Source organism: Lactuca virosa, chromosome 4 (assembly GCF_052849685.1).
Source record: "Lactuca virosa cultivar CGN04683 chromosome 4, Lactuca_virosa_CGN04683_v6, whole genome shotgun sequence".
In the NCBI taxonomy this organism is placed as follows: Eukaryota; Viridiplantae; Streptophyta; class Magnoliopsida; order Asterales; family Asteraceae; genus Lactuca; species Lactuca virosa.
In genome coordinates this window covers 451,582,652-451,702,383 of record NC_136429.1, presented here as the reverse complement: position 1 = coordinate 451,702,383, position 119,732 = coordinate 451,582,652, and the positions used below count along the sequence as shown (strand labels likewise).

Below are 119,732 nucleotides of genomic sequence, written 5' to 3'. Positions count from 1 at the left end.
AATTTCCTCGGAAATTCCTCACAGAACATTTCGTAGGAGCCTTTTACCTACGCACATATTTTCCTTGGAATTTCCTCGGAAAACCCGTTTTGTTAGGGATTTCTGAGGAAATTGTCCCTCGGAAAAGGCGCTGTTTTTTAGTAGTGACATTGATCATTGTAATAGAAATAGAGTTTTCAGATTTCGTTTTTTTAATTAAGAATCTGCAAAATCGATTTGTTTATGAATCATTGTTCAAGATTGAAATATAATTTTATGATTTCAATTTTATATGAATCATTGCTCGATTTTTCTATTTAACTATATTTTAAACCTCAGATTTCTCATTTCTTTTGGGCTGCTGAAGGATTATTATTTTATTAACAGCTGAGATGCAAGACTAAGACTCTAAGAGAGCAGCTAAACAGATTCTCTCTTTTCATTTTTTTTGTTAATCAATTTTTTTTTGAATAATTCGAAATTTCTGAATTTTAAAGATGATTTTGTTTTAATTTGATATCTCTATTTTCTAATCTTCATGGCTCATTTCTGTTTTGAGCTCAATTGAATGAGGATATAAACAACCAAGAGAGAGCTGAAGCCTGATGTGCATGTAGTCTCTTCTTACTTTATTTTGGTTATTTGTTTTTTTTTTTGTGAATATGTGTGATTGATTGTTGATATGTTATCTTTATTGATATCGGTTAAAAATGTCTCTTAGAAAATACAATATAATGAAGCTCAAAAAGGATCTATGCAAGTTTGTAAAAAAGTTAAAATTGTCTTATGTACAAGATAATGTTATCTTTAGTTTTTATTTGCTATTTATATGTATTAGGGTTCAGAATATGTTCTAGCCTTTTTATTTTGTTGTTTTAAATTAATAGCTGCTAGGTTGTTTGGTTTATGGGGCTTGTCCGAGAATTTTTTTTATAGGGGGGGGGAGTCCCCAGCCTTAAAATTGTATTTTTTTAATTAATAAAAAAATTACAAATTTGCCACCCTCCTTTACACAAAAAAAGGTTTTTAAGGGCCCCAATTTTTTATTTTGCCTAGGCCACAAGTTGTCTAAGACTGGCCCTGGACTTATTTAATTAGAGGTTAAAAATATTATAATAATGAGGTGACAAAAGTTTTAAGTGATATGATAAGTCTACCATTAGAGATGCTCTAATATACAAAATAAAAAATGCATCGCAAAACTTCTCAAAAAATGAAATAAAACAAAAAACTGTTTTTACAAAAAAAAAAAAAAAAAAAAAAGAACAAAGTTACACCAACCATGGTAGTTATCTTACAACTACAAATTTTGATTCATAATAAAATAAACAACGATTTCTTGATTCAAACTTATTATAATAAAGAACTCAAGACAATTAATAAGGTAATTAAATAATTCCACAAGAATCCAATGTGCATATCCACCACAAACTAAAAACTCCTTATTTATAGTTTGTTCCCACATCCGTAGCTTCACAAACTTTCAATCTCTTTATAAAACCCATTTGAAGAGAAGTCACCACCGGGCTTGGTAGCGCTTGCCTATAACTCAAGTGAGGGTATCAAAGATGGTCGGACTGTGTCATAGCCTGGCTCGATTGGTCCTGTTGGTGCACAAACTGGCTTGCCCGTTCCAAGTTGTGAGTTGGAGCATGCGACTTCAGCGAAGGCTCGTGTCACCTGGTTCCTAGAGAAGAGGGCACTGCATTAGGCTGGCTTCACAGAGCTGTGAAAACCTCTCACTTATGACAGTGGAAGGATAACAAGTCGGGGCTCCACTTGGCTATATAATCCGCTAGGCTGTCTTAAATGAACATCCATCTTTTTTATAAGTTTACTTAAATAATTTTACACTATATTTTGATTTTAGGCTAATTTAAATAAATATTACATCGAGGTATATCCGCTAATAAAACTCAACACGGATTGCGACTAGGAAAAATCGAACACAACGACAACTCTTTCCCCTTTTCTTGATACGGTGTTATGATGAATAACGACTTGCTGGAGGATTACATATCGGTGGACGTGCCGGAGTGGTTATCGGGCATGACTAGAAATCATGTGGGCTTTGCCCGCGCAGGTTCGAATCCTGCCGTCCACGATTTTTTTTCGTGAAGATTCTGGAAAAAATCGCCCTTGTGCTTTACAGAGCTTTGTCGGTGTGTTTTTTTTTCACAAGTTAGGGTTGATAGAATCCTGTGGGCAATCTCCAGGGGTATAGTTGTAATTTGTGCAGTGGAGAAAGGGTCGCAAGTTCTCTCCATAACAAAGGAATCATCATCACCTTCTTCATTTGGTTGAATCATTTTGTGGGCCAATGTTGTTATTTCTGAATTCGACTAAAAAAAAAATCAAGGATAGCTTTGATTTGTAACTTGTTTTACCTTCCCAGTTTTCAAACTTCAATAAGTATACATAGACTTCAAGTTGTAAAATTTCTGAAATTGTTGATTTGGTTTTTGGTACTTACTTGTTTAAAGCATCCTACTTTTATTTCTTTTATTTACTTGCATATTAATTCAAAGCCTCTTACTTTCAAACATGTTTTACTTCTCTTTAATGAAATCTAATCACATTGCTCATGATTTCAAGGCTGTCTTTTAGCTGTCTTTCAGTGATCGTTTACCTAATATAATAGTGTTTAGCTTACATTTATATGGTAAGTTTGAATTGTAAACCTTTGTTTTTTTTATATGGGAAGTTGTGAGTACAAGTAATTATATGTTTTTACCTTTATTGGCAAAACACTTTTTAACTTTTAACTTTAGTAATTTTGTACCAATTTGGTTCGACTAATATACCTAGTTGTGCTAAGTTAATCTTTGTTGTAATTTTAATTAATGAATAAAGTGAATATGTGATGATAAAAGTTGGTCAAATAAGATGTGATTCTTATTTAATGGACTGGTGTTGGTTTTTTGGAATTTTTGGGGGAGTTTATACAAATTATCTTATGTTTTACTAGTTACTCTTACTCATATCTGGAAAGTATATGATGTGGTGATAATTTTGGGGCAATTTTTAGAAATCATCTTTGTTTATATTCGTCATGTTTTTCTAATAATATATTCGTTATGTTTAGAAACCATACAATTTATAGTATATAATCATTTTATGATATATTGGTTACTCATCTTAAAAAAACACAACAATATAAATTATTTTATTTTATTATTACTAAACGTGTGTCCGTGCAAACGGCGGTGATAAATAGCTCTTTTGACGGAGATTTCCCTTTTTCAAAAGAGAAAAACTATTTTACCATAAATACATTTTTAATTTATATTGGGCTGACTCAACTGTTGTAACTAGGATTTTATCTGTCGCGCGTTGCGGTGGCAACAATAGATTTAAGAAGATGAATTATTTCAGTAGCAATAGAAAAAGTAAGGGACCAAAGTCATGCATAGAAACTTAAGAGGACTTAAGCTGCCAAAAGACAAAATTTAGGGACCAAAACCATGTCAATAAAAATGCTTAAAAATAAACACCAAAATGTAAAAAATATTTACGTCAAAATGCAAACAAATTCGAAGAACGAAAACATTAAAAAAAAATACCTCAAAACGTAGACAAATTTAAATTTATACCGACACATACATAAAAAACACAAGTAATTTGTATTGGTACATACTTAAAAACAAACACATAATAAATATTTTTTTATAACTTAACAAAAATTTCAAATTTCAAAGCCGATGAGTCAAAGTAATATTTTACAAAGTCGATGTGTAATAATTGTAGGAGAAACATATTATGTATATAACGGTGGTAAACACGAAAGTTAAAAAAAATGGTGGAGTGAAAATGACATTTTACAAAGTTTAAAGTTGAAGGGATAAAAACGATATTTTAAAAAGTAGAGGGTGGAAAATAGAAGAGTGAAAGTGGCATTTCAAAAGTTTAAAGATGAGGGGGTAAAGACGATATTTAAAATTAGAGGGGTAGAAATTGTCATTTTTCGTGATAAAGAAGTGAACAATATACATTAACAAACTTTCAAATAGAAAAGCCAAACGGCTTCGGCATTGCTGTCCTTTTCCTTCTCTGAAGAGTTACCACGTCAAACGTCATTTGGGTTAGGTATGGAAATCGAGTCGTGTTCAAGTTGGCGGGTTCACGGGTTAGAATGCATTAACCCAACCCAACCGATACAATATGTGGGGTGGCGGGTTGGAAACATCAACCCAACCCAACCCGCATAACCTGTTTAAGTATATAGGTTCGCATATGGATCGATACGATCATTCAATTCCATTTAGGACTTAAGAGTGTTAGCTATATATATATATATATATATATATATATATATATATATATGTGTGTGTGTATGTGTAACTCAACCCAACCCATATAATATATGGGTTGGCGGGTTAGAATTCTTAACCCAAACTCGTTTATTTTCGTGTTGGGTTATAGGTTGGGTCGAAAATTGTCACCCTTAGTTTGGGTCAACCGGTAGTAATAATGGGCGATATCATTGACAATTTCAATTTGTTAGTTTCACTTGCTTATACGACTTTATCTGGGGAAGGATGTCTTCGGTAGGAACCACACTCTTACAGGAAACAAGTTTCCATAGATGAATCCAAATCAATAAGTTCGTTCTTTTATTTTGTTATACAAGTTTGATAACAAATGATAATACTGAGAATAAGCATATGTTCTAGGAATTGTTGCTTCTTCTTGTGCCCTTTACGGTGTATTCTTCAATGGAATGGCTTATTCCATTTCATGTTAACTAGACATGTATAACTATAATAATAATGGTAATGTACTTTCTATGTTATCCCAAAAGATAGAATGCCCCAAATCAGCTAACTTACATTACAGAGACAACATGGAATACAATTGTTGCATCTGTGACTTACATTGCAAAGGAAAAATGGACCATAGTTGTGCATCTTTGACTTACATTACAGAATTAACAACCAATTTCGATTTTGAAATGTTTTTGGAGTTATGGGAGAAAATGCAGAGTATAAATGGTTACAAATGCATGTATATTAGAAATGGTCACAAATGGCTTGTTGAACGGATACCATGACTAAGTCCGGGTAACACTGCAAGGACTAAATGGTTCGTCCACCTTATTCTTAATATACCCCCATATGTTTAAGTTAGAAGCTTAGTTGCATGCACAAAGTTGCAATGGAAGTTGTACCTTTGGCATGTCAACAAAACATGAAGTTAGATGGTATTTGTTGAACCATTTTTTTTGGTTCATTGCTATTTTTTAAACAAGGTAAATTTCAATGGTGTTTTTTATCCAAATTTATAACTTAATTGCCCTTTTGAGACATGCATATAGTTTGGCTTAATTACCCCTTTCTTAGAGGGCTAATTGAGAATGCTATTTAAAGGCATCTGTTTGGTTTTTTTTTATCATCATTACATCTTTTTCTTAATGTACAACTATTACTACTGTTCTTGTAGGAGCGTACGTGATATCACAAGGTGGTTGGTGGAAGCTAATTGCACTGAATCTGCTCTGGACTCTGCAATGCATCATAAACACTTTAACTTTGCCATGTAGCTAACATTTCCACACATTGCTCTTGTTCTTGGACAATATCTAGCACAAATCAATTTTCAACTTCCAGCTCCGATTGTTCAACTACCTCCTCCTGTTCAGCCTGTTACCGATGATAACTGTAACACCCCGTTTATTAAATAAATAAATAAATAAAAATTAATGGATGAATAGTAGCCCTAAAATCCATAATATTTATCGGGGTGTTGGTTTCGGGGAGTCGAATGACATGATTTAGAGTTTCGGGGGTTAAAGTGTAAATTCGAGACTTATTTTGTGAAGATTTTAGAAGACAGGCGGTGTTCGGTATCATTTGGACCTAAGTTGAAAAGGTTTTATAGAGTGAATTTAGGCCTTGGTTTGAAAGAAAAAGAGAAAGGGATATGGGTGGCAAATCGGGCCATCGTGTCGTGTTTTTGTCTGACACGACACGACACGACAAGGTTTTTTGTAACACGAACACGACACGACACGATGCCGTGTTTTTTTCAACTAACACGAAAACGAACCGATTAAAAAACAACAAACACGACATGACACGAAAAAGATGACATAATATAACAATTAATTTATTTAATTAATATTTAATCATACGTAACACGACAAACACGAAAAACACGACCGACAAATGCTAAATCGTGTCAATTTCGTGTCGAATTTTGAACACGAACACGACATGACACGACGTCTTGTTTTTTATATTTGACACGAACACGAATTCGAATTTCAATTTCGTCCCAATTTCGTTTCGTGTCGTGTATATTTGTCGTGTCGTGTATATTTGTCGTGTCGTGAATATTTGTCGTTTCGTGTCATCAATTCCCAACCCAAGAAAGGGAGGACTGAAATTGGCATATGACCCACGAGTTTAATAAGAATACAAGACTTGAACCCGGTGACACCTTCCTTCCCGTTTAAAGCCATCGCTACCAAACCCTAACCCTACTTGTCTCTCCAGCCGCCACCCTCACTTTCGGTGCCGCCAACTCCTCCGTTAATGCCGCCGTTGATCGTCACAGCTGCCCTCCGGTGAAGGTAAGTCGACTACGCGATAACCGGGGGTGTCCGCTGCCACCACAATTCTACTCTCCTTCTTTCTTCCTGTTGCTGCTGCTGTTCGCAACTCGGAGTTGCGACTTATTTTCTTCCCTGTCCTTCGGCTCTACGTCTCAGCCGACCACCGCCGTTTCGGAGCTCGACCCACACCATCTGTCCGCCGCCACCCATACGGTTGTTGTTAGCCGCTCCGGTCAACACTCACCACTCTGAGGGAGGTTGTGGTGTGCATCTCGACGTCTGAATCACATGTATGTGTGCTCTACTGCATTGTTGTTCATGTGGGCATGTTTGTGTTGTCTTGAAAACCGAGAACAACCACCATGGCAGCCGACCATGGTGGCTGCGTCCGTGTACAACCATTTTGCCACCACCAGCCGCCATGTGGTGGTGGCTGTGTCTGATATTTAGTGATTGTGTGCGTGTGTTTTAATGATTAAGGGGTTGTTTGGCCGAAATTCATGAGAAAAGCCACCGCCACCATGTGCCACCGTCGGCCACCACAAGGTGGCTGTATGTGTGTGTGTGTGTTTATCTTTTAGTGTGTGTTTATTTTTGAGATTAAAGCTTTGTAAAATGTAATTAGAAAGTAGAATAATGAAAAGAAACTCAAAACCACCACCGTAGGGTGGTGGCTGCCGCCACCGGCCGCTGTGTTGGGTGGCAGTGTGCTTAATTTGTGTTTGGATTGCTTTTGGAGTGCTTGGACTCGATTGGACTAGAACCTTAACCGCCGCCGTGAGCCACCATTGACCACCACTACCCGAGGTGGTAGTGGGTGGTGCCCGACTAGCAAAACCCTAATGGGCCTAGTGAAATCCTAATGGGCCTAATAAACTCTAATTGATCAAAAGACCTAGATATTGGGCCTATTGGGATGGAAACCCTAATTAGGGTTTAGAAAACCCTAATTTTAGATATATGGGCCTTGGACTTATAGGGACCTACATTTGGGCCATTGGAATGGGATTGTGAATTACACCCAATCACACCATATGACTTATCTAGTAGAGTGATGGACTTAATGGATTAAGTCCTTAATGGGTTAAGTGAAAAAACTTAACCCTAATTGTCATTTTATGTGAAACCCTAATTTCACTTGGGCTTTGTGTTGGGCCTTTCTATTGGGCTTTGGTGTTTGGGCCAATAATGGGCCATCCAAGAATAATCATATGGACTAGAATAATTGGATGGGCTTTAGGGTAAGGCCCATATGAGGGTTTGGGCCCAATTTGGAAAATTAGGCCATTGATGGGCCATAATTTGGGCCTTGATGATTATGAGATATTGGGTCATTTGAATGCCAAATGTTTGGACTGGACTAAATGGTTGGGCCTTAAGGGAAGACCAAGTAAAGGTTGGGCCCAATTTGGAAAATTGGGCCATATGTTGGGCTTTGATTCATGGTTTAACTTTTGGGCCTTTAGATTGGGCCTTGAGTTGAATCAAGCTAAGATAGGGGTAAAGCAGCCTTTTACCCCAAGCATGGGCTTATGATTTTGTGTTGGGACCCAATTATTAATTGGGTGTTATTTTGATGTTGACAGATTCGGAAATCTGTCAGCCAGCAGCCACAGCTTTATCCTCGGGACTTCAACAGTGTGAGGTGAGTATCCTCATTGTTTGTATGGGTCTAAGGCACCAATGTCGGCCCATTTAGTTTATGTATGATAGGAAGACCCGGGGGTTAGCCCTAGACATTATGCGTGAAAGACCAGGAGGCGGCTCCTGGCACACAGTATGTTATTATGTATGGTAGGAAGACCCGGGGGTTAGCCCTAGGCAATATGTATGAAAGACCACGAGGTGGTTACTGGCATATTGTATGCTATTATGTATGAAAGACCAGGAGGTGGCTCCTGGCACACTATATGCTGATTAGCTAAGTAGAGTAGTATGTATGCTAGTTGTCTTTGTGATGCTTGCATGGAAGACTAGGAGGTGGCTCTTGGCACTTGTCTGTAAGACCGAGGGGGTGGCCCCCGACTTAGCAAGAAAGACCATGTGGCGGCCCGTGGCATAATGGCAAGACTATGTTTGGCACATATCATCTTTACGGATTATGATATATGTATGGTTCATGGTTATGTATGACAATATGCGAGTATGTGCTTATATGCTAGACTGTATCCGAGTGAAAGAGACCGAAGGGGTAGGCCAACACCCAAATATGTTAGGCAGTATGTTGATATGTATAGTATGTGGTATGATGGGGGAACTCACTAAGCTTTATGCTTACGATTTTCAGTTTTGGTTTCAGGTACTTCGTTTTCAAAGGAAAGGAGTCGACTCGATCGCAGCGCATCACACTATGTTTTCCGCACATGAGATCTTTGGGATTACACTCTGATATTATTTCATGATAACATGTTTGACTATTGACACTTTGGTTTTGACATGAGATGTTATTATGGAAGTTTTATTACTTATGGTTTTATAATAACTTATTTAAAAATGAAATTTTTGGCCTTGAATTTTAGGATGTTACAATAACAATGGCAAATATTTGAATTGGTAGGTGACTATAATTTGTTAAATTTCTACTTAAAAAACAAATTTCAATATGGTTCTCTACAATGATGGTTTTGTTGGGTTTTGAGCATTCTAACACTCCTATGGTGTACATGCAACCCTATAAACCTTGGATCTATGTTTTCTCTATTATACATGCAAATATTAACTATTCCAAGGTTTCATCCTAACTAGCATATTATGAAGCACCTATACTACAAAGTTCTAGTTAGATGACATACCTTTTGATGTAGCTTGATGTCTTCAAGCTTTAAAAGCTTATCCCCAATAGTGTGGAAGCCTCAAATGGAATCACAAATCACCAAAACACCTTGGAAGAACTTGAGAGAATATGTATGCACACTAAAATCGGCCCACTCTTATTTTCACACACTTGTTCCAATTTTGTGAGCCAAGGACCCCTTTATATATTATGGAGGATTAGGGTTACATCCATGTAAACCCTAATACCCATGACCTTTCATTTACATAGGATCCATGGGTTAAAAGCTCCATGGACCATCCATGAAAGCTTAGCCCAACCTAAATGAACTTGGCCCATTCCATATATATAAGAGTCCATATTTAATTAGTTCTTCTTGATCACTTAATTAATTCTAAATTAATTCTTGATCAATACTAATTAAATAATATGATTCCATATTAATATATTAGAACTTATAATATATTAATATAAATCATAAATATACTATTCTCAAAGAACTATCCATATAAATTGTGCCGGTGAAGTGCAACCCAAATGGACCATGCCGGGTCGGGTCAAGTACATACCAAATATAGTTATGGACTTAGACATTAATCCAACAGTGTCACCATTGTCAATCCCTTTCCATTGGGAAGAGAATGCTTTTTCTGGATTTCCAGTGTCACCATTGTCACTGTCCATAAAGTTTTTGGGAAGTTGATCTTCTAATCAAATTTGCTTTACTATCGTTCCAAATCATTGTTGATTCAGCAGCACCAAGCAAATAGATATGATCATTAAGGTTCATGTCATAGTCTGTTTCATAGTAGTCCCAAAGGAACTCACTATGTGACTTAGAAAGTGATTGAACATCCAACTTTCTTAAGACTTTGACACCCAACTCTCCCGGCTTGTCAATATGTGACTTCATCTCTAAGATGTGATCACACATAGACCTTGCTTGCCATTAGGGCTTGAGTGACCTTGAACTTGTGGGTTAGGGAGAATAATTGGAGGAGGTGGAGGAAGAGAAGTATGACTTCCATGAGCCAAACTCGGGAAGTCATATTCATTAGGAAAGTTTGGTTTGGGAAGATCATTGTTGTCTAAACCAGACATCAACAATGGGAGAAATTCACGTAAAGTTGATTTAAGTCCTTAATATAACACCCAATATGATATATTAAGGCTAGGACCCAACAAACTATTTTATAACTTGGAAGAGGGATGCCGTAATCCAAGCTATAAAATATTTGAAGGTAGGTGAATGACGATTCACCAATTTCCACCAAGATAAACGAAATGTATTATTAGGTTTTAATTGGTTTTGAAACTCCTAGATTCTTTTGAGATTCATTGAACTTTTCAATGGCATGTTTCAATCTCGAGTGTGCCCTTCAGGTTTTGTGACTGGGATGCCGAGGATCACAAAACAAGGTGTGAAGTAACCATGCAAATATACTTGGTACCCTTAATATTTACCCCTCAATCGATGTGCCGGTTAACCACACACGCTCCAACAATACTATGATAAACATTAAGTTACCCTTTGCCTACCTTGTTAAGTCCAGGTTAGTGTGCCGGTTAACCACACACGCTCCACTAACAGCTTAAACAAAGTGCAAAGTGTAATTTCATGGATTAGCACCTTATTCACATTTTCCTAAGTAACTAAGATTGGGAATTTATAAGTGTTTAGTTACTTAGTATTTATCATTATACTTATAATAAAGGGAGAATTATAGTCATTTTCCTACCTGTTCGGCTAACGACCCTCCACCGGTCAAGGAAGCGGTGGGTGAGAGTGGACACCCATTAAGCTGCCATTTTATAGGCAACAACCTTATACCCCCCTTATAGACCGGCTTCGTGAATGAGGCCTACTAATGGTAAGACGACTTGCTCTTATACATATAATATATTAAACTTTTAATATTATAATAGTATAAGGGTGTATTTTAGACATTTAAAATACTTGATGGTTTAATCTATTAATTAAACTAGACTTTTAATTTAATTAAACTCAAACCATATATTTATGGATTTAATAATACTCTTTTAATTAAACGCTTTAATTAACTATTAATAAAGTCCATAAGAGTTAATTTGAACTATTCAACAAAACATCATAATTCCAATTATTAAACTCAAAATTAAAACCATTTTAATTAATTGTTTAAGTTATGAACCCAAGAGTTTTAGAATTTAATTCTTTTTTTCATAAAAAACTTTTCTCAAATTCCAAAACTTGAGGGCAAGTTTTGTAATTCTTGAAAACCTTTGGATTCCATAGCTTATGGAATTAATGGTGTTTTATGATGAAACTTTCCATGTTCCATAACTTAAGAACAAGTTATGGAATTCTTTAATACATTAACACCAAATTTTGTAACTCCATAAAAACTTTGAATCAAATTTTTTTTTTTTAAAAAAAAACTTTCATATCCATAACTTATGGAAGTTTCAAAAACCCTTAAGATCACAACTTTAAAAAAACTTTTGAGCTCCAAAATTTTATGATAAAATTTGTATCTCCTTAAAACATTTAGATCAAACTTTTAAAACTAATAAAATAATCATATCATTTTATCTTTTACTAAATTTGACCTAATTCAACTCATATAACAAATGATTCAAATTTTACAAATAATTCGTTTTTCACAAAACAAGTAATTATCTTAAAATTTGACAAACGTCATGTTTTTTTTTCCTTTTTTTTCAACTTGAAAATAAAACATTTGCATCAATATAACAGAAAAAAACCCATGGCTCTGATACCACTGTTGGGTTTTGAGCATTCTAACACTCCTATGGTGTACATGCAACCCTATAAACCTTGGATCTAGGTTTTCTCTATTATACATGCAAATATTATCTATTCCAAGGTTTCATCCTAACTAGCATATTATGAAGCACCTATACTACAAAGTTCTAGTTAGATGACATACCTTTTGATGTAGCTTGATGTCTTCAAGCTTTAAGAGCTTAGCCCCAATAGTGTGGAAGCCTCAAATGGAATCACAAATCACCAAAACACCTTGGAAGAACTTGAGAGAATATGTATGCACACTAAAATCTGCCCACTCTTATTTTCACACACTTGTTCCAATTTTGTGAGCCAAGGACCCCTTTATATATTATGGAGGATTAGGGTTACATCCATGTAAACCCTAATACCCATGACCTTTCATTTACATAGGATCCATGGGTTAAAAGCTCCATGGACCATCCATGAAAGCTTATCCCAACCTAAATGAACTTGGCCCATTCCATATATATAAGAGTCCATATTTAATTAGTTCTTTTTGATCACTTAATTAATTCTAAATTAATTCTTGATCAATACTAATTAAATAATATGATTCCATATTAATATATTAGAACTTATAATATATTAATATAAATCATAAATATACTATTCTCAAAAGACTATCCATATAAATTGTGCCGGTGAAGTGCAACCCAAATGGATCATGCCGGGTCGGGTCAAGTACATACCAAATATAGTTATGGACTTAGACATTAATCCAACAGGTTTCACTTTTGTATACAGCTTTCTCCTTGGCAGGATGTCGTTGGGTCGGTGATGTACTCTTATAGAAATTAGGGTTTCCAGTTTTCCACCCATGAATCCAAATGTTGCACACTAGTATGTTCATTATTTTATTTTCTTACATAAGTTTGATTCCACTTTCCCAATGTTTATTGCATTATTTATATGGCCACACCTTTTTGAAACTGAGATCATAGTTTTCAAGAGCAAATACATAGTTTCCTCTTATCAATCTTGAAAAAGGTTTAACCAAAATTCTCTGTAAAATAGACACACACAATGTTTCTAAAATATAAGAAACATTGTGGGTATAGAAGGCAATTTCTATCATTGACATCACCATTGGAGAGTATGTCTGAAGAGGTATTTTTAAGTCAATTCTTAAATGTCTTAGAACCACTAATAAAAGTTGAAACTAGGCTTTTATCTCTAGAAAATTTAGATGAAGCAATGGAGATAGAAACTAAAATAGAATAGAAGAATAAGATCTTATCCAAGCAAAGATCCTCTAATACATAGAACTACAAGAAGACAGTGAACAATGGTACTAAAGTGAGAGAGACAAGTTAATCGAATTACAAGTATGCAGTGATTAATGATAAACCATGGAGTGAATTCTGGAAGCTTTCATATATAGAGTTACAACAGAATAGAGCAAAGGGACTGTGATGAAAAGTTTTCTCCAGGTCATGTGTGTAAAAAGAAAGAAATGAGTATATTGGTAACACAACATGTTGAAAGTGAAGCAGAAGAGGATTCTGATGTTGAAGAACCACAACCAAAACCAGAAAAAGAAATTGAAGTCTAAAATAAAATGGAGGTGCACCTAAATTCAGTGACAGGTTTCTCTAATCCAAGAACCATGAAACTAGAAGGCAAATTTGAGAAGCAAATAGTGGTTATAATCACTAATTGTGGGGCAACACATAATTTCATCTCAAATGAAACATTAGCACAACTACAGTTACCGGTGGATCATATTCACAATTATATGATTGAAATGGTTATTGGTCTAGGGGTAAAAGGGAAAGGTGTATGTCGAAGGGTAAAAATACGAATGCAAGGAACAGAAATAATAGAGGAGTTTTTAACTTTGAAGTTGGGTAATTCGAACAAAATGCAATGGTTGGTGAAATTAGGAACCACACATACTAATTGTAACTGGGCCACTCAAGTGATGGAGTTCCAGGTGGGACAAGATGGAGTTCCATGTGGGACAAGATACAATGACATTAAAAGGTGATCCAAATTTGGAAAAACCATAGTATCATTGAAATCCATTACAAAAACTGTGGTAAAAGAAGGGCAAGTTTTGGATAGTAGAAGTGGGTAGTTTGGATGTTAAAGACAACTTAAGGACAAAATTGTCTCCAGTATGGTCAGAAGTCATTACAAGATATGATGACATTTTTCATATGCCAAAGACATTACCATCTGTAAGGGGAAGAGAACATGTCATTGTTTTAAAAGATGACGTTGGTTCAGTTAATGTTCGACCATACATGTATCCTATTGAGCACGACTCTTTATGTAGGAAACAACAATGCTTTTATTAAGACCAGTTAAAAAGAACTTACACTTTGAGATACTACTACATTTGCTTTCTTTGAGTGTTACTTGGATACTTGGATGTTGGGATAGTTTAGATCAAATCAGCTATGCGGCTATTTATAGGTGTTACCACCTCCTCTAAGGAAGGTTCTAGAGTTTTCTACTAACTAGATACATCTACAACATTCTAGAATCATCTACTATACTCTATATCTATTTATTATCTTCTAGAATGTTTCATAACCTTTTAGGGTCGTCCATGTCATTCTAGAATATTCTAGAGTCTTCCAGTATGTTATAGAATATTTTATAGGCTTCCACAATGTTATAGAATCTTCTGTATCATTCTATAACATTATAACATCTTTTTGATAAAGGGGTAAACTCTTTTAGGCTAATCTCCATTGGGCTAGTAATGACCTTCAACAGCCCCCCCCCCCCCCCCCCCACACACACACTAGGCTTTATTCAACATACCATGTTGAGTTGACAATTAAAGCCCTCACATTTTTCAATACTCCACCCTTTGTGTACTTCATCTGCTACTTGGTCATTAATCATGATTTGTCTCATATCGATTTCTTCTTTAGGAACTTTTTCTCTGCCACATGCTTTATATTTCCTAAGTTGTAGCCACTGCTTTTGTAATTTGTTTTCCTAGTTGACATCGATATTGTTGGTTGTCTTTTACTACACCACGAAAATTTTCCTGGCCCCGTTGAACTATTTTATATAGTTCGTTATGCCTCATTTTGGCAAACTTGTATGCATGTGGTTTGTCTCCTTTGTAATCCTTAGCTAATTCCCGCAATGTTAACATGTTATAACTGTTGGATTAAGAGTGACTTGTCATGGATAAAGGAGATAATAATAAAAAAACGAGGTAAAGTGATACAATGTTAAACCAACATAACTTTTGATCTTTAGAAGGTGGTTTGTCTGTGATTAGATCAATGTTTTATAAGGAACTTAAGAATTGACTTCTTCCTCCCCTTTTGAATTGCATATGCAGATTATCTTAACCATAACTTGTGAAAAAAGATATACCAACAAAATTTTGAAAAACAAAAGAGAAATGGTCATTTTGTAAAGTTGACAACAGTTTTGAAACGAAGTCCAACTCAGCTTCTGTAGACTACTCAATAATTTATCAAGAGTCAGACTATAATGAAGACAATACTACTTAACCAAAAAAACAATCACTTTTTACAAAAATATATGTATTTTTCATTTAAATGTGTTGGTGTAACCATTCAACTATGTAAAACCGCGTAGTTTCATGTCATGTAGGTACTAATACTACATACATACAAATTACACTTTTTAAAAATACAAAAAAAAAAGATATGAAAAATGAACGATAATAAAAAATTGTATGTTATATCTTATGGAACAAAACTACAAGCATGCAAATCAAAATTGCTTGTTACTATCTTTTTTCCTCCGTTTGAGCACTAATACAATTGTTAGCTGCAACGGGCCTATAAATATATTCTAAATGAGCAATTTTAAACTGTTTATTGTTTTTAGAAAATGAAACCACCATTTAATTTGCAATTTATATATCATTGTAGTTATTTTACAACACAATTACAACTAAAATTTATAAAATAAACAAAGGTTTCATTGGTTCAACAACAAACTTCCTGGCATGATTTTTTTTATAATTTTCTCTTTCATAGCTTATCCCACATCGGTAGCTTCACAAACTTTCAATCTCTTTATAAAAGCCATCTGAAGAGAAGACAACACCGGGTTTGGTAGCGCTTGCCTATTACTCAAGTGAGGGTATCAAAGATGGTTGGACTGTGTCATAGCCTGGCTTGATTGGTCCTGTTGGTGCACAAACTGGCTTGCCCGTTCCAAGATGTGAGTTGGACCATCCGCTAGTTTGTTTCAAAAGAACATCCATCTTTTTTCTTTGTTTGTTTTTTATCACTCTCAAAGAGTTTGAAGTGTATATACAAATTATTTCAACCTTTACCAATTCAATCTTGTGTACAGGTGCCTGAAGCATCAGTATTGGAGAGAAGGGAAGACAATAGAGTGAAAGATGACACGTCGATGAGAAAGGGAGAAAGAAAATAGGGTCGGTTTATGCTTGATGCCATATTATTTGGTAAATAAGGGATGAGATTTTACATGATTTTGTTAGGCGTGTCAAACCCAACAAATAATAAGGGTACAACAGACTCCAAATACACTGCTTTAATGCACTAAAAAGGTAGTACAGGGCAAGCATGGTCGAACCACAGAGACACGGGATAAAAGTCTATACCTCTTTGCGTAAGGTACTTTGGTCACAAAGGGGGGTTTGTTTTGCAAAGGTCAAATAATGAAAATAACAATCAACTTTGAAACATGCAGAAAATGAAATAGATTTGTAAACAAGTTGTAAAAGTGCTTCCAGTTCTAGTTCTCAATGTTGTTGTTCAACTTGATTATGACTTGATGTAATTCAAGATTGCTATTCTAAGTTGGTACTGAAAGATATTAACACGCTCTAACACCTCTCGCTTGCCAAATTATCTAACCAAAACACGCTCTTTGACTAGACCTAGCTTTACTAATTCAACCTAAACACGCTCTTAGATTGAATTGAAAAACTGCATTAAGTTTATACAAGCTTCCCAACAATGTTCATTTCTTCTCATACGCTCGGAAGTGTGAAAACATGTGATATATGTTTTACAATAAGAAAACTTATTGCTTGTTACCAATTATTAACTTAATAGAACGATTAGGTGCCCTAAAAGTTAATTAACTGCACAAAAATTCAATTCATGAAAGTGGCCAATCAAACACAAATCAAATTTAAGGGTTCTAGTTTAAACAAAAACATAATCACTAGAATAGAATCACAAATCAAACATCAAATCATATGCTTCAAGTCAAGCAATCAACATGTTTTGAACAAGAACTAGAAACTAGGGTTTCTTAGCCACACATGACTAAGAACAAATCACAAGAACAAAAGATGGAAAGATGTGTGATTACAACTTACAAAATGCTAGAAATAGTGTTTCCAAATGATTATAGATCAATCACTTGCAATAACATTCGAATTCCCTTCTCAAAATATGCTCTGATATGTTGTGTGTGTGCCCAATTGACCCAATTTCCCGTAATATGAAAAATAGAAAAACTGCCAAAAGTTAGTTTTCGTGGGTCGAACACGGCCCGTGTTCATTATAAGGTAAAGGGAACACGGCCCGTGTTCAACTTGGTCAACAACTTTCCTTTTTGGTCAACACGGCCTGTGTTGATTTTTCAGTGTAAATCCAACACGGCCCGTGTACCCTTCTGACTCCGACTCCCAACTTGATTTTTTTCAACTTTTTTGTTCTTCGCCCGATCATCCCGAAATCTTTACCAATGCTTCCCGGCACCTCCCAAAGCGCATTCCAAGCTCCGGTTTTCCTGAAAAAGACATGAAAGTGTGCAAATAAGGTTGTTCTAGAGACTAACATGAATATGATGAAATGCAAGAAAAAGGAAGAACAATTATGCTAAATAGATGCATGAAATGGGACTAAAAGGTGTGCAAAAAGGTGCACAAAATGCACCTAACTAATCTCCCCAAGCTTAGACCTTTCTTGTCCTCAAGGAAGAACAAGAATCAGACGAAACAAGATAATTTCTAGATGACAAAAAGGAACATAGAACAAAAAGGGACAGAAAGATCCTAAAGGCTAGGAATGAATGCATGCAATGAAAACCATGAAAAAGAGACGTATGTACAAAGGATACTTAAGGACAAAAATGAACCAAAGAAAAATTTAAGAACACAAGTAATCTTTTTTTATTTATTTTTATAAATATGGACATATACGATCAGACCTTACATCTGTGGGGCTCCAATCATTAATACCTAAGCGACCATACAGCTACCTTCCACATATCACAGACTCCCAAAGTGAGGAAGACCCTAAACGGTGTAACCCAATAATCCAACCATAGTTTTATTTAAACTTCATACCTTAATTAGCTTTATGGGCGAAAATAACACAGTCCGGATCTCATGTCCTTAAGACTAGATGGTCAAGAATCAGAATCGACGCATCCTTAAGAACCCGTCACGGCGAATCAGCTTTCGCAGAAACAGTGAGCCCACCCGAAGGGGCCCAGCTCCTATGCTTTCACTTTTTCGAGAGCCACAAGTATCATATCACACAGTTCTTCATTCGCCAGATTTGACTTTGAGGCGGCTTTTGATTTTGATTGAACTTGGATTTGTATCTTCATTTTGAGCTTTGAATTCTTAAATCAACTTTTGACTTTCTGAAAGTTTCTTCGTTTTGGTACTTGAAATTCTGATTGGGGTACTGGATGTGACAGTTGTACCCTTTCTTCTTTCTTGACTGTGTGGATCTGATACTTAAGCTCTCTGTCACCGCGAGGGTAACGCGTGTCAACAAATAGGTCCGTGTTCTGTGGGTCCAGAGTTGCCGATAAAGATTCTTTTTAAACATTCAGAAGCAAATCATCCTAAAGCTGTTATTACCGCCTACAAAAACGTTTCAGTATTCCATTTTTTTTATTATCTAAGGCTGGGGTCTCGAATTACGGTGTTTGGGTCCCCTAGTTATGATAGCTGATTCTACACTTCCGACAACTATCCGGTCACTTCAGTATTTTTTTCTCATTTGAGCTCTCGATTTCCCACTTCATGGAGCTATTGTATGTAAAGAGTGTCATCATCTCGTATAAAGGTTCTTTTTTTTTTTTGATGGTGCATGAAAATGATGGAATGCAAAAACTTGAGGAAAGAAAAGAAAAATATTTTTGGGTTTTATAAATGCAGAATGCAAGGAAAATGAAAATAAGAAAGGTAATTTTTTTTATTTTTTTATTTTTTTTAAACAATGCATGCATGAATATGGATGTGAACATGAAAATTCACCTAATGTACAACTCTACCCCTCCCCAAGCTTAAATATAAGCATTGTCCCCGATGCTTGGAGAGGGCGGAACAACCTATTGCGGAGGAGGAGGAGGATAGTAGCTGGGATTTTGGGTCCAAGCCCAAAAGTCCTCCTCATGTTTGCGCTGACGCTCTTGATCTCGAGCGTATTGAGTGGTGAAGGCGGAAAAACTTTGGGTTAGGTTCGTGACATCTTGATGGTAAGTGTCGAGGCGGGCATGGATCGATTGGAATTGATCCAAATATTGCTAGTGATATGATGGATATCCAACATGATGAGATAAGGTAGCACCACCCATGGGAGGGGATTTTTGTGGTGCCGCCCCGTCACTCTCCTCATCTTCCTCCTCTTCCTCTTCGGTGAAGGTTCCGGGGAAGAGATATGGCTCGATTTGCCAGTCGGTGAAATTGTTAGGACGCCTGAGGGCAAGGATGTCCTTGTTCTCCGGGGTGATGAGGAGCCTTGGATCGTGGTTTTGACCCATGGTCCAATTATGGTTCCCGTCCTCCGCCCGAAACATTCTCATAGACTCTAGAACTCCCGTGGTCATGTAGGTCTCACCGGGCAGGGGTTGGTGAGTTCCGGGGTATGGGGCCCGGACTGGAGCACTTTTGGCCAATAAACTGACAATGCCACCACAAGATATTTTGCCGGACCGTGATGTGCTGAGGTGGGTGAGTTTGTTACAAAGGAATGAGCCATAGTGAGGAATGAGATTATCGTCTGGGTGGGCCATCGTATAGAGTGATTTGAGCTCAAGGGCGCTAATGGTGCTTCTTTCTTCTTTAGGGACGACAAGTGAAGCAACGATCCTGTGGGCCACTTTCATCACAGGGTGGATGAGAGATGAGGCCTTACCAGAACTTGAGACATAGGGGAGCTGACGCGTAAGGTCGGTCCACCACGTAAGATCACTGTATCCTGGGATTGGGTCATTGGGGCCAAAGGTGTGTTCTGTGGGGGCCCCAACTATGGCATTGATTTGGTCTAAGGACAGGGCATGATCTTGGTTCATAAGTCGGAAGCTTAGGACACCGTGGTCCAAATCAAATGAAGATAAGAACTCGACAGTTGGAACTTTATAGTTGAGTTCGTGGACCTTTAACAACCCCTGCCATCCAATGTTCTGGAACAGTGTGTGGACTTGGTTGTAGATGTGCAACTCACGGAGAGATGACACATGCGCGAATTGTTGGGTAGTGTGCGCGCATTGGAGAAAGGCCTCAAGTTTGGCGGCTTGAATTGGGCCACGACAAACCACACCACAATGTGCCGGATTGGGTGGAGATGAAGGTGGGGGTGACGGGGACCTGGGCGGCGGTGATGGGGACCTACGACGGCGGGCCGACGATTTGGTGTGTCGAGGTCGTTTAGAACTCTCACCTTCCATATGCAAAATTTGGGGGTAAAGTCAAAAAGTCAATTGGTCAACGGGTCAAATAGTCAACTGTTGACGGGTCCAGTCAACACGAATTTGACCACCAAAATTTCGCGGGAAATTCGGTTCTTGGTGATTTCTAAGTGATTGTCAAGTCCAATACGACCAAAATGAGTGCAATTTGACCTTACAAACACAAAATCCACAAGTGAAGAGTTGGAAAGATTTTACCGAATCGTTAGTGGAAATGCGTTGTTGTTGATGAGAAATACCTTCTTCAACCTCCCTAAGCTTGCCTACATGAAGATTTAAGCACAAAAACACCAAAATTCTTAGAAAATTTCGGACCTAGGGTTTGTCAAAAACCCCCAAATCCACCATGAAAGTGTAAGAAGATGGTGTATTAGATGTAGGAGATGAAGTGGGGAAGATGGAAATCAAACCTCTTGGAAGATTTAAGCTCAAATCGTGAAGAATCAAGGGATTTTTGATGAAAATCGGACCTTGGGGTTTTCTTGGGAGAGAGAGACTGTTTTAGAATGAAAGTGTGGAAGAATGAGGCAAAAATCCCGATTTTTAGCATTAAAACCCACAGGCTCTGCTGCGTGAACACGACCCGTGTTCCCACAGGCCAAATTAACACGGCCCGTGTTGGGGTCAGGATGCCTGAGATATGCATGAACACGACCCGTGTTCATTATAAGCCAAGAGGAACACGGGTCGTGTACTCCTCTGACTCCGGAATTATTTGCTCTTTGATGAACACGACCCGTGTTCATTATAAGGCAAAAGTAACACGGGCCGTGTTAGCCTCTGACTCCGGAGTTGTTTGCCCTTTGATGAACACGACCCGTGTTCATTATAATGCAAAAGTAACACGGGCCGTGTTAGCCTCTGATTGCCACTTCCACTTTTTGAACCAAAAATTTTCCCTCTCATTCAAATGAAATGTTTTTGCATCCCAAGGTCCGTTTGGTGATTTTAAATCATGTTTAAATGCATTTGGAACATTGAAAACCAAAAACTCAAAGAAATGGAAATCGTTTTTAAAGAAAAGACAGAAATACCCTCGGGTTGCCTCCCGGTAAGCTGCCCTTGTTTTAAGTCGTTGGCTCAACTTTGCCCTTTAGATTCACTCAATGTAGTCTGGGCGTTCCAAGCTATCAACCTCCATGTCTTTCTCTTGGAAACCTTCATAGAAAACCTTTAACCTGTGACCATTAACTTTGAACACTTTTCCAGTTTTGTTACTCTTAATCTCAACTGCACCATGATCAAATACATTAGTAACAATGAACGGACCCACCCACCGGGACCGTAACTTACCGAAAAACCATTTAAGTTGAGAGTCATAGAGTAATACCTTTTGACCAATCTCAAAGGTCTTACGGGAGAGGTACTTATCATGGAATGCTTTGGTCTTATCTTTGTAGATGCGTGAACTCTCGAATGCTTCATTTCTTATCTCCTCCAACTCTTGAATCTCCAGCTTTCGGTGAACACCCGCTTCATCAATCTTCATGTTTAGCTTTTTGATAGCCCAGAAAACTTTGTGTTCCAGTTCAACAGGGAGGTGACAAGCTTTTCCAAACACGAGTCTGTAAGGTGACATCCCAATTGGAATTTTATATGTAGTGCGGTATGCCCAAAGAGCATCATCTAATCTCAAACTCCAATCTTTGCGGTTTGTGTTCACTGTTTTCTCAAGTATGGACTTGATTTCTCTGTTTGACACTTCAGCTTGTCCATTTGTTTGCGGGTAATAAGCCGTGGACACCCGATGTTGGACTCCATACTTCTTGAGAACCGATCCAAGAGTTTTGTTGCAGAAGTGTGTGCCTCTGTCACTGATCAAGGCTTTTGGAGTTCCAAACCTACATAAAATGTTAGCCTTGACAAAATCTACAACAACTTTAGCATCATCAGTTCTTGTTGCCTTTGCCTCTACCCATTTGGAAACATAGTCAACAGCCAAAAGGATGTATAAATTCCCAAAAGATGAAGGAAAAGGACCCATAAAATCAATACCCCATATATCAAATATTTCACAAACCAAGATAGGGGTCAAGGGCATTTGGTTTCGGGAACTCAAAGAACCTGTCATTTGACATCTCTCACAACTTTTACAAAAAGTGTAAGAGTCATGAAAGAGTCGAGGCTAATAAAATCCTCAGTCTAAAATTTTCCTGGCAGTTCTTTGAGGACCAAAATGCCCTCCGCAAGCATAACTATGACAAAAGTTGAGGATAGATTGTACCTCATGTTCTTCAACACATCTTCTTATTACCTAATCTGCACAATGTTTCCAAAGGTACGGCTCATCCCAAATGTACCTTCTCGCATATTTCTTGATCTTATCTCTCTGTGACCTCGTGAGATCGGGTGGGAATTTTCCCGTGACCATGAAGTTGCATATATCCGCATACCAAGGTGGTGTTTGGATAGCAAACAAGTACTCGTCTGGGAATGCGTCATGAATGGGAGTCGCATCTTCGGGTTGGACTATTCGGCTCAAATGATCGGCGACTAGGTTCTCTTTCCCGCTTTTATCTTTGATCTCAATATTGAACTCTTGCAAAAGCAGCATCCACGGTATTAACCTCGGCTTCGAATCTTTCTTTGTAAGTAAGTGCTTGATGGCTGCATGGTCCGAATATATGATCACTTTAGTTCCAAGGAGGTATTGCCGGAATTTCTCTAGTGCAAACACAATAGCAAGAAACTCTTTTTCTGTTGTGGTGTAGTTGCTTTGTGCACTATCCAAAGTCTTGGATGCATAGTAGATGACATGGTGGGCTCGGTCCACCTTTTGTCCCAAAACTGCCCCAACCGCGGTGTTGCTGGCATTGCACATGATCTCGAATGGAAGATCCCAATTTGGCGGTTGGATGATGGGGGCGGATGTCAACAAATCCTTCAAGCGATCAAATGCACTTTTACATGCATCACCAAACTCAAAATCGGCCTCCTTTTGTAGAAGTTGACACATCGGCACCTTGATCTTGGAAAAATCATTTATAAATCGTCGATAAAAACCTGCATGGCCAAGAAAAGAACGCACTTCCCGAACATTTGTCGGGTATGGTAAGCTCTTAATAACATCTGTTTTGGCCTTGTCAACTTCTAAACCTTTTTGTGACACCACATGTCCAAGTATCAAGCCCTTGTCAACCATAAAATGACATTTTTCATAATTAAGGACTAAGTTCGTGTCAATGCACCTTTGTAAGATTTTGGTGAGATTTTGCAAACATTCATTAAAAGAATTTCCATAAACAGTAAAATCGTTCATGAAAACCTCTATGATATTTTTGACATATTCAGAAAATATGCTCACCATACATCTTTGGAAGGTCGCGGGTGCATTGCACAAGCCGAAGGGCATGCGTCTATACGCAAAGGTGCCGAAGGGACATGTGAATGTGGTTTTCTCTTGGTCTTCCGGGGCAACCGGAATTTGGTGAAAACTAGAAAAACCATCAAGGCAGCAATAGTGGGATTTCCCGGCCAATCGTTCTAACATCTGATCGATGAATGGCAAAGGGAAGTGCTTTGCGGGTGGAAGCATTCAACTTCCTATAATCGATACAAACTCTCCACCCGTTTTGCACACGGGTGGGTACCAATTCCCCCTCGGAGTTTTTGACAACGGTGACTACGGCTTTTTTCGGGACAACTTCCACGGGACTTATCCACTTACTATCAGAAATGGGGTAGATTACACCTGCATCCAAGAGCTTCATGATCTCTTTTTTAACCAACTCCATCATAGGTGGATTCAATCTCCTTTGGGCTTCACGGGTTGGCTTAAAGTTCTCTTCCATCAATATTTTATGCATGCATAATGATGGACTCAACCCCTTTATGTCCGCGATGGTCCAACCAATAGCCTCCTTGTACTTTTTCAAAATTCCAACCAACTCTTTTTCTTCTTCCTTTGTTAGCTTGGTTGAAATTATCACCGGTAATGTCTCTTCCTCTCCAAGATAGACATACTTGAGATGGTCAGGAAGAGTCTTCAAATCAAGACTCGGTGGGTGTACTATGGATGGAAGGAGTTTCGGCTCGGGATTTTTGAGCTTCATGCGGGATGGTTCAACTTTCAAAGGTTGTGCTTTTTCCAAGGAGTTGATTGCTTCAATCAACTCATCCTCCAACATATACTTATCAGCCATATTCTTGATCCCTGTTTCATCAAAATACTTGCTCAAGATGGTGGTTAGCACATCTTGGCTTGACAACTTGAAACAATCATTAGTATATGAATCAATAACATCTATGAAGTTTAAAGAATGAATATCACTAGGATAACGCATAGCTTCAAAGATATTAAAGTTAATCACCTCACCATCGAACTCCATAGACAAAGTACCATTTGCTACGTCTATTTTTGTTTTTGCGGTACTCATGAAGGGTATCCCCAAAAGGATGGAGCTCGATTGTGGGGTGTTGTCACCACCCATATCCAAAACATAAAAGTCAGCAAGAAATACAAGTTCATTGACTTGCACTAACACGTCCTCCAATACACCTTTTGGGTGTACCAAAGACCGATCGGCAAGTTGAATAATAACTCCGGTTTTTGATAAAGGTCCAATTCCCATTGTCTTATAGCTTGAATAGGGTAAGACATTAATTGATGCTCCAAGGTCTAGCATGGCGCGTGGTACAAAAAGGTTACCCATTTTACAAGGAACCCTGAAAACACCCGGGTCCTTGCATTTTTTTGGTAGCCGTTTTTGTAACACGGCTGAAATGTTTTCCCCTACTTTTACAGTTTGATTTCCTTTAAGCTTTTTCTTAGATGTGAAAAGTTCCTTAAGAAACTTAGCATATCTAGGAATCTGTGTAATAGCATCTAAAAAGGGGATATTGATTTCAACCTTTCGGAACTTTGCCATGATTTCGTCATCTTCCCGTTCTCTCTTTGTACTTGTTAGCCTTGAAGGAAATGGAGCTGGTGTGACTTTCACTTCGGTCTCTCTTGGTTTCTTTGACTCGGAAGTATTTTTCCTTTCCTCTTCTTTGACAGGTTCTTCCACCTCAATCTCTTTCTCTTCCTCTTCTTCATCCGGCATCTTTGGACCTTCATAGCTTTTCCCACCTCTTAAGGTAATGGCACATGTGTTGTGTTTCGGGTTCTTCTCGGTTTGAGATGGTAGCTTGCCTTGTGATTCCATCTTACTCACGGATTGAGCAAGTTGTGAAACTTGTTGCTCCAAGATTTTTATGCTTGCTTTCGTTTCTTGTTGGAAGCTTTGAGTGCTAGTGGCAAGACTCTTGACAATATCTTCTAGTGACATGCTTGATGAACCCTCTTGTGGAGGTGGTTGTGGTGGATGCCTTGGCTGGAAATTTTGAGGTTGAAAAGGTGGTCTTTGTTGATTTTGAGGAAATGGTGGTCTTTGTTGGTATTGATGTGGTTGATTTGGTTGATAATTTCCCTGTTGATTTCCTACCCAAGCTTGATTGTTGTTCCATCTTTGGTCATTTCGTGAGTGCTCAAATCCCCTTTGGTTTGACCCGTAATATCCTCCTAACGCATTTGCTTCCGCATAATCCTCGTCTTGAAGTTGTGGGCACATATCGGTTGGGTGCCCCACTTGAGTGCAAATACCGCACGGGCAGGGTGTGGGCTGCATACCTCTGTCTTTGGCTAGCATCATAACCACTTTAGTAAGCTCGGACAATTGAGCTTCAATTTGAGGAGTTTGGACTTCCTTTACGCCTCGGGGTGCATCTGTGTACCATTCTTCATCATGACTTGAATGTTTAGAATCTTCAGCCATGTTTTTGATCAAGTTGCGGATTTCAGTGGGAGTCTTGTCGGGTAAAGATCCGTCACTGGAGGCATTAAGAAGCCTTCTTTCCATTGGAGTCATGCCTTCAATGAAATACTGGAGGAGCTGGTATTCGGTGATTCCATGTTTTGGGCATCGGGCACAAAGTTTCTTGAACCTTTCCCAATATGTGTGAAAAGCTTCTCTCTTGTGTTGCTTGATTCCAATGATTTCCCTCCGTAGGGCTGAAGCTTTCATCTCGGGAAAGTACTTATCCAAAAACAACCTTGCAAGATCTACCCAAGTAGTTACCGTCCCCGGTGGGAGGTCATAAAGCCAGTCTTTGGCTGCATCTTGCACTACGAAGGGGAATGCCTTAAGCTTGATTTGATCCTCCGTGACATTGTGTGGTTTCATGCCCACACATACAACATGGAACTCAGTGAGGAACTTGTGAGGATCTTCATTTTCCAAACCTCTAAAGGTAGGGAGTAGGTGGATGAGTCCGGATTTAAGTTCAAGATTTGTGGCTGCTGGATATGTGATGCAAAGAGGTTGTTGAGTAACCTCTTGCCTCGACCATTGACGGAGAGTTTGCTCGGGTGGTGGGTTTGGAGGTGGATTCCCTCCATGGTTATCTCCCATGGTATGAGTAGGAATTGAGGTTTCTGTGGGTGTAGTGTTTGGGATGTTATGAGTAGGTGAAGAGAGTGGGGTTGTATTTATGGGTGAGGATGGTTGAGATGATGATGAGGGTTTTTCTGTTTCGGATGCGGACACACTTGAGAGGGGTATATCCTCCCAAATGTTGATGACCGGAGGGGTAGATGATGAAGAAGTTTCGGAAACCGGTTGCCTCTTACGAAGCTTTGCTTGCTTCCGTAGCTTCTTTGCAGTCTTCTCTATCTCCGAGTCAATTGGCAATGGTGTACCTGTACGGAAAGATCTAGGCATAAACAATTAGTAACACCGTGTCCCCGGCAACGACGCCAATTTGTTAGGCGTGTCAAACCCAACAAATAATAGGGGTACAACAGACTCCAAATACACTGCTTTAATGCACTAAAAAGGTAGTACAGGGCAAGCAGGGTCGAACCATAGAGACACGGGATAAAAGTCTATACCTCTTTGCGTAAGGTACTTTGGTCACAAAGGGGGGTTTGTTTTGCAAAGGTCAAATAATGAAAATAACAATCAACTTTGAAACATGCAGAAAATGAAATAGATTTGTAAACAAGTTGTAAAAGTGCTTCCAGTTCTAGTTCTCAATGTTGTTGTTCAACTTGATTATGACTTGATGTAATTCAAGATTGCTATTCTAAGTTGGTACTGAAAGATATTAACACGCTCTAACACCTCTCGCTTGCCAAATTATCTAACCAAAACACGCTCTTTGACTAGACCTAGCTTTACTAATTCAACATAAACATGCTCTTAGATTGAATTGAAAAACTGCATTAAGTTTTATACAAGCTTCCCAATAATGTTCATTTCTTCTCATACGCTCGGAAGTGTGAAAACATGTGATATATGTTTTACAATAAGAAAACTTATTGCTTGTTACCAATTATTAACTTAATAGAACGATTAGGTGCCCTAAAAGTTAATTAACTGCACAAAAATTCAATTCATGAAAGTGGCCAATCAAACACAAATCAAATTTAAGGGTTCTAGTTTAAACAAAAACATAATCACTAGAATAGAATCACAAATCAAACATCAAATCATATGCTTCAAGTCAAGCAATCAACATGTTTTGAATAAGAACTAGAAACTAGGGTTTCTTAGCCACACATGACTAAGAACAAATCACAAGAACAAAAGATGGAAAGATGTGTGATTACAACTTACAAAATGCTAGAAATAATGTTTCCAAATGATTATAGATCAATCACTTGCAATAACCTTCGAATTCCCTTCTCAAAATATGCTCTGATATGTTGTGTGTGTGCCCAATTGACCCAATTTCCCGTAATATGAAAAATAGAAAAACTGTCAAAAGTTAGTTTTCTTGGGTCGAACACGGCCCGTGTTCATTATAAGGCAAAGGGATCACGACCCGTGTTCAGCTTGGTCAACAACTTTCCTTTTTGGTCAACACGGCCCGTGTTGATTTTTCAGTGTAAATCCAACACGGCCCGTGTACCCTTCTGACTCCGACTCCCAACTTGATTTTTTTCAACTTTTTTGTTCTTCGCCCGATCATCCCGAAATCTTTACCAATGCTTCCCGGCACCTCCCAAAGCGCATTCCAAGCTCCGGTTTTCCTGAAAAAGACATGAAAGTGTGCAAATAAGGTTGTTCTAGAGACTAACATGAATATGATGAAATGCAAGAAAAAGGAAGAACAATTATGCTAAATAGATGCATGAAATGGGACTAAAAGGTGTGCAAAAAGGTGCACAAAATGCACCTAACAAATTTATAATGAGATGCATGAAATGAGATCCTGATAATTAAGGGATAAGATTTTACATAAATAAATAAAAGACATTCAAATATGTATGTGTATCCGCTAATAAATATAATTTAAATAAATAAATTTACACTATATATTGATTTAGGCAATGAAACTACAAAGATATATCATATTAAAGTGCATGAGTGTCAACATATCGCTATGGGTATTACTAGGGTTTTAGGTTGAGCGGTTTGGCTAACCTGTTGCTCACACTTTTTATTATCTTCTTTCCACTTGTACCATATATATATATGATAATATGAAGCAAAATGTGTGGGTTGGAAGTGAGGATTTTCATATGTTGTGGATATGTTGTGGATTTGAAAGAGAGAAAAAAAAAACTAATATAGCACCTAGGGGATGAGTGGCTTGGAAGGAATAAACTCCCTCCACTTTATGATTTATGTCTTATTAAACATGGTAGTTGGTTTACAACAAGCCTTTGTTGTTGATGGGATTGAGAAAACAAGGTCCGTATATAGAGTAAATTTCAAATTTATTGATGAAAATTAGGTTATGATTTGGTTGAAGACTTGAAGGGATTATACATTGGACACCTATTTTGTATATGCCAACTTTGGGAACATACCTTGTATGATTGTATGTATTTGGTATCATTCAAGATAATAGTCAACCAATGACGATATTATTGATCATTGACATTGTTAATAGCATCACAAATCAAGATATTTGACATTATATACACACTGAGTCAACCCGTCTTGCGACTTCTTTCTAGGGTTCCGTTTTATCATTCTCTAATTTCTTTACATTTTACAATATCAATCAATCACCCTCAGCACGAATGGCGACTAGGAACAATCGAACACAACGACAACTCTTTCCCCTTTTCTTGATACGCTTTTACGATCAATAACGACGTCAAAATCATCAAATCGATCGAAAGGGAAAGAACACAACCCCATAGCAATCGAATCGAACTTTTGAAGGGTTTGCATTGACGCAAAGCGACATCGGAAATCGCGTCTCTGATCGGCGTACATTCCGTCAGGTTCTGCAAATCCGGATACGTTGCAATCAAATTCTCGATCGATTGAATGTACGCCATTGTTTTTCCGTATGAAGATTCTGGAAAAAATCTCCCTTGTGCTTTACAGATCTTTGTCGGTGTGTTTTTTTCACAAGTTAGGGTTGATAGAATCTGCATACACACTCCAAAAACAGAGAAAAGAAGACATTTTTTGAGTTCCTAATCAAAAAATGGATCTGAAATCTTAATCCATGAAATTGCAAGAAACAGATTAAGACACTAACATTTGGGAGATCATGAATTTGAATAGAATCCTGTGGGCAATCTCCAGGGGCATAGTTGTAATTTGGTGCAGTGGAGAAAGGATCGCAAATTCTCTCCATAACAAAGGAATCATCACCTTCTTCATTTGGTTGAATCATTTTGTGAGCCAATGTTGTTATTTCTGAATTCGACTACAACAAAAAACACACACACACATTAATCACAAATTTGAAACTTCACTTGAATATAAAAACAAGAAAATGAAAATCAACTCTTTCAATGTACCTCAGCTATGTATTTATGAACAGTGTATCCAATTTGAGCCATGAATTTATCTGAATTTGAAGAATTTGAACATGAAGATAAGATCGACATGATACTATTGCTTTCGGGATTTTGATTTTGTTCAAAATTCTCAAAAGCTGAACACGTGTCACCTCCAAAACTGCATTGTCACCTAATGATTTCAGAAGTATAAAATTGACCAAAATTGACCAAATTTTTTTCTTGAAATTGTTTAACTCACATGTGAAAGAAGAAATCAAACCCGGTTAAGATCCAACTAACAGTTGTCAAGATCCAGCAAACAATAATAACACTGTATATAAAAAAGATATTAATTAACTAATGCACAATATATATTTTTTTTTAAATTAAATAAATTTTTACTCACATGATAAATCCTGGATGCCAATGCAAGAATACAACAACTGAATGAAATAGCAATCAATTAGTCCAAAAAGTATATTTTTTTTAAAGGAAACAAAATAAAAAATCTCACCACATCCTGCAACTAACACCACTAAATTGGCTGTTACAAGAACAAGATTCGCGATATAACTGAAAAACAAAACAAAAAAAGATTGTTATGATTTATAATTTATAAACACAAACAAAATCATTTATGAAGATTCATTCAAAAATGATTACTTAATACTTACATTGCTTTAATTGCATGATTAGAAGCTCGTCGTGCTTCTTTAACAAAATTCTGAATCGAAATTGTTTCTTTTTGCATTTGATTAGTTATATGATCCAAAAGGTCATATGTTTCACCATCATAAGGCCTTAAAAGGGTTTGGATTTTTATTAATCCTTGCATTACAGATTCAATTGTTTGTTTCATAGAATTAGCAGCTCCAAGAATGGTGTTCATAAGATTCTTGCTTCTGTGTAAAGAGGTTTGGTTTGCTACCAAGATCAAACTTGAAAAAATTCTTCAAAAACAAGAGATTGAATAAGAAGATTTGAATATTGGAAAATTGGAAAATGGGTATTCAATTATTCAAAGATGTTTATGAATGATGATGAAGAACTTACATGGCGATTGAAGTGAAGATCGCAATGAGTGCAAAACATGCAAGGTAGTAAGAATTTGGGTGATCGATGAATGGATGAAAACCTCCATGAAAGCTCTTTATGATCAAGTAACTCCCAAAAGTTAAACCGAATAGCATCCAGATTCCCGCCATAGCATAGCCATGGATGCCTGTAAATGCCGCAGACTGACCATTTTTCAATATATTAATATACAAAACTTAAACCTTGTTCATAATCGTTGGGGGGTTCATTATAAGAGAAATGAAACATCATTGAGGAATTTTAACAAACACTTACAGCCCAATAATGTTTGTTGCGAATATCATACCCTCCTTTGTACAATCTGAAATGGCGAAGAGGATCTGGCCTGGTGAATGTCTGGTTGCGAACAAAAGGGGAAGCGAAAACGGATGGATTTGGAGTAAAAACGGAGGTGAAAAGTAATAGGGAGATTAAGGGAAGCTGAAACGCTTTGAAATTCGACATGGGCAAAGGTGTTTGTGAAAATGCCAAGAAGAAAGAAAGAAATGGGGGTTAGGGGATTGCCATGAAAAGGGAAAAAGGGAAGGTGGCGAATGCATAATTCTTTAGATTCTTTAACTTGGTGATTAAGGTAAGGATAGCTTCGTGGTTAGTGTTTTATGGAGATGAAACTGGCGTTGTGAATGTGATGATCGGAGAATCAAGAAACCGAAGATTTAGGTGATACGCTAGATTTCTTCAGGAATCGGCCGCCATTTTCGTTCGTGTGTAATCAATATTTTTCCTCCTTTCTAATTTCATATACCTTTCCACCCAAAAAGAAAATCTAAACAAGGCGATTTTGATGGGTATCTGGATTCTGGATGAGCGTGTGAGAAGAATATTTGATTACCATGGCTTCAAGTAATGCTATTTCATATGGAATATTTGAAATTTTGAATGTAAGGATGACATGTTTTGTTATTCAAGGCTCGAATCAATTAACACAAGACATGATGAAAAATTGAAACAAAATTTGTTGGGCCGGGTTTACATTAGATGGGTTGATTGCAATTGGTATTGGATACGATTAAACCAAAAACTTAATATTTTAATAACATACAAACTAGAAGGCTAGTGATCGATGGTTTTCCCTATTCATGATTTTTCTTGAATATTTTCTTTAGGATGCAAGGCCGGTCCCGGTCCTGAGAAGGTGTCGGGCGTGCAACAGCACAAGGCATGTATGGTGGAAAAAAAACGTAATTTTGTTTACATGCTACAAGCATAAAAATCAGTAATGAAAATTTCCATTGAAAATCCGTCGATAAGGTCAACAACAACAAAATTAATGAGGAACTTAGACTATCCCAATTAGCGGCTAATCCAATCTAATTTTCTCTTAAATTATAGTTTATCTCTCACGCAGCTCAACCAAACCCGATTATTATATTTAGGGTTTAGGTCATTTTTAGTCATTGAAAAAACCTGAAAAATTTAGCTTCACTTTGGGTCCCAGTAAAGTCTTTGCATCGGGTGGTCAAAGTGGACAATATATTGGTAGGTATGAATCAATTGAAAACACGAACAAGTCTATGTCTTCTTCTAGGAGCTCGAATCAGCAGACACGATCCTTTGAATTCTATGGTAAGTGATTAATTGATTATTATCGGATATCTCCTTTAAATTCTAGAAATCCAAATTACATATAAGAAAATAATCAAGATTACATTAATTTCTATACATTAAAATGACAACTAAAATACAAAGGATGTATGAGACCAAAGTGAAACTAAGTATCAACGAGGACCGGGTGCATTAATTCTAGAGACAAAAGCGATGGGGTGGAGGAGGACAAAATAGTCTTTTGAAAATCGGGACCATCTGAGTTAAAAAAAATTTGTTAAGGAATAAATGTGCATGCTATCCTAAATCACATGAATCATTGGTGTAATTTATTTTAAAATAATTGATGTAACAAGTTTAATTGTGGAGAAAAGGGAAAAAGAAGTATTTTTATTATTTTCTTTTAAATGATAATAATAAAGTAAAGTGGTTGAAATGCAAATTTTAAACAAGTTCAGTGATTAATGATAACTTAAACAAAGTATAATGACTAAAATAAGACATTCAGAAAAATTCAATAACTAATTATGACCTTGATAAAGTTGTTCCATGTTATAAACCGGCTATCACCAGTTATAGTAACTAAAATGAAAAAAAAATAAACAAGTTGAGTGACTAATGGTAGCTTAAATAAAATATAATGACTAAAATAAAACACTTAAAAAAGTTCAGTAACTAAAAATGACTTATATTTCGATAATGGTTTCATTTCATAAAGAAAATATTTTATGTATTTTGATATATTTTAATTTTTTGTAGTAAAGACAAACTTTATTATCAATCTCCATGGATGCACGGATTGTGACAGTGGCTGTAACGCCCGCAGATCCGGGCTAGTCAATTTAAGGACAATAAGCGTCAAAATGAAATGTTAGATAAACTCGATATCTATGAAGGATGTGGTAGTGGTCATGACGAGGTTTCCGAATATATAAAGAATGCTGAAATCCGAGTTATAACGAAAAGTTATGACCTGTCGAAGTTTCGCGACAGAACCGGCACGACGCTGAATGACGTAAAATATGAATTTAAGATAGAGCGATATTTAGCCTTAGTGATCTAAACGGAAGTCGTAGAATACGTTAAACCGAGAGCGTGCATAAAAAGAATATCTAAATCTGACTTCGTATGAGGAAGTTATGATTTTTCTAAGTTTCAGCTTAGCAGTATGCAGCCCGAAGTTCGATTTTGAGATCGAGTGATTTCTAGCCGAAACAATCTAAACGAGAATCGAAGATCTCGTCAATAGTAGTGCAATGGTAAAAAGACAGACGAAAACGGACGTCGGATGAGGAAGTTATGGATTTATAACAAAGTTTTCCTGTCCCGGCCTACTAAAAATAATATAATAAAAATAAAGTCAAAATTAGCCGACGAAGTCTAAACGAGAGTTGTAGAGCATGATCTCACCTACGCGTGGATATAAAGAACGTCGAAAACGGAGCTCGTATGAAAAAGATATGAATTTCTGAAGTTCAGAACACAATATTCGAGGCTGTGTCAGAACTCACGACGTGAGCACAGTGTTCACGACGTGAGCAAGTGATGGACGTCTTCTAGAGCAAGTGGACGAGCGACGAACGCAGTGACCTACTAGGCTCACGACGTGAGAATTGGAAACTCACGACGTGAATCCCGAATGTTGGCCCTATAAATAGAAATCGAGGGTCAGCCGATTTTGGTTGCCCTATCTCTTCTCTCTCACTCCCGATACTCTCTCTAGCCTTCTTGAAGTGCCCCCGAAGCCCCGGTATCATCCCGAGACCCGAAGTAAGTCCCGAAGCTCCGAAGATCCCGAGAAGAAAAGAGTTTCCGAGACGAAGCTCTGCCCGCGAGAAGCCCGGTGTTTGAAGATATTCTAGTTTCACCGAAGAATACTACTCTTAGAGATGTAGTGCTGTCCGAGCATCGTCTAAACAAGTGAGTGTTAGTTACTTTCTTCTAACACATAAATATGAAGTATTTGCTATGAAATACGTGCTATGTGTTATATATTGTTTGTTTATTTGAGATGGGTGTGGAATGGATGTTTTATACAGGTTTTTATTGATTTAAACCGTATATGTATTTTATATATACAAATATGTTGGATAGAACATGGGTAGATGAAATATTTGGTGACTATGAGACGTAGTGCCTATTGTGTAAACCTTGGTGACTATGAGACGTAGTGCCTATTGTATAAACCCTGGTGACTATGAGACATAGTGCCTATTGTATAAACCCTGGTGACTATGAGACGTAGTGCCTATTGTGTAAACCCTGGTGACTATGAGACGTAGTGCCTATTGTATAAACCCTGGTGACTATGAGACGTAGTGCCTATTGTATAAACCCTGGTGACTATGAGACGTAGTGCCTATTGTGTAAACCCTGGTGACTATGAGACGTAGTGCCTATTGTGTAAACCCTGGTGACTATGAGACGCAGTGCCTATTGTGTAAACCCTGGTGACTATGAGACGTAGTGCCTATTGTATAAACCCTGGCGACTATGTGACGTAGTGCCTGTTGTATAAACCGTGGTAGCAAATGGACTTTGTGCCAATCCCTTAGGTCAATCCTTAGGAATGAATGAATGAAGAATAATAGATTCTTAGGGTAAAACCTTAAGAAATAAAGAAGATAATGGGGATGGGTAATTGGGTTGATTGTTTGATGATTAAATATAATAATTATATTATTGTGGGTTGAAAACCCTATATGCTCACCAGGCTCCCAAGCCTGACCCACTCGGTTTTCTTTGTATCACAGGTATCGATACGAAGACATATTTCACTGAGAGATTAAAGGAGATATAAATCATTAGTGATAATGAATGTAAGTTCTGTTTATGCTTATGTGTCTGTATCGGAACATGACATTCCGAGATTTTGTTATTTAATGAAAATACATTTCTTCAAGAAAAGTTTTGATAGATTCTTATCATATTTTGTTTTGGGAACAAATTCCGCAACTGTTTTCTTTAAAACGGTTACTCTGATTTTTAAAACAAATCGGTCTTTTCTGGCCGTGAAATTGGGGATGTCACAGTTGGTATCAGAGCATTAGTTTAAGCGAACTAGGAATTTGTAGGATTTCTAGACTTAATCTTAGAATGCTAAGCGATGATTGTGAGATGTGAGCACTAGCTTATTTAGGAAAGTATGCCTAATATGCTTTATTTGCTAAATGATTTATGCCTTATATTCTGTTATTTGTTCGGATCTATGGTCTGTTGCCGACCGGATCTGGAAACCTTATGTGTTTAGGATTCTAAACGTACGACTACGATGTTAGAACTAACATGTAAACGTTTCGGAGTGATAAGGATGATTTAATTATCTATCGTGAATGGGGATCTAAATTCACCTTATTCGGTGTATAGATCATAATGGCAAGAACAAGAAGCGGAGTTGGAAATGCGAACGAGAACAGGAATCAACCACATGTGATTGAGCAAGTACCTATTGTAGTAGTTGCACCTGAGCCAATGACGATGGTTGGGGTACAAGCAATGATGCAGATGATGTTGGATCGCCAAATGGAGGAGACAAGGCGATTACTCCAACAGAATCGAGAGGAAGCTACAATACCGATTGAACAGCCCGAATTGAACGAAGGGCCGTCGGAAGGAGGGAACTACAGTGGGACCGTTGGTTAAGACAACTTACCAATAGTTCGCCGAAACAACCAGGATGGAGGAAATAACGGACGTGGATGCAAGTACAAGGATTTCATGGCATCCAAACCACCGTGTCTTTCTGGGAGCCCGACATCGGTGCAAATTATGGACTAGATCTCCGAGATGGAGACAATGTTTGAAAGTTGCGAGAGTAGCAACAGACAGAAGACCGCTCTTGCAATTCCTCTGTTAAAATCTGGAGTATTGAGCTGGTGGAAGTTACTGGCTGGTTCGATGCCCAAGGGCGAAGCTAGCAAGATGTCTTGGGAAGAGTTCGTGGTGCAACTGGAAATGCAATACTGCTATGAGCAGGATCTTCTGGAAATCAACAATGAGTTCCAGAATCTGAAAAAGGGAAGATTGAGCGTCACTGAATACGCTACTAGCTTTACGGAGAAAATGAAGCTTGTTCCCTACCTACTTCCAACGGAACTTTCCAAGGTCAACAAGTTTGCCCTTGGATTACCAGCAGACTTTGGTCCGATGGTCAAGCAAGCGACCACTCTGAAAGCCGCCATTTGGGCTGCTAGGAATGTCGAGACTCAGATAAGAGAGAAAGGTCTGGAGAGAGCTGAAGTTGGAGAGAAAAGGAAGCATGAGGGATCTTCAGTGATCAACAAAGAAAGCAAATTCTCGAAATCTGGGGGAAGAGATGAAGCTAAGTGGTGCGAGAAGTGTAAAAAGAAACACTTCGGGAAGTGTAGCGAGGAAATGACTTGCTACAAATGTGGGAAGACATGGCATTACTGTTGGGTTTTGAGCATTCTAACACTCCTATGGTGTACATGCAACCCTATAAACCTTGGATCTATGTTTTCTCTATTATACATGCAAATATTAACTATTCCAAGGTTTCATCCTAACTAGCATATTATGAAGCACCTATACTACAAAGTTCTAGTTAGATGACATACCTTTTGATGTAGCTTGATGTCTTCAAGCTTTAAGAGCTTAGCCCCAATAGTGTGGAAGCCTCAAATGGAATCACAAATCACCAAAACACCTTGGAAGAACTTGAGAGAATATGTATGCACACTAAAATCGGCCCACTCTTATTTTCACACACTTGTGCCAATTTTGTGAGCCAAGGACCCCTTTATATATTATGGAGGATTAGGGTTACATCCATGTAAACCCTAATACCCATGACCTTTCATTTACATAGGATCCATGGGTTAAAAGCTCCATGGACCATCCATGAAAGCTTAGCCCAACCTAAATGAACTTGGCCCATTCCATATATATAAGAGTCCATATTTAATTAGTTCTTTTTGATCACTTAATTAATTCTAAATTAATTCTTGATCAATACTAATTAAATAATATGATTCCATATTAATATATTAGAACTTATAATATATTAATATAAATCATAAATATACTATTCTCAAAAGACTATCCATATAAATTGTGTCGGTGAAGTGCAACCCAAATGGACCATGCCGGGTCGGGTCAAGTACATACCAAATATAGTTATGGACTTAGACATTAATCCAACAGTCTCCCACTTGGATAAGTCTAAAACTATTATTGAGTATGACTTCAAAACCTAACTGGCAATCGTAGCTCTTAAAGCCGCTGTCGAACTCTGACCTTGTCAATGACTTGTCCATTAGATAAGGGATCATATATTCCTCCATTCTAGATATCATATGGACCGAGACATGGATTATAATCATTCTCTCTGTCCATTTGTTGTTTCCCGATTTTCGATTTATGATGACTGACTGATTCAACAAATCAAATCAGTCCTGGCTTGGCCAAGCACTCACATGTGTCATCGCTAAATCATCGAGGGGCCCACAGATATCGCTTTTATCCCGAAGGTAAAAGGAATGGATAAACTTCGACTCATATGGCTTGTTCTACTACTTGTTGAATCATACACAAAGGCACGTTTTATAACATCGAGTTACCAAATGCGTTTTCGTGCAATCAATGTATAACCAACTCATAGTAACAACTCATATCTCTAGGTTTGAAGAATATAAGATATTATCGTCTCATGATCACTCGTGATAAAATCCATGAAGTGATTCAAATGAGCGCGGGTTGAATCCAATACTCAGAACTTATGAGCACTCATGAGTGTTGTAGCACCACTTTGTCCACCAATTTGGACCTCTACAAACCAACCCATGACAGTCTTGATTCATATCTACTTCCAACATATAACCGACTGTGGATGGTTTAAATGACTTAATCATTCAGGAAGAGCGACTTAGTTATTCTGGAAGTCAAAACATGCAAAGTGAAACACAAGAATAAATGAATCAAATATGGTATCAAACCCTATGAATATAAATAAACACTTTTATTTATCACCATACTGATTACTCATTATTTATTGTTTCGGTTTTATCAACTTTATACTTGAATTAAAAACACTAGTTGTCCCATGCTCCAAGCATGTACACTATGTTTTTCTTAAACAATAGCTTTGCCATACACCAAGTATGCACTCTATGTTTGTCTATGATCCTTACTTTGTGAAATAAACCAATTGAACATAATTTCAATGATTCTAATTTCACACTCCCAAATCCTTATCGAAAAATGTGAGAATTTCAAATTCCTATCATTTATCGAAATCTATTTAGATTTTAAACTTATATGCACTGACCCTCCTGTAATGAATATGTACAAAGTCACAAAGACTTGTCAACAGTCATTATAAGGTATTCCAATGGAGATCAACTCCATGGAAACTAAGTCTCATATTCAAAGTACATTGCTTTGGACATGCTTCTTGCATTAAGTTTTCTAACCTTACACAGATAACTTCCACCTATGGAGACAACTCCATATTCTCATTTTGACTATCACTTCTGAATAAGAGATGCCTCTTTTCAGAATATGTCAATATGGTCCTTCCAAAATTAGCACTATACTTCCAACTGTCCCTGAGCAACCAATCTTTGGTAAACCTAAGATTGTCTTCGACAATTGCTTAATCATTTTAGTCATATCCAATTCTAGACCTTTTCCCTTCTTAATGCCTCTGGGCATTTGGAAAAATTTAGAAATGACAAATATTATAGCACATGCAATCGATCCTGTACCCAAAGCAAATGGTACACGATTCATGATGTCTCACATAAAGACATGATTCTAGACCAGTCTTTTGCTACAATATTTTTATTTGCCATGTTTTCAAAATTTGACTATGAAGAGGGATGTCGTAATCATAATCGAATTTTGAGAACGCAATATATAGAATTTCCTTAAGTTGAACCAATCCAACATGAAATTCATATATATATTCTTGACTAAAGATGATTAAGGTCTCAATCTAAGCCTTTAGAACTGAAATGAAGTATATCCTCTCCCTTAATTATAGCAAAACAACTTTTTCAATCCCTGCAGCCTCACGAATTGAAACTTTTGTTTTCTATAATTAACATTGCTAACTTGCAACACTAACAATAATTATCATGCTCCCACTAACATGATGATTATTAGCATAACACTTATGCTCCCACTAGCTTTGACATGTAATCAGAAATCAGCTGGACTTCTAGAAATCAATACTTTATTGACTTTCTTACCAAAGTTCAGATTTCTGATACGAGATGCTTTGATAAAACTTTATCAAAATCGTACACCTTTCCTTAGATAGCATGCATGTGTGTCTAAACAATTTCAGAACTATGAAAAGGGATGCCGTAATCATAGTCTCAATTGTTTAGACCTTTTGCCATCTCCTTCAAATCTACTTGGTGGAAGTGTTTCCTCACCATCATTTTCATGAATCGGAGAGAAACCTTATGACCCTTAGATTTTATGGTGTATGTGTTCTTATCCATGTGAATCGTCAAAACCATAGTCACAAGACAAGGATAATGACAAATCCAAACTCATATGGACTGAACTTATGCAATCTTAACTTCTTGCCACCTGGCAGTACAGGGCCTGCCATTGCTTCCAAGTTGTTATGCAACCAATTGAGAACTTTCAGAACTCCTATGCAAAGCCAACTTTAACTGGAATGGGCACAGAATATGTCAACACGATAGGTTATAAACCTCAAGTCGTGTGCTAGTGAAGAACCTCAGGTTTTATTCTTGATTAGTTCTTGAAATTCTTTTTAGGATCTTTAAGACTCCCACTATCCTCTTGACATATAAGACTATCTTGCCAAATATTCAAGAGATAGTGCGGATTCTTTATCAAGACAAACACTTCACACAATTGGCCTTAGTTGGTCTTTGTTTTATCCAAAACATCACAACTTACCAATTTCAAATGTACAAGAGTAGGACACTTTTACTCTTACATTTGACAAGTGTTTTAAACCTTTCTTTAAGATATGTCACTCAAGTTACAATCTTGGAGTATGACTCTAAGAATTGTTTTGGAACGAAGTATGACTCATCTTCCTGATCTAACCATTTCAACAATTCATGACTCCTCTTCTTAGTCATAAGAATGCACTAAGATGACCTTTAGAGGACTAATTGTGATATGATTTCTAAATCATTAAGATGATCACAAACATGATACTAAAGTACTCTCCCATCTTTTCAGATTTGAGAAACTTTTATCTTTATGCTTAATTTGATTCTTCCCATTCGTTCTGCCATACATTGAGACTTTTCCAATGTTTCAGAATTATACTTAAACTTGTAAGTATAACCATATTTACTAAACTTTAGTAAATCAAATAGTCTTCACGAGCTTTGTGGTGGACATGACCAGTGCACAAGAATGTGTACTCGATCCCTTTAGTCCTTCACTTGACTCACACATCCATGTGAACAAGTAATTAGTCTTGATTTTCCAATGCTTGAAAGTTCTCATTCATCATACTATTCAACTTGCATGATTCCAAGTTTCGGTCCAATTGAAACTTGGGTGATGAGGAACTTTCCTGATTTGGTAAATTTAGACACAACCACAAATGAAAGAATCAAATCCATTTTCCAATATTGCTGTCAGTGGAATCATATAAGCAACAATTTTCCACAAATGCCATTGTAAGGATACTTCAAATAAATAAAATTAAACAATTTTCTTTTATTTTAAAACTTTGCGGAAAAACTTATCCTTACGATCCACATGGAAAATTGTTGTTATCTATTCCTTAGCAATATATCATAACTTCTTAAGCAACTGCTCAAAATTCTGATGCGATCGAAATCCACCTTCGCGATCAGAATCAGCATATACTTCCTTTAAGATTTCTCTCTATTCTTTGATTCTTAAAACATCAACATGTGACCCAGTCACATCATGTAATGAGGATCTCAGAATAGAACTTAATAGAGTTAGATAATGGGCTCTACCTGATGTAGAGTCAAACTTATTGACTTTAACATCCTTAGGTAAATTTGGTAGCTTTGCAATCAACGCCCCTTCCTTTGGCAAAATAAACATATGGACCCTTTGGTAATGAGACTATCTCAGACTTAGCCTTTCTCTTTACCATTTGGTCAACCGGGTTGACTATGGCCAATCCCTTTCCATTGGGAAGATAATGCTTTTTCTGGATTTCCAGTGTCACCATTGTCACTGTCCATAAAGTTTTTGGGAAGTTGATCTTCTAATCAAATTTGCTTTACTATCGTTCCAAATCATTGCTGATTCAGCAGCACCAAGCAAATAGATATGATCATTAAGGTTCATGTCATAGTCTGTTTCATAGTAGTCCCAAAGGAACTCACTATGTGACTTAGAAAGTGATTGAACATCCAACTTTCTCAAGACTTTGACACCCGACTCTCCCGGCTTGTCAATATGTGACTTCATCTCTAAGATGTGATCACACATAGACCTTGCTTGCCATTAGGGCTTGAGTGACCTTGAACTTGTGGGTTAGGGAGAATAATTGGAGGAGGTGGAGGAAGAGAAGTATGACTTCCATGAGCCAAACTCGGGAAGTCATATTCATTAGGAAAGCTTGGTTTGGGAAGATCATTGTTGTCTAAACCAGACATCAACAATGGGAGAAATTCACGTAAAGTTGATTTAAGTCCTTAATATAACACCCAATATGATATATTAAGGCTAGGACCCAACAAACTATTTTATAACTTGGAAGAGGGATGTCGTAATCCAAGCTATAAAATATTTGAAGGTAGGTGAATGACGATTCACCAATTTCCACCAAGATAAACGAAATGTATTATTAGGTTTTAATTGGTTTTGAAACTCCTAGATTCTTTTGAGATTCATTGAACTTTTCAATGGCATGTTTCAATCTCGAGTGTGCCCTTCAGGTTTTGTGACTGGGATGCCGAGGATCACAAAACAAGGTGTGAAGTAACCATGCAAATATACTTGGTACCCTTAATATTTACCCCTCAATCGATGTGCCGGTTAACCACACACGCTCCAACGATACTATGATAAACATTAAGTTACCCTTTGCCTACCTTGTTAAGTCCAGGTTAGTGTGCCGGTTAACCACACACGCTCCACTAACAGCTTAAACAAAGTGCAAAGTGTAATTTCATGGATTAGCACCTTATTCATATTTTCCTAAGTAACTAAGATTGAGAATTTATAAGTGTTTAGGTACTTAGTATTTATCATTATACTTATAATGAAGGGAGAATTGTAGTCCTTGTCCTACCTGTTCGGCTAACGACCCTCCACCGGTCAAGGAAGCGGTGGGTGAGAGTGGACACCCATTAAGCTGCCATTTTATAGGCAACAACCTTATACCCCCCTTATAGACCGGCTTCGTGAATGAGGCCTACTAATGGTAAGACGACTTGCTCTTATACATATAATATATTAAACTTTTAATATTATAATAGTATAAGGGTGTATTTTAGACATTTAAAATACTTGATGGTTTAATCTATTAATTAAACTAGACTTTTAATTTAATTAAACTCAAACCATATATTTATGGATTTAATAATACTCTTTTAATTAAACGCTTTAATTAACTATTAATAAAGTCCATAAGAGTTAATTTGAACTATTCAACAAAACATCATAATTCCAATTATTAAACTCAAAATTAAAACCATTTTAATTAATTGTTTAAGTTATGAACCCAAGAGTTTTAGAATTTAATTCTTTTTTTCATAAAAAACTTTTCTCAAATTCCAAAACTTGAGGGCAAGTTTTGTAATTCTTGAAAACCTTTGGATTCCATAGCTTATGGAATTAATGGTGTTTTATGATGAAACTTTCCATGTTCCATAACTTAAGAACAAGTTATGGAATTCTTTAATACATTAACACCAAATTTTGTAACTCCATAAAAACTTTGAATCAAATTTTTTTTTTTTAAAAAAAAACTTTCATATCCATAACTTATGGAAGTTTCAAAAACCCTTAAGATCACAACTTTAAAAAAACTTTTGAGCTCCAAAATTTTATGATAAAATTTGTATCTCCTTAAAACATTTAGATCAAACTTTTAAAACTAATAAAATAATCATATCATTTTATCTTTTACTAAATTTGACCTAATTCAACTCATATAACAAATGATTCAAATTTTACAAATAATTCGTTTTTCACAAAACAAGTAATTATCTTAAAATTTGACAAACGTCATGTTTTTTTTTCCTTTTTTTTCAACTTGAAAATAAAACATTTGCATCAATATAACAGAAAAAAACCCATGGCTCTGATACCACTGTTGGGTTTTGAGCATTCTAACACTCCTATGGTGTACATGCAACCCTATAAACCTTGGATCTAGGTTTTCTCTATTATACATGCAAATATTATCTATTCCAAGGTTTCATCCTAACTAGCATATTATGAAGCACCTATACTACAAAGTTCTAGTTAGATGACATACCTTTTGATGTAGCTTGATGTCTTCAAGCTTTAAGAGCTTAGCCCCAATAGTGTGGAAGCCTCAAATGGAATCACAAATCACCAAAACACCTTGGAAGAACTTGAGAGAATATGTATGCACACTAAAATCGGTCCATTCTTATTTTCACACACTTGTGCCAATTTTGTGAGCCAAGGACCCCTTTATATATTATGGAGGATTAAGGTTACATCCATGTAAACCCTAATACCCATGACCTTTCATTTACATAGGATCCATGGGTTAAAACCTCCATGGACCATCCATGAAAGCTTAGCCCAACCTAAATGAACTTGGCCCATTCCATATATATATAAGAGTCCATATTTAATTAGTTCTTTTTGATCACTTAATTAATTCTAAATTAATTCTTGATCAATACTAATTAAATAATATGATTCCATATTAATATATTAGAACTTATAATATATTAATATAAATCATAAATATACTATTCTCAAAAGACTATCCATATAAATTGTGCCGGTGAAGTGCAACCCAAATGGACCATGCCGGGTCGGGTCAAGTACATACCAAATATAGTTATGGACTTAGACATTAATCCAACAGGTTTCACTTTTGTATACAGCTTTCTCCTTGGCAGGTTGTCGTTGGGTCGGTGATGTACTCTTATAGAAATTAGGGTTTCCAGTTTTCCACCCATGAATCCAAATGTTGCACACTAGTATGTTCATTATTTTATTTTCTTACATAAGTTTGATTCCACTTTCCCAATGTTTATTGCATTATTTATATGGCCACACCTTTTTGAAACTGAGATCATAGTTTTCAAGAGCAAATACATAGTTTCCTCTTATCAATCTTGAAAAAGGTTTAACCAAAATTCTCTGTAAAATAGACACACACAATGTTTCTAAAATATAAGAAACATTGTGGGTATAGAAGGCAATTTCTATCATTGACATCACCATTGGAGAGTATGTCTGAAGAGGTGTTTTTAAGTCAATTCTTAAATGGTTTACACAATAGGCACTACGTCTCATATGTCGACAACAACAAAATTAATGAGGAACTTAGACTATCCCAATTAGCGGCCAATCCAATCTAATTTTCTCTTAAATTATAGTTTATCTCTCACGCAGCTCAACCAAACCCGATTATTATATTTAGGGTTTAGGTCATTTTTAGTCATTGAAAAAACCTGAAAAATTTAGCTTCACTTTGGGTCCCAGTAAAGTCTTTGCTTCGGGTGGTCAAAGTGGACAATATATTGGTAGGTATGAATCAATTGAAAACACGAACAAGTCTATGTCTTCTTCTAGGAGCTCGAATCAGCAGACACGATCCTTTGAATTCTATGGTAAGTGATTAATTGATTATTATCGGATATCTCCTTTAAATTCTAGAAATCCAAACTACATATAAGAAAATAATCAAGATTACATTAATTTCTATACATTAAAATGACAACTAAATACAAAGGATGTATGAGACCAAAGTGAAACTAAGTATCAACGGGGACCGGGTGCATTAATTCTAGAGACAAAAGCGATGGGGTGGAGGAGGACAAAATAGTCTTTTGAAAATCGGGACCATCTGAGTTAAAAAAAATTTGTTAAGGAATAAATGTGCATGCTATCCTAAATCACATGAATCATTCGTGTAATTTATTTTAAAATAATTGATGTAACAAGTTTAGTTGTGGAGAAAAGGGAAAAAGAAGTATTTTTATTATTTTCTTTTAAATGATAATAATAAAGTAAAGTGGTTGAAATGCAAATTTTAAACAAGTTCAGTGATTAATGATAACTTAAACAAAGTATAATGACTAAAATAAGACATTCAGAAAAATTCAATAACTAATTATAACCTTGATAAAGTTGTTCCATGTTATAAACCGGCTATCACCAGTTATAGTAACTAAAATGAAAAAAAAATAAACAAGTTGAGTGACTAATGGTAGCTTAAATAAAATATAATGACTAAAATAAAACACTTAAAAAAGTTCAGTAACTAAAAATGACTTATATTTCGATAATGGTTTCATTTCATAAAGAAAATATTTTATGTATTTTGATATATTTTAATTTTTTGTAGTAAAGACAAACTTTATTATCAATCTCCATGGATGCACGGATTGTGACAGTGGCTGTAACGCCCGCAGATCCGGGCTAGTCAATTTAAGGACAATAAGCGTCAAAATGAAATGTTAGATAAACTCGATATCTATGAAGGATGTGGTAGTGGTCATGACGAGGTTTCCGAATATATAAAGAATGCTGAAATCCGAGTTATAACGAAAAGTTATGACCTGTCGAAGTTTCGCGACAGAACCGGCACGACGCTGAATGACGTAAAATATGAATTTAAGATAGAGCGATATTTAGCCTTAGTGATCTAAACGGAAGTCGTAGAATACGTTAAACCGAGAGCGTGCATAAAAAGAATATCTAAATCTGACTTCGTATGAGGAAGTTATGATTTTTCTAAGTTTCAGCTTAGCAGTATGCAGCCCGAAGTTCGATTTTGAGATCGAGTGATTTCTAGCCGAAACAATCTAAACGAGAATCGAAGATCTCGTCAATAGTAGTGCAATGGTAAAAAGACAGACGAAAACGGACGTCGGATGAGGAAGTTATGGATTTATAACAAAGTTTTCCTGTCCCGGCCTACTAAAAATAATATAATAAAAATAAAGTCAAAATTAGCCGACGAAGTCTAAACGAGAGTTGTAGAGCATGATCTCACCTACGCGTGGATATAAAGAACGTCGAAAACGGAGCTCGTATGAAAAAGATATGAATTTCTGAAGTTCAGAACACAATATTCGAGGCTGTGTCAGAACTCACGACGTGAGCACAGTGTTCACGACGTGAGCAAGTGATGGACGTCTTCTAGAGCAAGTGGACGAGCGACGAACGCAGTGACCTACTAGGCTCACGACGTGAGAATTGGAAACTCACGACGTGAATCCCGAATGTTGGCCCTATAAATAGAAATCGAGGGTCAGCCGATTTTGGTTGCCCTATCTCTTCTCTCTCACTCCCGATACTCTCTCTAGCCTTCTTGAAGTGCCCCCGAAGCCCCGGTATCATCCCGAGACCCGAAGTAAGTCCCGAAGCTCCGAAGATCCCGAGAAGAAAAGAGTTTCCGAGACGAAGCTCTGCCCGCGAGAAGCCCGGTGTTTGAAGATATTCTAGTTTCACCGAAGAATACTACTCTTAGAGATGTAGTGCTGTCCGAGCATCGTCTAAACAAGTGAGTGTTAGTTACTTTCTTCTAACACATAAATATGAAGTATTTGCTATGAAATACGTGCTATGTGTTATATATTGTTTGTTTATTTGAGATGGGTGTGGAATGGATGTTTTATACAGGTTTTTATTGATTTAAACCGTATATGTATTTTATATATACAAATATGTTGGATAGAACATGGGTAGATGAAATATTTGGTGACTATGAGACGTAGTGCCTATTGTGTAAACCTTGGTGACTATGAGACGTAGTGCCTATTGTATAAACCCTGGTGACTATGAGACATAGTGCCTATTGTATAAACCCTGGTGACTATGAGACGTAGTGCCTATTGTGTAAACCCTGGTGACTATGAGACGTAGTGCCTATTGTATAAACCCTGGTGACTATGAGACGTAGTGCCTATTGTATAAACCCTGGTGACTATGAGACGTAGTGCCTATTGTGTAAACCCTGGTGACTATGAGACGTAGTGCCTATTGTGTAAACCCTGGTGACTATGAGACGCAGTGCCTATTGTGTAAACCCTGGTGACTATGAGACGTAGTGCCTATTGTATAAACCCTGGCGACTATGTGACGTAGTGCCTGTTGTATAAACCATGGTAGCAAATGGACTTTGTGCCAATCCCTTAGGTCAATCCTTAGGAATGAATGAATGAAGAATAATAGATTCTTAGGGTAAAACCTTAAGAAATAAAGAAGATAATGGGGATGGGTAATTGGGTTGATTGTTTGATGATTAAATATAATAATTATATTATTGTGGGTTGAAAACCCTATATGCTCACCAGGCTCCCAAGCCTGACCCACTCGGTTTTCTTTGTATCACAGGTATCGATACGAAGACATATTTCACTGAGAGATTAAAGGAGATATAAATCATTAGTGATAATGAATGTAAGTTCTGTTTATGCTTATGTGTCTGTATCGGAACATGACATTCCGAGATTTTGTTATTTAATGAAAATACATTTCTTCAAGAAAAGTTTTGATAGATTCTTATCATATTTTGTTTTGGGAACAAATTCCGCAACTGTTTTCTTTAAAACGGTTACTCTGATTTTTAAAACAAATCGGTCTTTTCTGGCCGTGAAATTGGGGATGTCACAGTTGGTATCAGAGCATTAGTTTAAGCGAACTAGGAATTTGTAGGATTTCTAGACTTAATCTTAGAATGCTAAGCGATGATTGTGAGATGTGAGCACTAGCTTATTTAGGAAAGTATGCCTAATATGCTTTATTTGCTAAATGATTTATGCCTTATATTCTGTTATTTGTTCGGATCTATGGTCTGTTGCCGACCGGATCTGGAAACCTTATGTGTTTAGGATTCTAAACGTACGACTACGATGTTAGAACTAACATGTAAACGTTTCGGAGTGATAAGGATGATTTAATTATCTATCGTGAATGGGGATCTAAATTCACCTTATTCGGTGTATAGATCATAATGGCAAGAACAAGAAGCGGAGTTGGAAATGCGAACGAGAACAGGAATCAACCACATGTGATTGAGCAAGTACCTATTGTAGTAGTTGCACCTGAGCCAATGACGATGGTTGGGGTACAAGCAATGATGCAGATGATGTTGGATCGCCAAATGGAGGAGACAAGGCGATTACTCCAACAGAATCGAGAGGAAGCTACAATACCGATTGAACAGCCCGAATTGAACGAAGGGCCGTCGGAAGGAGGGAACTACAGTGGGACCGTTGGTTAAGACAACTTACCAATAGTTCGCCGAAACAACCAGGATGGAGGAAATAACGGACGTGGATGCAAGTACAAGGATTTCATGGCATCCAAACCACCGTGTCTTTCTGGGAGCCCGACATCGGTGCAAATTATGGACTAGATCTCCGAGATGGAGACAATGTTTGAAAGTTGCGAGAGTAGCAACAGACAGAAGACCGCTCTTGCAATTCCTCTGTTAAAATCTGGAGTATTGAGCTGGTGGAAGTTACTGGCTGGTTCGATGCCCAAGGGCGAAGCTAGCAAGATGTCTTGGGAAGAGTTCGTGGTGCAACTGGAAATGCAATACTGCTATGAGCAGGATCTTCTGGAAATCAACAATGAGTTCCAGAATCTGAAAAAGGGAAGATTGAGCGTCACTGAATACGCTACTAGCTTTACGGAGAAAATGAAGCTTGTTCCTTACCTACTTCCAACGGAACTTTCCAAGGTCAACAAGTTTGCCCTTGGATTACCAGCAGACTTTGGTCCGATGGTCAAGCAAGCGACCACTCTGAAAGCCGCCATTTGGGCTGCTAGGAATGTCGAGACTCAGATAAGAGAGAAAGGTCTGGAGAGAGCTGAAGTTGGAGAGAAAAGGAAGCATGAGGGATCTTCAGTGATCAACAAAGAAAGCAAATTCTCGAAATCTGGGGGAAGAGATGAAGCTAAGTGGTGCGAGAAGTGTAAAAAGAAACACTTCGGGAAGTGTAGCGAGGAAATGACTTGCTACAAATGTGGGAAGACATGGCATTACTGTTGGGTTTTGAGCATTCTAACACTCCTATGGTGTACATGCAACCCTATAAACCTTGGATCTATGTTTTCTCTATTATACATGCAAATATTAACTATTCCAAGGTTTCATCCTAACTAGCATATTATGAAGCACCTATACTACAAAGTTCTAGTTAGATGACATACCTTTTGATGTAGCTTGATGTCTTCAAGCTTTAAGAGCTTAGCCCCAATAGTGTGGAAGCCTCAAATGGAATCACAAATCACCAAAACACCTTGGAAGAACTTGAGAGAATATGTATGCACACTAAAATCGGCCCACTCTTATTTTCACACACTTGTGCCAATTTTGTGAGCCAAGGACCCCTTTATATATTATGGAGGATTAGGGTTACATCCATGTAAACCCTAATACCTATGACCTTTCATTTACATAGGATCCATGGGTTAAAAGCTCCATGGACCATCCATGAAAGCTTAGCCCAACCTAAATGAACTTGGCCCATTCCATATATATAAGAGTCCATATTTAATTAGTTCTTTTTGATCACTTAATTAATTCTAAATTAATTCTTGATCAATACTAATTAAATAATATGATTCCATATTAATATATTAGAACTTATAATATATTAATATAAATCATAAATATACTATTCTCAAAAGACTATCCATATAAATTGTGTCGGTGAAGTGCAACCCAAATGGACCATGCCGGGTCGGGTCAAGTACATACCAAATATAGTTATGGACTTAGACATTAATCCAACAATTACGCCAACAAGTGCACATCCAACAAAAAGGTGTGCTACGGGTGTAACGAAGAAGGGCATGTTTTTAGAGACTGCCCAAAGAAAAACACACCGCCACAGCCAAGGGCATTCCACATGATCCTCGACGAAGCAGACAATCATGCGAGGAATCAAGGATGAGGATTTTATATCCACATACCAAGTTTTGAAGTAGCAAGGCGAATAGTAACTTGTGGTTTAGCCTATTAGAGGCATTGTATAGGGTGAACTTGAACCTTTGTGTAATCGTTTCAAGAAAGAATATAAACCCTGGTTTTGATATCTATGTGATATTTATGGTTTTAATATCTGATGTGTTAAATGATTGTGTGATTTTTGTATGGTGACTTGGTTAGACTGCGATACAATACTTGGGACGAGTATGAGTAGGTGTGAATAGTAGTAGAGATCTATACTACTGGAAGCACAGGACTCACGCTTGGATCAGGGAAGGTCACAAGGTTACCAAGAAGCTTGTAATTGAGTTCGTTTTTATTCATATATGTCGTTACCATTGTTTCGGTAACGGCTAAAAAGATGATTGATATTCTGACCCTAGTGGTCATATCAAATTGAGTCTGACTACGATGAGTTTGTTACGTGGTTCATAGAACCAAGTTGGATGTAACATCTAACTTAAGTCAGAAGATTGAAATCAATACGATCGATAGCATCGCGCTCTTTGTTAATGAAGCTTGTAGCTAGAAATGCTATATGCTAAAATGTGATTATATCACATTAGAATATGAAGGAAGGTATATTCCATTCTGGAATTTGACTCAAAGAGACTTGAGTCTAGGCGTTGCATCATCCGATGAAAGTTCATTAAAACATGACCCATTGATCTGTTACAACAGATAAGGGGAAGTACTTATCCTAAGAATAAGGAGTCCTCAATAAGAATTTATTTTGTAATTTGTAGGTTACGATTGAAAGTCCAACATAGTACGAAGAATAGGTGCAAGATTTAGCATCACGGTTATTACTTAGGATGGAAATATAACGTATGGAATCATTATTCAAGCCCTATTTTCGTTGATGATTCCTGGACGTAATCATCCTAAGGGGGAGATAATTGTAACGCCCGCAGATCCGGGCTAGTCAATTTAAGGACAATAAGCGTCAAAATGAATGTTAGATAAACCCGATATCTACGAAGAATGTGGTAGTGGTCGTGACGAGGTTTCTGAATATATAAAGAATGCTGAAATCCGAGTTATAACGAAGAAGTTATGACCTGTCGAAGTTTCACGATAGAACCGGCACGACGCTGAATGACGTAAAATATGAATTTAAGATAGAGCGATATTTAGCCTTAGTGATCTAAACGGAAGTCGTAGAATACGTTAAACCGAGAGCGTGCATAAAAAGAATATCTAAATCTGACTTCGTATAAGGAAGTTATGATTTTTCTAAGTTTCAGCTTAGCAGTATGCAGCCCAAAGTTCGATTTTGAGATCGAGTGATTTCTAGCCGAAACAATCTAAACGAGAATCGAAGATCTCGTCAATAGTAGTGCAATGGTAAAAAGACAGACGAAAACGGACGTCGGATGAGGAAGTTATGGATTTATAACAAAGTTTTCCTGTCCCGGCCTACTAAAAATAATATAATAAAAATAGAGTCAAAATTAGCCGACGAAGTCTAAACGAGAGTTGTAGAGCATGATCTCACCTACGCGTGGATATAAAGAACGTCGAAAACGAATGCAAGTATGGACCTTGAAAACACCTCAAAGGCACCTTCCATCATGAGTGTACGGCCGCACACCCATTGGGCCGCACACCCATGGCCGTACACACCTTTAAGGTGGCCATACACCTCCCTCATGCAATCCTTTGAGGTCCTAACACTTAGTGCAAGTATTCCCAAGTTCTTAGAGTGGTTCTTCATCACATCTAGTGGTGAAATACCATCATTTGACTCCTTTATGTGTCATTACTTTTTGATTAGGATCAAATCGTGTTCAAGGCTTCACTTGAACATCCCGCATTCCGTATCGATCCTTCATTCAAATCACTCGAGGTGAGTTCATACCCCTACATTTTCCGTATTTTTAATGTTTTCAGGGGGGGGGGGGAATACAAGCTAAACATAAATGTTTTCAAAACTCATGAAATTCTCATACTTTAACCCTTTTGTACTGTGTTGAGCATAAGGGACGTTTTCACTAAACTTGCATGGTTTTCCGGACTCGCTATTCACTACGTTTTACATGCAAACTATAATCGGTATAGTTTGGGATTTTCTAAACACAACAAGTATAGAAACTTTCACTACTAAACGTATGCACTAAGACAGAAGTAGTTTACAGTTTGCATCACTACTTTATCGCGTTTTCATAACTGTAATTATCACTACAAACGGTATACATTCGGATTTTCACTACGGTAGAACGCTACTACACTACATGTAAACTAGATTGTACGATACTGTGAGGCGCTACTTCACTACTGTACCCTTAGGTGTACAGGGATACATCCTATCATAGTATAACCAGAGTCTCCTGGAGGGAGAGCGTGAGATTTGTGAATAGATCTATTCGGGACTGACAATCCCACACCCGAACTGCTAGCTACAGTTGGGCAGGCATGCCTAGGGTGACAAATGTCATTTAACTCGACGCCTGAAGAACGTTGGAAAGGTCTCTAGTCATATCAAGTATGGTTATACGACTCACATTATGTATAATTCACCCTTTAGTTTACAACCTGTCACCCTTCAACAGTTTTATTTATATTAAAAAGAACTAACACACTACGTATAAAGGCTGGAGCCAGGGTTTTCAACCAAAATCGTTTATGCAAGGATTTCATATACAATATACTTATACTTCATGATTAGCCTTAGCTAGTCACATGAAGTAGTATTTTCACATATCTCTACAGTTTTCAGTAACGAACATTCATGGTTTATATGGAACGAATAACGCTACATTTTTCACTTAAAGAAAATATCGGATATTCTTGACGCTATACAAAATACTTTTTACGAGTTCATCAACAAGTTTTCATTACAAACTACCGCTTATGAACTCACCAGCTTTATGCTGATATTTTCAAACTGCTTGTATTCTCAGGAAATCAGTAGACAGGTACCTGCTGGATTTTTGAGAAGCTGGAGCAATAAGAGTCTTATGTTTATATTTTATATATACTCTCTGATGTAATTCAAACAAGTTTCAAATTGATGTAAACATCTTCATATATGTATACACTGTGATGGTTGTGTTGCTATGGTTGCTATTTTACATTGGTTGTGATGCTATACATGACGTCCTCCGCCACGGAACGATTCCGCCATCACGGTTTCGGGGTGTGACAGATTGGTATCAGAGCCCTTGTTTATAGCGAACTAGTATACCGAACCTTACATGGTATACAACTATAAACACTAAAGGGGCCTAAGTGCTCTACACTAAAAGTATACTTTCAAAAATATAAATATTTTTATAAAAGTATACGAGCATGCATACCTAACAGAATTCGTGTCATTAGTGAAACAACACAAAAAGTATTTGGATGTTGGGACACTGCGGTCAAACCTGGGCAGTTATGTAATCATGTTTCGGGTGAATATTGCCTGATCAACTATATTCAGTCAATACATGACCAACATGTGCTTGGGAGTAACTATGGTGTTACGGCAGGCCTAAAACTTACCAAAAATCATCTGACATAAAATACTATAGGAGTATTTTAGCTAGAGCGAAACTCAGTATACAGATTCACTCTAAGTGTTGCTACCTCTCCTTCCTTGAGCGATAACTTACTTGTGTTAGCAACCTTTCCGTGCTTATCGCTTGGTAGAATACTTTTATTATCAGGATGAGATATATTTCGTTTTATATCTCGAGGACTTACCATCCTCTTCTTCCTGATTGTTTCTAGAACGAGATGCATCCCCGACCAAGACCCATCAGAAGGAGCGATGACACTCCGCCACCACCACCACCCCCTCAGTTCGACCCTGTCATGTTTCAGGCAGCAGTTACAGCCGCCGTGACTGCAGCAATGGCACAAGTGAACGCTCGTGGGGTTGGAGGTGGAACCGACCCACAGAGACAAGATGGAAGTCAGGGACATCAAAAAGAGTGTTCCTACAAGGACTTCATGACTGCGAAACCCAAGTCCTTCGACAGAAATAGAGGTGTCATCGCCCTGACTCGATGGTTTGAGAAGATCGAATCCATCTTCGAAATTTGTGTTTGTTCTGAAGCAAACAAGGTGAAGTTCGCCGCCTGCACCTTCACCGACAGAGCCTTGACCTGGTGGAATGGTCGAGTCAAAACCCTAAACCTGCCAGTGGCTAACGCCATGGGTTGGGAAAGACTGAAGGAGCTCATGCTCGCGGAGTACTGCCCGAGGGGCGAAGTGCAAAAGTTGGAGCACGAACTCTGGAACTTAAAGATGAAGGGTTCCGACATCGCTGCCTACACTGCTAGATTCTGTGATCTGGCTCTCCTCTGTCCGGGAATGGTCACCCCGGAAAGCAAGAAAATCGAAAGGTACATCTGGGGACTGACACAACCAACAAAAGGGAATGTCTTGGCTGCTAGACCGACTACTTTTGAAAGTGCCAAGGATCTGGCACAGACTCTGATCGATCATGGAATCGATCTGGACGAGGTGGCAGCGGTCTCCGATCCACAAAAGGAAAGCGGTGGGAAGAAGAAGAAGTTTGGTAATAAACGAAAGAGCCAGACTTCGCAGGAGCCCTCCAAGAAACAACAAATAGTGGCAGTTCATGCTGTTACTGCACCTGCTGCTGCTTCCACTACTGTTCCAACCACCCACGCTCCTACCGGTGTTTATGCTGGGAAACTACCTGTGTGCAACAAGTGCAACTTCCATCATCACGGACCCTGCCGTGAGTTGAGTTGCAATAGCTGTGGAAAGAAGGGACACACAGCTCGATACTGCAAGGTGCCAACCCAACCCACCAACCAGACTGCGGGAGTAGGTGCTGGTCAAGCTTGTTATGGATGTGGAGAGGTTGGGCATTTCAGGAGAAACTGCCCCAAGGCAACGACTGGTGGCAATACAGGGAGAGTTTTGGCGATGGGCCAGAATGAAGCGGTCGCTGATCCTACCGTTGTTACGGGTACGTTCTGTTGGGTTTGAGCCATAAGAACTTTCCTATGTGCACATGCAAACCCTAATTGCTTGGATCTAGGTTTCTCTAATTGAACATGCATTGAATCCAAGACTTGTAATACTAGATCTAATGTAATATATTGAATCTAATCATATGAAATCAGATCTGAAAGAATACCTTGAATTACTTGCTTGATACTTCTTCTTCTTGGAGCTTAGAGTCACAATTGTCACTCCTCTAATGGCTTACAAACACCAACTAGCAAGAAGATGATCTTGAGAGAGGGGGAGGAAGGATAGAAATCGTCCCTAGGGTTCCTTGGCTTGCAAGAGTGTCAATTTCTCCACCCCAAGGGTCCTATTTATACTATGAGCTATTAGGGTTTCTCCTTTAACCCTAATTGAATGACTTAGGCCCTAAGCAATCCAAGATCCTTCTAGATACAAGGCTTGGACGAAATTAAGGTTCCCAAGCCCCTAAATTTCGTTCACCCTAATATCCATAAGGATACATAGCCCAAAATACAACTATCACACATTTGACAGTTTATGCCCCTTTATTCAATTAACCTCTTTAAGTCACCAAATTAATTCTCAATTAATATATGACTTATATTAATCAAATAATATTATTATTTCCTCAATATATTATTCTCATAATATATTAATAATACTTCTTCTCTCTTAACAAATCATCCTGTCAAGTTGCTATGGTGAAGGCAACCCAAAAGGACCATGCATAACCGGGTCAAGTACTTACCAAATATAGTTACAGCCTTAGACACTAATCCAATAGTCTCCCACTTGGATAAGTCTAGTAACTATATATATAAATATAATCCGATTAGCAATCGTAGCTCTCAAAGACGCTGTCAACTCTGATCTTATCAGTATCCTGTCCTTTAGATAAGGGATCGTATAATCCTCTGTTCTAGATATCGTGCGGACAATTACATGGAACATGGTCATACTTATTGTCCTGCAATTTGTTTCTCGATCTCAGATTCATTTGACATAGAACTTAATTGAACACATCAATTCAGTCCTGACCGGGCCCGGCACATAAGTCAAATCAAATCATCGAGGGGCCCTGATATCGCTTTTACCCTCTTAGGATAAAAGGAACAGATAAACTTCGACTTATATGCATTTATTATCCATTAATCAAATTACACACAACAATACGTTTTATAACATCAAGTTACTGATGCGTTTGCGTATTATCAATGCATAACCAATAAACAAACAATAAACCATATATCTAGGTTTTAAGACTATATGATATTACCATCTTGTGATCACTCGTGATAAATTCCATGAAGTGATTCCAACAAGTGCGGGTTTATTCCAATGCTCAAATCAAGTTCATAAGCACTCATGAACGTTGTAGCAAACCTTTGCTATGTCTAATACACTTTAGACAATCTACACACCAATTCATGACAATCTTCATTCATACCTACTTCCAACATACGAACGACTGTGGACTATTTGAATAATTCGATTATTATCAAATAATTAATTACTCAGGAAGTCAAAACATGCAAAATGAAACAATAGTTAAACAATTAACATAAGACAGTAGCTTTACTTATAAATAATACTCCTTTATTTAATCATCAAATGTCAATTACATTTATCTATTACACGTTTCCAAACTATCTAATCTAAACTAATATCGTCCTTTAGCCCAATGCTCCTAGCGTGCTGCAAATGCTTAACCCTGCTAAGTCCCTTCGTAAGCGGATCTGCTGGGTTATCCTCTGACGATACCCTCTTTACCACGAGGTGTCCTTCTTCTACTCGATGTCTAATAAAATGATATTTTCTGTCGATATGTCGAGATCTACCATGATCCCTCGGTTCCTTGGTCAAGGCAACCGCTCCTTCATTATCACAGAAAATTTCCATAGGCTCCTTTATGGTAGGCACAACTCCAAGATCACCAATGAAGTTCTTCAACCACATAGCCTCCTTTGACGCTTCGCTCGCTGCAATGTACTCTGATTCGCACGTTGAATCAGCTACTGTTTCTTGCTTGGAACTTTTCCAAGTCACCGCTCCCCCATTAAGGGTAAAGACCCAGCCCGACTGCGAACGGTAGTTGTCCCTGTCGGTCTGAAAACTGGCATCACTATACCCTCGCACCTTTAAGTCATCACTCCCTCCAAGGACTAAAAACCATTCCTTGGTCCTCCGAAGGTACTTAAGTATATTCTTGACCGCAATCCAATGAGCTCTGCCCGGGTTCCCTTGATATCTACTGACCATGCTCAAAGCAAAGGCCACATCAGGGCGAGTACAAGTCATAGCGTACATGATTGAGCCAACTGCGGAAGCATAGGGTATTCGGCTCATTTCAGCTATCTCGGCTTCTGTACTCGGGCTTTGAGTCTTACTCAATTTGGCATTACTCTGTATCGGTAGTTCTCCCTTTTTCGAGTTTTCCATACTAAAACGTTTTAGTACCTTATCCAAGTAAGTATTCTGACTAAGTCCTATTAGTCTCTTACTTCGTTCTCTCACTATCCTTATTCCTAAAATATAGGAAGCCTCTCCGAGGTCCTTCATAGCGAAACACTTCCCGAGCCAGGACTTAACCTCCTGCAGAGTCGGGACGTTGTTTCCTATGAGCAGTATGTCATCGACATACAAAACGAGAAAGCTAACTATACTCCCACTGGCCTTGACATATACACATGATTCATCTTCACTTCGTACAAATCCAAACTCTTTGACTTTCTCATCGAAGCAAAGATTCCATCTGCGAGACGCTTGCTTAAGCCCATAAATAGACTTCTCAAGCTTACACACTCTATTGGGATGCTTTGGATCGACAAAACCCTCTGGCTGAGCCATGTAAACATCCTCAGCCAACTTCCCATTAAGGAAAGCGGTTTTTACATCCATTTGCCATATTTCATAGTCATGAAATGCAGCAATGGCTAGCATCACCCTAATAGATTTTATCTTCGCAACTGGTGAGAAGGTTTCGTCGTAGTCAACTCCAGGAGTCTGAGTGAAACCCTTCGCAACCAATCGCGCCTTATAAATGTGCACGTTCCCATCCACGTCGGTCTTCTCCTTGAAGATCCACTTGCACCCGACCGTCTTACGACCTGGTACATTGTCAACCAAATTCCAAACTTGGTTGTTATACATGGACTGAATCTCGCTGTCCATCGCCTCTTTCCATTTTACAGACTCTGGGCCTGCCATGGCTTCCTTATAGCTATTAGGTTCATCTATATTTATTAGTGTACCATCACTAATATATGTGTCCCCTTCGGTGGTAATATGAAAACCATAAAACTGGGGATGAACTCTAACTCTTTCGGAACGTCTAAGAGGTAAGGACTCGTCAATTGGTTCAAATGGAGTTTCCTCCTCGGGTTGAGCGCCAGTGTTAGAGGTTCCTTCATTGCTAGATTCTTGAATCTCTTCAAGATCGACTTGCCTCCCATTGTCTCCTTGGCTTATGAGTTCTCGCTCTCGGAAAACCCCTCTCCTCGCAACGAAGACAACATTGTCACTCGGCCTATAGAAGAGATATCCAAAGGATTTTTGTGGGTAGCCGATGAATATACATCGCTCACTACGAGGTTCGAGCTTGTCATGAGTTTCTCGTCTTACGAAAAATTCACAGCCCCAAACCTTGATATGTGCCAACGAGGGAGCTTTCCATGTCCACATCTCGTGAGGTGTTTTGGCAACCTTCTTTGTGGGTACTAAATTAAGGATATGGGCGGCAGTCTCTAAGGCATACCCCCAGAATGAGATAGGTAGTGAAGCACGACTCATCATGGAACGAACCATGTCTAGCAAGGTTCGATTACGCCTCTCAGCTACACCATTCAATTGTGGTGTCCTAGGTGGCGTCAATTGTGAAACTATTCCACATTCCTTGAGGTAGTCGTGAAATTCAAGACTTAGGTACTCTCCACCTCGATCAGATCGAAGCATCTTGATTTTCCTGCCCAATTGATTCTCCACTTCTTGTTTAAACTCTTTGAACTTTTCAAAGGTTTCTGACTTGTGCTTGATTAAGTAGATATACCCATATCTGCTATAATCATCTGTGAAAGTCACATAGAAGCGATTTGCATCCCTTGTGGTGGATCTAAAGGGTCCACATACATCTGTATGTATGAGATCCAATAAACCCTCACCCCTCGCACAAGTGCCAGTGAAGGGTGACTTGGTCATCTTTCCAAGTAAACAAGATTCGCACGTGTCATCTTCCCTAAGGTCGAACGACTCCAACACTCCATCCTTTTGGAGTTGGGCTATGCGCTTCTTGTTGACATGTCCAAGATGACAATGCCACAAGGATGCTTTATCCATACCATTGGAAGAATCCATACACAACACATCATTTCCTAGGTTATCTACAACCATAACAGTTTCATAAATTCCATTACAAGGCATTGCTTCAAAATATAAAACACCATTTAGATAAGCATAAATCGAACCATTCTCATTATTAAACGAATATCTAAATCCTTGTCTAAATAAACCATGAAAATAAATGATGTTTCTTGCCATATCTGGCGAGTAGCAACAATTATTTAATTCTAAATTCAAACCATTCCTAAGCTCTAAAGAATACACTCCAATCTTGGTGACAGGCGACGTTCTTCTGTTTCCCATGATCAGATTTATTCTTCCAAGCTCCACATCCCTATTTCTTCCTAGTCCCTGCAAATCAGAACAAATGTGGTAACCACACCCTGTATCAAGAACCCAAGAAATAGCATGAGATGAATCATTAGATTTAATTGTGTAAATACCTGCAAAAGATGGCTTGATCTTCCCATCCTTGATGGCTTGCAGATATTCCGGGCAGCTTCTCTTCCAATGCCCTATTTTGTGGCAATGGTGGCACTCTGCCTCCTTTGGGTTTGGGTTGGGTTTAGCAGGATCAACCTTGGTCCCACTAGAGGAGGAACCATTTTGGGACTTTCCTTTGTGGTGGTTCTTTGAAAAAGCCTTCCTCTTCTTGCCCCTTCCCTGTCCAATAGCCAAAACAGGAGCAACGGGTGGATTGGGAGTTGGTGCAACAGACTTGTCCTTGAGGTTGCTCTCAGCAGTCCTCAGGAGTCCTTGGAGTTTGCTTAGGGAGACCTCTTCCTTGTTCATGTGGTAGGTCATCCTAAATTGGTTGTAGCATGAGGGCAAGGAGTGAAGAACAATGTCGATAGCCAAATCTTCCCCAAAGTTGACATTCAACTTGCAAAGACGATCAACATACCTTTGCATCTTTTGCAAGTGCACAGTAAGAGACTCTCCACTTCCCATTTTAGCAGTAATCATATTCGTTATGATCTCATAGCGTTCTTGCCTCGCGCTTTGGTGATACCTCTCCATCAAGTCTAGATGCATCTCATAAGGATACATGTCCTCATAGGACTTTTGGAATTCTGAGTTCATTGTGGCTATCATGATGCAATGGACCTTCGTTGCATCACGCTCATGGTTCTCAAAGACAGCCATTTCTTCAGGAGTAGCAGTTTCTGGATTGATCTTTTCGAGCTTCTCATCGAGAACATACTCTTTGTCCTCGTAACGCGCGATTGTGCGAATGTATCTTATCCATTCGCTAAAGTTCGTTCCATCGAATGTCACTTTTTGACAAAGGCTCATTAGAGGAAATGAGCTAGCATCTGTGTTGTTTGCGTTAGACATCTACAATTAGAAAGAACAAAGTTTGATTAGATTAAATCCCTAATTAACACCCAAAAAGAAAATTAGGGCTAGGACCCAACAACATTATTTACATATTAGAAAAGGGATGCCGTAATCCAACATGCAAATAACTTGGAGGTAAGTGAATGACGATTCACTAATTCTTCACCATGAAAAACATAAGCTTTAAGTTTTAAATGTATTGAGAATTCCTAGTTTTCATTGAGATTCATTGAACCTTTCAATGACATGTTTAAATCTCGATATGCCCCTCTTGTTTGTGACTGGGATGCCGAGGATCACAAAGTGGGTGTGAATAACCATGCAAATGTACAAGGTGCCCCCACTGTTACAGTTACCTATTCAATGTGTTGGTTAACCACACACGCTCCATTGAACTATAACAAACAATGAGTCACCCTTTGCCACCTTTGCTTAGAACCCAATTAATGTGCCGGTTAACCACACGCGCTCCATTAATGTCTTAGCGAGGGTACAAAGTGTAATTTCATGGGATTGCATCAATTCACTTTTCCTAAAGTAACTAAGATTGGGAATTTTATAAAACATGTTTAGTTACTTTATATAGATTCATTATACTTATTAATGAGAGGAGGTTTGCCCTATCCTACCCGTTCGGCTAACGACCCTCCACCAGTCAAGCAAGCGGTGGGTGTGAATGTACACCCATTAAGCGTCATTTTATAGGCAGCAACCTTATACCCACCTTTTAGACTGGCTTCGTGAATGAGGCCTACTAACGGTAAGACTAGCATTTTAAATTATACATATATATATATATATATATATATATATATATATATATGTATTAAGCTTGTAATAATATAATAGTATAGGGTTGAATTTTAAACTTGTAAAATTCTAGGGATTTGAAATTTAAATTATTCAAATTAAACATTTAATCACAAAATATAAATTTCAAAACTTGAGGACAAGTTTTTGAACTTTTCAAAACATAAGGATCAAATAGCAAATAATATAAATCAACAAATTAGATTATCTCAATTTGATCTTACTTAACATTACTTGCAAAACAATTTACCAATTCAATTCAAATAATCAACAATTATCATATAAGGAAATTATTATTCAACTAATTGGCAATTATCTTTTGTTAGGTCAAGAATATACTCATATATATGATTAAAATCGGATTTTAATGACCCAAAACAGTTAAGGTAAGTATCCTCAAGAAAAACAGCAAGAAATCCCGAAACTACCTCACTCTGACGCTTGAACTCGCCGAGTTCCCCTATGGACTCGCCGAGTTGGAGCTACTCGCCGAGTCCACAGTGGAACTCGCCGAGTACAGCAGTCAGAATCACAAAAATCGAATTTTGTAAGCAACAAGCAATCAACCAATGCATCAATTCAATAGAAATCAATCAAAGCTCTGATACCACTGTTGGGTTTGAGCCATAAGAACTTTCCTATGTGCACATGCAAACCCTAATTGCTTGGATCTAGGTTTCTCTAATTGAACATGCATTGAATCCAAGACTTGTAATACTAGATCTAATGTAATATATTGAATCTAATCATATGAAATCAGATCTGAAAGAATACCTTGAATTACTTGCTTGATACTTCTTCTTCTTGGAGCTTAGAGTCACAATTGTCACTCCTCTAATGGCTTACAAACACCAACTAGCAAGAAGATGATCTTGAGAGAGAGGGAGGAAGGATAGAAATCGTCCCTAGGGTTCCTTGGCTTGCAAGAGTGTCAATTTCTCCACCCCAAGGGTCCTATTTATACTATGAGCTATTAGGGTTTCTCCTTTAACCCTAATTGAATGACTTAGGCCCTAAGCAATCCAAGATCCTTCTAGATACAAGGCTTGGACGAAATTAAGGTTCCCAAGCCCCTAAATTTCGTTCACCCTAATATCCATAAGGATACATAGCCCAAAATACAACTATCACACATTTGACAGTTTATGCCCCTTTATTCAATTAACCTCTTTAAGTCACCAAATTAATTCTCAATTAATATATGACTTATATTAATCAAATAATATTATTATTTCCTCAATATATTATTCTCATAATATATTAATAATACTTCTTCTCTCTTAACAAATCATCCTGTCAAGTTGCTATGGTGAAGGCAACCCAAAAGGACCATGCATAACCGGGTCAAGTACTTACCAAATATAGTTACAGCCTTAGACACTAATCCAACACGTTCCTCCTTGACAACTCTTATGCATGCATTCTTTTCGATTCTGGTGCGGAAAGGAGTTTTGTTAGTCATGCATTCAAACATCTAATCAAATGTAAATCCCAACCTTTAACCGAAACGTTCACCGTCGAAATGGCTAACGGAGAGAAAGAGAGCGCGAACGACATATTCATAGGATGTACTCTTACCTTAGGCAATCATTCCTTTCCTATCGATCTTATGACTGTATCTATCAAGAGTTTCGATGTCATTATCGGTATGGATTGGTTGAGCCCCAATCGTGCTGATATCCTTTGTTTCGAAAAAGCTATTCGCCTCAACCTTCCCTCTGGCGAAGCCCTCATGATTTATGGTGACAAACTCAGTTCGAACCTTCGTATCATCTCGTGCATCAAAGCTCAGAAGTACCTACGGAAGGAATGCTATGCGTTTCTAGCTCATGTTGTTGATGAGACGCAAAAAGTTAAAGACCTCGAGAGCATCCCCGAAGTCTGCAACTTTCCTGATGTCTTCCCTGAAGATCTCCCAGGAATTCCTCCCGAACGTCAAGTCGAGTTTCGTATCGACTTAATCCCCGGAGCTACTCCTGTAGCTAAGTCTCCCTACCGTTTAGCGCCAGCAGAGATGCAAGAATTATCCAGCCAGCTCAATGAGCTGATCAGCAAGGGGTTTATAAGGCCGAGTTCCTCACCTTGGGGAGCTCCGATCTTATTCGTGAAAAAGAAAGATGGATCCTTTCGGATGTGCATTGACTACCGAGAACTGAACAAGCTGACCATCAAGAACCGATATCCCTTACCTAGAATCGACGATCTCTTTGACTAACTTCAGGGAGCCAGATATTTCTCAAAGATCGATCTAAGATCAGGGTACCATCAGTTGCGAGTCCACGAGAATGATGTGCCTAAGACAGCATTCCGAACTCGCTATGGACACTACGAATTTGTAGTAATGCCCTTTGGTCTGACCAACGCACCGGCATTATTCATGGACCTGATGAATCGAGTGTGCCGCCCTTTCCTGGACAAGTTCGTGATCGTGTTCATCGACGATATACTTGTCTATTCACGGAGTGAGAACGATCATAAGCAACACTTGAGGCAGGTGTTGGAAACATTAAGGGCAGAAAAGCTATACGCCGAAATTTTCAAAGTGTGAGTTCTGGATTAGGAAGGTAAATTTCCTTGGTCACGTGATTAGCAAAGAAGGCATACACGTGGACCCTTCCAAGATCAAAGCGATAGAGAATTGGTCTGCACCAAAGACACCCACAGAAATCCGAGAATTCTTGGGTCTCGCAGGCTATTATCGCAGGTTCATCCAAAACTTCTCCATGATCGCTAAGCCCTTAACTACCCTGACACAGAAAGGTGTAACCTTTAGTTGGGGAGTCAAGCAAGACACTGCATTTCAAACATTGAAGCAGGCCCTGTGCAGCGCACCTATCTTGTCTCTACCCGAAGGGACGGAAGACTTCATGGTCTATTGTGATGCATCCAATCAGGGCCTAGGCTGTGTGCTCATGCAGCGAGGAAAGGTCATCGCCTACGCCTCGAGGCAGTTGAAAACGCACGAGGTCAATTACACAACTCACGATTTAGAGTTGGGAGCAGTGGTCTTTGCGTTAAAGATTTGGAGACATTATCTCTATGGAACCAAGTGCACTATCTTCACTGACCATAAAAGCTTGCAGCATATCTTCGACCAGAAGGAGCTAAACATGAGGCAACGGCGATGGATTGAGCTACTCAGTGATTACGAGTGTGAAATCCGCTACCATCCCGGCAAGGCCAATGTGGTGGCAGATGCCCTCAGCCGAAAAGAGTACTCAGGTCGTAGAGTGAAGGCACTGACCATGACTATCCATTCCCATTTATCCGCGCGAATCAAGGAGGCTCAACTGGAAGCCTTGAAACCAGAGAAAGTGGCGGATGAAGCATTGCGGGGAATGAACAAGAACTTAGAGGTTAAGGGAGACGGAGTGTACTATTTCATGAACCGGATCTGGACCCCAAAGTTTGGCGGGTACAGAGAGGTTGTCATGAATGAGGCTCACAAGACGAAATACTCCATTCACCCAGGTTCAGATAAGATGTATCTGGATCTCAAACAACTCTATTGGTGGCCAAACATGAAAGCAGAAATTGCAACCTTCGTGGGCAAGTGCTTGACTTGCGCCAAGGTGAAGGTGGAGTATCAGAAGCCCTCAGGTTTACTTCAGCAACCAGGAATACCTGAGTGGAAGTGGGAAATGATAACAATGGATTTTATCACTAAGTTACCCAGATCTCCGAGTGGGCACGATGTCATATGGGTAATTGTCGATCGGTTGACGAAGTCCGCCCACTTCCTGCCAATCAAAGAAAACTTCAAGATGGAGAGACTTACACGGATCTACATTCAAGAGATAGTTCGCCTTCATGGGGTACCTGTATCTATTATCTCTGACCGAGATAGCAGGTTCACCTCAAGGTTCTGGCAATCGCTTCAGAAGGCACTTGGAACTAAGTTGGATATGAGCACAACTTATCATCCTCAGACTGATGGACAAAGTGAGAGAACGATTCAGACATTGGAAGATATGTTGAGAGCCTGCGTCATCGACTTCAGCGCGTCGTGGGACACTCATCTTCCTTTGGTCGAATTTTCCTACAACAACAGCTACCATACCAGCATCAAGGCTGCGCCATTTGAAGCCCTCTATGGTCGCAAGTGCAGATCCCCTCTGTGTTGGGCTGAAGTGGGTGACACACAGCTAGTCGAGGGTCAAGTCCCTGACAGCACTCTCACTGGTCCTGAGATTATCCGAGAGATGACAGAAAAGATCGTGCAAATCCGAGGACGAATGAAAACCTCACGAGATAGACAAAAGAGCTACACCGATAAGAGACGAAAACCCTTGTAATTCCAGGTCGGTGACCGCGTCCTTCTGAAGGTCTCGCCCTGGAAAGGCATGATACATTTCGGAAAACGTGGAAAGCTGAACCCAAGGTACATTGGACCATTCGAGATCCTTGCTAGGATCGGTCCCGTAGCATACAAACTCCAGTTACCACGAGAGCTTAACAACATCCATCATGTCTTCCACATGTCGAACCTAAAGAAGTGTCTGTCCGATGAGACACTTGTAATTCCTCTCGACGAGATCGAATTAGACGAGGGTTTACACTTCGTGGAAGAACCTGTCGAAATCATGGATCGGGAAGTCAAGCGTACGAAACAGAGTCGCATCCCGATAGTGAAGGTCCGCTGGAATGCCAAGCGGGGTCCTGAATTCACTTGGGAGCGCGAGGATTCAATGAAGCAGAAGTACCCCCATCTCTTTCCAAGTTCATAATTGTACTTTATCCTTGAATTTCGGGAGGAAATTCCCTCTAACGGGGGGATGATGTGACAACCCGGAACTTCAATCTTGTACAATTAGTCAATTCAATCAATATTCAACTTGTTTTGTTGATTTCTGATGCTATTTAAGGGTTTATTTAAGTGTTCTAAGCTTGTATATAACCAAGGTTGAGTTTAGGAATGAGTCAGAGTGTTGAATAGTGAGAAAATCGGGCCATACACACGTCTTGGAGGAGTGTACGGCCGTACACATAGGTGTGCGGCCGCACACCCACTCCCTTGGCAACACACACTCTTTTGGGCAGCACCCTTACCCATATATAAAGGGTAGCCCCCTTCCTTTCATTCCTTTAACACCTTGGCAGCACACAACACCATTTCTCTCAAGCTTCTTCAACCACAAACCCTCCCAAGGCTTCAAAAACGTGAGTAATCCATCCCTTAACTTGTTTTGCATGAAGAACCTCTTAATCTAGGCCTTGAATCATGAAAGTCCCGTCATGTTCTTCATCTCTTTGAAGGAGTGCGACCACACACTGATGTGTGCAGCAGCACACTCCTGTGTGCGGCAGCACACACATTTGTGCGACCATACACACACACCATAGGACCACAAACCCATTTCTAAGACCCTAAACTTGTACTACAACCAAGTATGGGCCTAGGACACTTCATGGATGCAAGTATGGACCTTGAAAACACCTCAAAGACACCTTCCATCATGAGTGTACGACCGCACACCCATGGTCGTACACACCTTTAAGGTGGCCATACACCTCCCTCATACAATCCTTTGAGGTCCTAACACTTAGTGCAAGTATTCCCAAGTTCTTAGAGTGGTTCTTCATCACATCTAGTGGTGAAATACCATCATTTGACTCCTTTATGTGTCATTACTTTTTGATTAGGATCAAATCGTGTTCAAGGCTTCACTTGAACATCCCGCATTCCGTATCGATCCTTCATTCAAATCACTCGAGGTAAGTTCATACCCCTACATTTTCCGTATTTTTAATGTTTTCAGGGGGGGGGGGGAATACAAGCTAAACATAAATGTTTTCAAAACTCATGAAATTCTCATACTTTAACCCTTTTGTACTGTGTTGAGCATAAGGGACGTTTTCACTAAACTTGCATGGTTTTCCGGACTCGCTATTCACTACGTTTTACATGCAAACTATAATCGGTGTAGTTTGGGATTTTCTAAGCACAACAAGTATAGAAACTTTCACTACTAAACGTATGCACTAAGACAGAAGTAGTTTACAGTTTACATCACTACTTTATCGCGTTTTCATAACTGTAATTATCACTACAAACGGTATACATTCGGATTTTCACTACGGTAGAACGCTACTACACTACATGTAAACTAGATTGTACGATACTGTGAGGCGCTACTTCACTACTGTACCCTTAGGTGTACAGGGATACATCCTATCATAGTATGACCAGAGTCTCCTGGAGGGAGAGCGTGAGATTTGTGAATAGATCTATTCGGGACCGACAATCCCACACCCGAACTGCTAGCTACAGTTGGGCAGGCATGCCTAGGGTGACAAATGTCATTTAACTCGACGCCTGAAGAACGTTGGAAAGGTCTCTAGTCATATCAAGTATGGTTATACGACTCACATTATGTATAATTCACCCTTTAGTTTACAACCTGTCACCCTTCAACAGTTTTATTTATATTAAATAGAACTAACACACTACGTATAAACGTTGGAGCCAGGGTTTTCAACCAAAATCGTTTATGCAAGGATTTCATATACAATATACTTATACTTCATGATTAGCCTTAGCTAGTCACATGAAGTAGTATTTTCACATATCTCTACAGTTTTCAGTAACGAACATTCATGGTTTATATGGAACGGATAACGCTACATTTTTCACTTAAAGAAAATATCGGATTTTCTTGACGCTATACAAAATACTTTTTACGAGTTCATCAACAAGTTTTCATTACAAACTACCGCTTATGAACTCACCAGCTTTATGCTGATATTTTCAAACTGCTTGTATTCTTAGGAAATCAGTAGACAGGTACCTGCTGGATTTTTGAGAAGCTGGAGCAATAAGAGTCTTATGTTTATATTTTATATATACTCTCTGATGTAATTCAAACAAGTTTCAAATTGATGTAAACATCTTCATATATGTATACACTGTGATGGTTGTGTTGCTATGGTTGCTATTTTACATTGGTTGTGATGCTATACATGACGTCCTCCGCCCCGGAACGATTCCGCCATCACGGTTTCGGGGTGTGACAGATTGTTTTATGATTAAATATAATAATTATATTATTGTGGGTTGAAAACCATATATGCTCACCATGCTCCCAAGCCTAACCCACTCAGTTTTCTTTGTATCACAGGTATCGATACGAAGACATATTTCACTGAGAGATTAAAGGAGATATAAATCATTAGTGATAATGAATGTAAGTTCTGTTTATGCTTATGTGTCTGTATCGGAACATGACATCCCGAGATTTTGTTATTTAATGAAAATACATTTCTTCAAGAAAAGTTTTGATAGATTCTTATCATATTTTGTTTTGGGAACAAATTCCGCAACTGTTTTCTTTAAAACGATTACTCTGATTTTTAAAACAAAGCATAAACAAATCGGTCTTTTCTGACCGTGAAATTGGGGATGTCACAGTGGCCTAGGTCACCACTTTTGGTTAATTTTTATTTATTATTTATTTTCATTTTGGTGCGCGATTCACATAAAAACTACCACCGATCGGGTGATCTTAGTGATGTATTAGCTTGTCGCAAAATACTTTGGAACCAGGTGGGTTTTGCCATGGTGTCCTCGCTAATCCATTGTTGATTATCTGGAAATGAGCATTTTTATGTTGTTAATCATAGTCACTAATATAATTAACAATGATATATTAGCTCTTATTGTAGTATTAATAAATTATGCTTATATATAAACAAATTATAATTTGGGATTATTTTTACTTTTCACACAATGCCTTCAAAGTAAACTGATCGACCTTGATACGATAAAGGTATTTTCATAAAGATACTTAAGTATCTTTACGATCCTCTCAAATATAACTATAAACAACAATGTAAATTCGTATGTGTGTATCGGTCTAGTCTATATATTCAGAAAGTTTTTTTATGCATTTTAAATGTTTTTAGAGAGAAAATGGATTTTTCTCTTTCACAGCTGTAAAACTCATTGGAGTTTTTGTTTAAGTAACTATTAACTTTAATGATATTCAACCACTTGGGTTGTGGTGACTTGGTAAGACATGTGGAAAATATGATGGATAACCTATTGACCCATGTTCAAATCCTGACATCACTCAGCCCTTGCCCTTGTGGTCATGGAGGTTCGCCTACAATGACTCCAAAGTACGAGGCAAAGCCTCATGTTTGCAGCGGGGGATTAGTCGGTGTGCAAAAGCTGGCCCGGAAACCTCCATTAGGGAAGTTCACTTGCCAAAAAACATTTCTCTTTATGTCCTATATTTATCAATCCTATATTTAACAATAAAAGAACATAACATAAAAAAATACACAAGGTTTTGCATAAAAAATAAAAGAGCATAACATAAAAATACACCTGATTAGTCGGTGTGCAAAACCTTGTATATTACTCTTTCCGTCCTATATTTAACAATAAAAGAACATAACATAAAAAAATACACAAGGTTCTTATGTTTATTACTTTTTCCGTCCTATATTTATCGTCCACTATTGACTCTGGAAGTCTTTATTCTTTAACTTTGACCTTAAATATTTTTCTTTTTGATATATAATACTTGATGCAAAATATATGAATGGATTGTGTTTTAAATTTCTTTTCACTGCTATAAGTTTCATCAACTAATTTATAACACAAATAAAAATATTTAAAGTTAAAATTGAAAAGTAAAGACTTCAAAAGTAAAAAATGGACAATAAACATGAGACGTAGAAAGTATCATAGAAAAATACATGACTAAACAGGTGTCATGTCAACTCGTGCACGTAAACAATTGAAATCTTTTATCTATACTCGTTTATTTCGTGTCAGGTTTATGTCCTATTAGCTTATAATGTTAGTTTTTTTTATCTAATTACAAATAAGTCGAAAGAAATGTATAAAATCATATATCATGTTGTAAATATATTTGTTTTTTTATATAGGAAACCTCTATAATAGGGACTACAAATTCACAGATCAAAAATGATTATTTGATTAATTATGTGATATTAATTGAAAGTTTGGCTATGTTAATATATTAGCCTTCGATCTAATCAATCTTTTTGGAATTTACTCAACATTCAAAGTATTCTTTTCCAAATTCACTCAAACTTGGGAGTTGGGAACATAAAACACCCGAACCTCTAACACAAACCAGCCTCCGCGGTTGGCCCATTTATAGAAAATAAAACACACGAACCAAAGAAAGGAAGTGAATGACACGCACCAATACTATTAAGATGAAGTGTTGTCGTCATCCACTCACATCCATTCATAAAAACGCGTAATATACACGCGCCATAGACTTGAATGAGATGTACCAGCTTTCAGATGATTGGTCCACGTCATGCTCACTCAGTGAAATCGAGCTTCAAAATCACAGGTCAGTTTTATCATTACGTTAATTCCCCAATTTGAAAATCACGGTATTCCTTCACCGAATTCCCTTGGATTCCGCTTCAAGTTGTTCTTGAAAATTTAATCGAGAAGAGAGGGTGGGAAGAAAGGAGAAAGAAAAGTATTGTTGAAGAAAGTCAAAATCAATCCACGAAGGTCATAGAGAAAGAGAGAAAGAGTGATCTCGTCGGTTCAATAGATCTCTTTCTCTCTTTGTTTTTCGTTTGAGATTTCTATTTCTTCCTCTTATTTGAATCGTTATGGGTATATGGGAAGTTTTTCTGAATTGGCTGCGAAGGTAATCTCTTGATTTGTCCATCGAATTCGCTTATATTTGGTTTAAATTTGAATGTGCGTGATTGTTTAAGGCAGAATTCTTCTAGGGTTTTCTGTTTGTTATCATTAGGTTGTTCTGATAGGGGTTGCAGGTTGTTTATTCTTAAGTTTATCTATGAAATTGTCAAAATTTTGGATCATCCGTCTCTATTTTGTTGCGAATTTTAGGTGATGCGATTGATTATGTTCATGGTTGTGAAATCAGTCTGTTAACTGAAGAATATCAATACAAGATTCTTTTAGCACTCACTGAGCTGTTCGATTATAGATATGACTCTAAAATAAGCATATAAAGATGATCTTTTGTGAAGGCTAATGTTTAGGAGCTTTCTTTCATGCTACAAAATGGTGTAAAATAAACCTAATCCTGAAATCATCATATGTTGTATACAGCCTATTTTTCAAGCAAGAAATGGAGCTTTCTCTAATTGGGCTCCAAAACGCTGGAAAAACTTCACTCGTTAATGTTGTAGCTGTAAGTCAATCAACCCACATTTAGTAATTCAGGTTTATCTTTTATTCATTTATCAAGAAATCATCTTCTAACAAGGTCAAAACTGTCTTTTCACTTTTCTTTCTCATAGACTGGTGGATACAGCGAGGACATGATCCCTACAGTGAGTTTTTCTTTTTCTTTTTCCTTCTAATTTTACACCGAATCCCTAAAACTGATTTCATCTTACTTTTTTTGGGGGATTTCAGGTGGGATTTAATATGAGAAAGGTAACAAAAGGGAATGTGACAATAAAGCTGTGGGATCTTGGAGGTCAACCTAGATTTCGCAGTATGTGGGAGAGATATTGTCGAGCAGTTTCTGCCATTGTGTATGCTACTTAACTTTTCAAGAAATCATTTTGACTTATGATTTTGTAAAAAAGCTTTCACCTTTTTCACATTTTCTTGATTTTTTTTATCATGGGTTGGATGCAGTTATGTTGTTGATGCTGCAGATCATGATAATTTAAGCATCTCAAAGGGTGAACTCCATGATCTTTTGAGTAAACCTGCTTTGAGTGGCATTCCTTTGCTTGTTTTGGGCAACAAAATTGACAAGACTAGTGCTCTTTCTAAACAAGCTTTGACTGATCAAATGTAAGCCCACTTTTCATTTTTTTCACATCTGGAGGGCATTTATGTCTTTTGCATCGACAATATATCGTGAGCTAGTTCTAGTTCTTATTGTGACTTTTGACAGTCTGGTGTTAGTCGAATACATGACAAACATAGTACAACATGGCATGTCATATCATAGGATGAGAAGGGCATTTACGTCTTTTACTTACTAATACATACATTTAATTTTTTTTTTGTAGGGACTTGAAAAGTATAGGTGATAGAGAAGTATGTTGCTTTATGATCTCATGCAAGAACTCAACAAACATCGATCAAGTTATTGATTGGCTTGTGAAGCATTCAAAATCAAAAACTTAAACTCAATTAGAAAGATTTTGAGGATCACCATTTTTTGTGCTTGTTTTTGGGTTGAGTTTGCCAAACTTTAATGTGGAATAGAGGAATATTTGAGTGAATTATGTCATGCTTTTGTTAGAGGTGTGTTTGTATTCTATAATTTTTTAGTTATTTTTATTGATTTTAACAAAGTTTCGTTTTATCAATATGGTTATATTCTAAACACCTAATCTCCTATGTATTTATTATTTATTGTGTGACATAGCACAAATCATTGGTTCTAAGTATAATATTTGTTTTGGAAAAATTAGTTTATAAACAATGGGCAAATTTACTTTGTAATGCTTATAAAAGGCAACATAAATAAATTTGTATATCAAAATTAAAATTAGTAAAATACGAGATTGAATATATTAAAAACAACTTTGGTTTTAGTCTTATAGACTTCTAGCGTTGTTTTAAGAGCTCCAAGTGATATTTTGAAGCCTTGAGTCACCAATGAAGCATCCAAGTTTGGAGGTGGGATTTTATTATTCTAACCTCACTTTTACATAAACTTCGATAAATTGGGTTTACGCAAATGTGTGGATGCACATTAAATGTTACTTTGGAATGTTGTTGTACATGCTACAAGGATTACAAATTCGGAACTTGATTCAAATGCATGTTGTCGTTTTACGCTTTCTTAATTTGAAACAATAATTAATTGTTTGAAACAATGAACAGCCAAATAATGGTTTTGTGTGTGCTTTTAGAAGTCGAAGTATTTCAAATACAAAAAAAAGAAATGGCAATTGAGTATGGATAGACAAGTCTTGAAACATATTGCTATGTGTATGGAAATCTATTTCATATGTTCTTGTTACTATGCTTCTTGGTTACTCTATTTCGGTTTCCTGCAAATTGGGGGATTAGATTGTGGTGATATGATATACATGTAGTCATGTTACTTGTACTTGAAATATGTATCATATGTTTGGGTTATGAATGTAGGAAATATTTGCAAAACATACTATAAACACAACATATGAGAGACCTTTGTATCGGGTTAGATGTTGGGCGAGATGAAAAATTCTACTAGAAGTCTCGCCACAAAGGAATTGAGTGGATTTTTTCTTAATTTTGCACCTTTTTAGATTGTAAACATTATAATCAATGAATGTTATGTTTATTTATCTTAGGAAGACAGAAGTATTTTTATAAGATAATTTTGTTGAAATGTTTGTTATAAAAGAATTTATATTTTGTATAATTAATTTAGAGCAATGTGATGAAATTTAGTTTTAATTCAATATCTATCTATTATGAGATAAAATATAGTTTCTTTAATGGAAAATGTTGTAAAAAACTGTAAATTAAATGTAACTGATAACCTTGATGTATATTGTGCATTATAACCCATATTAGTATTATGGGCGATATATATATAACTATATACTTTGCATGATGTGTATGTATATACTTGATTTTTATATTTCATGTGTACTGTACTTGAGTTATGTATGCTTGGAGACACAAAATTGGTTGAGTCTAAAGTGTATGATTTGTGTTTTAGGCTTTTAACTAATTACACGAGCAACTATGAGACAAATTGGTTATATGGATATTTGTTTATGATAGATCATGTATGCTTCTATTATGATGTCAATAAGAACATGAATATTCCAATAAAACATTGATTTTGGGTTCTCTTCTAAAAAACTTATATTACTTAGATTGGTGCTCAAAAACCTCCCCCAAAACCTACAATAACAATAAGATTATACCAACTAGCCCATAACACTAAAATACCTTATAAATGATATTAAAAAAGTATGGATTTATAAATAAAAAGTCACTCCACAAATTTTAAAAAAGAAAGTACTTTTTATGATGTCAAATCTAATATGGTATGGAGTTTCTAAACAATATAATGCTCAATGTTGTTGGCTAGTAGCTTCAAGATATCCAAAATCCATGTTATTATTACGGCGGTTTTATAACTCTTAGGTGCTGTTTTTTCTGATGCAAAATGTCTGCAATCTGCGGACCACATCTGTAGACCTCTGCAGTAGAAGAGGTGGACCAAACGTCTGCAGTCTGAAAAAAGAAGACTGTTTGTTTTTTTAACATCTGCGGGCTACTAAAATAAACTGAAATCTAAATAAACTGATTTTTTTAAACTTCAAAGTGATTTTTTAATATTTTTATGACTTTGTTATAAATAATTAACGAATCTAGATCAACTTTTATGTATTATTGTATAAAAAATAAAAATAAAAATGGTATGAATTAACGTATATATTTGATAAAAACCAACAACCTTGGTTGTAAAGTTATAACTAAACATTATAATTAGTGATCAAAGAATTTGATACATAAATGAATGAAAATAAACTTTGATTTTTTTAATTAAATCTATTAAAAATGTACCATAAATATTTTCTCGAGAAATTGATGATATTGTATTAAATAATATTTTACAAAATTTGGCAAAAAAATATAAGAATATATTATGATTTTTTTTTTCATATTTATATAAACAACTTCAACGACTATTATTATAATAAATCTTTATTTATAAATTTGTCAAAAATATCATGTTTGTATCGTCGAACGTTTTTTTTAAAGTTTTTTAATTTTTTTTTCAAATTGTTTATCATTAATAAAGTTGGAAAAAATATTAATTAAAAAAACTTAAAAAAATAAAGATATATATGTTTTTTTAGGCTAGAAGATGTCTGGAGATGTTAGAAGACTCTGGTCCACATCTGCGCCAAGAAGAGGGCGCGCAGACATTTTTAGGTATGCAGTCTTCAAAAAAACAAACAGTCTGCGAAGGCTAATGTCTGTGCGTGGTCTGCGCGGCGCAGACAGAAGAGGCCACGCAGATCTGCCGACAAAAAACAAACACTACCTTAATAAACTAATTTAAATGTTTCAATAAGTTGTTTTATTAACTTAAAAAATAAATTATCAAGTTATCATGATTTTATAGCACTAATAAATTCACTTAAATATATAGATAAATTTTGTAATTAATTTAAAAATAATTTATCAATTTATTATATTTTTAAACTATATTTTTATACTTTTCTTAAAATTTCTTTAAAGAAGCAAATCCCAAACCCCTAAATCTATGAACACATTTGTGCGATGCATTGGGTTGTTGTACTATCTAAAACCCCGGCCTTATAGATTTTCCCATCTTCCTTGTTTACAGATGAGCTAAATTCTGCTCTCAAGTCTCAACAATGGAATCCTTAAGGTTAAGGTTGCCACCACGTCCACCCATCCCTTCTCAACAACCAGACACCGAACTCATCAAGCGCAATCTCCTCAAAAATGGCGTCACTCCAACCCCCAAAATCATCCACACCCTCCGGAAGAAACAGCTTCAAAAATCCAACCGCAGCCGCCCTCCTCCGCCCGACCAAACCCCAGAACAAGAACAAGAACAACAAGAAAAAGCCAATTTTCAGACCCTAAAGGCCGAATTCAAAACCTTCAACAGGGAAATCGTTAAAGCCACAAAAAGTAAACAAGACATGGACATAAAACACGGTGGAGTGTCATCGTCGCTGGTGGGGAAGCCATGGGAGAGGTTAGAGAGAACTCAATTGATGGAGTGTGCGATTACTAACAAGGAGTTTGTTGGTGGGGAGAATCTGAAGTACGAGCATTTGGATGAATTGAGCGAGTTTATCGAGAAGGAGCGTGATAAATTCAAATGGATTATGGAAGATGACATCGAATTGGAAGATGGAATGCTTCAGAATAAGAACGACAATTGGGTTCCTCCCAAGAGGAAAGTTTCCGATGGTGAAGCAATTCGGTTTCTTGTCGATAGGTATCCATCCATCCATGAGGTTTTTTATGTTTATAATTGTCTGCAAAACAGTAAAATTGGGGCTTTTTTGTTCGTTTTGTAGGCTTAGTGGAACAGAACCGAGTATGAAGAACTGGAAATTTTCTAAGATGATGAAACAATCGGAATTACAGTTCACAGAAGATCAATTGTTGAAGATTGTAGGTGGACTTGGTGATAAAGGTCAATGGAAGCATGCTTTATCTGTCGTAAAATACGTTTACAACTCTAAAGAGCATAAACATTTCAAGAGCAGGTTAATTTTTCTTCCAATTTAGTAATCTTTCTATCGTTTCTTCCCCATTTGAGCAATAAACATTCCATTATTCCATATATGAACAGTTCTGTTTTCTAATCAATAGGTTTGTATACACAAAACTCGTATCAGTTTTGGGAAAAGCAAGAAGACCCCATGAAGCCCTTCAAATCTTTAATTTCATGCTAGTAATGATCAAAATCACATCTCTTTTTTTATTATACACCAAATTTGTAATTTTCTTCTTCTTATGAAATGAAACAATCAATGTAGGCTGATTACCACTTATATCCTGATATGGCTGCATACCATTGTATTGCAATTGCACTTGGTCAATCTGGTCTTCTTAAAGAATTGGTCAACGTGATTGACTCCATGAAGCAAAATCCTTCAAAGTTTATCAAGAAAACAAAACGCAAAAACTGGGATCCTGTTCTTCAACCGGATTTAGTCGTATACAATGCTGTAAGTTAGATTTCTAAAAGATTTATAGTTTAGCTTCATGGGGTTTTGTTATTTATTTCAAAATAATGTTTTTAAACTTTTTTGTTAGGTGTTAAATGCTTGTACTTTATCTGGTGAATGGAAGGGAGTTTCATGGGTGTTTGAGGAGTTGAGAAAAAGTGGTTTAAAACCATCTGGAGCAACTTATGGACTTGCAATGGAGGTATCCTTACAAGGGCAAATTTGTAAAAAGCCTCATTTCCCACACTTTCGTATATAGATTAAGTAAAAAAGAAGCAAATACCTAATTACAATAAAAAAAATATAGGTGATGTTGGCATCTGGAAAGTATGACCTTGTGCATGAGTACTTTGAGAAGATGAAGAAAAGTGGAAATGCTCCAAAAGCCCTTACTTATAAAGGTACCGATTTTCCTTTCAAATGTATCATGATTTCACATATATTTGATGTAATAAATTGTGAAAAGGTAATTTCAATATCTTTGAAAGTATGTGATTGAAGTGTACAATGAATTTAAACACTTTTTTTTATTGTGCAAATGTTTAGTGCTTGTGAAGGCGTTCTCAAAAGAAGGAAAAGTGAATGAAGCCATAGAAGCAGTTAGAGATATGGAACAAAAAGGTGTTGTTGGAGAAGCATCCGTATATTGTGAGTTAGCATTCTCCCTTTGCTATAATGGATTGTGGCAAGAAGCTATTTTAGAGGTACTTTTTAACTTTGACTTAGTTGACTCAATGAGATTAATGAGTTAAGCATTTAATTTGGATAGTTATATATGGTTTGTTTCTTTTTTTACTTACTCTTGACATAATGACATTGTGAATTTATTAGTTTTGAAAAGTAAGGACAAAATGGTCATTTAGTCTCATCTAGATGGTTTGAAAGTTGAAACAACCCCTTAATCTTTTTGGCTTAATGTAGAAAGAACAACTTAATAAAGAAAGTCAAGAAAATGCGATTCTCCCATAAAGTCCAAGCTTTTTACAAATTTACCCTCATCTATCATTTTTATTCTTGTAGATCAAGAGAATGAAAAGACTTCGACTCACTAGACCATTGGTGGTTACCTTCACGGGGATGATATTGTCTTCAATGGACGGAGGGCATATTGGTAATTGTATAAGGATATTTGAAACAAGTAAAGAGCATTGTGCACCCGATATTGGGATTATAAATGCGATGTTGAAAGTTTATGGGAGAAATGATATGTTTTTTGAAGCAAAAGAATTATTTGAAGATACAAAACGATCCAACGGTCATAATATAAGCTTAGGGCGTGATGGTCCTTTTGTTAGCCCGGATGCGTATACGTATGGTGAGATGCTTAGAGTCTCTGCAAGTGCTCATCAATGGGAGTATTTTGATTATATTTATAAGGAAATGGTTTTTTCGGGGTATCAAATTGATCAAAATAAACATGCGTTTTTGCTTGTTGAAGCCTCTAGGGCTGGAAAGGTACGTTTTATTATTATTATTATTAGTAAGGTTGACTTATGTGGTCAACCTTACTAATAGCAATATGTAACATGAAACTCGTAATCATTTTACAAGTTTCATGTTACATATTGCATTTATAAGTTTTATTTTGATTATATTAGTAAGGTTGACTTTTGTAGTCAACCTTACTAATAGCAATATGTAACGTGAAACTCGTAAGCGTTTTACAAGTTTCATGTTACATATTACATTTGTAAGTTTTATTTTGATTATATTAGTAAGGTTGACTTTTATAGTCAACCTTACTAATAGCAATATGTAACGAGAAACTCGTAAGCGTTTTACAAGTTTCATGTTACATATTGCATGTTACAAGAGTAACATAATGTTATGATTTCTCGTGGGAAATCCATATTTTACCAAAAAATAATAATAATAATAAAAATTTTATGTTTATTTGCAGACTCATTTACTAGAGCATGCTTTTGATGTGCTGTTGGAATCGGGAGAAATCCCGCCATCATCATTCTTTGTTGAAATCATATGTCGATCCATGATCCAAGATGACTTTGACCGGGCGTTGACCATTCTCAACACCATGGCCCACGCCCCGTTCCACGTGCGTGAAAAGGAATGGCGGGGCCTATTTGAGGAGTACAAAGGTAAAATCACTCGGTCCCACTTACGAAAACTTTTTGAAAAAATCGGGACTCATGATATCACAATGGAAGCTTCCGCATATAAGTTATCAAGACTATTGCAATCGCTCTGTGGGCCAAAGTCAAAGTCAAAGTCAAATGATGGGGGTGAGATTGAACGTGAATTACCGGGGAAATTAGATAGTATAATGGAACATTTTGCGGATGAGTTGACTATTGATGAATCGGTTGACTGTTTTGGTGATGAAAAGTCAAAGTTGACCGATTATGACGAGGAGGTGGATGATGATGATGGGTATGATTCGGAAGAGTTTTTGGTGGGTGAATTGGGGGAAGTGGATGAATCGAAGAGAAGTAAGTTGCCTTCTGCGGATGGGATTTTGGAGAATTGGAAGGAAAGTATGATAAAAGATGGAGTTTTTTTGCCTTTTAAAATCGGGATGAAGTGATTTTGGATGTGATATAGAAGCAAGGAAATGAGAGTTTTAGTTAAATTTGTGTAAAAGTGTGTTTGTATAATTTATAAATGCTTTTATATACGGCTAATAATCTAGTTTTCAAACGCTTTAATTTAGGCGAATTTGTGTATGAATAATAACTAGTCACAAATTTATTTTAGAGTTTTCATTATAAGATAACAAGATGATTAGAAATCCTCGCATTTTTTTCAACTCAATTGCTCTTTTGAATTTGGGATTTTCTTTTCAATATATTTGTTACATCTCCATTATGGAATGGATGATGATAACATATAAGATTCAAAGAAAAATCAACACACCCTTCATGTATTGGGGATTAATATCTTTTTTCAAGTCTTATTAATAATTTAAACTAAGAACAAATGCTCGTTGTTTTTCTCCTTTCCATATAATCAAAATTAAATTAATTAAAGTCGTAGAGGCTCTTCATGTATCAATTAAACCCAACTTAAACCCTTTTTATAAGTACACCACCCAATAGCCAACAACAAAAATTTATAAACCAAAGTACAAATTACATATCTTGATACTACTTCCATGTATCATAAGAAAATATATATAAAAAAATCTCACATCTTGAATTAATCATCAGAATCAAAATTTTCATCATCTTTCATGTACTTCTCTTGCACTGCTGCTGTTGTGAAATTAACGTCAAGGACACCATTGACATAGCAATGTATTTTAAAAAATCTACTCAATTATAGAAATTATACACAAATATATTAAAAAAAAAACAAATGAAATTTATTAAAAGGATATCTATAGTATTCCCAATCTGTTGGAGCAATAGCAATTTTGCTGAATTCAACTGCAGTAGCATCAATCCCTTGAAATATATAACCATTTGTTTTGTCTATTAATTTCACAAGATTTGTAACACTTTCTTTATCCTGAAAAAAAAGTCAAAAAAACTACTCAAAATAAATAAAATATACGTAGTAGATTGTAGCTGAATTATTAAATAAATAAATAAATTGGGACAAATCAACATACCTGAATAGCCAAAGTAGTGAAATTGACCAATCCAAAGTCTTCAATCACTTCACACAGTTCCTTTGTAAGTTTTCTAACACCATAAATAAGGATTCATTAGAAAATTCATGTTGCTGAGTTGGCGCTGACGTGGCACTAAGTGAAAAAGCTTACCTATACTTAGAAGAGCGGGGATCTTGATCCACATGATGTTGTAAATAAGATAAATCTTGAACATCCATGTAAAAATCAAGATTGAAGGCTACATAACAAACAAAGCAATAAATTTTTTTTATGGTTTAATCACTACAAAATATAATGACCAAAACGCCCCCACAACCGTGGAGGATGGAAAAGCACAAGTGTCCCAAGAGCAAGGAAGTCGATGCAGGGGCAATTTTGGTATAAAGTAATGAAAAAGATTTTCATACCTAGTTTTCCATAGTTCTCAATAAGATCAATCTTTGATAAAACATTGACATGTGGCAATTCCATATGCAACATTGTTGATAGTGAGAGAAGCAATGCACTCACGTATTTCCCAGGGTCACTGCATAGGTGGGCATCTATTAAGTGGACAGCTGTCAACTGTAGAAGAAAGTCATCTAATACTGTTAATAAGTGTGTGTGTGTGTGTGTTTACAAAAGAAACTTGAAAAAGGCATCACTAATTACCCGAAGATCAAGTTTTTTGATAAGTTGCATGATGACTTTTTTTGCATTTGAGTGAAGGAAGAATAGTTCTACTTGACCAGGGAAATCAAAGAGAAAATAGTGATCTGTAAATAAATGTAAAGTTAAATCAAAGGAACAAAGTTAACTTAAAAGTTAAAAGTTAAAAGTTAAAACCACTCATTAGCTATACATAAAAGCCTTTCAATGAATACTAACCTTTCAGAAGTGGCTTCAATTTAGATTCCAACCAATCGATATTTTTCTCCAAGTAATCCATACAATAAACAAGACCTAGTTGAGAACAACAAAAAGATCAAATAGAAATAGTATTAAATATTAATCACACATGAAAAATGAAAAGTTTATTTTTGACTTAATGGGCTTATTGGGGACATGACTTAATCAAGTAAACTACAAAAGATGTCTAACCTCCATTAGGACCAAGATTGTGCTCATTCATCACATCACTGAGTTTTATAAGATCTTCAATGTTGATTGCACAATCATATCTTGATATAAATGTTAAAGAAATATGAATTCCCAGTTGCCAAAAAGAATAAAAATAGCGAAATTTGCAGTAATCTAAGCTTATAGAGGATACGGCAATGAATCATTTGCAGGGTCTAAGTTAATAATAGCGACTTTCCTGCAACAAGTATAAATGTCATCAACATGATATATATTCAGAATCCAGGCTCGAAATTGAAAAACAGCTGCACATTGATTTTTAGGGAAGTGAGAAGTAACAAGGATGAATTTAAGATGAATACAGATATTACCTCCCGATGAGTTGAAGGTACTGCGACATGCCATTGCAGTAAGTGGTCTTGCCGGAGCCCGGAGGACCGATAACCACCTGACCAAACACCATCCTTTACCCCTTTCCGCACAACCCTAAATTTTAAGAATTGTGTGAGAAAAACGAAGATTCTTAGGGGAAAATGCAAGAAAATTCTTTGGAGAAAAACTAGGGTATGTGTATGGGTACTCCAAGCAAAAGTAGATAATCAGTAGGGTGGTCGCCGGCAATAAGGCCTCTGAAAGAACAGTCGTCGGGAAGTCGTAACTCGTAAAGCAGGCAAGCAGCGGCTGTTTTGTTCTGCTTCTCCAGCCGTGATACTAGAAAGTTCTTTTCCATACAACCCGACCCGATGCCCATACAAATTCATATTCATTTTGTTTAACTTTATGTTTTACAATTGATTTTTTAGGTTAATGACACTTAGCTTTTGATTTTTTGGTCGTTAAACTTTTTTTTTAATTATGAAGACATAATGTGGGTTATAAGTTATAACCTACTTATTGGTCTCTATGACATGAAATAACTTGTTTACAATGTCAATATTAATATAAATGTTATGGTTGCTGTAAAAACATCATAGACAACTTATATTTTACTTTAAAATATAACATAATTTGGTTTTCATAATTCAAACTCGCTGATTCTTAAATTGATTGAGTTGATTAGTTGTTTTCATTTAATTAATATATACACAGTCCTACTAAAAGCATCCAAGGTATGAGTTTTTTTAGGACCTTATCATGAAAAAGAAGCTATTATAACTCAAAAGAAGTTATCGTGTTTAATCCGAAGTTTTTTTTTTTTAAATAGTTTGTAAAGTTACAAACACTTAGGATAGAAAGAGTTACGAAAGATGGCACGAAAGGTGGTTGTGGTACCCCAGTTACCTCCAAGATCACCATCAATTTACGTGAAACATGTCAAAAGATGAGGGTTAGGAAATATGGTGATCTTGTTGAACACACCGCCCTCTTTCTTTCTCAAGTTGCAATACACTTCACTAGTTGTAAATTAGGAGTGGATTGGAAAAGTTGAATTACTTTGTAGAAAATAGCAAAAAAAACTCAAATTACAAAAATAGTCATCAAAATCGCAGGTGGACTTAGTCCATCTGTGGTTTTACTTGTCCATCTGCGAACGTACAAGTTGCTAAAGCACATCTGTGCTTTAGCGACTTGTACGTTCGCAGATGGAGATTTTGCGTCCATTTGTGATTTCTCTTTTTTCAGGGGTATAAGAACGTAAATTTTTTTTCTTCTTTCATTTTTCAAACTTTTTTTGGAGAACTTTCTCCCTAGAGGCACTATAGACGATTTCATTTTTCAAATATTTTTCAAAGTTTTTGTTGAATAATTCATTTTATTAGAGATGTTTTAAACAAATATTCCAAAGAAATAAGAATTAAATTGATAATTTTTTGAAAAGCTTTATATATAATAAGGTTGTTTCGTAGTTAAACATTATCAATTTTGTAGTCAAAATAAAAAAAAATAAAAAAAATACAAAATCGCAGGTGGGATGAGAGGAAATCACAGATGAACATAGTTCATCTGCGATTCCAGTCAAAGATTGGAGTATTTATATGGAAAAAATCAAAAAAACTATAAAAAAACCACCTGCGAATGTACAAGTCGCTAAAGCACGACTGTGTTTTAGCGACTTGTACGTTCGCAGATGGAATGCTAAAATCGCGGATGGGTTTAATCCATCTGCGATTTTTCATGGCTATATTTGTAATTTGGGTTTTTTGGTTTTTTTCCGCAAAGTTATTAAAGAATTTGGTTATATTTGCATTTTTCTCTTATAAAAACGAAAAGTAAAAAAATTGTTCCCAAAATTGTTCCCATTAAAACTTTACACCACATCTCACACTAACTGAAAGTAGAGGGACTCAAAGCGCAAATAAGTCTAAAATGTGAGATCAAATACCTATCGAAATGACAAAATCACCCCCTTCTCGTCTTAATTCACTCCACCAGACACAACTATGGAACCCTAAACCCCCAAATCTGAAACCCCAGCCAAAATGATTGCCAGAACTGCTCCTAAATCGCTAACCAGATTCTTCTCGCTTTCACGCCACCTTTGCACGGCCACCGGAACTCAATCACAGAAGCTCGAAAGAATCGCCGACGAGATCCTCAGCCTTACAAAACTCGAGAGGAATGATTACGCAGTCCTCCTACGTTACAAGATGGGTTACAATAACTACGGCCCGGCGGTGACCGGCATTGGTTCGCCATCATCCGCCGGCGCTGCCTCTGCCGGACCAGGATCCGATGCCAAAGCCGCCGAGAAGGTTGTTTTTGATGTGAAGTTAGAGAAATATGATGCAGCTTCGAAGATCAAAATCATTAAGGAAGTTAGGTCTTTTACTGATTTAGGATTGAAAGAAGCGAAAGATTTGGTGGAAAAAGTACCAGTGGTGGTGAAGAAAGGAATCACCAAGGACGACGCTGAAGCAATCATGGCGAAGCTCAAGGATTTGGGCGCTACTGTGGTATTGGAATAAACTTGATCTCTTTTTAGTTCTTCATTATCATTTTTGAATAACTCTTGAAGCTCTTTTGAGTAGTTGCAAACGATTTTTCTAATTCGATTGTTGATTTCCTCAGTTTTCAATGTGTTTTAGATCAAAGTATTATATAGCCACACATTTTAGAATGAAAATTCCATTGTAATTCATTGGGAGAAATGTTGCACTTGATGTTCTTTGTTAGTTTCAACTTGATGTTCTTTGTTAGTTTCAACTTAATGTTCATTGATTTGAGGTAAACATGTACCCAATTTGTATAACTTTTTATTTATTATATACACTTTCATAATAACAAAAGAATTATCTTACAATGTTTTTTTAAAATAAATATAAATATGATATTACATATAAAATCGTTAGAGTGGGTCAAAGATAATGCTAGAAATTTGTATCGAGTGGCATGTTGGGATGGGGTCATTGAGAGATTCAAGAAGAAACTCTAATTCGAAAGTAAAGATGTTTTCCATCAAGGGGAGTACTACTTTGTTGAAATCGGTTTTGGATAGCTTGAGCAATTTTATAGGTCAAATTTTAAAGTCTAGGAAGAATTAGTGCAAAAGTTTGAGGTCTCCTTTCTTTTGGTGAGTTGAAGAAGGTCAATATGAAATTCTTTGGATTAAATGGAGTAAGGTGTTTGCTTCTAAAGAGAGAGGTGGAACTCGCATTGGGAGTTTTTGATCCGGCCTTGTTACTTAAGTGGAGGTGGCGGTTTGTTGTTGATTCAAGCTCTTTGTAGGCTACTATATGGTGTTGGAGGTTGGTTTGGGTTGAATGGTCATGAGGCAAATACGCATGGGGTTGGCCCATAATTGTTGGTTTGATAAATCAATTACACGATAAAGACATTGTGCCTCATAATGGTCTTGTTTAGTTCACTTGCTCATTCGTGCCTCGTATTAATTAATTAAGTGGGTTTTGGATATAGATAAAGATGATATTTAAAACCGGAACCGTTAGAACCAGAATATGTAGAATCGGAATCTAAGTTATTCTATACATTGATTATAAAGTGACTTACGAGTTTAAAGAATGATTTTATCCGGCTCTGGGTCATTCGAGTCTGGGTAAACCGGGTTTAAGAACCAGAATCGGTGTTAAGAACAAAAAAACTGTGAAAAGTTTGAAACATGCATATCTCGTTCGTTTGAACTCAGATTGGAATGTTGTTTTTTCCACTGTGTAGCTTAGAGTAAAATTGGTTCTGGAAAACTGTTTTCATTTTTCAAGAAAACGTTTTTAGAAAATAGAATTGAGTTTTCATATTTAATTTTCAATGAAAAATTTATTTTCCATTTTATAAAGTTGGAAAACTTTGGAAAACTATAAAAACCACTTTCCTAATTTACATAAATTTGAAAAACAGGAAATTTTCATTTTCTTGGAAATCTTTTGAAAACTGAATCAACTAAGCGCGTTTTCAAAATTTTCATTTTCATTTGAAATTTTTCAAGAAATTGGAAAATTTTCCACAATCTAACACAACCTTAGAGTTTGTATATGACTTTAAACTATAATTTTTTCATTTTCAGTTTCATATTCATTAACTTACAATACCTAAAGTCAGGATATCAAAGCTGGAAATTTTATGTTCTCCAACTTTTTCTGTTATTCTATGAAAATTTTAAAAATATATATCTAATTCGTTTGAAGTCGAATTAGCATGCAGTTTTCAACGTGTAGTTAGAGTTTGTATATGATTTTAGACTATAATTATGTCAAATTTTGTTTCATATTCATTGACTTACAGTCCCCCAAAGTCGGGATATCAAAACTGAAATTATGTAAAAATTTTAAAACATGCATATCTAATTCGTTTTAAGTTTGATTAGCATACAATTTTTTCCAACGTGTAGTTTAGAGTTTGTATATGATTTTAGACTATAATTTTGTTAATTTTGGTTTAATATTCAATGATTTATAATCCCCTGAAGTAGGGATATCAAATATGGAAATTTTCAAATTTCAACCCACTAAGTGATTACCAAAATATTTTGGTTTTCCCGAGTTTTTGGGTTTTCAGTACTAGACCCACATTACTAGGTTCCACCTGACCCACTTTGACATTGTCACACCCCCGAACCAGACGGCGGAAACGTCCGAGGGCTCGTGTGACTATCAATTGAAATATCATCACAATGAATATACATGAAACATAACACATTCATCACTAAACATTACATATTACAGCTGGTATTGTTCACATCACGTACATTGTCATATGTTACATAAATCCAAATCCAAAGTATTAATAGTACGATGAGTGACGTTACACAAAATAAATCCATACACACTTGACAGTCCTTCTGCTTAACGATTACCTGAGAATACAAGTTATTTTGAAAACGGTCAACATATATAATGTTGGTGAGTAATAAGCATATTTGAATAAAAGTCTTTGTATTGTTTGTAAAACCCAGAAAATCCGATATTTTCTGTAAAACGTCTGAAAAATGATGTGAAAATCGAGTATAATGCATGTGTGAATTTCATAGTAGTAACATATAGGAATGCAGTTCAAATTTTCTTTGTATTCTTTCTGTTGTAAGTAAGTGGTATTTGAATAATAGTATTTCCCTAGAAAATCCGATATTTTCTGATTTATAAAAATGTCACGGTCTTTGCACTGTAAAATGTTTTGTATCATTATGACTTACGAGTTTTTAATCTTCCGTAATGTTTTGTATCATTATAAAAATGGCATTTTTCCACATGCCGGATTTTCAATCAAGGTTTTGTCACCCTAGACTGACCTAGTCTAACTGTAGCGAACAGCTCAGGTGTGGGGGAGTCACCCCCGTATAGATCTATACACAAACTCTCGCTCTCCCTCCAGGAGACTCTGATTATAACTACAAGCTACGACCATACACTCAATGATGTCAACCGACACGTCTCACTAGATCCCATTTGTTTTCACATGAATTTGTATAATGTTATATGTATTTAGAAGTTCGAACACTAGATGATGCATGAAATGAAAAGGTAAGGCCCAACAAACATGAAGAAAAGGCAACTGTAGCCCATTAGACGTGTAAGTTATTTCCAGGCTAAATTAGCATGTAAATGGGCCATTAAGGCCCAATAACATGTAAACGCTAAATTAGGCCCATTTAGCATGTAATTAGGTAACTGAAGCCCAATAGACATGTGATGAATACATTGGGCCCAATAAACATGTAAATGGATCACGAAGGCCCAATAAACATGTATAGGAAGTATTAGGCCCAATATTCGTACCGTTATTGTATTTCGTTTATTTGTTATAGTATTGTTCACTTCGTCGGAGAATTTATCCATAACGTTATAAAAATCTAGTATTTTGTTATAACGGTATTTTTAGTTTGTTACGTCAAAATTCTATAATTTGAACTCGTGTTTACAAAATTACACTTTACGCCCCTTAAGAACTAAATTAACATTTAGAGGCTTATTTTTACATAAAATGTCATTTTTGGTCTATTTTAATTAAAAATAACATTTTAGTCCATAAATTTATAAAAATTTGTATTTTCGCCCCAAATGTTTAGTAATTTACGGTTTTGGTCAAAAAATACATATTTTGACATTTTCGGCCCATCTTTGCAGAAAATTACATTTTCAGCCCCCTTATTTGCATAAAATGACATTTTCGGCCCAATTTTTATAAAATTAACATTTTTGGTCCAAATCTTGAGATAGTGTCATTTTCAACCCCTAATCTCGTTTATTCTCATTTTTTGCTCAAGTTTTGATTAAATGACATTTTAATCCCCAAAAATTGATATTTTTGCAATTTGGGCCCAATAGGCCGTGAGGCCCACCTTAAGGCCCAAAATGCCAAATTTTACACTTTTGACCCTTAGAAAAATATGGTTGTTATAAAAACTCATTTTTAAGCTAATAATACCCTTTTAGCCCCTATAAAACCGTAGGTGTCATACTTGACCCCAAACTTTTGTTTATTTGCCAAAAATGATCCTTATACAAGATTTTGTTTAGTTTTTCACAACTTAGGCATCTATAACACTTTTAACTTTGTATTAGGATGTCTAGAGTGTTTTTGGTTTATGAATCTCACATATTTTTGTTGAAGTTTCATGGATCCATCGAGTTTATCACACAATCACAACATAACCCAAGAAAATCACACATAACATGCATATATACATAGATCTACACATAAACACTTGTATTCTCCCCCAAAACAAGTAAAAACCGAAAACAAGGGGGCATGAACTCACCTTTGCTTTGATGTTTCGGTTTGAAGAAGAAATGGAAGAAGATGATGTGATTTTTGGCTCTAGCAAGCTTTTTGAGTGGTTTTCGAACTTAAATGGTTTCTAGGATGTTAGATCACGAAATGAAACTTTATAAGGGAGTGTACTTAGCTTAAGGATAAGACTTAAGTATGACAACAACTTACCAAAGATGATGATCTAGATGAAAACCTCTTTGAAGATACACATAAAATCTCGAAATTTGAAGGAAGATGTAGGGGTTCTTGAGAGCTTTCCTTAAGAGATTTTGTAAGTAAAATGAGTGTGGTGGTGATTTTTGGCTCTATGGCCGAGATTAAGAAGGAGAGAGGGAAGGAAAGTTTTGCCTGGAAGGTAATACACTTCTTGATAGATGTGCTCATCTAGATATATGCTATGTGTGACAACCCGAAACTTCTACCTGGTACATCTAGTCAGTTAATCTAAGTTAAACTCGTTTCTGTTAACTTCTAGCACGGTTTAAGGGTCCATTTAAGTGTTCTAAGCTTGGGTTCAGTCGGGGTTGAGGTTAGGAATGAGTCAGCAAGTCGTATAGCGTCGAAACCGGACCATACAGCCCTCTTGGAGGAGTGTGCGGCCGCACACATGGGTGTTCGGCTGTACACACCCCTCATGACCACACACCCACCCTATATAAAGGGTAGACCCTTTCCTTTCATTCCTTTAACATACTGGAAACACACAACACCTTTTCTCTCAAGACTCTTCAACCGCAAACCCTCCCAAGACTTCAAAAACGTGAGTAATTCATCCCTTAGCTTGTTGTACTTGAAGAACCACTTAATCTAAGCCTTGATTCATCAAGTTTCATCATGTTCTTCATCCCTTCAAGGAGTGCGGCAGCACACCTTCATAAGGTTGGCCGCACACTCCTAAAAGACCCTCCAAAAGTGAGAGTTGGACTTCCATCTTCGAGTTAGACATGACCATAGCCTTGCTATACCATAGAATTGGCCTTTTTAGACATCTTCATGTGGGGTGTACGACCGCACACACCTATGTACGGCCGCACACACACCCTTGTGTGGCAGCACACTCCTTGTGTGCGGCAGCACACTCCCGTGTGCAACCACACACACACCCAAGGACCACAAACTCATTTCTAAGACCCTAAACTTGTACAACAACTTAGTATGGACCTAGAACACTTCATGGATGCAAGTATGGACCTTGAAAACACCTCAAAAGTACCTTCCATCATGAGTGTACGGCCGCACACCCATGGCCGTCCACACCTTTAAGGTGGCCATACACCTCCCTCATGCAATCCTTTAAGGTCCTCGCACTTAGTGTGAGTTGTCCCAAGTCCTTAGAGTGGTTCTCCATCACTTTTAGCAAGGAAATACCTTCATTTGACTCCTTTATGTGTCAATACATGTTAATTAGGATCAGATTGTGTTCAAGGCTTCACTTGAACATCCCGCTTTCCGTATCGATCTTTCATTCGAATCGCCCGAGGTGAGTTCATACCCCTACGTTTTTCCGAGTTTTCATGTGTTCAGGGGGGAATACAAGCAAAAGTACAAGGAAACTTGTACTCAGAATATATTATTTTTTTTAAGATAATTATACCTGCAGTATGCTTTTAATACGGAAAAACAGTTTTAATAAACGATTTAGAAATCAACTCGTAGAAACAGTTTTCAAAACTAGAACAACGAACTTGTGAATCATGTAGTAAAATGTATTATTTTATAAAGGATTCATGCAAATCATAAACAGGATTTTCAGTATTATTACTTGTAAATTTGTTAGGCTAAGTTTGAGACACGTCCTTGGTAACACTCCCACAGAACCAGAGTGTAGGACTAGCACTTGTGGCCAGAGTCTCTTGTAGGGAGAGCGTAACTGTTGTGCATAGATCTATACGAGACTGACAATCCCACACCTCATTGTTAGCTACAGTCGGACCGGCAGGTCTGCGGGTGACAAAGTCATTAAGGATATCGGCCGTTGCGGGCCTTATCCAGTCAGTTATGGTCATGAAACTCAAAACCTAGGTAACAGGAATTTACTTTTGTAATAATGAATCAAATGAACTAACCTCAAAGTAATAATCGATAGATTACTGGAGGGTATTAATAATACCTTCAGGACTTAGTTCACCACGGTTTTCTTTATTTAGTTTTATTTATGTAATAAGGCTAATATACCTCTCTGGGTGCAACCAGGGTTTTTAAAAGAAAACTGTTTTTCGAGTATGGTAGATACTTGCATACCTCGGTTTAGAACAGAGAATCAATCATCAACCTTTAGGGAAAATATAGGATTTTCCAGGGATAACCCGGCTATTCAAAACAGGATTGTTCAACATGAAATCAATGGATATTCATATTCATTCCACGACTTCTTGGATTGTACATACCTTGTATGAATCTGTAAGTCATGGAAGGAATGGGTTTTCAAACACGCTTTTCATAAGAAAATATAGGATTTTTTTGAGAAACACTTTCAACAGATATAAAAGGACCAGTACAGATAACTTTGTAAGTACTTAGTGAATACTTCAGGATTATGTACATGAGGATCCGACAACCAGTGGAATGTGTGGCCTCCGCCTCTTTTCATGTTCCTTGTTTGGTTATGGGCTTGGGGCAGAACCACACAATCGGCTGTTTGTTCGATCTGGATTGTATATAATTTGTATACACTAAGTACTCACAGTAAGAACTTGTAAGAATCATTTTTACTTAACTACATCAGAAAATATAGGATTTTTTGGAGAAAGATAACGCATTTTCAAAAGGACAAAGAACAATTTTTCCAAAACTAAATGCTTATGAACTCACCAGCTTTATGCTGATATTCTTTCAAAACTGCTTGTATTCTCAGGGATTTAGTAGACAGGTACTTCCAGGACTTTTAGAGAAATCGGAGCGTTAGAGTCACATCTTTCCGTTTTACTTTTAATATGAACAAAACTATGTATTAAGACAATGTAAACCTTTTTCATATATGTATTCAATATTGGGTTGTGTTTACTATGCTTGATATGATACAACTGTTGTGATACTACGCATGACGTCAACCACCCCCGAACGTTTCCGCCGTTCCGGTTTGGGGGTGTGACAGATTGGTATCAGAGCTCTTGTTTATAGTGAACTAAGTATACCGAACCATACATGGTATACAACTATAAACATTAAGGGGCCTAAGTGCTCTAAACTAAAAGTATATTTTCAAAAATATAAGTATTTTTATAAAAAGTATACAAGTATACCTAAGTACCCGAACCAGTTTCATAAGTAGAACAAAACAAAAGTATTTGGATGTTGGACATCGCGGTTAAACCTGGGCATTTATGTAATCATGTATAGGTTCGATATAGCCTGATCAACTATATTCATTCGAGACATGACCAACATGTGCTTGGGAGTGATTGTGGTGTTGCAGCAAGCCTAAAACTTACCTAGGTTCCAAAAAAGTTCTAGAATCAAACATAAGGGTTAAAAATACTATAGGAGTATTTTAGGGTGCTATAATGACCGAACCAGAAACATACCCAAGAATCCATCTCTCAAGAATCAATCATGTAACCATAGTACATTGGAAGTATTATTAGATTCGATGACTATTAACTATCCCTTTAACCCTTATCTCGCTTAGATAGCATGGCCGGATTCCATCTCCCTGGCGACCCGTACTTTTCCAACCAAGGAGATGCTGGATGGCTCGAGGCAGAGCTAGAAGAAAATCACGAAATTCCCTTGGACGATGATTTTGCAGAACAATTCCCCGAAGAGGCCGACCCAGAACCTGAAGTCGAGAACCTGCCTCAAGTAGCCCCGATACCAAATCCTAACCCCCGACTTGAGTTCGAAGGCCCAACACCTATGTGGGTCGAATCAATGAGAGTCAGATAGCAAAAACGAGAAATCTTAATGCATAGATAAACATTTAGGATACATCCAGAGGCAACCATTGTTGCTCACAAGCTTCTTTTCTTGACATGTAGCAGAATCATGCCTCCGAAGAAACGTAACCAACCCACAAGTAAGACGCCAATCCTCCAGATGGACTCAACTACGTTCCAAGCTACTGTTACAGCAGCGGTGGCAGCCGCCCTAGCTGTTCTTAATGCTAACAACACAAATGTGGGTGGAAATGTTAATGGCAATCCAATTCTTGGTGTTAACCAATCTCAACAACAAGTGCCTACAAGAAAGGACACACCTGATCTGCAACCTAACATCCTAAAACGAAAGTTCAAAGGAAGCTGTTCAACCCAAGGACCTATTGAGAGGCAACGAATTGGGACAGTCAGTACCCCAGTCATCCCTGCTGTTCCAACACCAACCATACCATACTGTGGAAATCTCCCGCACTGCAGAAAATGCAACTACCATCATCATGGAGTCTGCCGAGTGCTGCATTGCACCAGATGCAACAGGAAGGGACACACCTCCCGCGGTTGTAGGACCCTAGTCAAGTTCATCACTCCGACTACCAATGTTGGGACAAGTCCAACCTGTTACCTCTATGGAAGTGTAGGACATTTCAAAAGAGACTGCCCAACAGAGAAGAACAATGAGGAAACAGGAGGAGTCTGACCTTAGGGAATGAGGAAGCATCAAAGAACCCTGCTATGTTTTGGTACGTTTTTGAAAAACCCAATAATTGTTCGTAATTGTGATTACCTTCTTATCCGGATTAAATCACGAAATCCTTATAAGGTTTAAATCCCTAATGAGCAAATTATGATAGCTTAGTGAATACGCTAGGGTCAGTTGTAATTATACACGGCTTGTGTACACCAAACGATCATAGAGAGATATAGTAAGAACCATTTCATGAAAATTCATAGTTTCAAAACATCAGAACCCTCGTGTTAGTAGTACCTGTTAACTTCGAGTCAAACACAGAAAACACCAGAGACATTCACCCAGGGGCATCAATGTCTTAACAAAACGATCCTTCCAGACTAACTTAATGCGCGACTCTACGACGTCGTCCCGCTTAGTCCGACTGAGTCTATGTTATACCAAGCCCTTTTGTCTTAAATCGTTCGATCGCAAAACTCTTGTCGCTCGTAACGACAAATTAGATGTGAATTTCGATAATTCATCACTCTTCGAAAACCCGAAAGTATTCATACGAAGAGTATCACCCACAAAGAAATGGACAGAGTAAGAGGGATATCCCGACAATTGGAAATACGTCGTGGGACACTCATCTACCCTTAGTTGAACTTTCTCACAACAAACGACGACCTTTCCAACATCAAGGTTGCGCCGTTCGAAGCCCTTTATGTCCGTAAGTATAGATCCTCTCTGTGCTGGGCTGAGGTGGGCGACACGCAACTAGTCAAGAGTCAAGTCCACGACAGTACTCTCACAAGTCCTGAAATCATCCGAGAGGCGACTGAAAGGGATCGTACGAAAGGGCTACGCCGATAAGAGACAAAAACCCTTGGAATTCCTAGTTGGTGACCGTGTCCTTTTAAAAGTCTCACCCTGGAAGATCCTGATACGCTTCGGAAAGCGTAGAAAGCTAAATCCAAGAATACGTTGGACCGTCCGAGATCCTTACTAGGATCGGTCCTGTAGCATACAAACTCCAGTTACCTCGAGCGCTTAGCAGTGTTCATCCCTTCTCCCTCGTGTCGAACCGAAGAAGTGTCCGTCCGATGAGACACTTGTGGTTCCCCTCGACGATACCGAACTAGACAAGAGCCTACGCTTCATTTGGACACACGAATCGAGAAGTCAAGCGAACGAAATAACGTCACATCCCGATAGTGAAGGTCCGCTGGAATGCCAAGCGGGAACCTGAATTCACTTGGGAGCGCGCGAATCCAAGGAAACAAAAGTACTCCCATCATTTCCATGTCCACGGGTTACATCTTTATTCTTGAATTTCGGGACAAAATTCCCTCTAACGGGGGGATAATGTGACAACCCGAAACTTCTACCTGGTACATCTAGTCAGTTAATCTAAGTTAAACTCGTTTCTGTTAACTTCTAGCACGGTTTAAGGGTCCATTTAAGTGTTCTAAGCTTGGGTTCAGTCAGGGTTGAGGTTAGGAATGAGTCAGCAAGTCGTATAGCGTCGAAACCGGACCATACACCCCTCTTGGAGGAGTGTGCGGCCGCACACATGGGTGTACGGCCGTACACACCCCTCATGACCACACACCCACCCTATATAAAGGGTATACCCCTTTCCTTTCATTCCTTTAACATCCTGGCATCACACAACACCTTTTCTCTCAAGACTCTTTAATCGCAAACCCTCCCAAGACTTCAAAAACGTGAGTAATCCATCCCTTAGCTTGTTGTACTTGAAGAACCACTTAAATCTAAGCCTTGATTCATCAAGTTTCATCATGTTCTTCATCCCTTGAAGGAGTGCGGCTGCACACCTTCATAAGGTTGGCCGCACACTCCTAAAAGACCCTCCAAAAGTGAGAGTTGGACTTCCATCTTCGAGTTAGACATGACCATAGCCTTGCTATACCTTAGAATTGGCCTTTTTGGACATCTTCATGTGGGGTGTACGACCGCACAAACCTATGTACGGCCGTACACACACCCTTTTGCTGCAGCACACTCCCGTGTGCGACCACACACACACCCAAGGACCACAAACTCATTTCTAAGATCCTAAACTTGTACAACAACTTAGTATGGACCTAGAACACTTCATGGATGCAAGTATGGACCTTGAAAACACCTCAAAAGTACCTTCCATCATGAGTGTACGGCCGCACACCCATGGCCGTACACACCTTTATGGTGGCCATACACCTCCCTCATGCAATCCTTTAAGGTCCTCGCACTTAGTGTGAGTTGTCCCAAGTCCTTAGAGTGGTTCTCCATCACTTTTAGCAAGGAAATACCTTCATTTGACTCCTTTATGTGTCAATACATGTTAATTAGGATCAGATTGTGTTCAAGGCTTCACTTGAACATCCCGCTTTCCGTATCGATCTTTCATTCGAATCGCCCGAGGTGAGTTCATACCCTTACGTTTTTCCGAGTTTTCATATGTTCAGGGGGTAATACAAGCAAAAGTACAAGGAAACTTGTACTCAGAATATATTATTTTGTTTAAGATAATTATACCTGCAGTATGCTTTTAATACGGAATAACAGTTTTAATAAACGATTTAGAAATCAACTCGTAGAAACAGTTTTCAAAACTAGAACAACGAACTTGTGAATCATGTAGTAAAATGTATTATTTTATAAAGGATTCATGCAAATCATAAACAGGATTTTCAGTATTATTACTTGTAAATTTGTTAGGCTAAGTTTGAGACACGTCCTTGGTAACACTCCCACAGAATCAGAGTGTAGGACTAGCACTTGTGACCATAGTCTCTTGTAGGGAGAGCGTAACTGTTGTGCATAGATCTATACGGGACTGACTAAGTTTGAGACACGTCCTTGGTAACACTCCTACAAAGTCTCTTGTAGGGAGAGCGTGACTGTTGTGTATAGCTACGGTCGGACCGGCAGGTCTGCGGGTGACAAAGTCATTAAGGATACCGGCCGTTGCGGGCCTTATCCAGTCAGTTATGGTCATGAAACTCAAAACCTAGGTAACAGGAATTTACTTTTGTAATAATGAATCAAATGAACTAACCTCAAAGTAATAATCGATAGATTACTGGAGGGTATTAATAATACCTTCAGGACTTAGTTCACCACGGTTTTCTTTATTTAGTTTTATTTATGTAATAAGGCTAATATACCTCTCTGGGTGCAACCAGGGTTTTTAAAAGAAAACTGTTTTTCGAGTATGGTAGATACTTGCATACCTCGGTTTAGAACAGAGAATCAATCATCAACCTTTATGGAAAATATAGGATTTTCCCGGGATAACCCGACTATTCAAAACAGGATTGTTCAACATGAAATCAATGGATATTCATATTCATTCCACGACTTCTTGGATTGTACATACCTTGTATGAATCTGGAAGTCATGGAAGGAATGGGTTTTCAAACACGCTTTTTGTCACACCCCAAAACCGAGAACGGCGGAATACGTTCTGGGGTGGAGGACGTCATGTACAGTATCATAACAAAGCATAATAGTAAAGACAAGCAACAACATCCATTGCATTAAGATAATAATTGTAATACAAACGTGTTCAGTACAAATGTTAGACACCAAAAATACAATCAAAATAAAGTGGAGTCTTATATGTGCTCCGTCTTCTCAAAAGCTGCATCCGTACCTGACTACTGATGACCTGAGAATACAAGTTATTTTGAAAACGTTTATCAGCATAAAGCTGGTGAGTTCATAAGTATTTAGTGTCATTTCCTGTATAAAAATATTCACAATTATACATTTGTAAAAGAAAGTTTCGGTGTTCGAAAATAGTATGTGCCCTAGAAAACCCTATGTTTTCCAGAAAAAGTAGTCTTCACCAAGACCCGATGGTTTGTTTGTTCCTTTGATAATGTACAAGTTTTCCCAGTAGTTATTAGTTTGAAAATATAGTTTGACTCTATCCATGTATAGTAATGAGAAAAATGTTTTACCCCAACAGTATCACTGTCGGCCATATGTAATGAAATGCAGGCTCCAGGTAGTATTAAATGTACAATACTCCTCAGGGAGTCTGTTGCCTTTAATTCATAAAGTATTAATTAAAGGTTTGAATGTGAACTCGTACGTAACCATGCTGATTGACGATCGAATCCCTTTGACCCTCCAAGTCATATGTAGATGTGACATTTTGTCACCCCTGGGCCTGGACGGCTCGGACTGTAGCTAGCAGTCGGGATGTGGGAGTGTCTGTCCCGTATAGATCTATACACATAATGCCCGCTCTCCCTCCAGGAGACTCTGGTTACGCGGTGATAGCACAAAGATGTGTCGTATCGAGAAATAGTACGTCACATTCCATTTTAGTAAGTTCTCTTGTATAGTATGTAGTGTTCTCTTTGTATAGTACATAGTGTTCTCTTGTATAGTATATAGTGTTCTCTTGTATAGTATATAGTGTTCTCTTGTATAGTACATAGTGTTCTCTTGTATAGTACATAGCATATATTGACTCACAACTGAACTGACTCTGGTAGTTGTCATGGCAATAGTAGCATTGAGTAGTATCCCTTAACTATACCTATTATAGTTAAATAGTATTGTTGGTTGCATGTCTTTGATATCCAAAGGCATTGAACTGATATGAAAACTTTTATATCTGACACAAATATATAAGATATATAACTAAGAATTCAACGAGAGTCGGACTAATAACAAAATACCCTAAGCCCACAATCAAACAAGAACAGGAAGTAAGGTGAGTTATTAGTCCTAAGTCCTTCAAGTCTTACTTATATAAATATATTGGTGTAGATATGGTTTAGGAATAAAAATAGTTTTAAAAGAATTTTCGAAAATAGTTTTATAGTGATTTAACACGAAAATGAATTTGGTAAGCATTTGGAAACAGTTTAATTTGCAATATAGTTGAAAATATAGAAAATCCCTTTTTGGTGGTAAAAACAGTTAATAGTGTAGAAAATCCGTTTGGTTGCAAGTTATAATTCACATGCGATTGTTACTATAACTTATTTGGTTCAACTTGTATTCCCCCCCATAAAACAGTTAAAAAAAAACATTTAAAAAGGTTCATTTAGGGGTATGAACTCACCTGTAGTGAGTGAAGTGGATGGAAACGCCGGGTAGGATGCTAGGTGTCAAGTGAGGACTTGAACACACACACGGATCCTATGTAACATGTAGTGATGTATAAAGTATCTAATTAGTTGTGTAATCACTAATTAAGTGAGTAAAGGCACTTTAATGTATGAAAACACTTTGTTTCAAGTGTTAGGAGTGCTAAAGGTTGCATCTAAGGAGTGTATGGTCTCACTATGGAGTTTACACTTCACTTGGCCACACTTAAGTGTGTTTACGGTTGGGAGACCATTTCCCCCATGAGTTTACGGCCGTAAACTCATGGAAATGGTGAGTTTGTGTGTCTAAAGGTCTCATGCATCACAAGGAAGGTTCCTAGGATCAATTCGAGGGCTTTGGAAGTGATTAGGGTTCAATTGGGTACTCCCTTGGAGTTTACGGTCCTTGGACCACTCCTTGGGAGTTTACGGTCGTAAACTCTAGGGTTTACGGCCGTAAACCCTTGACCACTTCAACCATTTCATGTTTCAAGGTCCTAAGCTCATTTATACTAGTTTCTAATTCATCAAACAAGCTAAGGAAGGGTTTAGGGGCATCAAAACACCATTTGAGGTGTTTACGGTTTTTGGGTTTACAGTTCTTGAATGTCCCAGAACCGTAAACTCAAGTTTATGGCCAAAAAGTCATGATCTTGGGTTCCTTAGTCCATGCATGCAAGTATCTAAGCTATATCTAAGCATTAGAGAAGGTTTGGAAGTGTTTTTGGGGCTTCTAAACCCTTTTTGGGAGTTCACGGTTTTGGGAGGCATCCAAAACCGTAAACACATGCAAGTTGGGGTATTTGGATGATCCAACTCGAAATAGCATGCATACCAAGCTAGAAAATCAAGTTAGGAAGATTACCTTTGATTTTTGAGGCTTGAAAGTGGTGTTCTTGAGCCAAACCCGATTTTAGAGAGAGAAAGTAGAGAGAGAAAGCTCCAAGGTGGGCACTCCTCCTTTATATATGGCTGCCTAGTGGGGACTCACCATATACTGTCGTTTAAACGGAGCTAAATGTTTTTACCCGGTAAACTAACCGTAACCCGACTTAGATGCTTTTATTCCGTCACTAAATATATATTATTTTAATAACCCAAAATGAATTATTTTAATAATAAAAGTTAACGGAAAATTTTAATAGAACTAACTTTTATTAACGGAAACGGGTTACAGTGACGGAGTAAATTTCGGGTTGTCACACTTTTCATAAGAAAATATAGGATTTTCTTGAGAAACACTTTCAACAGATATAAAAGGACCAGTACAGATAACTTTGTAAGTACTTAGTGAATACTTCAGCATTATGTACATGAGGATCCGACAACCAGTGGAATGTGTGGCCTCCGTCTCTTTTCCTGTTCCTTGTTTGGTTGTGGGCTTGGGGCAGAACCACACAATCGACTGTTTGTTCGATCTGGATTGTATATAATTTGTATACACTAAGTACTCACAGTACGAACTTGTAAGAATCATTTTTACTTAACTACATTAGAAAATATAGGATTTTTGGAGAAAGATAACGCATTTTCAAAAGGACAAAGAACAATTTTTCCAAAACTAAATGCTTATGAACTCACCAGCTTTATGCTGATATTCTTTCAAAACTGCTTGTATTCTCAGGGATTTAGTAGACAGGTACTTTCAGGACTTTTGGAGAAATCGGAGCGTTAGAGTCACATCTTTCCGTTTTACTTTTAATATGAACAAAACTATGTATTAAGACAATGTAAACCTTTTTCATATATGTATTCAATGTTGGGTTGTGTTTACTATGTTTGCTATGATACAACTGTTGTGATACTACGCATGACGTCAACCACCCCCGAACGTTTCCGCCGTTCCGGTTTGGGGGTGTGACACTATGTAACTGTGTGTTGTCACCCTTCTAATTTATCTCCTTATTTCATCATCCATTCATTTTTTTTACATATGGGCCGAAGATTTGGGCTATAAGAAAGAAGTTGAATAGTTTTGGGCGTTTACTTGTCTTTACTTGAAATTATGGGGTCCAATAATTATCTTTTCGGCCCATTGGGCCCTCATAGATGTTCACGACCCAATGTGGTTTAATTAAAGAGGTTTAGGGTCCATTTAGAATCCAATTAGGGTATTTAGGCCCAAAATAGTCGAGTTGAAGGCTTATTGGCCCATTAGGCCCAATAAGAAAACCCTAGTCCACAATAAACTTGAACCGGGATTTTAGGGTTTTCAACTCATTATTGACTATTTGGATACTTTGTATAAAGTTTTGAACTTCACTTGTGAATCTTGATTAAGTTTGTTGTCATAGAATGAACATAGTGCATGGTATCAAGTTAGAGTTACAATATTATCATAGATGACGTTTACATGATCACAAAATTTCCTGGTTAAAGTGCCAGTTGTGACAGACATTTTCGAGTTTTCCAGTTCTACACCCACTTTACCCTGTACTGTACCCAAAATAGAATCGGAATCAGTTCCTATATACCGGTCTGGTTTTCGGTCCTACGAAATCCAGTTAACCGTTTTTCGTGTTTGGGTCCATCCGGATTGGGTTTGACCCACTTTCATCCCTAGATATAGATGTTTTAGAGGATTTCGCTATTAGTTCAACGCGAAATCATAATGATGATGTTACTAGAGGTTATTCCACTAGATGGAATTGCCCTAAAAGTTAAATACCATAATGTTGAGAGTTTTGTTAAATTGCGTTTCAACATGATCAATTTTGCTAATAGGGGTGTTGATTTGGATTCTATTTTTTTGTCCGATTTGTCAAATCACGTTGATAATATCGATTAACTTGTTCATTTTGTGTGAGGTGGCAAAGACTACCAGATATCTCATCAACCAACGATGGGATTTGGCCACTCCTTATGTCACTACGATTCAAAAATAACTATCTTGGGTGGATTATGTGCATTTAACTATCACACAATGTTCATGTTTAGAGGTAGTCATTTTAATGATCATATGGGAGTTTTGGAAAATACAAAAATGTGGCGTTGTTTAAACCTCATAAGTTTCTTAGAGGTTATGTTTTCGATAAAATAACGTGTCATTGTTATTTTTGGCTTGTTCATAAAAACTCAAAAATAATTTCAATTGATTTTCTTAGTAACATAACCAAATGTTAGCTTTAAATGCTTTGTAATTGTTTTTCCTTTTCTAGCTCCTTATTCCAAAACAAAAAAACAAATGTAAATATAGTTAGAGTAAATTACACGAATGGTCTCTATGGTTTGGGGTAATTTGCACGCTTGGTCCCTAACTTATTTTTTTAACTCAGAAGGTCCCTACTATTTGTTTTTGTTACGCGCTTGGTCCCTACTGTTTGTTTTTGTTACGCACTTGGTCATTGTCTTACCTTAAAAAACTATTATTTAAATAGAGAAAAATGATGGGGGTAGGTAAGGTAAGGTGAGGGGGTGGGGTTGGGGGTGTGTTTTGTTTAAATAAATTTAAAAATCAAGGGCAAAATAGTTTTTTTTAGGTAAGACAGGGACCAAGCGTGTAACAAAAACAAACAGTAGGACCCTTCCGAGTTAAAAAAAGAAGTTAGAGACCAAACGCGCAAATTTCCTTAAACCATAGGGACCATTCGTGTAATTTAGTTATACTTTTATAATGTATAATGGGTAAATTACGAAAGGGACCTCTATGGTATAGTGGAAATTAAATCTTCTGTCTAACTTTTCATTATGTTACACGGGCATCCTTTTTAATCTAACTATTTAACTGTAAAATTTTGAAATGAACAATTTTTCTTTGAATCAAACCCGAAAATAACGTACATCAATCACTATATTTGTTCTATATGTATACACACATGTGTATGCATGGCCCAATGATCATTTTATATATTTTTTGAATAGTAATTCTAGGTACTCTTGAATGTTACTTAGGCTTAAGGTTCTAGAAACATCAATGAATGGTGAACCGATATATCCATTTGTAAGAAATATTACCCAAATTGTTTTTCTTTCCCATATTTAATGTGTGTATATTGTTGGGTTTTTTATTCAAAAATTATACATTCTTTATATGAAGGCTAACCTCTAATACACCATTTATTATTGCTGACTTTTTTCTTATAGACAACAATAATACTCCACGTAAACAGGTTGGTCACAAACGCAACTATATGAATCCTGATGTGGTGGTGCTCATATATTTCTTATGTTACCTACACACAAACATGTTATTTTCATAATTTCATTTAGGCTCTATTTACATAAATAAGACAATTTATAAATTAGACAATTTATAAATCAGTTTACTGTAATTTAGCGTTTGTAAGACCATAAATGTAGCTTATCCTAACTTATAAAATACCTTATAAGCTAGCTTTTGATAATTTTATTTATAAGCTAAAAGTTAGCTTTTCAGCTGGTGCGCCAAACAAAACTTTAACATAACATGATGCTCGATTGGAATTGATATCTTCACAGCAAAAACATCCGATTGTGAAGTTCTTTTTTTGCAAATATAAAATATCAAATAAGACCTTAAAAATCGGAAAAGAAACCACGAAAGATGAACATGTAAAGCGTCTAAGAGGTTGTTCGTTGAGCATCTTAATGGTTCTATTAAGAGGCTCATTGAATCTGTTAATTCAGAGTGTTTTGTTTGTTATTTTTGCGCATATGAATAGGCCAACAAGGCTTTGATTCGATTAGACCTAAGGAGATTCTTAATGAAATAATAAATTGTGTTTTCCCTTTTCCCTAATTAAGCGACACCCGTATTTTCCTTCTTACGTTCCTCTATTTTAGCAGACACCTACAACTACCTCGCCAACGTCACCTCCTCCATTGCCAACGACACCTCCCCCCTTTGACACATATCGTGGTAAGAAAAATCTTGCTTGAAAACCAGTTTGCTAAAAAAAGAAGATTGCTGGAAAATTTGAATTTACGAGCAATTTAAAGCAACAAACTTGAGTAATAAAGTGTCAACAATGGCTCATCCGGAGGAGCTAATGAGGTGTCCATGATGAGAAAGATTTGACATGTTCGAGGCGGTCAACGTTTCGACGTAAATTAAGAATTTATGTTCGTTAATTAAAAAAACTTACTTGTTTTTTATATATGCGTCAGTGTAAATTTGAGTTTGCCTATGTTTTGACGTAATTTTGTTTGTTTTTTTTCCGTTTTACGTTTTTATGCTTATTTTTATAAATGCTTCCTACGTATGAGTCGATTCATATATGACATGTTTTTGATTATTTGAAATTTTGTTCGTTAACTTTTTTTTTTTACTTATTTACTGTTATATACATGTCAGTATAAATTATTGGTTTTTATATTTTTTTACTTATTTCTATAAACTTTTGAAACGTATGAATCTTCTCTAATAAATAAAGAATTTTTGCCACTTGTCAATTTCTTATGCATTTGGACACATGTAATTTTGTGGTTAATTCTTAGAAATTAATTTCCACTTGTCATTTTGTGGTAATTTTTGATTTTCTTAATTAACTATCTAATTTTTAGGTTATACAAAGTAATTAATGTGTCATTAATTTGTTTCCCTATATTTTCAAATTTTAATATGTTCCTTCAATATATATAATTCAAAATTGACATGTTTTTTAGTTCATTAGGCAAAATGGTCTATATAAAAAAAATAATCATACTTTGTTGTTTTTTATTGATATTTAATGTTTTCTTTAAAAAAAATATTTAAAGTTTATATCTTCATATATAATTTTTTTTAAACAAGTCGTGTAGTACACGGGATTCACACCTAGTTTGATTATATATAATAGATTTCGTTATACAAAATCCTAGTTTTATTAAAGGGTTTAGGTCATTTTTGGTCACTTAATTTTTGGTTTTGTGCTCATTTGGTCACTTAACTTTTGGTTTTGTGCTCATTTGGTCACTTAATTATTTTTAAGTTTTAAAAGGTCATCAAACTTTTGATTTTGTGCTTATTTAGTCACTTAACTTTTGGTTTGGTCACATTTAGTCACTTAACTTTTAGATTTGTACTCATTTAGTCACCTAACTTTTAAAATTATGCTCACTTAGTCACTAAACTTTTAAATTTTTTTAAAACTTTAGTGACTAAATGAGCACAACTTTAAAAGTTAGGTGACTAAATGTGACCAAACCAAAAGTTAAGTGACTAAATAAGCACAAAACCAAAAGTTTAATGACCTTTTAAAACTTAAAAAGAGTTAAGTGACAAAATAACATAAAACCAAAAGTTAAGTGACCAAAAATGACCTAAACCCTTTATTAAATCTTGAAAAAGCTATGTTTAAAAAAAATAATAGAAAGGCTCAACGGAGGTTAACATTCTTAGTCGGACATCCAAACACCCTAGGCATCTGCTTCTCTGCAGACAAATGGCGAGCTCTCTCCGTCGTATCGGAAGCCATTCAAGTACTTCGCATCGGTTTGTTCTTCCTCAATTAATCAGCCGATTCTCTACAGATGCCTTGTCTGTTGAGTATAAAGCTGGAGAAATCGGCACAGTTTCCGGTATTCCGGATGAACATCTTCAAAGGAGGGTAAGATCCGTTTATCATTCTTTAATTTACTGCATCTTTCCGTTTGCCGAATTCTCATTTTGTTCCATCGATTAGAACCTTTAGCACTTCATTTTCCCCTTTTTATCTAGTTCGTCGATCGATGGGATTCTGAATCTAGGGTTTTTGTCAATCATGATGTCATTTTCGAACATTTTGGATATGCATATCACTAATAAGATAACATGCATCCCTAATACCATACTGTATACTTCCATTTGATTGTTTATGGTAATACGGTATTCGTATGCAATTGTTGATTGTATGTATTGTTAATTTTTATGTCCTTGTTGACCTAATCGATCAAAACGTTTTAATTCCCCATCTTGTTGATTATTTAACTTGTATAACTTCCATGAATGCCAGGTTCTGATCTATTCACCTGCTCGAACAGCTTCACAGCAAGGAGCTGGAAAAGTTGGAAAGTGGAAGATTAATTTTATGTCGACACAGAAGTATGTTTCTTTCTCTTCTTTTGTAATTCTCACATACTCTACAACTCAAAGGAAGTATTATCATTCATTTAGACTTCTACCTGATGGAATAAGTCTTCTTTTCTTCCAATTTATGTAGATGGGAGAATCCATTGATGGGTTGGACATCAACAGGGGATCCTTATGCCAATGTTGGTGATTCTGCGCTCAGTTTTAGTAGTGAAGCAGATGCAAAAGCATTTGCAGAACGACATGGTTGGGATTACACTGTGAGAACTACATCCAAAACTATTTCACAGCTTTGTTCTTGTTCTTAAACTTGTTTATTGATCATGTAAATGATTCTTAACTACAGGTCAAGAAGTACCAATCACCTCTATTGAAGGTTTGACACTCAAAAACCAACTCTAGTGATTTATTTTAATTATCTCTACATGAAACAATCATGGGTTTGTTTTTTATGATCCAATTTAATTTCTTCTTTTGACATAACTTTGTAATATACTTTTTTCAGGCAAAGGCATATTCAGACAACTTCAAATGGAAAGGGCTTCCAAAGACACCTGAGAACTAAAGTGGCTTTACAACACTTGTTCAGGTTCTTTCAATTGCAATTTGTATGTTTGGTTTCATGGATTACAATAAATCATTCTGTTTGATGCACTTACCCTCATTTCTCCTTATTCTGTATGTTTAAGTGTTTTAACAATTCTACAAAAACATTTATACTCATGGAATCTGATTAAGAACATTTGATTTACATGATTACATAGCAACCAATATTCAAGAGCCACTTTCTTTCATACTCATGTGATATGCAAATATAAGATGAATTCTGCTAGAAATTGTTTCATATAAAACTTAAATTTTGTTAAAAAGATTTATCTTTTTTCTTCTTTCTTAGCTACCATTGTTCCAACTCCATCTCTTTGAAATAATTCCTTCAATAGCACTCCACAAATATTCCCATCTACTAGATGCACTCTCTTCACACCTCCCTGTGGTAATAAAGATTATGTTAGATGAGGGCATTTATGTCTTTTTGTACAAACAAGAGATCTAGAGCAAGTCCCTAACTCCCTATCCTATCTTGTTCCACCTTTTTAGGTTAGGTAATGATTTAGGTATGTTTCTTTTCTAGACCGGATAAACTGTCTGAATGAGACTAAATGACCATTTTACCCTTACATTGGAAGAAAAGAAAGGAAGCAATCCCTTACTCTGCACACAAAAGCTGCAGCAGCCAACTCTGAAATATAACCATTTGATCTACACACTCTCTCTTGACCACCAATAGCAAAACCATTCCCATGGTCAAAGTCAAACCCAATTCCATTCCGGAACGTTGCACTACACCTGGAATCGGAATCAGAATTGGAATTGGAATTGGTGTGGTTTTTTTCACCGATGGCAATTTCGTAATTAACAGCGATTTCACTTTGCTTGATCAACCTATCCGCATCTTCAACACTCAAAAACCTAATAACATGGCCCATTTCATCCAATATGGGCCCATCTATAATGCAAATAAGCTTTTCAGCTCCAATTGCCATAGCACAAGCTGTAGCAACTTCATATGTGCTGCATTATTTTTTTAATAACAAAAATACTTAAATTTTTTTATTTGTGGTCATAACTAAACTCGTAACTACGATTGTAAATGTTATAATCTTGTTAAATTATATTATATATCATTTGATTATTATTATTGTCATACTTGCAATTTAGTAATTCCCCAGAACTCGAATATCCAATGTTGCTTAAGATCACAATTGAGCCGTTATCCAGTCTTTCATGGATACGTGAAACATCTATTTTCTTTACGTCACCCGTGGCTCCATAATCAATGCCTTCAACCACTCCTCTTTTCTACCAAAAAAAAAAATAGACAAGTATATGATGATTAGTCTAAAAGGATAATGTCAAATTTATAAAATCCATAAAATCAAAGACTTATATAGATATATAATGGGCGTGAAACTTTTGAGAGCTTCTAGTTTTTAGCCTATAAGAAGAAACTGGAAAAAAATATAAAGATTTATTTGCTTTTAGCTTGTAGCTTAAACAAAAAGTTCCAAATCCCAAAAGATACTTCAAGTAGCGGTTAACAAAAGCTTTTGTATATTTTTGCAAATTGACTTAAATACGATTTTTTAAAATTATGTTTCTATTTTATATTTATAAAGATGTATTTTTATATGTTTTAAAAGCTTCCAGCTACTTTTGCTAAACGCTCATACACAAATAAAAGCTACAACTTCCAGCTATCAGCTATCAGTTTTTACCAGTTAGTTTTGCGAAAATATGTGTAGTGGAGTATATATGTTTGCTATTTTTACCTTGGCTGCAAGAAAATTACCGGTAGCAACAGTAACATTGTGATGCCAGCAAGTGTTGTCTCTGATGTTTAATGAGGGTGTGGGAGAGAGCTTTGACTGGATTATTTGACTAATCCTTCCGGCTGAATCGATTGATGCTTTCAGAGAATTAGGGTCGGTGATTCTGCATCTTCCAACATAATTGGGCTTGCATCCTGTAATATAATTTTATATGAAATATGAAATTTCATTTTAAAACTATTAATTAACATTTAATAATAACACCTACAATTATTACAACAAATGAAAGAGCTAAGTTTTACAAACCCTTCTCAGCTAACAGCTTGTCGATCAGTACGTGTGTCCCTGGGACAAGAACAAACTTTATTCCTAGGCCATGAAGAAGAGAGATATCCTGCATTGCATGTATATTAGTTTCATATTAGAATGAGTTACATTTATTGTCCGTGAGTTTGTTCAAAAATTGCAAATTTGGTCCCATATAGGTTATTCTTGATTACGTAAATTGAAAATAGGCACCAAAACCCCCCAAGGAAAATATTTGGGACAAAAAATGTAATTTATTCTTCTTATTTTGAAACTTCGAATGGAGGCGTATTAGTAGTCACCATCGTCATCGCATGCAAACCATGATAAAAACATGAAATTAATCACAAAATGAACAAAGGGAGGAGGGAGTCATTCCCTCCCAACCTACTTGTCACATTAGTTTTCTCTTTCATCTTTCTCAACCCATAACATACGGAAACCCTATCTTTTTCAATCCATTCAACCCATTCAATTAAAAAAAAATACATAACAATCAAGGTAAAATCTTAATTAGCAATAGAGTAACCGCTGGTACCTCCAAGATACCACTCTCTCTTCAGTGGGTTGAGAGTGGTGGGTTGTTTAATTGGTTTCATTAACCCGCTTCATCCTCTCTGTCTCTTTCTCATTTTCTCTTGTACCATGTGTTTTAAGACTTGTATCTTAGTTGTTTTGTATTTTTTGTAATTGAGTGGGTTGAGAAATGTAAGATTTCCGTGTGTTATGGATTGGGAAAGATGAAGAAAAAAAAGAAATAAAAACTGATGTGACACTGGGTTAGGAGGGAACGACTCCCTCCTCTCTAAGAGTTTATCACAAAATGAACCCAAATAGGAAGGTCATATCACAAAATGATCACTATTTCAAACATACACTTCTTTTGGGCAAAATATTGCGATTTTCAAGCCATATATTGTGAAAATTTTCTTTTTTACAAAAAATATAAGTTTCGAGATTTTATATTTATGAAATTGGCTAATATAAATATTTCTTCTTGTTGGAAACACTGTCAGTGCTCCATGCTGTCAGCGAAGCTTACAATTGTTCGCTAATTATGAATGTTCGCCATGGCCTCTTTAAGTTTACGGTTTACCATAGAGCGGTAAGGATCCATGTTTAACTTTGATGCAAGTCTAATTAATTTTATCCGAAGTTAGCTAAAATTAGCTAACAAACCCAAAATTGGTGTTTACCAAGGCTCGAATCCGCATGTTTTGCTTGAGAAACCAAACACTTGATCCGGTTCTTTTATATCTAATTTTGCTACATATCTATAAGATAATTATGTTAGTCAATGGATTATTATATTTTTCTTCATATTTGTGAACAATCATGTCATTTTCACGAATTATTTTAAAAACCGCAATATATGATATCACAAAAAGTAAGTTCGTGAAGTGGTGGACATTTTTTTCGCTATATAGTGATGTAGGATGTTAAGTTTTGATAATTATTTGTATGGAGTTATTAGTTATATGTAGCGTGTATTAACATCAAATCACAATATTAGGAAATTAAATAAAATAGTGTCTTTACATATTTTTGATTTGTAAATATATTGGTACATAGCCGGTTTGTTGTTATTTTGTTAAAATATGATACGATTAATGATGCAAAGTCTGCGGTGTTATTTGTAAAGTGACACTTTGATACAATGTGTGTGAATCTTCTTCAAGATAAATAATCGCATAAAAGACAAACTATTAACATAAAAGGATTAAGGATCCATAAGGTCCTCAAAACCATCTTTGAATTCGATCTAGAATAAATGGAGTGTGAACTTGCCATCTTGCAACTAGAAATAAGTGTTGAAAAAATCCCTCGATGTTGGGCCATACCTCAAAGAAGAATTTGGAGGTTTTATGGAATAATGGAAACTTGGATTTTTGCTCGAATTGTATTTTTTGTGAACAAAGTCGGGTCTAACTAAGAGGGTGTTTGGCTTAGTTTTTGAAAGCCAAAAAGTCTTTTTTGTAAAAGTTGGAAAAGTCAGGATTACATGACTTTTCAAAAAGATGTCATTTACTCTATTGGAAAAGTTGGAAAATTCAGGATTACCAAACATCTTTTTGACTTTTAGAAAAAGATAAAAGTGAAAAGTCACTATAAAAGTTATGCCAAACACCCTCTAAAACTCAAGTTCTTGATTATGCACACATGAGTGTTTGTGGACATGGGAGCACACATTCTCTTGATTGAGGTTAGTACTTTGTTTAATCTATTTAAGCATTTTCTCATTAGGGTGCGATTACATGAAGAATAAGTAAGAGACTCTTCGGTGAGTAAAACAATGGTTGGCTCTTGTGAAAAACCAAACGGTGGAGAAATTTAATGTGCTTAGATCGGATAATGAATGATAATTCAAGAGTTGGTAGTATATCAAGTTTTTGGTTCTTCGGTTTTATTTTGTAGAATAAAAAGGGTATATCACACCCTTTGTTTTGGCACACACCGAACCCTTCCCAAAGCTTATCACTTGGGATGTAAATTGTGAAGCAATATCATTTTTTAGTATGCTAGGTTTTTCTCATTTGCATAAAAAACACTCTATCTACTCATATATGCAATGCAATGTCTATTTTGAAGTATCTAATATCACCGATTTTCAAGAAAATATCATATTTTAAACCCACGTATCATATATATTTCCAATTTACTATGTTTTTAAAATTTTTTTTATTAGATTTTAGTAAAAAGCGAAACTTTTTTTTTTTGTATTCTAGAATTGTTCATCGTGTTTTAGGATGTGTTCCGTAATAGTAGTTTTTGTCTGGAATCCAGCATATCGGTCTAGAATGTACTTTAATACTTTTAATTTGACATAAAATAGTCCGGAATATTAGAAAAGTTGGCTATTTTTCTAAAAAATTGGTTATTTTGTTAAACATTACATTCAAAAGTGGTTATTATTAAAAATATCCTTAAAATAAAATCAAGTATACTGTGATATACCTAAGCTAAAAAATTCAAGGTCAACTCGACTTGTTAGTAATCAACTTGGTGTAATGCTTTTTAATTTTGACGGTGATTTGAGTTCTTTGGACTTACAAGAATACGGTTTTTTTAGTTCCAATAAGTACATGCAACAATTCATTTTTGATAGCATTGTTGAACATTCTTTTAGATCATTTTTCTTCTCGTAAGGCTAGAATTAGTTGGACTGTTTGGATTAATAATAAAATCATGTCTTACTTTTATTTGTTTAGCTAGTTTCTTGTTTTCTAATAAAATTTTGCTGCCGTTTGAAAAAAAAAATTAACAACAAAAAGAACAATATACCCCAGAACATCAAAGACATTTGTTACATTTAGGGGGTGTTTGGATAAATAGTTTTTAGCTTATTAGCTTATTGTTTATTTGCTTATTGTGGTGGGAATAAACATTTTTTTAAAATGTGTTTGGATTAGCTTATTGTGGTGGGAATAAACAATAAACAATAAGCATTTAAGTGTTTGGCAAAATAAAACAGCTTATATGAGTAAAATGACCAATAAGCAATAAGCAATAAACAATAAGCATTCCCCCAATTGCTTATTAAAATCAGCTTATTTTGCTTATTCCTACCACAATAAGCTGATTTTTTAAGCATCCTATCCAAACACTTAAATTAGCTTATTGTGGTGAGAATAAGCAATAAGCTAAATAAGCTAACAAGCAGCCATTTTTTCCCTATCCAAACACCCCCTTAACCTTTTCCCAAAAACATATTTGTATAGTACTTATTTAATGAATGAAGTTATATATATATTTTTATATAAAAGCTAATTTAAACAAGCCGATCAGATCGTTTATTGTGGATTTGTAGTAGTTTATTTAAACGGAAATTAATTAATTTAAATACCTCAAGAATAGGCCCTAAACTGTTGCTCTCGATGACTTCAGCACACAGCACAACTACAAATGTTCGTCCGCCGTGGGCCTCAAAGTACGGCCAAGCTTCCCTCATCCTCTCCACAAACTCATCCTTCTTCCGACCACCGTCGTCCGTACAACAATCAAGATATCTTCTACACTGTTCATTAACTTTACAATTCATCACCAATTTAGCTCCGATATTTCCCATACCAAACCCTCTCAAAGTTCCACCACCACCACATTCTGCCGTGTTCCACCATGAATGACGGTGTTCCAGAGGGAAAAAAGGTTTCGATCTGGGAACAGCCATGAAAACGAAAGTGGTGATCGAGTAGAATATTATTATAATGTGAATGATTTTGAGTACGGACTACTGTCGATAGTGATTCGTGAGTGAAAGATGAAGCGAAATGTTTGTTGATTGATTGATGTGAGAGAGAATTTGGACGTTTGTGGAATTGCATTTGAGCTGGTTTTACAGTCAGGTACATGTGTACATACATGATACACCGTCAATGTTGCAATTTGCGTGGAGTGTTCTTGGAAGAAGGGGATATGCCGACATGGATATTTCTTATTCTTTTAACTGTTTAAGCATATCTAAAGGTGTTTGTATATTTTGAAAACAATTATTGTGATTTTATATTTTATATTGTTTAGGATGTGCAAAAACCCAACGGTAAATACAGAATGAAAAAACCGTATAAACGAAACAAAATCCAATGGTGTGGTTTCTGGTTTTACAAAATCCACAAAAAATGAACTGCAAGTATTTGTATAAAGTATGTATAAATATATTTAATGTCCTTTACTATAATAAAAGAGTATGTTTAGTCCACGTGTCATTTGCTAGCCGTCCCCTTAAGTTTTTTTCCCGCCCATATTATCAAACTGAACTACCGATTTTACCCTTTTCTTTTGTTGTTCTTAATCAGGATCCTATAATCTCGCCGTTTATCTTTTCGATTCAAATTTTGAAATCAAAATATTTTGTTTACCCATTTAAAAGCATGATTTTTCTCCATTCAATCAATTTCTCTTCTTTTACACAATGAATTCCAAATCATTTTCAATTTCCCGATTTACTTGTAAAGTTTCTTCCAAAATGTAGCGGGTGGGTTTGAAGAATTTGTTCAATCAGAAGAAGAGGAGCTAAACCGGTAACGATAAAGAAAAACTAAGTATCAAGTGCTATTTGGCGTCACCCGTTATCTCAGTCTTGCTTAAGAATTCTCGGGTGGAAGAAATTCATCAAAAGAGAACGACTCAGAAATTAAGCAAAACATCTTCCGGACCTGATATCACGAAGCCTCCAAGCCCTAAAGGTAACCTTTAATTTGATTAATGTGTATAGGTTAATTGATTTTCAAGGTCAAATTCATTGAATTCTCTTTATGTTATATTCAATGAGAGGTTGCAGGGATTTCGAAATCATCTAGCACTACTGGAATTTCAGAGGTTGGTACTTACTAATTTGATTGTATCATCTCATATATTTTGATCATATGTTGATAAAAATTGCTTTTCAATTGAAAAATCTATCATTTTTTTAGTTCAGGTAAGTTTCATCCACCATATATATGTTTGATAAAATGCCTAAGAGAACCATGGATTAGACTTTAAAGATTCAAACCTTAATTTCTTTCTTATTTGCGATATGAATTGGATTTTAAAACCTTTTAGGGATATAACTTGAACCACTAAACTCATATAAACAATTATCAATTACATCCACAAAACTATAATTGCAATGTAAAAAAACAAGGAATTTAAGAAAATTCCAACTTCAGTACTAAGGTCGAAATCAAAAAGTGTGACCGTGTTCGATTGTATGTTTATGTGACTGTGTGGATTCAAAGAATATGTATTCGAATATGAAAATACAATGTTTTTAACAAATTCTTGATTCTAACCACAGATTAATGGATTCGAAATTAAAGGAATGGATCGCTACAAAGATACTTATACCATCAAAGTTAAAGTTATTTGTCTTTGGAGACAACCAGACTTGAAAATTCCTTTGGAGACCTTGCCTATTGTGTGCAAGTTTAGTTAAAGGGCATTCACAAGCTAATGTGGTTGATTGCTCATTGCCAGAGTATTTTTAAAATCATTGATAGTTAGTTGAAGACAATGAAGTAGAACTTTATAAGTTTTATAAACTTTTAAACTATATTGATGATTCTTTGTCACACCCCCGAACCAGACGGCGGAAACGTCCGAGGGCTCGTGTGACTAACAATTGAATTATCATTACAGTGAATATAAATGAAACATAACATCATCATCACCATGCATAATTTAATACAACTGCCATTGTTTACATCAAGTATAATCTTTTAAGTTACATAACCAAAACATTCACTGGCTGATGTTTAACAGTACACAAAACAAAATCTCATATTCTTGATGATTCTTCTACCTAACGAGTCACTGAGAATACAAGTTATTTTCAAAACATCAACTTATATTATGTTGGTGAGTTCATAAGCATGTTTGATTGAAAAGTTTTGGTATAGTTCATAAATCACCAGAAAATCCGATATTTTCTGTAAAGTGGTTTGAAAATGATGTGCCAAAATCAAGTATTAATGTATGTGTGTTTACTGATTTTACAATATATAAATAAACAAAAATGTAATCCAGATAGAAACCCCGTATTTTTCTGTTGTAAGTGGAAGGTGATGTATAAATGTATTTATCCCAGAAAATCCGATATTTTCTGCATATAAAAGTATCGTAATCGTAAAATTTCCAAGACCGTGTATCGATGTATGTATGTTTTTAGTATCGTCTAGATTTGTATAAATATACCGAAATCTTTGATGAAGTTAGTCTCTAAGTGAGCCGTTACAACCATGCTTGATAATGACTAATTCGCCCGTCTTGACGTTTTCAGGCGCCGGTTTTGATATAGGTAAGGTTTGTCACCCTAGACTGGCCTAGTCTAGCTGTAGCGAACAGCTAAGGCGTGGGGGGTCACCTCGTATAGATCTATACACAAACTCCCGCTCTCCCTCCAGGAAACTATGATTATAACTACAGGCTATGATTGTAAACTCAAAGGTGCCAACCGACAAGTCTCACTAGATTCTCAACCTTTCATACCATGTTTAATGTTTACGTGTATGTTGTACGTTATCAAATCCAAAGGTACATGTATAAGTATACAAAGTTCAATAATTACATGAAGGTATAATTACGATCTACTAATCATGTAAATTTCAGTCCAAGCCCAATTAGCATGTAAATGGATCACAAAGGCCCAATAACATGTAACTGGGTAATTTGGGCCCAATAGGCATGTAAATGGACCACAAAGGCCCAACAAACATGTGACACATATATCAGGCCCAAATTAACATGTAGATGGGTCGCATGGCCCAATAAACATGTCATGGAATTTATTGGGCTCAATATACACTTGAATGGGCCCTTAAGGCCCATTGGCCATGTAACGTGAATATTGCGCCCAATAAAATTGTTATAGATGTATTTCACCAATTTGTTATTATTTCGTTGATTGTTTTAGTTCGAGGTTTACCGAATTGAATATAAAAGTCATCTTTTTGTAAAAACGACGTTCTTGGCCAATAAGCCTCAAATTTTCAATTAAGGCCAATCTTAATAAAAATAACACTTTTGTCCCCATTTTGCTCAAAACTTGTATTTATAGCTAGTTTTGGTAAAAATAATATTTCTAACCCATTTTTGTCAACAATATCATTTTTGGCTTGATTTTTTTTTGTGAAAATACACATTTTTAGGGTTTTTGACTTTTCTGACCCGATTGTTGGAAAATTTGTAGAAAAATCATTGTAAGTCGAAATTTGGATCCGTAAACTCTGGAAGTTTGGAAATTTTGTCTACTTTGTTCATAAAATTTCTCGTAATTTTTCATGGTCTCTAACAAGTGTGAAATTGCTCACCTTCACAGGCTGGTCCGAAATTATTTCAAATATGATAGGCAGTTTGTAAAATTCACCAAAAATTGTAGAAAAATCGTATTAAACGTGAGAGTAGTCATTTTAAAGGTATAAACCTGAACTTTGTTCATGTAAAACAATTTTGAAAAAATATTATCATTAAGGTGGTCAAAACAGTTCGAGATTGGACCAAAACTTTTCTGTCAAGTGCTGAATTTTGAGTTTGGTTTATAGATCTTTGAACACAACACTCCTTTTTGCTATTTTAAGTGTATAAATCCCAGATCTACAAGTTTACATGTATTATGTGTGACAACACATACTTTTCTCAAGGTTTTCATGTAGATCCAAGTGATAAACTTAATATTCTTAACATATTTTTAGATTTATGAAGAAAATAACACATAATCACAAAATCAACTAAGAGATCACACAAGACATGCATATAACACATAGATCTACACATTTTACTTGCATTCTCCCCCAAAAATCATATGAAAACCGAAAACAAGGGGGGTATGAGCTCACCTTTGCTTTGATGTTTTGGTTTTGAAGGAGAGATGAAGAGATTTTTGGTCCTAACACACCTTTGTTGTAGATCTCGAGCTTATGAAGGTTTTCTAAGAGTATGATCACCAAAATGTTTACGAGAAGTGATCTAACATAAGAAAGGAGTTATATAGCTTGGATATGTAAAAACTTACCAAGAAATGATGATATTCTTGTGAGAATCCTCTTGAACACAAGTAAAATTTCGAGATTTTGGAGGAAGAAGAATAATCTTTGAGAGTGTTTGGAGAGTGTTGTGAAAATGAAGTATGTGTGTGTCTGTGCCTTTGCTCTCGGCCGTAAGTAGAAGAAGAGAAGGGGAGAGAGTTGGTGAAGTGACTTGCATGGAAGTATGAGAGTCCTTGCATTGATATATGTTGAACAATATGGAGGTGGCACCTCCTAAGTCAACTCTTATTACATTTCCTTTTTTTTGTTTAATTGATGTTGGGCCGAGATCTTTGGGCCAAAGAGTGGGAATGGAATAGTTTGAGCCCATTAATATTTAGTTAGGATTTTTGGAACCTAAACATGAAATTTTCGGCCCATTGGGCTCATTAGATAGCTCACGACCCATTTTGAAAGAAAAAGGGAGTTTATGGCCCATTAGGGCAAATTAATTCATTAATGGCCCAATTAGGCCCATTAAGGGTAAACTAATTTATTTTGGACCCAAAATGGCCCAAAATGTTAAGTTTTATGGAAGTGGGTCCAATTAGACCCCAAATAGGGTTTCCAAGCCCAAAATGGTTGAATTGGATGCTTATTGGTCCATTAGGCCCAATAAGGAAATCCTAGTCCAATATTGACTCAAACTGGGACTTTTAGGGTTTTCAGATTCCTTGTTGAACATGAGAGGTGCATTTGAATGAGCATAGAGTAGGATATTCGCTTAGAGTACAAGTTATTATACTAGGTGAATGATTACATGAGAGTAGAATTTCTTAGCAAAAATGCCAGTTGTGACATCATCCCCCGTTAGAGGGAATTTCGTCCCAAAATTCTTTCGAAAGATAGGTTCATGAATGAGAGAATATGTGAGGGTACTTCTGCTTCATCTGGTCTTTGCGTTCTTATTGCTTTCTGAAGCGATTTCCAAAATCGAGAAGTAAATCTACTATCCTAATCCGAGATAATAGATACTGGTATTTCATGGAGTCTCACGATCTCTTTGATATAGGTCTGTGTTAATCTTTCCGTCTTGTTTGATTCCTTTATTGGCAGGAAATGGGCCGATTTGGTTAACCTATCGACGATCACCCAGATAGCGCCCAATTCAATTCTTATAACAATAAACTTCGTCCTTTGAATTCGAGAGTTTTATCCCTTCCACGCAGTGTTTCCTTCGCGATATTCTCCGGCTTTGATGCCTTCAAGGCCGGTCGTAATTGTTGACAGTGTTTTGTTCTTATTTCGTGAGCAGCCGAATATGTTACCGATGAAATTTATTACAAGGCTGACTAGGAAGGGTTGGGAAAACTCGGTTCGTAGGGTTCATGAATACCGTGGGTGTATTCGTTAGACCGAAGGGTATCACAACGAATTTGAAATGGTCGTGACGAGTTCGGAAAGCAGTTTTTGGAATGTCCTCTTCTCGGACTCGGAGCTGATGGTAATCGGATTTTAGATCTATTTTGGAGAAGCAACTAGCTCCTTGAAGCCGGTCAAATAGGTCGTCAATCCGAGGAAGTGGGTATCGGTTTTTGATAGTGAGCTTATTCAATTCCCTAAAATTGGTGCACATTCTGAAGGATCCGTCTTCTTGACGAACAAGACCTGAGCTCCCCAGGGTGAGAAGCTTGGTCCGATGAATCCTTTGCTCAAAAATTTTCTTAATTGACTGGATAAATCCTGTATTTCGGCGGAAGGTAACCTGTAGGGTGAATTGGCAATTGATGTGATTCCCGGTATGAGGTCGATTCGAAATTCGACCTGTCTCTCTGGGGTATTCCCGAAGGTTCTTCAGGAAATACATCCGGAAAATCGCATGCTACTGGAATACCTTGTATGCTTACTTCTTCCTTGGTCTTGTCCACAACGTGAGCGAGGAAAACGTAGT

General features: G+C 36.7%; 7 protein-coding genes and 1 non-coding gene across 10 annotated transcripts; 5 read left to right on the top strand and 3 right to left on the bottom strand.

The window, feature by feature from the left end:
• The first annotated feature begins 2,001 nt into the window (after window positions 1-2,001).
• TRNAS-AGA (transfer RNA serine (anticodon AGA)) lies at window positions 2,002-2,083 on the top strand. The gene has a single exon. It is a non-coding gene; the product is annotated as a tRNA-Ser (tRNA).
• A 27,476-nt stretch (window positions 2,084-29,559) lies between these two features.
• Window positions 29,560-32,383, bottom strand: LOC145109112 (uncharacterized). Of its 2 annotated transcripts, none has more exons than XM_079046224.1 (9): window positions 31,808-32,383; window positions 31,511-31,695; window positions 31,132-31,407; window positions 30,972-31,030; window positions 30,864-30,900; window positions 30,717-30,788; window positions 30,476-30,635; window positions 30,211-30,381; window positions 29,560-30,097 (listed from the first exon to the last, which is right to left on the bottom strand). In XM_079046224.1, exons 1-9 carry the CDS (start codon window positions 31,994-31,996, stop codon window positions 29,732-29,734), a joined length of 1,515 nt encoding a protein of 504 aa, XP_078902350.1. In that variant the 5' UTR covers window positions 31,997-32,383; the 3' UTR covers window positions 29,560-29,731. The 2 variants fall into 2 exon arrangements, with proteins under 2 accessions (XP_078902350.1, XP_078902352.1); XM_079046226.1 differs by having other exon boundaries at window positions 31,511-31,679; window positions 31,808-31,933.
• A 39,576-nt stretch (window positions 32,384-71,959) lies between these two features.
• Window positions 71,960-73,919, top strand: LOC145109111 (ADP-ribosylation factor-like protein 8a). Its single transcript, XM_079046223.1, has 6 exons — window positions 71,960-72,265; window positions 72,697-72,778; window positions 72,888-72,920; window positions 73,006-73,127; window positions 73,234-73,395; window positions 73,617-73,919. The coding sequence occupies exons 1-6, from the start codon at window positions 72,228-72,230 to the stop codon at window positions 73,732-73,734; spliced, it is 555 nt and encodes a 184-aa protein (XP_078902349.1). The 5' UTR covers window positions 71,960-72,227; the 3' UTR covers window positions 73,735-73,919.
• A 2,937-nt stretch (window positions 73,920-76,856) lies between these two features.
• Window positions 76,857-80,951, top strand: DG1 (Tetratricopeptide repeat (TPR)-like superfamily protein). Its single transcript, XM_079046222.1, has 9 exons — window positions 76,857-77,542; window positions 77,625-77,816; window positions 77,923-78,004; window positions 78,090-78,281; window positions 78,370-78,483; window positions 78,589-78,682; window positions 78,828-78,985; window positions 79,302-79,736; window positions 80,182-80,951. The coding sequence occupies exons 1-9, from the start codon at window positions 76,947-76,949 to the stop codon at window positions 80,824-80,826; spliced, it is 2,508 nt and encodes an 835-aa protein (XP_078902348.1). The 5' UTR covers window positions 76,857-76,946; the 3' UTR covers window positions 80,827-80,951.
• A 338-nt stretch (window positions 80,952-81,289) lies between these two features.
• Window positions 81,290-83,648, bottom strand: QQT1 (P-loop containing nucleoside triphosphate hydrolases superfamily protein). 2 transcript variants are annotated; one of them, XM_079046221.1, is made up of 11 exons: window positions 83,495-83,648; window positions 83,286-83,400; window positions 83,108-83,152; window positions 82,936-83,015; window positions 82,723-82,797; window positions 82,507-82,610; window positions 82,263-82,419; window positions 82,006-82,093; window positions 81,853-81,925; window positions 81,619-81,749; window positions 81,290-81,498 (listed from the first exon to the last, which is right to left on the bottom strand). In XM_079046221.1, exons 2-11 carry the CDS (start codon window positions 83,375-83,377, stop codon window positions 81,438-81,440), a joined length of 906 nt encoding a protein of 301 aa, XP_078902347.1. In that variant the 5' UTR covers window positions 83,378-83,400; window positions 83,495-83,648; the 3' UTR covers window positions 81,290-81,437. The 2 variants fall into 2 exon arrangements, with proteins under 2 accessions (XP_078902347.1, XP_078902346.1); XM_079046220.1 differs by having other exon boundaries at window positions 83,286-83,634.
• Window positions 83,649-85,258: 1,610 nt separating this feature from the next.
• On the top strand, window positions 85,259-86,034 carry LOC145109107 (Ribosomal protein L12/ ATP-dependent Clp protease adaptor protein ClpS family protein). The gene has a single exon (XM_079046219.1). It carries the CDS (start codon window positions 85,335-85,337, stop codon window positions 85,818-85,820), a length of 486 nt encoding a protein of 161 aa, XP_078902345.1. The 5' UTR covers window positions 85,259-85,334; the 3' UTR covers window positions 85,821-86,034.
• A 19,973-nt stretch (window positions 86,035-106,007) lies between these two features.
• Window positions 106,008-107,455, top strand: FRO1 (NADH-ubiquinone oxidoreductase-like protein). The gene is made up of 5 exons (XM_079046218.1): window positions 106,008-106,243; window positions 106,628-106,716; window positions 106,835-106,964; window positions 107,051-107,080; window positions 107,210-107,455. The coding sequence occupies exons 1-5, from the start codon at window positions 106,079-106,081 to the stop codon at window positions 107,267-107,269; spliced, it is 474 nt and encodes a 157-aa protein (XP_078902344.1). The 5' UTR covers window positions 106,008-106,078; the 3' UTR covers window positions 107,270-107,455.
• LOC145109105 (putative amino-acid acetyltransferase NAGS2, chloroplastic) lies at window positions 107,450-113,727 on the bottom strand. Its single transcript, XM_079046217.1, has 6 exons — window positions 113,185-113,727; window positions 109,341-109,428; window positions 109,035-109,228; window positions 108,413-108,564; window positions 107,916-108,276; window positions 107,450-107,693 (listed from the first exon to the last, which is right to left on the bottom strand). The coding sequence occupies exons 1-6, from the start codon at window positions 113,506-113,508 to the stop codon at window positions 107,577-107,579; spliced, it is 1,236 nt and encodes a 411-aa protein (XP_078902343.1). The 5' UTR covers window positions 113,509-113,727; the 3' UTR covers window positions 107,450-107,576.
• Between the last annotated feature and the right edge of the window lie 6,005 nt (window positions 113,728-119,732).

What these genes read in the sequence shown, in the direction of transcription:
- LOC145109112 (XM_079046224.1), bottom strand. Translation starts at nt 31,996, where the DNA reads ATGTCGAATTTCAAAGCGTTTCAGCTTCCCTTAATCTCCCTATTACTT. An exon ending in AATCATGCAATTAAAGCAAT is followed by an intron (nt 31,031 to 31,131) that starts GTAAGTATTAAG and finishes TTTGTTTTTCAG; the next exon opens with TTATATCGCGAATCTTGTTC. An exon ending in TTCATAAATACATAGCTGAG is followed by an intron (nt 30,382 to 30,475) that starts GTACATTGAAAG and finishes TTTTTGTTGTAG; the next exon opens with TCGAATTCAGAAATAACAAC.
- LOC145109111 (XM_079046223.1), top strand. Translation starts at nt 72,228, where the DNA reads ATGGGTATATGGGAAGTTTTTCTGAATTGGCTGCGAAG. An exon ending in TTTCTGAATTGGCTGCGAAG is followed by an intron (nt 72,266 to 72,696) that starts GTAATCTCTTGA and finishes TGTTGTATACAG; the next exon opens with CCTATTTTTCAAGCAAGAAA. An exon ending in GCGAGGACATGATCCCTACA is followed by an intron (nt 72,921 to 73,005) that starts GTGAGTTTTTCT and finishes GGGGGATTTCAG; the next exon opens with GTGGGATTTAATATGAGAAA.
- DG1 (XM_079046222.1), top strand. Translation starts at nt 76,947, where the DNA reads ATGGAATCCTTAAGGTTAAGGTTGCCACCACGTCCACCCATCCCTTCT. An exon ending in CATAAACATTTCAAGAGCAG is followed by an intron (nt 77,817 to 77,922) that starts GTTAATTTTTCT and finishes TCTAATCAATAG; the next exon opens with GTTTGTATACACAAAACTCG. An exon ending in GGCAAGAAGCTATTTTAGAG is followed by an intron (nt 78,986 to 79,301) that starts GTACTTTTTAAC and finishes TTATTCTTGTAG; the next exon opens with ATCAAGAGAATGAAAAGACT.
- QQT1 (XM_079046221.1), bottom strand. Translation starts at nt 83,377, where the DNA reads ATGGTGTTTGGTCAGGTGGTTATCGGTCCTCCGGGCTCCGGCAAGACC. An exon ending in CCCCGCTCTTCTAAGTATAG is followed by an intron (nt 81,926 to 82,005) that starts GTAAGCTTTTTC and finishes TTATGGTGTTAG; the next exon opens with AAAACTTACAAAGGAACTGT. An exon ending in ACAGATTGGGAATACTATAG is followed by an intron (nt 81,499 to 81,618) that starts ATATCCTTTTAA and finishes CGTTAATTTCAC; the next exon opens with AACAGCAGCAGTGCAAGAGA.
- LOC145109107 (XM_079046219.1), top strand. Translation starts at nt 85,335, where the DNA reads ATGATTGCCAGAACTGCTCCTAAATCGCTAACCAGATTCTTCTCGCTT.
- FRO1 (XM_079046218.1), top strand. Translation starts at nt 106,079, where the DNA reads ATGGCGAGCTCTCTCCGTCGTATCGGAAGCCATTCAAGTACTTCGCAT. An exon ending in ATGAACATCTTCAAAGGAGG is followed by an intron (nt 106,244 to 106,627) that starts GTAAGATCCGTT and finishes CATGAATGCCAG; the next exon opens with GTTCTGATCTATTCACCTGC. An exon ending in AATTTTATGTCGACACAGAA is followed by an intron (nt 106,717 to 106,834) that starts GTATGTTTCTTT and finishes CAATTTATGTAG; the next exon opens with ATGGGAGAATCCATTGATGG.
- LOC145109105 (XM_079046217.1), bottom strand. Translation starts at nt 113,508, where the DNA reads ATGGCTGTTCCCAGATCGAAACCTTTTTTCCCTCTGGAACACCGTCAT. An exon ending in GTAATTTTCTTGCAGCCAAG is followed by an intron (nt 108,565 to 109,034) that starts GTAAAAATAGCA and finishes TTTTTTTGGTAG; the next exon opens with AAAAGAGGAGTGGTTGAAGG. An exon ending in CTGCAGCTTTTGTGTGCAGA is followed by an intron (nt 107,694 to 107,915) that starts GTAAGGGATTGC and finishes TTATTACCACAG; the next exon opens with GGAGGTGTGAAGAGAGTGCA.